The 144,179-nt window shown below is 37.6% G+C and overlaps 1 long non-coding RNA gene and 1 pseudogene across 1 annotated transcript; one reads left to right on the top strand and one right to left on the bottom strand.

Moving 5' to 3' along the window:
- Positions 1-9,394: 9,394 nt before the first annotated feature.
- Positions 9,395-9,651, bottom strand: LOC144321343 (small ribosomal subunit protein eS21 pseudogene; annotated as a pseudogene).
- A 51,137-nt stretch (positions 9,652-60,788) lies between these two features.
- Positions 60,789-118,438, top strand: LOC144320026 (uncharacterized). The gene is made up of 6 exons (XR_013385621.1): positions 60,789-60,931; positions 81,116-81,287; positions 104,255-104,497; positions 104,799-104,998; positions 108,157-108,255; positions 118,355-118,438. It is a non-coding gene; the product is annotated as an uncharacterized LOC144320026 (long non-coding RNA).
- The last annotated feature ends 25,741 nt before the right edge of the window (positions 118,439-144,179 follow it).

The raw sequence follows: 144,179 nt of genomic DNA, 5'->3' as shown, positions 1-144,179 counted from the left end.
CAGGGATCTATCAGGCAGATTATCTCACTAATGTTGAGCAAGAAATTACAGATTGATTGATTTAAAATTCCACTCCTGGGAAAGCCTGAAACTATAATTAGGTTAGGTATTATTAAGTACTGGTTTGCTTTCATGGGGCTTAGCACAAGTGACTTCATTTGGGGCCTGTTCTTTCTTTTTTTAATATGGTCAATGATTTCTGTAATACAGTTTAGTTCTGAATATCTGTTTTTCTCAATTGAGTATTCAGTCAAATTAAATTATAATAACTTATCAGTCAATGATAACAGTCTATGGCACTATCTCTTTCTAAATTTCTTCTCTTGTTGCTATCTGACACTAAAACCCTCAAGTGATCTTACTTGATCCTATTCCCCCACCTCCCTCTCAGAAGAAAGGGAAAGAGGGAGGAGATAGTCTACTTGCATGCCTAGCAGCTAATTGGTGGTAGGGAGGCATTTCAGTTTTGGTCTAGTTTCATTTCATGACTATTACCTCTCAAGGGTGAACATGGCTTATTCCCATCATTGTGTGTACATCTTTCCTTTATTTTTTAAAGATTTATTTATGTATTTGAGAGAAAGAGAGGGAGCAAGAGAAAGAGAGAGAGAGAGAGAGAGCACGAATGGGGGGAGGGGCAGAGGGAGAGAAGCAAACTCCCCCCTGCATGAAGGCTGACTCAGGGCTTAATCTCATGACCCTGAGATCCTGACCTGAGCCTATCAAGAATCATATGTCTAACCGACTGAGCAACCTAGGTGCCCCATTGTGTGTATATCTTAATTGAAAACTCCAGTAAGTTAGACATGTGACTTTTGTTCTTTACTGACCTCTTTTATAAATTCTGAGAGCCAAGAGGTAACTGGAGTAGGCATTTCTCTCCATTCTTTTTTGGAAGGCACAGAACTTCAGAGCTTCCTCATGTTCCACTCCTTGAAATATATGAGTGAGTCTTCAGACTCCAAGAATATACAGCTAGTACCTAGAAGGTCAGTGTGAAATGCAAATGCAGGGCATCTTATTTAAAAAAAAAATTATTAAGAACTTTAGGGCAGCTACCACAGAGTATTAAACCAAACCTTCTCTGAGTGTTGGGCTTTGTGTGACCGTACAGGGAGCACCCTGATTATACCCATCCTGCCAGGACCCCACTAAGAGCTTTACCAATAGTTGCTCTAAGAACAGCATCGCACCTACTGTCTTCTAGCACTTTTATTATATCTCCTCAGTAAAAACTAGTTCATCCTCTCCTGAACTTGAACTTGAAGTTCATCTGAGAATCTCAAATCATGGACTGATTTTCTTTGAACTTGGATGATGCCAATAAATGAAATTTGATTTTAAACCTGCACAGTCTTTATCCTAAATATATTTGAAATGCCTGGTGGTTTGTTGTTATTTGGTAAGCCAGATTCTCTCCACACTCCCTGGCTACCATTGTAGTCTCAGGGGTGAGGGAGAAGCAGATGCCATCTCAGTAAGTAGTAAGAGATCAGGGGAATATCCCAATCATATAGCAAAAGGAAAAAGAAAAGAGGCAGACCACCTTTTCTAGTCCAAATATAGAAGAAAGGACACAGTCATATGTATATGCTGATTTTTCCTTTTCCAGGTCTGGGAAGAAGAAAGAGAGCCTCTTGCTCTACTCCTTGTTTGGGACTTGGACACATGACTGCTGTGTATGGCAACCCCACATGTCCCAGTATAGTAAGAAGAGTGGGGTACTATTTTACATACTTGTAAACTTGTACATACATGTTTACATGTGTGACATGGCTTCCAGGTGGTATGGACTTTAAGACAAGAACCAAGAGACATATTTTGGGCCAACATGATGAGTGAGTGGCCTAAAGGGAAGTGATTCTGTGGCAGAATCTGTGAGGTAGACAGGCTAGGCCTTGTGCCAGATAGATGACACAAAGGAGACTCCAAGGGGTTTGTGGAGGCCACAAGACAACAGGAAAGGCTAAATCAGCATGGCAGGGTCATTAGACCTTGGCCGAGCCAAAAAGGACAAGAGTTTATTATCCTTAGATATCAATAGTGGATGGCAACTACAGGAGAGAAAAAATGTTTCCCCCTACCATTCTCAGTTCTCTCTCTCTCTCTTTTTTTTTCTTTTTTTAAGATTTTATCTACTTATTCATGAGAGACACACAGAGAGAGGCAGAAACACAGGCAGAGGGAGAAGTAGGCCTCCTGCAGGTAGCCTGATGTGGGGCTCGGTCCCAGGACCCCGGGATCATGCCCTGAGCCAAAGGCAGATGTTCAACCACTGACCCACCCAGGCATCCCTACCTTTCTCAGTTCTTGACTGAAACCCCCATAACAAAAGACAGACTAATGGAAGAAAAACAGAAGTTTAACGTTATTCAAAAAAAACCCAAGAGGCCCAAAATGTAGTGACCTGTGCTAAGCCTCATGACAGAAAACCAGGCCTGACTATATAACCTAATTCCAGGAGTAGAATTTTAAACCAGTGGGTCTGGAATTTCCTGATCATCACCAGTAAGGTAATCTGCATGATAGGCCTCCTCACCTTTCCCCTAAAAGAAGGTGACCTTTCCTGAAACAATCCTTTCTTTTGCTAATAATGCCCTTGTCCTGCCCTGTTTTTGCCTACTTTGTATAGCTCCTTGGAGCTCCTTTTTCACTTGCTGCATGGGATGCTGCCCAATTCACAAATCATTAAATAAAGGCAATTAGGTCTTCAAATTTATTCAGTTTTTATTCAGAACTTGTTTTGTAACAACCTAGATGAATATTTACTTGGGAATTGACCAAATGAATAAAATATCTCATGTTAGCAATTTGGATGTTAAGGGTCATAACTGTCATTGTATAGTTTTGAGAATAAGTTAGTTCATGTCATTTGTGTCTGTGTAGAGAATTCCCACCAATTACAAACATACATAAATTCTAGTTCAACTAGTTTAGAAAAACAGAAATACATGCATTTTTTTCCTGTTGATACTTTGAAACACATTGACAGATCCACATTCTCCATGACTACTTAAGAGTTTACATTTATGATGATACAACTGATCAATACCTGATTTCTCTGCTGGCAGATCCTGCTAGCTAGGGATTGGGGCTCCACAGAGAATAATTTTCAATCAAGTACTGTTCATTTAGTATCATTCTGGCCCCTGACTTCCTCAATATATGAAATCATCTCTAGGTTGATGGATGACAGCACTTTAGGTCCGCTGGAAAAGAGAAGACAATTCATCCTTCTTGTCACAATAAGGCAAATAGCCCACGGGACAAACCAAAGACCACGGTGGTTTTAAACAAGAAAGGCATTGATTAGAGGGAAAGCAAATGCTGAAAGAGAATCCTAGAGTTAGTGAGATGGAGTCAAAGAAGCTACCAGTCAAACACAGAAAACAAAGAAAGCCCGCAGCTGAGAACCTGTGGGACTAGAGATAATAAGAACAGCAGGAGGAGATAGAGGGAAAACATAGAGAGGAAGGGGGAAAAATAATAAAAAGAAGATACATAAAAGGGAATGAAAAACCTATAGAAGATGCCAGAATTTTTGACAGTGAGGGGTAGGATCTGAAAGAACTTCTGAAGGCGACCGAACTTCCCTATGGGGCACAATCCTTGACAATGAGATATTAACCTAGAGGGATATCTGTGCAGCCCCAAGTCCAACAGAAATAAAAGACACAGAATAACTACATTGTCCGTGTACACTCAAACACACTCTACCAAAGCTATTTCAACGAGAGGGTAGCCAGTAAAACTGTATGTTTTAGAAAATGTAATCAAAAGCAAATATTGGGGGTATGTTTTGTTGCTCTTGTTACTTTTCTTCCATTTATTTTTCTTTTGGCGTAGCAGTCAGGCCCCATTAGGTAAGGCTGCATTTAAGAACCATTTCAAAACGGAATCAGCCTCTCTGTTTATCCATTTATTTTCTCCTATCATCCTCTTTTCTCACAGTTATTTCAGAAGTTTTGGGCATTGAAAGAGTTTCTGCCTTTGATTATTGATTACTCAGTAGCACTCCTAGACCAAGCTGCATTTCTTGGATTGGGGGAAACAGAATAGCTTCTTTCAGAGAAGAGATAGTTTAACTCGGCTTCATGTTTTTCCCTGTCTTTCGATTTGCTATCCATTTCCCTTCATTAAAAATCACCATGCTTATGAAAAAACCTATGCTGTTGCCTAGCTAAGAATCAGAAGCTCACCATTTACTTCACGTTGTGGAAATTCTAATCAGATACTGGGGGTCTTGGTTCTGTGCTGCATTGTGTCCTCAGGCGTTGTGCTCTACAATTTTTAACACCACAGAACAACTATCTAAGACCTGATTCCCTTGGATTCTTTTTCAGCAGATACAGATAACGTTTTGAATAAGATATGGCTCCATTTATTTTTAGCAATTTTCTTTTTTACTTATTTTAGTGGTGGAACCAGATAAGAGTCTGATTGAGTTCACACCTCAGTGATAAGCATATTGGGTGACCCATTAATGCTGGTGATGAAACTATAGCTCAGGCCCACAGGCAGTTCTGTTCAGATTTATGGCAAGACATGGTGATGGAGAAGTATAGACTCTTAGTTATGAGAAAGCAAATGATTGCTTCCTATGTAAAAAAATAAATTGCAATTGGGCTAATTTAAGACTAATCAGAAACTGCCAATCACTCTAGGAGGGAATAATGTCCAAGAAGTTCCCTGTAATAAGTCTCTGATCTTTTTGGCAAAGGATAGCACAATAGAGGTGGAGATAAGCATGCTTCTCACCCATAAATAACCCCCTGATGTGATCTCTAATGCATTGTGAATTCATTGTGGGTTTTTAGGCAGCTGCAAGACACTAATCAATGCAAAAGAAACTTTGCAGTGTTTTCCACATAGAAGTAAGTATCAATCAAGTCATAACTGTGCTTTAACTCAGATGGTCTGAGTAAAACTTGGTAAGACAAAGTTTGCCAGAAGAGGGGAAGAAAACTGTACTTGTGAAGGACAGCTTTTCTTGGGATATTTCAGACTACGTTGAATCAGATCATCTTCTGATACAGTATTTTTCTTTAGTTCAGAGTAGCTTACAAAGTCACTAGTTCATACCTCTAGAAGAATTCATACATCTGGGAGATGTCTATGTAGGCCTACTTATTCAGATATTTTGCCCCCACGCCCCCAAAAGTGATTGTTAGAATTTATGGTGTGTTATCTGCTTCCATAGAGACAAGAAACTAATTTCAATTACAAATGGTAGGTGGATGGACCACTCTATATTCTGAAATCCTTTATTTGCGGTTTCCTGTCTCTTGGGCTTCTTGGTAATTTGTGAAATTTGTAGATATACAGAAGCATGATGTTTAAAGAATCTGTGATTCAAAAGGTATTAATTCATTTTTATTCTTTGAGTACTTACTATTTCAGTTTGCTAGTGCTGCTATTACAGAGTACCACAGAGTAGGTGGCTTAAAAGATAGATTTTTTTTTTTTTGACATTCCAGAGGGTAGAAGTCCAAGATCAAAGTGTCTGCAGTTTTGGTTTTTCCTGAGACACCTCCCTTTGGCTTGCAGGTGGGCACTTTCTCACTGTTTCCACACATGGCCTTTTCTCTGTGCTTGTGCCTTTTATGGCATCTTTCCCTCTTCTCATGGAGACAACTAGTCATATTGGATTAGTGTCCTTCATTTTGACTTAATCACCCCTTTAAAGGCCTTATCTTTAAATACGGTTACTTTCTGAAGTACTGGGTATGGGACTTCAATGTATAAATTTGGGAGGGACATCATTCAGTCCATAATGCTCAGTACTCTGGAACCCCCCAAATTCATGTCCTTCTCACAGGAAAATACATTTGAAAATAAAGAAATGAAGAGATTTTGAACTGGCCAACATTTGGAAGCCCAAGATGATACCCTGCATTCCCAAAGGGATCTGTGGTTTGAATTATTTGGCTACGCCATAAAATGAGGGTACTTTGGCTGGGGAAAAAAGATGAGCAAAAAGTAGGAAAGAAACAGAGTGTAATTTAGGTGCCATTCTCAGGAATGGTTGCTTCTGTCTTTAGGCTAATGTCAGAATTGGAAATCATTTTACTGATCATTTAGGACAATGTCTTCATTTTTTAGATGGGGAAATAAATAAAATATGAAATGGTCAAAGGCCATTAACTGGTTTTACTAGTTTACTAGCTTAACTAGTTTTATAAAGCTGTATCTGATTTAGTATGTGGATTTTCTGATCTCTAAAGTGAGAGATCCTCATAGAGTGTTCATCTCTAAACTAGTACTCCAGTACTCCCCTTCCACTTTGATGGACCCTAAAGGGGAAACTATTCTCTCTTAGAATATGATGTAGCTGGGGGAGACAGGATGATCTTTGGTGAGACATTGCTGAGAGAATATGGCTTCCATATTATATCTCCATCCATACATAGGATGTACATAATGCATATACAATATCTAATAGTTGTTCCTTTTTCTACTTGCCTTTTTATTTGCTGCTTGGTGGAAACAATGCTTGCAAGTAGAGAATACTGAGGTACCTTATAGTATATTTCCCAGCTTTCTTGGTTATAGTGTGATTTAAAGGCAGTATTCCAAATACTTATACTTTTCCCCTCTATGATAGCAATGCCTATGGTATGGCATGCCATATCTTCTACTATATTAAAAACTCTTTATGAACAAGGATCTCAGACTTATTTTTATTTCTTGAGCCCTATCAAAGAGCTACCAATTCACTTGCTTAATATATACAGATGTATAATTACTTAATATACGTATGTATATTATTTACTTAATACATATCTATGTATGCATACATACATGCATATACATTTATGCATATGTGTGTCTATACCTCAGTGGTTGGCTCCTTGTGGCTCTAATGACTGACTGCTCAGTGCTCAACAGAGAAATGGAGGCTGCTTTGAAAGAATAGTCCTGGAGAGGAGCTGTAACTCTTCAAGTGATGATGGCAAGCAACATCAGGACAAAGGGTTGGCGCAGCTGAGAAGATGTGTGTATAGATAACCTTATCCATAGGGGAGGCGGGCTATACTAGGAGAAGGATCATCCACAGGCTTGTAGGAACTGATCCTCATTCATTTGCCCTTGACTTCACTCTCAGTGGTTTCTGGATATGTATTGAAATTGCAGGGCAGCAATTCAGGTTCGCCCATGAATCTCTCCCTAAACCCTCAGGGGGAATTAATTACTTTTTCCTGTGTCTTCCTAAAGCAATTAGTATCTGACTCTATCACAGCCATTACAATGTGTTATAAGTGCCCATCTCCCATTGAACATTTGAGTTGCCTAAGTGCATGGATTAAGTTTTAGCAATCTCCATATCCTTAGAGCCTTTCATGTAGATGATAGATGAATGAAGGATAAATGCCAGACTTTGATTACATTCCCCAATTATCTACCTGTCTATCTCTATGTATATATATATATATGTACATATGTGAGAAGGAAACTGAAGTTCAGAGAGATTAAGTAATTTACACTTGAAAAGGCAGAGCAAAGAATTCTCACCGAAAGTGTGGCTGCCAAGTCCCTACTTTTAACGAATCTCACCCTCCTGGCCTGGACATTCAGCATTGGGGCCATCTTCCCTTAAGATGTTAAGTGATTAGGATTGGAAAGAGTGGTGAAGAGGACAAATCCTTTTAATTAGAAATAATAGGAATGTCTGTAGCAAGATGTTTCTGCTGGCAATTGGGGGTCATAGGACTCCTCCTTAGAAAGTCACAAGGAAGGGACAGATTGATGCAAAAATGGTGTTTTGGAAGTGTAGGTACAGAGGTGAAGGGTCGAAGAGTTTTCACGTTAGTCTCCTTACAGCAGTGTCTGGGGATGATAGGGGTTGTTTTCTCTGTCTTCATAGAGTGTTCATTCTTTGGCCTGTTCTCCCCTCCAAGGAAATGGCTAAGATTGGCTCATTAATTCTATGAGGTTATAAGTAAAAATTTTATCTGTGTTGTTGCTTATTCATAAGTTAAGCCTACATTCTGCAAATATCTTTTGCAAATTCTTTCAGAGGCTGCCACAGCTTTGCTCTAGGTCAGTCCTGTGGTTTACCACATAAAACAGAAAGGAAAAAACACGGAACCTCTGAGGTGACCCCGGTCCATTTTTTCTAGCAGATATCCCAAGCAGATCACACAGCAACCCCAATACAGTCTGCTGCTAGGTGCAAATTTAGAAAGGCAGAGAACGAATTTACAGTTCCTATTTTGAATCCATTGTTAAACCTGCAGGAATGTGGAGCTTAAAAGCCCATTTGGTGCCTTGGAGAAGCACGGTGAACAGTTACATTTGACATTACTCATGTCCTTCAGGGAAATGTTCTTGTTCTAGTTGAAGTCAAGTTCCTGGAGGGAACACTTCACATTATGTATCCTTTCCTACTCACTCTGATTACTTTTCTTGAAGTTCCCTTGGGTTCTTCCAAACTAGACACAGTCTTTGAATTCTCAGTGATGCTCTTCACTTCTAATACATGTGCTGTTCCAGTCTCATTGCCATAGTCATTCCCAGACTTAGAGGAAGGAGCAGGTGGGGGAGTGATGCAGGATGCTCACTGGCAGGCTGGAAAAAAAATCTAAATGAAAATGAGTAGATTCAGGTCAGAGCAACTAATTGGCTTCAAGAACGTGAACCTCTCATATGGGTGAGTCTCTATGCTCATGTTGCTTAGACTCAAGACAGCCTCTTCAAATCAAGTGCTGAGGAAAGTGTGCTCCTCTTAACATATTACTCACATGACATTCTGTGAGGAGCCTGTAGGAAAAGTCTCAATCTCAGATCTGCAGTTTTGCTCTCTTGTCATTATTTGTTTTCTTTCCTCTTTGTCTTTTTTTGTCCCTTGTTTCTTTTCTTTTTTCCCCTCTTTCTCTCTCTTTCTCCGTCTTGCTTTCTCTGCCACTTCAGACCTTTCCAGTGCTGTCCAAAAGAGCTTTCTGTGGTGTTAGAAATATTCCATACTTACATGGTCTAGCTCAGTAGCCACCTGCTGTCTGTGGCTACTGAGAAATTGGAATTTACCTATTGTAACTGAGGAATGAAACTTTAAACTAATTTAAGTTTGAATAGCCATTTGTGGTTAATGGTCATCAAATTGGGTAGTGCAACTTTAGACCAACTGTTTACCTCTGACATTATCTATATCATTCATATGTTGATAACAAGAGTTGAAAACCTCTTTGGCTATTCTCTTTTTGTAAAATCACTCATCAGTGGGAAAGTTGGTCTAGCTTGTAAGATTTGGTTCCAATCTCTTCTAAACTCTTCCCCTCAACTTCAGAGGGCTTTCAGGGCAAGAGAGCCCTTGGTATCTTTTGGGGTGGATAGCAGGAGCAGTGGTGAGTTTACTATTTATTTATGACAAGTATCCCATCTCCATGGTCCTCTCCAGTCAGGAGTTCTTTGAAACTATGCCATTGGCCTTGTCTAGGAAGAGGATGGAGTCATCGGGCTCACCATTCCGCAAACGGCCCCACAGATAGCATAAGGTTTTAAACTGGCTATTGAAACTGCCTGTCACCTTGTCAACCTTGGCCACATTCATCTGTATGGACACGTGATCCTCGGCACCAGTGATGTGGTTGCTGACAGAACATTTCTGGGGCACATACAGGTCCACAACCAGAACTTGCCAGTGTCATTCTGCATGTCAAGGTCATGCCTGCCGCCACTGCCTCAGGCATGAGCGCAGACAGGAAGCACTGTGTCCCCCCCACTTAGTATCTCCTTGGAAGACAGAATGCTCCTCCCTGATTGCCTGGAGACCAAATATTCTCCAGCGGGGGGGGGGGGGGGGGACCCGTATGTGATTGCAAGTTCAGATGGGGCTCATTTGCAAGGCTTGGGAGCAGGTGTGTTTGAAAATCTCACAAGTGAAGGCAGAGGTCGGCAACGTCTTTGGCCACTTGCAGGAATTAACAATGTTGGTACAAGGGTCGTGAGCCAGGAAGGCATAAGAGAAGGTGAAGGAGTTAGAAAAAAAAAAAAAAAAAAAAGAGGTAGCATGGAAGAGGAAGGAAGACAGCAAGGGAAAGGACATGTGTAAAGAGTAGTGGGACTGTTAACTCACAGTGATCTTAGTTCCAAATCTGCCTTTGGTCATCCCCTCCCAGGAAGCCAGGCCCTCATACCAGAAAACCTGTGCTTAATTGGCCACAGATGCTTGGGGACAGCTGGGAAGGCTAGGAGGGTAGTCAGTTAGTTCTCTGTACACTCTCAGAGTCTCCCTAAATTCAACTAAATTCAACTAAATTGAATTCAACTAAATTCTCCCTAAATTCAACTCCAAACGGGCTTAAAATAGTACCCGATATAGACTGGCTACTATCATCTGTCCCTCTTTTTCTTCTCTTTTCCCCTTTATTTCAGATCACTTCTTTTTTTCTTTTTTAGCTTAACAAATATGACCTCAGTGCCTAGTGACCCTTCTGGTCTGGGTTGGTATCTGTCCTGATTAGCAAAAGGGAAATAGGAAATGACATTTCAAGACCAAGACACTAATAAAAGCAAAGACATTTCTTGTAAGTCTAAAATTCTGCTAAATCACACATTTTTTTCTTTAGCAGTTTGCTTACAATCCTGGAACCATGTTCCTCATATCTGGGAAATCTATTTTACATTGACTTCTTGTATTTGCTACGTTTTATATTGACTGGCTTTGCTGTATTTTAAATGTATTTGTGTCTAGACTTGTGGGACTTTAGCTACAGCCAATTTCTACATTATTAAGAGGGTTATTTTGAGTGGCCCCTGTGAATAAACCTAATTTTCCCCTCTGATTAGTGCTTAATTTGAAATTGTTTGTGCAATGATGAAATCTTTCTTGAGTTTCACTTCCAGATTCCAGTTTCCATTCCCAGAGGTTGCTTTTGATTATATAAATGCTTTCAGGGTGATTATGTGGGCAAAATTGTATATTAGGTAGTTTTGGTGCTTTTTATAAGAAATTGTGTTGTTTAGAAAGAAGGGCTGTGAGTTAGGTTTTGAGGCTTTAGGTACTTTACAATTACATGATCACTACCTCTATTCAAGGCAAAAGTATACCCTGCTTCTGCAACCCTGCATAATTTTGTCACCCAGCCTTTGATTGGAAAGTCACTTCTCTTTAAGTTTCCATATTTCACAGCAGGAAGATTTTTCTAGATATATACATCAGGCTTTTCAGTGTGTATATAGTCCCCCTTAGCTCTCTGCTTTCCTCCTATCTTCAATTTTTCTAATAAATGTCTTAAAGGACCAAAAGTAAGATATTCATGTTCTTCCGCCAAACTCAAGCTAGAAATCAGACCACATGACTTCTTTATGTGCTAATGCTAGCACCTATGAACCTCTGTACATTACTCTCTGACCCCTGGCCATAGAACTTGGTTCACAGCTGGAGAGGAATTTTGCCTCTGAATGAATACCTCAGATCTCACCTGTACCTGATTTAGATGAGAGTGAGATTTGGGCCTTAGAGTTAATGCTGGAATGGATTAAGATTTTAAGGGATGTTGCGGTGGGGTGATTAATAGTTTGCATGTAAGAAGGACATGGAGAGCCAAGGGCAGAGTGTTAGGAGTTGAACTGTGTCCACCTCAAATCAATGTCTTAAAGCCCTAACTTCCTGGACTTCTGAATATGATCTTATTTGGAGATAGAGTCTTTACAGAAGTAATCAAACTAAAATAAAGTCGTTAGGGTTAGCCTTACTCCAATATGGCAACGTCCTTATATAAAGGGAAAATTTGGGCACAGAGACATGTCCAGGGGCAGACAATGTGAAGGCACAGAGAGAACAGGAAATGAACATGAGGAACAGCTATCTACAAGCAAAGGAGAGAGGCCTAGAACGGATCCTTCCATCATAGGGCTCAGAAGGAACCAACCCTACCAAACACCTTGATCTTGCACTTGAAGCCTTTGGAACTATGAGGCAAGAAATTTCTGTTGTTTAAGCCACACAATTTGTGGTACATTATTACAGTCACATACAAATTAATATAGGCAGCCAGGTCTCAACATGGCTGGACTGGATCATGGAACAGACAAAGGGCCAATAAGACCTAGTCACTGCTATAGACATTTTCTACATATACACATCCAGCTTGCTAGAATATAGTTTTCTGTGTCCCTCTTTTCTGTTATCTTCAGTTTTTATAATTTCTCTCTTCTCCATGAATATCAAAGAATTACCAAGTGCCAGTCCAATGATCATACCCACAAATTTTCAGTAATATAAGATGTTATTATCATATCCAGAGATGGTGAAAGTTATTGTTTCTACTAGTACTTTACTACTACCACTCTTGGCTAGCATTCATTGATTGCCTATCTTGTTTCAGGTAACATATTAAGATATTAGCTTCTTTAACCATTATAACATCACAAGCATGAAGTAGTAACTATCATCAATTGCTTCATTTTGGAAAGGAGAACACAGAGACCAGAGCGTTTGATGATTTGGCCAATCCCACTTGGCTCATTAGTGGCAAAACTGATATTGTACACCTGTATGGTCTTCACCATGTCTACTCAGAGACTCAAATTCTGAGATTGAGAAAAAAGAATCAAAGTAAGATTAAAGTGGGAGGCTACAGAGAAGCAATCACTTTTGCTTCTTAAAGGATGCTTGGAAGGTATCCTTCAAGAAAAAAGTCGCATTACTTGAAGCATTTCTAATTTTCCCACTAGAGACTTTTCTAATAGCAAAATCTAACATGGGTAGTCATTGCATCAATTCACATTTTAAGCCACAGACCAAAAAGAATTGCTGCATCAGCTCAAAGGAACATTCTTCTGTAATCAATTAAAATCATTGCACTTGATTATTCTATTCTTGCCAAGAAACGATTTAAAAAGCCTGTTCACAACAAATTTGTTTTACAATTCCAGGACCACTAAAATGACCTCCTGAGGACCTGGAATTTTAAAACATTTTTCCAGTATGGCCTGAGGACAATATGGCAGTAAAACAAACAAACGTCAGCCCACTTAGATCTTAATGCTCTCCATGTGAACTATACACTCTTCATTCATCAAGCATTAGTTTGTAGTTAAAGCTGTTATCATGGGGCATGGCTTTTACTGTAAATAAACAAAGGACTTTGGTGACCACAGAATCGGCTTACTACTGTGGTTTCACCATGCCCTTGCTGTGTATACCTTAACAAGTTATCCTTCCTCTCTGAATGCCCATGACCTAATCTTTAAATGGAAAGCAATGCCTATCTCAAGGCTGAGAGAGTTGAATAGTGAGCATAGAGCATCTGGCACATGATTGAGACCATTAATTTTTACTTCCATTCCACCTTTTCTTCCCTTTCGTTCTCTCAGGTGCCCAGCATGTTTCTTTGCCCTTATGTCAGCTTGCCAAGGGCTGAAATGCTGCACCATTGGTAGCTAAACAAGTTAACTAAAGCTTGAGTCAGACTCCCTATAAGGCCAATTTCTATTATGTGTTTTGCTGAGTGGAAGGAGGTGAAGAATACACAAGTCATGTGATGTCTGGCTTCCACCTGTACAACAGTGGTTAGAAAATCTCAGAGAAGACAAATTTTGGTTTGTTTTTTTCTCCCATTTTGCCTAGAGCCAAGGGAAAGTCTCCATTTGTGTGTGTGTATGCATGTGTATGTGTGTGTATTAAGTTTAGCTTCTGTAGATATTTCCTTTCTAGGGCCTTGGCTTTAGTTTTAGTCTCAGATCTGACCTTCCTTCTGGATGGACCTTGGTCTACACCTCACTTTTTTTTTAGTCAGTTAAAATTCTCTAGGCTATCAAGAATCGGCAGATGCCTGAGGGCAAAAGCCTGATTCAGTGTTTTCACTCCTCTGTGGACTCTCCCTCCTAGAGTTCTGGTATCTAAGCATTTCTCTTAACTTTCTGGCATCAAATCAATGCATTTCAAAACATTTTATATGTAAAGAAATTTTTTCTTCCACATTTTTTAGCTACTCTACCATCTTCCGTATTTTGGGGGATAGAATTCCAGTCTCAAAGATTATTTCCAATTCTTTCTAAATGTAATGCCAAGGAAATCTTCTGTTTCAGTCCATTCAGGCTGCCATAACAAAATACCATAGGCTGGATGGTTAAATAACAGAAAATGATTTTTTCACAGATCTGGAGGCTGGAAGTCTGAGATCAAATACCAACATGGTTGGCTTTTGAAGAGATCTCTTCCCTTGATTTGCATATGGTGCCTTCTCACTATGTGCTCACATGATGTCTTTGTGGAAATATGAGAGGCAAGCAGTGGAGAGGAGTGTGTGTGAGAGAAAGAGAGTGAAGAGCACACAAACTTCTGGTGTCTCTTCTATAAGGGCACTAATTCCATCATGAAGGCCCCAGCCTCATGGTTTCATCTAACCCTAATTGCCTCCCAAAGGCCCCATTGTTACAGGGTTCTGGTCTCGCAGAGTCAAAGAATGAATTTCAAGGACACGGAGTAGGGAGATGATGGTTTATTAAGTGAAGGTGAGAGCAGAAAGAAGAATAAAAGTACTCTGAAGTGAGAGGGGTCCCAAATGGGTTTCCACTGTGGGTTTTCATTGGCAGTCTTATTGAGAACTAAGAAGCTTGTGGCCTTGAGGTTCTTGTGCCATCTTGGTTCCAACAAGGACCATTGATAATATCCTTCATGGCATACTTCTTTGAGGTCTGGTAATTGTCTGCAGCTACAATGTAACTGCCATAAAAAAAAAGAAAAAAAAAAAAACCCAGACTAGGGCAGGGTGGTATGGCTTTTCCCTTTATCTCTTGTTCTGCTCTACCTCAGCATCTGAGGGAATAGTTCCAGAGCCTACTCAGAAGCCTCCTATCTCTCCCTGCCTATACCTTAACCCTTACCCTACTCATCATCTTTAAATACCATCACTCTGGGCGTTAAGTCTTCAACCAATAAGTTTGGGGAGTGGGAAACACAAATATCCAGTCCATAAAATCCTCTTTCTAAGCCTGAAATAATTGGTTCATGCTATAGGTATCACACAGACCTGTCTGATCTTTAATTCCATCACCTATGACCCAGTATTATACCAGATACAAAACAAGGATCCAAATGATGAGCACAGCAGTAACTTAACAGGCAGTACCTCCCCTTTCCCTTTGCCTCCATTCCCTCTGCCCCCAGAGTGGCTGTACATAGCTGACTATGTATGATGACCTTCTCTAGTGTCAGTCTAGAGATGCAGGAAGTGGTGCCGCGGTGATCCTGCTTACATCATACTGTCAAGACTTTTTAGCATTTTTGTCCCTAAAGAGAGATAGGGTGGAGGACAATTGCCTTCATGAAGTGAAGGCAATTACAAATTCTTAATGAGGAAACAGGCAAAACCAAAGCCAAAGAAAAACAAAGATGACACCTGGATACTTTCTTTTTTACACTCACAGTGGAGTGCAAAGTTGTAAGCCATCCAGGTGGTGAGCTTGCAAAAAACAAAAATTAATCACCTATTTGTACTACAGTTTGAGGACTTAAAGATCTTTAGGGAAGATGTTGAAAGCCTCATTCCAATTAACCTTATCCTATTAAGTGTGCCCATCCACAGATCAGAATAGATTTCAAAGGTGAGAGAGAAACACGTGGCCTCTGTGGCCATTTCCCCAGAAGGAAGGAGCCTCCAGAGAGAAAAGTAAGCAGCTTTAACAGGACAGATCAAAGTGTGTCTGGGATACAATGTAATTCTTCTCAGAAAGGGTTGAAATGGAGACAACCTTCCTATTTAATTTCAAGGGCTATTTTGAACTGTGTGACCCTTTTCTGAATTTGATCTGGATGGAAATGGATTATTACGTGTTATCATGTGTCACTGTGTGTGTAGTCTTGGCCTAGCAGAGACCTAGACCATTTAGAACCCATTTCTTCTCTCTGATTTTTTTTTTTTTTTTTTTTTTTTGGCCTTGCATGCATAGTGGAGGAAAAGAAGAAAATGGTATTTGGTGTTTCTTCTTGGGGATAGTAATCAAGTAAAAAGTGTGGTGATTCTGGTGGAACCTCTGAGAATTAACAGATTTTAACAGCCTTAAAATATTGCCAAGAAATATTATTTTAAAATATCTCTGTGACCTTTCTCGTTAAATTGGAAATGAAAAATAAGACACAAGCACACTTTTTCTTATTCAAGAGAAGTAGAAAACTCTCATTAGCAGACCAGGAAAATGGAGAAGAGGGAAAGAACAGAGACAAAAAAAAAAAAAAATGGGAGCAGGTATCCCAAAGACCACTTTATACTCAAATTTTTATTTTGTGCACTTTCTGGAACACCCCCAAAGATTTCACTCTGCCTTCTAGGACTCTTTCCCAGATGCTGATTCCTTTCTTTTCTTTAAATTTTTAATACCTAGTGTTATCTTTTGACAAAATTATTATTGGGAAAGAAAATTAAAGTATTTGGCCTCTGTCTCAGTCTCCCATTTTAGTGCTAGCTTCTCTGCCGACATTGTGAATATTGAAATCTATAGAATTTGCAGTTAACCACAAACAAAATCACTCCAAGTGGGTGATACGTGCCTCGTTCCAGGTTTCTGGCTTCTAGGAAGGATGTTATCACCCCTACTATCTTTGAAACTTCCCATGGGTTTGACCAGGTCATAATACATACACACATTTGTGGGGGGAGGGGAGTGCATGTGTGTGTGTATGGTAGGATTAAGTAGAACTAGGCAAACAATCATCCCGATTTATTTAGCTCCCCTGGTAATCATTTTGGGTGTTTATTAGGTGCAAAGCAGTTATTCCATTTACATTTACTACAAATATTTTAAAAAGCAATAGTGATATCATGGAGCTAAGTGGGTTTTACAATCATGACAGCAAAGAATAGTAGTATAACAGATCTGCCTAAGGGAGCAAAAGAAATTGCAAGATGACCAGCAGGTATAAGAAGTATAGAAATAGTAAGGGAGGAAATAGCTCAACCTGGCAGTGAGGGACATGGGTATATACCCATGTTCAAACTGCAACTGATTTTCCATATAAGCAGCTACTTTAGCTTACTTGGTGTGTGGATAGAAATGCTGATAATGCCAAATGACTTCCCACACTCGTAAAAGTTTTATAGAAAAACCAATATTAATAAAGGTCTCTGAAATTTGAAATTAGCTTGCTTATGTGCAAGTTGATCAGTACAGAGAGGTATGTATATGCCATATCACCTCTTATGAAATTACTTTAAAATGTATTCCTTCTTATTGTAATCCTGCAAAGTAGATCGAAAGAGAGAGAGTGGAAAGTGAGTGACACCATGGAAAGGAAACCCAATAATATTCCCCCACGAATGAAACAGAATTATTCTTAGGCTATTCTTAAAATTCATCAACATTTCTTTCATAAGAATATATTATGCCCTCAGTTCATTTTTATTTATAAATCCCTCTACAAGAGTTATTCAAGTCCACATTTCTGATATAGTTCTGTCCTTCATTGGTGGGAGAGTGTGAGGTGACCCGTGTACTTGACAATGGTACTTAAAAGCATTTGGAGAGAGGAAAGGGAACTCACAGTTGGTTTATATACTGTATGATTGGGTACAGTCTGCCTTCTCTAAAAAATCAAGAGCATTTATAAATATGTGTCAGAATGTGTTCTTAAAAGCTACAGCATCGAATCACCAAAAGTTGATGGAAGTAGGGAGGAGGAGCACAAAAATTATCACGTATTTGCTTGGAAACAAACTGTTTTTTTTTCTGATCTTTAAAACGGTCTGTTTTTTTTTAAGGAGTATGTCACACATGAAAATATTCTGCTTTATGTTCAGAAGTAATTCATAAAAGGTGGCTTCAAGGTTTGGGTATTCTCTGCCAGAGGGATGTATAGACTTTTCACTAAAACTGTTTAACTTTCATGAAGAATATTGATATGGGAAAGGGTACAACCATAAGCCTCTTCAGCAGTTTCATATGCATTTCTACTTGAGCTTAATATTTTTTGCAGAAAGTGAGGCAAAGCTGGAAGCCATTTTGGAAGATGTTCCTTAAGTTGTAAAAAGGGAAAATACCCAGCTTAGCAGATTTTTCTTCTCAGCCCTAAACAAAGAAATGCAGCCAAATTCTTCTTTCATTTCTACCCTGAAGACATAATTATGGCCCCATGGCCAATGCATGTGCCTCTGGATAACTTACTATACAGCACAGAGTGTAAACCATCTGGGGCAGCAGAAGCACAGTGGCTTGGGAGGTAGAAAATGTATTTCCTACTCACTATTCTTCCAGAAGCAGCTATGGGATTTGAGGGAACTCACTTCATTGTCTGTCTCATTTTACTTTGAAAATGGGGAAGTTATTATAGAAGAACTCCAGAATCATTTCCAGGTCTGTCACAGTTGATTCTAGAAAGAAAAAACAGAAGGACATCTGCATTTGTTTCTCAGTCTATTGTGAACTATATAATCCTAAATGGGTTATATAGAAGACATAGAACAGGAAATTCAGATTTTTTTTCTAAATTTTTTTTTTTTTTTTTTTTTTTTATTTATGATAGTCACAGAGAGAGAGAGAGGCGCAGAGACACAGGCAGAGGTAGAAGCAGGCTCCATGCACCGGGAGCCCGACGTGGGATTCGATCTCAGGTCTCCAGGATCGCGCCCTGGGCCAAAGGCAGGCGCCAAACCGCTGCGCCACCCAGGGATCCCTCAGATTTTTTTTCTAATTTTGTTTCCCTAAATATTTTCATATTCACATTAACATCTTTAAAAAAAACTTTTAAATGTATACAATCATACAGAATTAAGGCTAAGAAAGCTGGTGCTACTTCTTCATTCATTCATTTACTCTCAGGAAGAAGTAAGCTAACAAACGGTGTAGATGTCTGGGGAGGGAGCATCACTGGCAGAGGTCTGCAAGCGCAAAGACAGAAATGGAAGCATGCTTGGTGTATCTGCAGAAATGTAAGGGGAAAGCCTGAGAAGGCACATTTATAGAGACCAGTTGGGGCGGGGTGGGGGGGCAGTGAGGGCAAATGCTGGGTCCTATATATATTTATAGGCCATCATAGATGTTTTGGCCAAGGTACAAAGCTATCTTGGTTTCAACTCAGAGTCATTATCATGACTTACACCTTAAAGGAATAACTCTGGCTACTGCGTCAAGAATAGATGATAGGGAGCAAGGATGGAAATCCGTAAACCTATGACAAGACCATCGCTATAGTGCTTAGAGAAATGGTGGTAGCTTGACTTAGAACTACAGTGATGAAGGTAGCAAGAAATGATCAGATTCAGGATATATTTTGAAGGTAAACCCTTTAAAGAAGAGAAAAACAAGTCTTAAGATGTTTTAGACTGGGAAATGTCTGAAACTAGTTAAAACCTGACGAATGAGCTGTGGGACAGAAGCATGGAGATAGGGTCATTGTGTACTCTTGTCCAAGAGCTCCTCCCTGGTATACATCTGGACTACCCCTCTGAGTGGTCCTCAGTCCATTTCTGTCTCCTCTGACTCATGATATTCTTACCATATCTGTTGGAAGCCCCAAACTCAAACAGAAAACTGGAAAATGGAAATGTCCCTTGAAATAGTGAAGGCGTACTTAGATCAGTATATTCCAGAATGATCAGTCCTTTGATGCAAGGATAAGAGTTCCCTGATAATTGGCTGCAGAAGAGGGAATATTGTGTCCTTTTTGAGATTTAGTGTAAGTCCTATTTTATTCTTCTTTATTCTTATTCTACTATTCTTTAATGGCTCTAAGAAGTACTGTTAGTAAAGAGACACGTAATTTGTTGAATCTAGCTTTATCTTAAGTTATATAGTCAAATAGCACTGTTTTGCGTGAGTCCCTTTATTATCCTAGAAAAGTAGAGTTACATAGAACAGATGCAGAGAAGGTTGGATTTAGACAGCGTTATTGTGTATATAATCTGCATCAAAAATATTGCTGATATTGTGGGGTGCCCTGGACATCAACAAATGGTTCTTAGTGAGAAAATTTGCATATTGGTAACAGGATAGAGTGAATAAACCTTACAATATTGAAATTGACTCATTTTATAACAACCATGAAATGCAAAGTATGCCTTAATAGAGTAACAAAACTAAATGTGGCTTGTATCTTTTGCAAAAAATACTACATTAGTTTTGAAGCAATGCATATTTTGAAGTACATTAAAATCAAATTTTTTATTATGCAAATTTAGATGCTCCCTAAAATTAATGTAGCTCAATTACATCATTAGATGTCAGAAAGGCATTTGAAAGGGTAGGTTGGAAATAATTCTTTTGAATGTCACATAAATTTTCTTTGCAGCTAATCTCTGAAAAGAGGGAAAAAATTCTCTCTACTCAGGCATAGAATAGAAGCATTAACAATGGAAAGGTCAGTGCATAATGATGCAAGAGAGAAAAGGCCTAAAGTGCCATATTGATGAAATGAAATGGGAAAAGTTATATAGAATATTAATCAATCAATCCTTAATTTAAGACCTTTGGGTAACTTGCTAAAATCTTCTTCACTATTTAATATCAAAGAAATGCTAACCAATAAATTTTTTTCTATGGAGGGAAAAAAGCTCAACAACTATCTGTTTAGACTCGGCATTTCTCTTTCCCTTTAACTTCTCTGTACTGCAGGAAGAATTTGACAAACTCTGGTTATCCTAGTAGGTATTAGATAGCCATCTCATTTCCAGTATAATTTGCCTCCATTAGCTTAGAAAAATCAAAAGTTGATTATATCAACTCCACAAAGGAAAATTATGTATTCATTAAAATTCATGTTTGGAAAGATGGGAGGAAATGGTCACAATAAAATGGTAAATAAAATTGCAGGATATAGAACTTTATTCATAGTATGATCCACAGTTTGTAAAAATAAATCAATGTGCATACATGTATAGACCAGAAGAAACTGTATGAAGGGGAAAATTGTGGTTATCCTTGGATGATGAAATGCATTTGGAAAATGCATTTTTGTCTGCTTTACTGATTTTACAAGTGTGGTGGTATTTAAGATTTGCAGTGTTGTAGCTGGCATTAGTAAGAAGAGTTTTTCTCTTCCTGACCTCATTCTTACTAATTTGCCTGTTAACTATTTCTTTGGTCTATTAACTTATATCTGTATTGTAAAGGCCAGTAAGAGCTGGAAGGAAAAACAAATGAAGAAGTAGAAAAGGTTAAGTTATCATTGGATAGGAGCAAACCTGTAGAAAGATATTTGGAAGGACACTGTATTTGACTCCTTATGAAACTTCTTCTATCTACATAAAGATTTCACGGTACATAGAGTACATTTAGGTAAAGGCAGAGGAAGAAAGTCACATTGGCTCACTGGTTCACTCACTGATTCATTCATTTATTCAACAAACATTCATGAGTACCAAATAAATGCCATGTGCTAGGGGGAACCACTGATTAATAAGCTGTCAGAGCTGCCTTCACAGAACTCATGGTTGAATATAGGAAGTAGACAAATGAATATGAAGAATATAAGTCACTAATAAACATGTATACCAGATAAATCTGTAACACAATGCACAGAGTCATCTAAACTGCTTGAGGGTTTCATACATTTGAGCTGGGTCTTGAAGAGTCATTAAGACCTCACAAAATTGATGATTGGAGGGAGGACTTCTTCTGGTAAAGGGTTCAGCATGCAGAAAATATCTCAAGAATTGTAAGGAACAGAGAACTCAGTGATTTAAAATGTGTATGGAATTTAGGGGCAGTTGGGAGACTCAATGGAAATGACATTATGGATGGAGATGGGAACCAGATTATTTCCATGGCATGTTACATCACTGGAGTTTACCTTACGTGCAATATTTATAGAAAATACAGGCTAATCTGTAGCGATAAAAAAAACTGATTAGCAGTTTACTAGTGAAAGGGATGGGAGGAGGGGAAGGTGAGAGAGAGGAAGAGAGAGAGGGATTACCAAAGAGCACATGAGATTTCTGTAGGTGGTCAAATATGTCTGTCATCTCATTTGTGTTGATGTTTTATCAGTGTACACATGTCAAATACATTGAAGCATATACTTTAAACAAGGTCTGTTTATCCTATGTCACTTATACCTCAATAAAGAAATTAAACAATACAAACCCAACCCCTCTAAATTTTATAAGCTTTAGGTCTAGACCATTCCTTTCTGATCCAAGTCACCATGCTCTGATTATAGCAGATGTTACACAGATTAAAACATACACACACACACACACACACACACACACACACACACAAAGCCAGTGATTTCTGGGCATTTATTTTGTATCCTGCTACACTGTCGAATTGCTGTATGAGTTCTAGCAATTTTGGGGTGGAGTCTTTTGGGTTTTCTATGTGCAGCATCATGCCATCTGCAAAGAGGGAGAGTTTGGCTTCTTCTTTGCCAATTTGAATGCCTTTTATTTCTTTTTGTTGCTTGATTGCTGAGGCTAGGACTTCTAGTACTATGTTGAATAGCTGTGGTGAGAGTGGACATCCTTGTCGTGTTCCTGATCTTAGGAGAAAGGCTCCTAATTCCCCATTGAGAATGATATTTGCTGTGGGCTTTTCATAGATGGCATTTAAAATGCTGAGGAATATTCCCTCTATCCCTACAGTCTGAAGAGTTTTAATCAGGAATGGATGTTGTATTTTGTCAAATGCTTTCTCTGCATCTTTTGAGAGGATCATATGGTTCTTGTTTTTTCTCTTGTTGATGTGATCTATCACATTGATTGCTTTGTGGGTGTTGAACCAGCCTTGCATCCTGGGGATAAATCCCACTTGTCATGGTGAATAATCTTCTTAATGTACTGTTGGATCCTATTGGCTAGTATCTTGTTGAGAATTTTTGCATCTGTGTTCATCAGGGATTTTGGTCTATAATTCTCCTTTTTGGTGGGGTCTTTGGTTTTGGAATTAAGGTGATGCTGGCCTCATAAAACGAGTTTGGAAGTACTCCATCCCTTTCTATCCTTCGGAACAGCTTTAGTAGAATAGATATTGTTTCTTCTTTAAACGTTTGATAGAATTCCCCTGGGAAGCCATGTGGCCCTGGGCTTTTGTGTCTTGGGAAGTTTTTGATGACTGCTTCGATTTCCTCCCTGGTTATTGGCCTGTTCAGGTTTTCTATTTCTTCCTGTTCCAGTTTTGGTAATTTGTGGTTCTCCAGAAATGCATCCATTTCTTCTATATTGCCTAATTTATTGGCATATAACCTCTCATAATACGTTTTTAAAATAGTTTGTATTTCCTTGGTATTGGTTGTGATCTCTCCTCTTTATTTCATGATTTTATTAATTTGAGGTTTTTTTCTTTTTAATAAGGCTGGCTAATGGTTTATCTATCTTATTAATTTTTTCAAAGAACCAACTCCTGATTTTGTTGATATGTTCTACAGTTCTTCTGGTCTCTATTTCATTGAGTTCTGCTCGAATCTTTATTATCTCTCTTCTTCTGCTTGGTGTAGGTTTTACTTGCTGTTCTTTCTCCAGTTCCTTTAGGTGTGAGGTTAGCTTGTGTATTTGAGTTTTTTCTCAGTTTTTTGAGGGGGGCTTGCATTGCGATGTGTTTCTCTCTTAGGACTACTTTTGCTGTATCCCAAAGATTTTGAATGGTTCCATCTTCATTTTCATTAGTTTCCATGAGTCTTTCTAATTTTTCTCTAATTTCCTGGTTGACCCATCCATCTTTTATTAGGATGCTCTTTAACCTCCATGTGTTTGAGTTTCTTCCAAATTTCTTCTTGTGATTGAGTTCTAGTTTCAAAACATTGTGGTCTGAAAATATGCAGGAGACAATCCCAATCTTTTGGTACTGGTTGAGACCTGATTTGTGACCCAGTAGGTGGTCTATCCTAGAGAAAGTTTCATGTGCACTTGAGAAGAATGTGTATTTGGTTGCGTTTGGATGGAAAGTTCTGTATATATCTGTGAAATCTATTTGGTCCATTGTATCATTTAAGGCCCTTGTTTCTTCCTAGAGGAGAACACACACAACACCTGTTTTGAACTTGGCCACAGCAACTTCTTCAAGATACAACTACAAAGGCAAGGGAAACAAAAGCAAAAATGAACTATTGGGACTTAATCAAAAAAAAAAAAAGCAACCTACAGAATGGGAGAAGATATTTGCAAGTGACATATCAGATAAAAGGCTAATATCCAAGATCTATAAAGAACTTATCAAACTCAACACCCAAGAAACAAAGAATCTAATCATGAAATGGGCAAAAGACATGAACAAAAATTTCACCAAAAAAAGACATACTCATGGCCAACAAGCACATGAGAAAATGCTCCGCATCACTTGCCATCAGGGAAATACAAATCAAAACCACAATGAGATACCACCTCACACCAGTGAGAAAGGGGAAAATTAACAAGATAGGAAACAACAAGTGTTGGAGAGGATGTGGAGAAAGGGGAACCCTCTTATACTGTTGGTGGGAATGTGAACTGGTACAGCCACTCTGGAAAACTGTGCGGAGGGTCCTCAAAAAGTTAAAAATAGAACTACCCTATGACCCAGCAATTGCACTACTAGAGATTTACCCCAAAGATACAGTTGCAGTGAAACACCGGGACATCTGCATCCCAATGTTTATAGCAGCAATGTTCACAATAGCCAAACTGTGGAAGGATCCTTGATGTCCATCGACAAATGAATGGATAAAGAAGATGTGAGATTATATATATATATATATATATATATATATATATATATATATATAGGGCCTCTGGGCCTCTGGCAGTCTCTCTTCTGTACTGGGATCTCCTGGAAAGCAAGAACCACCTTAGACTTATCCTGGTTTTCCTTCAGGATTCCTTTCAACTGCTGTTTCCTCATCTCCACTAACATGTTTCCTGGTCTTTCTGAGAGCACAGGTGAAAAAGCCAACTAGTGTTCTTTTTTGATGTTTTTCCTACTAGAAGCAGGGAGGAAATACATTAATAAGACCAGTATTCCTTTATACAGCTCCTCATTCATGGTGAGGGCTGGCTACCTGGGATTTCTCTTTTTGGGAAACGGGCATCATGAAGCTAATTTCCATTCTCTCAGAAAGGTAGAAAAGTTAGATTAGCCTCTACAAGCAAGTAGTGCTGGCATGTCTTTGGGGCCTTCTTGTTTCGTTTTAACCTGTCTAATCTCATCAATCACATCCTCTTAGTTGCTTCCCCTATCCAAGTCATAAAACTTCATATTTCTCAAACTAACCAAATATTTCTACTTCTCAGAGTCCTTAAACTTTTTGTTTTGTTAGTTTGATGGAAATACACACACACACACACACACACACACACACACACACTTCCTCTGGAATTTTGACTTATTCCAGAATTCTAGTAATTCTTATTACAGAATTAGTAATTCCAGAATTTAATTTAAGGATATGAAGTTGGCAGTGAAAGGGACCTGGAGCAGATATAGGTGCTATATATCTCATCATACCTTATTTTGCTTTCTAGAGCTTTTACCGAGGACACCCCGTTGCTAGTAAAACCAGTGTACTCTCTTTCAGGCCTGATATTCAGAGTTCAGTTATCTCTGACCACTATACTTTGTATATAGTTCTATATCATCATTGTAGGAGAACTTGAATTAACAATGCCTGGATCTATATTTAAAAGAATATTTATAAGTGATGGGCTTTCCTTGTGGAACCAAATTCAATATCAACAAAGCCTTGGGGCTCCCGAACAATACCTAGCCAGGTGTATGGCACTCTGGAACCACTTTCTTCATACCATCAAGGACTCCTTCTTTAGACAAGATATATTTTTGAAAAAAGAGAAGATAAATGGTGGTAGCCAATAGGCTTCCGCGGTTGAGATGACCCTCCTAATGCTCTCTGAAGCCTCTCATCACCCGTTCCTTTTAGGAGCTTTAATCCTATAAGGTTCTCAGGTTCATTTTTCTTGATTCTATGTGTGTTTGTGGGTATGTATGTGTGTAATATGTGCAATAGTTTAACTACATATATGGGGATAATCATAGACTCTGGTTATAAAGATGGAGAAGGAGGCAAAGTGATCTGAAACTGGACCCCAAGTTTATAATATGTTTGCCAAAATATATCCCAATTGTAAACATTCAATTCATATGCCTAATGAATTGGTCTTAAGTTTTACCTATTATATGACCAAAGTCTGTTATACATCATTGTTTATAACAGTATTGTTTTGGATTCAGCCTGGGTTTAGTATATAATAATGCTGTTTACTGAAAAATACCTTGAAAGGAGGGTATCATACAAAGCAATGATCTACCCTGCTAACTAGGATCTCACTTGTGTGTAGTAAGATACAATGTATAAAGCAGATAGCCTAGTGGCAGAACATGGAGATAGTGTATAATATATATTGCTAAAATATTCAATTTCCAAGACTATCCATTGTTCAAACTTACAGTGCTTTCTATTCTGAAATACATGCATTATACATTCACATGCACGTATACATATGCACAACACATATGTATGCATAGTTAAAATATATTTATCATACTGTTGGAGACAAACTGGATTAAACTCTGGCTCTGCTGCTTACACTGTTTAACCTCTCTGTCCTTCAGGGGTTTTTTTCTTATCTGTAAAATAAAGCCAGTTTTGGTACTTCCAATAAAGCTTATTTGAGGATTAAATAACATCTGATACTTGGTAAAATTATGAGTGTTGGTTGTCATTATGATTACTGTCACTATATCAAGTGGTGATGCAGAGAATACAGAAAATCAAATGAAAATCAAATTAAAACAATAGTAAAGATTAAAGAGATCAGCAAATACATGTACCTCCTTTACTTTAACCTAATTTCTACAACAGACGTTCCTCTCTTAATCTCAACAGGGAACAGATTTCACAGCCCAGGAGCATAATTACAGAAAACACTGGCTCCTGTGGTCACAAAGTTATACGTGGGGCACACTAAGAAACTGCCAATTCAGACCTCAATGGGTGACTGGGGCATATGGTGATAAAGGATCAGTCAAGAGTGCACAGTAATGCTCAATAAATGCCAGCAGCTTTGTGAAATTAAAAATAGAGGTCACCATGCTGCTCCATCAATAAGAAGCAACAAAGTCTAATATAAAACCAGATAAATATGTCTCATTTCTTTTTCTCTCTTCCTCCCCTTTCTTCTGTAAAACTATGTTGAGTGTATTTTGAGTACCTGTCATATGTCAGACAATGTGGTAAGAAGCCAGGGTAAAATAAAAACAGGCACATCCCTGCCCTCTGCATGCATGGTCCCAAGGGATTTTCCCTATGGTGTTTTCTGCTAAGTGTGATCTTTTATAGGCTGAATCCTCCAAGGACTTCAAACTTTACAGCACACAAAGTTCATTCTGTTCTGAATAAATATGGCAGTCATTTATTGTTTCTGTGGATCCAGATCTCTTAGTTTTGGGTTTGCCTACCTCTTGGATGTTCCACTCTCCTAAGATTTTCCACCATATGGTTGGACAAGAGAAGACATTACATTCCCCCAGTTGCTTTGGCTTTCTTCTGTTAAAGGTTTTGGTAGGAATTTTTGACTAAGGTCAGATTTGGGAATTGTCTCTATGCCAATACTACATTTTCATCTTGTCTCCAGGTACATGGAATTGGCTGTCTGTAAAAATAAAGCCATAAAGGTCAACAAATTAATTCTTAGGTTAAAACAACCAGTATTTTTGGTTAATTTTAGCCAGGGCTCTTCTATTTGAAAAAAATGGTGTACTGATTGAAAGTTCTCTTGCTTTTCTGTCTCTTTTTTTGAGAAGTCAGTTAGAGATCATCAGTGGTGGGGAACTGGGAAGAAAAAGAGTTGCAATGCTGCCTGGAGTAAAAGACAATAACTATATATTACTGCACACTCCTGGGTGGGTTAGAGTGGACATCTCTGAGAGTATTCTGAAATGCATGTTTGGTATAGATCAGAGCACCTCTGTGGTGAGTGAAATCCTCTTAGACTGCTTCCCTGGAAAGTAAGGCCTGTAAAGGTAAACTGGCCTATTCTTGTTGCAGTTGCTTTAAGATATCGTTGAGTTACACATGAACTGGAGAAGCACAATATTGGGAAACATTGGTGTAAAGTATGCTGCTTAGAGTACTCCTGGATGACTGAGCTCCGACTATGACCCACTGAGAATCTAAGACCCCAGTTTCAGCTTTTCTGACAGCTGCTTACTTGGTTAGTTATACTGTACCCCAGGTTCTTTCTGTAGCATGTGGCACTAAATGGATTGGGCTTTTCTAGGGAGTCTTATGGGGATTTAGTGTGTGTGTGTGTGTGTGTGTGTGTGTGTGTGTGTGTGAGTGTGTGTGATCTAAGGCACTTTAGCATATGTAAAAAATCAGCTAGAATTAAAATGAATGAGGGAAGGGGATGAGGGCCAAGCATCTTAATCTCCTTAAAGCCCTCTGTATATGCATGTGTGTGTTTCTTTCTATATAAAGAGTACACACACACACACACACACACACACACATACTTTAAAAAATATCCCATCACTATAAGATGAGTTCAGTGATGAAATGACAAAAGGGTAAGAGAAACGAGAAACTATTCAAATACTATCTTGGGGATAAACACCAACATGATTCTTGGGTACTCACATTCAGCTGTGTGTACCAAGCCTGTTTCTTTCTTTTTATCTTCTGGTAGGGATAGGCAGTAATATACACGGGGGTATAGAAGAGGGCAAAAAGTTCCATTCAAATCCCTTTTGAGGTCTCTTTTCACCCCAGGTTAGAGAGTAATGAAGCCAGTAGAATCAGAAACTGTGTCCTTAAGCAACATCACAGCTGGGAAAGCAATTTATTATGTTCCCCTCTAGGCAATGATGCTCACCTTGAGGAATTTAAGACAGACAATCCTTGAGGACAGTAGACTCACTCCCCACAGTCTCTCCTTTCCAGACTGTGCCTCATTTTTAAAGTGCTCAGCATAGGTAATGGACAGGCAACAGTCTTCTGCTGGTAAGCAATCCTCGTTTCATAAAACTGTAGAATAAAGCCAGGGGCAGTGAGTCTATATCTGGGTAATGTACATTACTGTACTGGGATAATGTACATTATCTCATTTTTGGTAATTGACAATCATGTATTGAGTGCCTCTATGTAGGCAATATTGGGGATATAGAAATTGTAGATATTATCTCTAAAATTAAATAATTTATTCAAACCTCCAAATTTTGAGAAACTGAGGCACACAGCAGATAAGTAAAGTAGCTAATGTTGCTAAGTTAGAAGTGAGAATTTTAAAATATAAAATAATGAGAAAACAACATCAAAAACTTGAAGACTCAAACTATGTTATTAAAGAGATAAATAATATTGTGGTGGTCTGATCAGGTTGTCCACAGTAAATGTACCCACAAGTAGTTTGCCGTAAATAATGACTTGGAAGAGGCAGGCAGTTGGTGGGAAGATACCTCTTTAGAGAGAGTATATCAGAATCTCCTTGGGCCTTGCTCCCCGAAGTAGAGCCTTCAGCAGCGTGGGCATCACATGATTTACCTACTGAATCAGAGTTTGCATTTTAATGAGACTCCATAGATGAAGTATGAGCCAATTAAAGATTGAGAAGTACTATCCTAGGAGTCTTTGCAAATATATGTTCCCTATATTAACACAATTCAATGCAAAATCTGTAACTATTATGGATAGGAGTGTGTTTCAGCCTCATGAACACTGAGGTAGGGAAGGGTTTCAAAGAGCCTTTAGGATTCTGCTAAAATGGCATGCCAAGATAACCTGGCAACTAGAATTGTTGGATAAAATGTAAAAACAACATTTCTTGAATGCATAGCTGAACTTTCAAAAAGAAAGAGAAATCTCCAGGTGCTTAAGAACATAGGTGAAACTGAAAAGCAGAATTGTATGCACATGTTGAATCTTTGGCTGTGCTGGAGCAAGAGGTCAAGTGGGAGTTGTCAGCTGCAGGCTAGTCAGTTAAGCTTTCATTTCACTAGAGGGACAGAGCTAAAGCCTTAGCCCCTTTCAAGCTAGGTGTTTGGAAGTGAAATCCCTGCATGGAATTGGGGCCTTTGAATGGATTGTCATCAAAGAAAAAGTAGCTTCAGCTTGACCTCACTTGAGGGATCGAGGTAAAGCATTAGTTTTTTTTTTTTGTTTTTTTTTTAAACTAGATATTGGATAGTGAAAGATACCTTCATAAAGTTGAGTGCCATGAATGGCTTCATCCTTAGATTAGATAACATCTAGCCAGTGGGACAGGGAAAAGACAGACACGGGTCACAGGGGTTTTGCAAATTCCACTAAGAGTTCAGAAATCAAACATGAGTTTGAGGCCTGAATTTATTTTACCCACATAGACCACGAATAAGAAACAAAAATATTAATATAAAACCTGGTCCCTGGCTGGTAATACTACTGAGATACTTGGTAGAAGCAAATATAACTATTCTCAATGGACACCCCCACCAACCCAGGCTACATGGATTTCCAATAAAAAATTGAAATTGTGAAAAGATAATATAATAATACAAACTACAAAATATTTTTTCAGTGACAAATTTTATGCTAGTGAATAGGTAGTACAATGATTATAGCCCAGAGGAATTGACATAAATCATAATAAGAATAAAATTTGGGGGGCACCTGGGTGGTACAGTTGGTTAAGCATATGACACTCAGCTTAGGCTCAGGTCGTGATCTCAGGGTTGTGAGATTCAGCCCCAAGTTAGGCTCTGCTCAGCGTGGAGTCTGCTTGGGTTTCTTTCTCACTCTCCTTCTGCCCCTCCTGCTCATGCACTCTCTCTCTCAAAAAGAAATATTTTTTAAAAATAAAATTGTTATATTAATGATGATTAAGAAATTAGGTTAAGAATTAAAATCCAATGAGAATAATGAAACAAAGAGCAGATTTAGAAAATGAAAATTTTAATAATGAGATTAAAAACCAAATTAATATATTAGACAGTCACAAGTAAAAACTGAATATGTAAACTTGATGATTGATTAAATTACCCAGCAAAAGAGGAAGAAAGTCAGAAGAGAAACTAAGCAAACATGGAGGATAAAATGAATCTAAACATAAATTTAGAGGAATTTCATCATAAGAGAATATACAGAAGCATTTAAAGGTGATATTCCATGAGAACAATGCTATACATTTCCCAGAATTGGTATTTAAAAAAATAGGCAGAATTAATAAAGATAAATCGATACCCAGGCCACGGTGGTGAAATTGCAGAACACTAAAGCCAGAGAGGAAAACATTTAAAGCAACTAGAGAGAAAAGGCAGATCTCTTACAAAGGGACCAGAATGAAACTGACAAGAGTCTCTTGTACAATAGAGGGTAAAAAAAATGATGGAAATTTTGTCTTCAAAGTGCTAACAAAAAATAATGGGGTTACACACATAGGAATAAAGTACATAATAAAAGGTGAAATAAAAGTATTGAAGACTGTGAGATTTCACAGAAAGAATTATCGAAGACTGATCTTAAGAAACAAGAAAATTGATTTCAGTGGAAGAAGCAGAGTACAATGAGCTCTGGTGAGAAAAATATCAGTAAGCCATTTATATCAGCAAACCAGCAAAGCACTTAATGTTTAAGACAGCCACCACCATAGTAATAATAAGGAATTGGGAGTCATAAAAAACTAGGTAGAAAATAAAATAATAAAATTAAGATAAGGGGGTTATAATTAGAGGCAAAGTGTCTGGGGGATAGTTATTCCACACAGCAAGCCACAATTGTTAATTAACTTTACATTTGAAATCAAATAACAGCAGTTTAAGAATAATCACCACACATATGGAAATAAATATAATTTTCCAGTCAGTAATAAGAACTGAATGAAGAAAAGACAGTCCTGCAGAAGGAAAAAAACAAAGCAATCCCATGATGACTAGAAAAGCACAAAAGAATATTGCAAAAATAAATTCAAAGATATCATTAATCATACCAACTCTAATTTTAAGATCTTACATTTAAAATACAAATTTTCAGATTGAAATCATTTACCTACATATTGCTTATTAGAAATCTAAATCATATCTAAATAAATGCTATTCAAAAAAGCTAAAAGCTACAACATTGTCAAACAAAAGGACTTTCATGCAAAAAAGTTATAAAATTAGTTGATTTATTATTATAAAAGGAACAAATCACCAGAAAGATTCAAAGTATTCTATATTTTGATACATTTAATAATCCAAATGATTATATTGAACTATATAAAATTATAGAATTTTAGGTTAAAAAAGACCAATTACTGGCAATTTCATATAACTCAGACTATACATGAAGAAAATATTAACAAAACTACTAAAATTGGATAAATCTATAGTTATAGTAGAATATTTTAATAAACCTCTTTGTATAGAGCAAAATTTACTAAATATGCATTGTAGAGCTGAACAATATAGTTTAATAGTCTTGCTCTTTCATAGACTGAAAGCATGGATGAAATAGCATGGAATAGTTATGGTAACAACCCATGCACTAGATTGGTCACATTCAAGGTCAAGAAGGAAGACTCAAAAAAGGGCAAAAATTAGTATAATATAAACCACCATTAAATAAAATTAAAAATCACTGAGAAAACAAGAACACTCTTTCCCCATCCCTTTCCAAATAAGTGTAGAAATTTTAAAATGCTCATCCAAATAATTTATGAATCAAAAAAGAAATTACAATGGAAATTACAAACATTACAAATGACAACTATGAGATGAATGCATATCAACCTTGTTTTCTGTTTATTGATTCTTATGATAAAGTATTTATGGCCACCATATGTCTCCCCAAAAAATGGATGGATTCTCTCCAGATATCCTCAATATCCACCTTGTTGCTATTGGTTCTAACCTGCAAATGGTAACCAAATGTGACTACTGAACACTTGAAATTGTGTGAAATTGTGACTAGTTTGAATTGAACTATCATACTATTATATACCATACATTAGATTTAAAGACTTAGCATGAAAAAAAGAAAAATACCTCATTAGTAACTGTTCTATTATATATTGAGATGATGGATATTCTCAAAATTAACTTCATCTATTATTTTTTACTTTTTTTTAATGTGGCAACTAGAATATATAAAATTACATGTGATTTGTAGTCTCTCTCTCCTGGATAATGTTGTTCTAGACTATACTCTGGCATTTTAAGTTAAAGAGTTTGTCAGTGATTGATCAGTTTACTGAGGAGATAAGACATCGGGGCCAAGAAAAACTCTGTCAGGGAAACCATGTCCTTGTGTTATTGCTTCTTAAGGCTGGAGTGACAGGGAGCAGTTTTGATATCTGGCCTTTTGCCATGTAAGGGGGGATATACAGTGTTAGGGAGAGTCTTTGCCATAACTTTTTGTTTAACGAGGTCCCTCAGACCTCTGTGTCTTTTTCACTCTTTAGTAACTAAAGAGATCCTGAGGGGAGTGTTTCTTATCTGCTCCACTATTCACCTTCCCCTCCAATATTCATCTTTCCAAATATGGAAAGGTCCAGAGTTTGAGTTAGGTCAAGATATGGTCTGTTATTTTTTGATTGCTATGTAGTTTTCTCAGAGAGGATTTTAGAGGTAGTTTTTAGAATCTTCTTTTGTTCCAATCTCATCTGCTCAACATGTAACATGAATAATTCTGTTTGTGGGTGTGAATGACTCTGTTTCTTAGTTTCCAGGCTGATCCCATGTGACAGTGACTAAAATTCTTGACATTTAACTAATGGTCAGGAAAATAATGTAGGCGGCATAATCGATCAGTACACTTGGTAAAATTTGACCTAGTGTTTAAGTTATTTTAAGGCAATGGTTCTCTACTGGAGACAACTTTACCTCCCAGAGTATATCTGGCAATGTCTGGAAACATTTTTGGTTACTATGACTTTGGGGGAAGGAGTGTGCTACTGGCATCTAGTAGGTAGTGGCCAGGGTTGCTACTAAACATACCACAGTGTATAGCCCATAGCATACAGGACAACCTCCCACAACAAAGCATTATCATGCCCCAGAATTTGACAGTGCCCAAATTAAGGTGATTTTATTAAGAATATATAGAATTCTAGAAGTTTAATACACATATATAAAATTATTTTATAGCCAGCTCAGGAAATAGAGCATCACTGATATCCCAGAAGCCCTCTCATGATGTGGCCTGGTCACCCCTTCTCATTGTAGATAACCGCTGTTATACCAGTCTAATACCACAGATTAGATGTCCCTGTTTTTAGATTTTGCAGAAAGTGAATCATAAAGCATGTGCTTTTAGTGTCTGCTTTCTTTTTCTTTCTTTTTTTTTCATTTCTTTCTTTTAGAGAGAGGGAGAGAGAGGCAGGGGGAGGGGCAGAGGGAGAGGGAGAATCTCTCGAGCAGACTGCCTGCTCATCAAGAGTCAGATGCTTAACTGACTCAGCCACTGCCATCCAGTTACCCTTATGTCTGCCTTCTTTTATCCAACTGTTCATTTTTACGGTTCATCTGTGTTACTGTGTAGCAACAATGTGTTCATCCTTACTGTTGTATAGTATTCCCTTTATTTATTCATTTTACCATTGAAGGTTACCTGGATGATTTTTAGTTTTTGTCTATTAAAAATAGTGCTGTGAAGGGGGATGCCTGGGTGGCTCCGCGGTTTAGCACCTGCCTTTGGCCTAGGGTGTGATCCTGGAGTCCCAGGATCGAGTCCCACATCGGGCTCCCTGCATGGAGCCTGCTTCTCCCTCTGCCTGTGTCTGCCTCTTTCTCTCTGTGTGTCTCATGAATGAATAAATAAAATATTTTAAAAAAAAGAAAATAGTGCTGTGAAGTTATTATATGTATAATGTTTGGAAATATGTACACATTTTGGAGGACATTTTCCAAGGAGTGGAACAGCTGGGCATAGGGTATACAAACGTCTAGCCTTTGCTGACATCGCTAAACAGATTCCCAAGTGTTGTATCAATTTACATTTCCAGGCCCAACACACACACACACACACACACACACACACACAATTTACATTCCCATTAGTCACATATGAGCCTAACATGATGTATATTTAAAGATCCAGGGATCCCTGGGTGGCGCAGCGGTTTGGCGCCTGCCTTTGGCCCAGGGCGCGATCCTGGAGACCTGGGATCGAATCCCACGTCGGGCTCCCGGTGCATGGAGCCTGCTTCTCCCTCTGCCTGTGTCTCTGCCTCTCTCTCTCTCTCTCTCTGTGTGACTATCATAAAAAAAAATTTAAAGATCCAGTCCAGCAGTTTTATGCATACATGCATATATGTACATATATACGTCTATGTTTGTATTTTCTCAAGCTTAAAACTCCTATGTTGGACACCACGGTAGTTAGGAAGGGGGAAGAACATAGGCCTAGTTTCACAGTCACCCAGTAGGTGACTAAAATACATCCTAATGAGTAATTGTGCTGACCTTATGGATCCAGGGAGGCAGCATCAGATGTGGAAAATGTGTGTCAATAAACCATTTGGAAGAAGTGGTTTTTTGAAACTGTTGGTTTGTTCTCACTGCCTTCTTGCAGCCAATTTAGGCAAGCAAAACCAAGCACTGCAATCCTGTTGTGACAAAAATAACTAAGATTTTGATACGCTTGCTTTCTGTAAATGTCACCCAAATGTCTTGCCTCTGAAGCTGATGCTCTTCTCACTCTACTGGGCTATTTCACTGTACACAGCATTTTCTCCTACACGACTCTATTACCTTATGTTACCGTCCCTCAGACTGGAATGTACTTGAATATAAAAAAGGCTTTGAATTCTTTAGATAGGAAAACCTGGAGAAAATAAAGGCATATAAACATAAAAGCAGTATTGATATTATTTTGACTCCTCTAGCCATTCTTGATATCATACTTCCTTTGTTAATTTTTTAACACTGGTGGTTTCCCAGTTTCATGTAAATTAGCATCACAATCTTACAAACATGTTTCTATTTATTGAATCCCAGGTCAAAGTAATTATACAACAAAGAACAACAGTTTTCATACCAGACTGCCTGCATGCATGTAAATTGGGGCTCGCGCCAAGGAGGTAATGAATACAATCTCAGGTTTCATGAGATGAATCGAAAAATGGAAAAACTAATAACAGAGTTCTTATACTTCAGATAGCATAAGTCAAAGTATCCTTCTTCTTCTTCTCTAAAACTAGTTTCTTAATATTAGACATGATGTTTCAATGGCATAAAAATAAATCATAAAGGAAAAAATCTGAGGCCATGTCTCACGAGTGAGAGAAAGTGCATTTTCATTTTTAAAAATAATTTGAGTGACCTCACCACATCATGATGATTCACAACAAATCCCATTTCTCTGGAATAACAGTGATACCCAGCAGATAGTACATATAGCACGCGGGTCAGAAAGCATTGAGTCTGCAATCTAACTGCCTGGTTCAAATTTTGGTTCTTAAACTTAATAGCCACGTGACCCTTGGCAAATTACTTAACCTCTCAGAGACTCATTTCTTATTCTGCAAAATGGAGAACAATAATAACACCCGTGAGCTTGTGAAAATTAAATGTTACTGGTCATCATATGCAGCTAGCCGGGTGCTTCGAACACAGTAAAAACTCCACAAATAGTAGTTGCTATGCGGGCTACTGGAGATAATGATGCCTGCAAAGAGGACACAGGCAGTATCCGTGTTCTACAAGGCTGTGCTGCAAATGTATGTTAGAATGTCTCTACAGCTGTCTGCAGTGAACAGATGCAGTGATAGTGGCTGAAATACTCCAAGTCAGTTTGGTGACTTTTTAAATTAGGAATTTATGAAAAGTAGTAGGACATTCAGTCTCATGAGGCAGTGGAGTGGAGTGGAGTGGTTAAGAAAATGAATCTGGAGCCAAACTGTCAAATGTCTGTCCTGCTATTTTTACTCTGTATGATCTGAGCAAATCATTTAATCTCTCTCTGCCCATAAGATGAGCAGAGCTGGTGTGTGTGTATGTGCATGTGAGTGTGTATGTGTGTGACACATGCAATAGAGTTGTTTTGAGGACCCAGTCAAACTATCTAGGGCACTTGGAACAGTGTATGGCACATAGTAACTGTTTTCAGGTGTTTGCTATTATTATTATTCAACTGACATGAGGTTGGGTACTTTCTAGAAAGGTTACTTGCTGACTAGGTAGAGAAAAAGAAGCAATTCCTTAAAAAAGATATGAAAGTGACTCCACTGCCATCACCTCAGGGCTGAGTTCTCTTTCTTGGGCTAGCTTCTCGCAGAGGCTGCTCAAGGGAGTGTTGAAATGCACATGGTGCTTTGAGTTTGAGCCCTGTGCATAGCTGGTCCTATGCTATTGGAAACATTGGTAGGAGTGACAGGACTTGGGGTGGAGAAAAGGTCATTTTAAATTTGCAAGCACTTTTTCCTTTTTGCTGAAAGTTGGGACTTGACTACAATGTTGATGCAGCCTATTTCTGTATTTTGAAGGAAATCATTGCCTGGGCCTTTCAACTATGCAAATCTAAATCACGGGTCGTCATTAGAAAAGGAGGTGTTTGAGAAGCTGTAGCTAGGAGGAGCTAAACTGTTCTGGGTGATGGTGAAAAAGGTCATCTATGTGGTAGGCAGAATAGCATTTCTGTAGGCGGCTTATTCTGGGAAAAAAATGTTTCTTTTCTAAGTATGGATTTAGATGCCTACAAACTGCTGCTTGCTCTTGTGGAAATACAGCTTGAGTCTTGCATTGATTGAGTAGATTCTTGGAGTTGGTTAGGCTCTGAGACCTAGAAACTTTGGAAAGGATATGTAGGAATTACTGTCACTTCACCCTAGAGAAAGAACCATAGAACACTCCTATATGTAGTAAATTCATGACTGAAAGTCCAGAGTTTGTGAAATTTTAAGAATTAAGGAGCGATCGAATCTTAGTAATTTGGAAGCAGGGGTCATAAGGAAGCAGTGTCTCTGGCTTCCCCAGTCTTCTGTCCTCTGTACCTTTTATGTGTGCATCACTTATAAAGCAGGGTGGCTGCATTATGATGTGGTTGCTTCATTGAGACTCTAAGGTGAGGACCTGTTCTTATGGGAGTGGGTTTTCCAGTGTCAGCCACCCTAGGACCACGTCAATGTTAATAATGAATTCTTAGTCTAGACAAGAGATGGGAATAGTTCCGTCTCCTTAGGATTTTTGTTTGGGTCTTATCTCTGAGACTTTGTCTCTTTCTCCTCTATTGTCTTGAAGAGACACAAGGGGAGAAAACTTCCCTCCCTTACAAGGAGAGGCAAGGAGGCAGCCTTTAAAGAAGTGTCACAACTAAAGGCCTATAGGAACAGACATCTCTAGGAGCTGCTGTGAATTGACCTCTGTGTGCTCTGCCCTTTCCCTATATCTGGGCCTTCACTTGGGTGTTGTGAAAAGTCACAGTGTCCCTCATGCATATGAAAGGAAGGAGGAGAAGGCTTGGCCAGAGATGGTAGTGTTTTAATAAAGAAGTGGCTCCTGAGGAAGGCATGACATTACAGCTTGGGCCCAAGTGTGTTCTTAAGGTCCTGATCCATAGGATGCTCTTGCCAAGGGGTGGGAGGTCTGGCCTGTTGCCAGAGATGGGATCAGAAGTAAGGGTCTTCCTAACACCCCTAGGATAGAGCAGAGTGGGCCAGGCAGGGACACATAGGGAGTTCTGAGGTTGGGAAGTAATGTTACAGAGAATCTATCTGGGGTCTGGCTTTCCCACAGGTGGTAGGTGTTAACAGAACTTCAGTTTTTCTAGTAGTGGAATTTCACCTATACCTATAAACAGTAGAAGCCTAGAGATACCCGGGTGGCTCAGAGGTTGAGCGCCTGCCTTTGGCCCAGGGCATGATCCTGGAGTCCTGGGATCGAGTCCCACATCAGGCTCCCTGCATGGAGCCTGCTTCTCCCTCTGCCTATGTCTCTGCCTCTCTCTCTGTGTCTCTCATGAATAAATAAATAAAATAAAATCTTTAAAAAAAATAAATAAATAGTAGAAGCCTAGAAGACATTTCGTTTAGGTTATTTTTTTCATATTGCATAGTAAGAGGTGAGAACCTCATAACCAAAAAAGCCCAACCAACCAGCCAAACAACCAAAGAGACTGACTGCCCAGACTATGAGGATAACTATTTGATTATGCTTTTACCTGTCAGACTGTCGCTACCTTAGCAACAGGGACTAGTCATTTTTAGCAGTTTCTCTCAGTATAGTGTGTGCAGTAAATGAGTTTTCAAACTTACAGTTGACTAGCTGAAAAATGGACTCCTTTATAACTTAGCACATAATAGCTGAGGAGATCCAGATTTCTGTGGTTCTCCAGTAAGTCTCATTAAACATTTTATGCTGAAAGGTTTTGGGAGTGAAGAAGTTTTAACCATGTCTCTGGATTTCTAAAAGGGCTGACACATAAATTAGAATTCTTTTAGAGTTTTGATTTACATTTTTTTCTGTTTATTTTTTTTTAGCCTGTTTTCATTTTCCAATTGGGTATTCTCTTTTATAATACTCTTACCTTCTTTAATTTAAGGATGTTATATTCTAGAGAAAAATGATCTTAAGGGGAAAATCTTGTTAGTGAAATCCTTTTGTCAGTATTTTTATAGTAGGCACTATTACTCAAAGGCAATATTTCTGGGTGGTGTGTTTTCCGGTAGATTTCTTTCTCTTGCCTTCCAATGTCTCTTCCTTCCCGTTACCTCATCTATACTCCCTGCACCCATACCAGAAATACACACATGCACACATCACATCTTTGGCTATTTTCCTTTTCATCATTTGGGCTTTTGTATTCAGGGTGCAATCACAGAAGAGACTTTTCTTTCTTTCTTTCTTTTTTTTTTTTTTTTTTTAAAGATCTTATTTATTTGTTCATGAGAGACACAGAGAGGCAGAGTCATAGGAAGAGGGAGAAGCAGGCTCTCTGCAGGGAGCCCGATGTGGGACTCGATCCTAAGATCCCAGGATCCTGACCTGAGCCAAAGGCAGACGCCGACCACTGAGCCACCCAGGTGCCCCAGGTTTTTCTTATTATTATTAAAAAAATTTTTTTTTAATGATTTTATTTATTTATCCATGAGAGACACAGAGAGATGCAGAGAGAGAGGCAGAGACACTAGCAGAGGGAGAAGCAGGCTCCACACAAGGAGCCCAACATGGGACTCGGTCTCGGGTCTCTAGGATCACAACCTGGGCTGAAGGCAGAGCTAAACCGCTGAGCCACCTGAGATGCTCAGTATTTATTATTATTAATAAGCTGATGTAAAGGCTTCAGCTGGGAGGGGAAATATCAAAATTGTTGCTTAAAATGACATTTGATGCCTCTGTAAAATTTCATGATATACACGTGCTCCTGTGCCTCCTATTTCCTCATTATTGCTAGAACATCCCTAAATGTTTTTAAGTCGAGAAATATAGTGGCACAAAGAATGTTTGAAAATATTACTATGTACATTAAGAGAAATGTCTTCACCCTGTGGCTCTGTAGTGATGTGGAAACAGATACCTAACAGCTGATAGAATTAGAATATAAAACATTAGGTTTTCTAGAGATGTTTGAGTTTTATTTGTAGCTAATTAACATGGAGTTTTCAGTGGGCATGACTCTTTTCTCAACTACAGCTCGTTTTATCACTTAATATTCACAATAAATATGCTACAGTATAGAAATAGACTCTCTGGAGAGCAGCAGGAAAATTAAACCACCAATCTAAGCGAGCCAGGTTTGCCGCAGAGCCCATACCCTTCAGCATCCAGGGTCCAGTAAGCATGGAGGCTGACATACTAAACCACAAGTAATAACACGGTCACTCCTGTGGAGCAAATAGGTCAGGACTGCTGGCTGGATCTTTGGAGACCAGCATACACCCTCATTCCAGGCACATAATCTCCCACGGTCTCCAATCTTGCCTCGGGTCCTAACACCTGTCTGCAGTCTCTGGGATTTTTCAATAACATTAACCTTTCTTCCTGCTTCTTTTCTTGCACATGAAGAGCTGCAGAGGCTCCATGTTGCCTTCTGCTTTCCAATCCCTTTCTGAGCAGGCTCTGTGTCATTGTAGGGCATTGGAGGACCACTGTGACAGGAAAGCAGATAGTTTTAATTAGGTGTAATGATTTTTAAAGTAAATTTTAGAGGGTTGGGGAAAGCCATAGCTGCAGAAGCACAGGCATTGTTTAGAGCAGAATCTATGGAATGGGTGTGGCTATTCACAGAGAAAAGAGGCCTTTTCTTCTCCCTCCTTCCCTCTTGAGGAGTAGGAGACTGACTACCTTCCTCATGGAAGAAATCCACACCTCCCCCAGCACACACAGGCAGGTACTTCTTTTCTCTTTTAAGTCAAACTGGAATAGAAACCCAGTTTGAGGGAAATTGCAGATGAAACAGATAGGCTCTGGAGTTTGCAATCAATTAGAATTTAAATATCTAACTTATTTATGCTTGCTTACTTGGTTTGTTTTCAGCACAACCTGAAAATTCTTAGATTTGGTCTGCCTATGAGGTCATGTGAAATCATTTACAGCTTAATGAAGAGAAGCAATGCAAGGATATAAAAGAAGTTCTCAGTCGATGGATATGCTACTTTACGCAATAAATGTGGGAAGAATTTCTTTTTTTCTCCAAAGATTACCTTTAAGGAAGGTCACTTAACCCTCATATTTGCAAACTTGGATCTGTGTTTACCATATATGAAAAAAATCGAATAAATGGAATCAATCTGAACAGCAAGATTCTCCATCTAAGTAGTTTTATCAATGAAATCACTGCTTGTCTTTAGCCATAAAACAACCTGGACTATTTGGAACAGACATCTCATTCATCCTTATGGCTTTATTACTATTTCTTGCATTCCAGCCATGATAATAACCTTGATGAAGTAGGCCCAAAAGTCAAGTTGCATTCTAGGGACAAAAATTTAAGTTGGAAATACATACTTCATCAAAATCCTCTTTTGTTTGTTTATGCAGGAGGAGGTAGGAGGTGAACTGCCCAGGAATGTTAACTGAGTGGATCATGGCTTTCTGTACTTGAATATATATCTTCTTGTCACCTCAACTCTGCTCGCACTAATATTCTGTGTTTGAAAGAAATTAGGTCTACAGGGAAATCAAGCTTCTAGACCTCACAGATATGAAATATTCAATACTCTGCTTTTCCCCATATTCCCTATACATTTCTCTGAGAACCTGTGAGATGAGTTTTAAAATTACTGACAATGTTTGGATTATTATTATTATTATTGTTGCTATTGTTATTAGGATCCAGGAGCCATACAATTAGCTAGAAATAATTGGAAGAAGAAAGAGTAATATTGGTAATTGTTGTAGTTGGCTGCCAATAAATGACAGTGTGTTTAAGAACTATTTGAAAAAAATACACAAGAGTTAGGCAAATATCAAAATAGAAGCTTTATTGATGATAGAGTTGAATTAGAAAAGGTAGATTGAAAATATATCCATAATAGGATTTCTTCATGTATTTCTCTCAGAATTAAATAATCCTCCAAGGCACAGTCAGAACCACAATCCTTACTATCCCTATCCCCATTGTGTTCCCCAGTGCTGGAAATTCTAATAATGGATTACCCTATACGAGAGTCTAAAGCCAAGGCCACATGTTTGCAGACTCTTTTTCTAATCTCACCAGTCAGATAAGCAATGTCTTTTCCTTTGGGAGGAGTAAGTAAACTCGATGGACGGATGCATGGGAATTACTTTCTTAATAGTTCCAGGAACAGGAAATGTTTCATTGGCCTGCTTGGGCCAATGCCAAAAAAGAATGAAAATGATTCCTTTAACAATAAGCCTCAATGAACCTATATGAATTTTATGGAGGGACTAGAAGTATTCCAGAGCTAGCGATATTTTAAGACTTGATTTAAAGCTAAATTATGAGCCTTCCACCAAAGGTAAAGAATCTTCTATACTAACCACTACAATGAAGGCACCTAAAAGAAACAAACAAGCAAAAAATTGAGTTCTAGGCCAGTACACAATCTTACTCTTTTTACTTTTCATTAAGCTTTGTAACCTAGAAGGAAACCTCAATTTTCTACTTTGCTGTATTTCTTGGGCCTGAAGCCAGTCCTAAGAAGTATTTTTTTTTTAATTTCTTTCCTGTTTCTATTCATACTCCATCCCAGAACCCCACTTTATTTTTATTTATTTACTGATTTTATTGAAATTCAATTAGCCAACATATAGTATATACTTAGTTTCAGTTGTAGTGTTCAATAATTTATCAGTTGCATATAACACCCAGTGCTCATCCCAACCCTGCCCTCCTTAATGCCCATCACCCAATGACCCCATCCCCCCATCTACTTCCCCTCCGACAACCCTCAGTTTGTTTCCCATAGTTAAGAGTCCTCATGGTTTTCCTCCCTCTCTGATGACTTCCTATTCAGTTTTCCCTCCCTTACCTGCACTGTTTCTTATATTCCACATATGAGTAAAACCATATGGTAATTGTCTTTCTCTGATTGACTTATTTAACTTAGCACAATACCCTCCAGTTCCATCCATGTTGATGTAAATGGTAAGTATTCACCTTCTCTGATGGCTTAGTAATATTCCGTTGCGTGTGTGTGTCTGTGTGTGTGTGTGTGTCACATATTAATTATCAATTCATCTGTAGACAGACATCTTGGCTCTTAACACAGTCTGGCTATGTAGACATTGCTACTATGAACATCGGGGTGCAGGTCCCCCTTCGGATCACTATATTTGTATCTTTGGGTTAAATATCGAGTGGTTCAATTGCTGGGTCTAAGGGTTGCATATTCTTAACTTCTTGAGGAACCTCCATACTGTTTTCCAGAATGGCTGTCTCAGCTTGCAACCCCACCAACAATGTATGAGGGTTCCCCTTTCTCTGTCCCCTTGCCAACATTCGTTGTTTCCTGTCTTGTTAATTTTAGCCATTCTGACTGGCGGTATATTGTCCTGATGGCAAATGGTGTGGAACATTTTTTCATGTGTCCGTTGGCCATTTGTATGTCCTTTTTGGAGAAATGTCTGTTCATGTCTTCTGCCCATTTCTTGACTGGATTATTTGTTTTTTGGGTGTTGAGTTTGATAAGCTCTTTATAGATCTTCGATGTTAACTCTATCTGACAGGTCATTTGTGAATATCTTCTTCCATTCTTTAGGTTGCCTTTTAGTTTTGTTGACTATTTCTTTGCTGTGCAGAAGCTTTTTATCTTAATGAAGTCCTAATAGTTTATTTTTGCTTTTGTTTCCCTTGTCTTTGGAGACCTGTCTAGCAAGAAGTTGCTGTGGCTGAGGTCAAAGAGGTTGCTGCCTGTGTTCTCTAGGATTTTAATGGATTTCTGTCTCACATTTAGGTTTTGCATCCATTTTGAGTTTATCTTTGTGTATGGCATAAGAAAATGGTCCAGTTTCATTTTTCTGCATGTGGCTGTCTAATTTTCCCAGCACCATTTATTGAAGAGACTGTCTTTTTCTGAACTCCACTTTAAAGAGCTAGATACTCTCCAAGCAAAAGATAGTCTTCTGCCACTGATTTTCTCAAATTTTATCTACTTCAGTCAAAAACCTCAGAGGTCAGATGCCTTCAGGTTCTCCAGATTTTCTAGTTTATAATCCTCACACTATAAGCACAAAAGACCCAATTTTGAATTCTGTGATATCTCCATAAAAGGACTACATGTTCTTTTATGTGATTCAGCATCAGCAAATACATTCCTTATGTTGTCACAGCCGATTTCTTTGCTTCATGCAGACATCATTGGTTAGCCATGTTGTGGCAGGTGTGGCTAGCTGATCACAAAATTATTTCTCTTTCTTTCTTGGACTCAGCTAGATCACATTCCCTAGATTTCTTTGCACTTGGTTATGCCATATGGCTAAAGTCTAGAACTAATGGAATGTACAGGGAGATGATGTACTTTGCTTCCATTCCTACCACAATAAAACTATCTATGTATGATCCTCTATATTTTTTCTCCTTCTAGAATGAGGGTTATACATAGGGAAGTGGAGATGAACGAACCTCCAACCATCTAGGTCTTTCAGTGACTTTATGGAGCAGAGAGAGTCCTGTCCTCCTCATCTCATTAAGCAGAAACACCCATTTTTAAGACTTGACAATTGACAATAAACAAACTTCAATTGTGTCAGGTCACTGAAAATTTGAAGTGTATCTGTAATAGCAGATAACATTGTCTTAATTAGAACTCATGAGGATGAGTATTAGTTTTATTTCTTAATGAGTCCCAATTCTATTTTTGCCCTAAATTCCAGGCAACTCCCTCCATTATAGTTGGCAACTGCTTCCCATAAACCTACTTGCCATTCCCACTACAAGGATGTTGCTGGCATCATCCTTCCCTCAGACTGGCTATTGTTCTGATTTTCTCTCCCCATTACTTGCTTCCCAATTTTAGTAAGCTTCTTCATTTCAAAATTGTTCAGTTTGCTGTAATAAATATTTAAGAACATGACCTATGAGCAAGTTACTCATTATGTTGACTAAGAATATGATCAGTTACTTACCTATCTGTCGTCTTCTATGTAACTATTGTTGGCATGCTTTCTAGGTCTCCTCTTTGTGACAAAAGAAATGAGTTTGATCAGGTTGCAAGGCAAGTAATATTTATCAGATAATGGTCTTTTGCTTGGTGATGTGGCATATTCTAAAGTATTAAAAAGGAGCTTTGAGTCAAGAAATTTAGAATTTTTTATGATAAAAATTATTCACATATTACTATCAAGAACTATATAAAATAAATCAAAATAATTTTTTCTTGCTTAGCTGCCAGATACTGAGTTAATCCTCTCTGTATATTACCATCTTAATCCTCACAAAAAAGCTTAGCAAAAGATGAACCAAACCTCAGAAAAGTTAGTCATTTATGTTCTCACATAGCTAGTGAGTAGTGGAGCAGGACATGAGCTCAAGGATCTGATTGTAGAGAATGTATTCTTATCCACTACACTATATTGCATTGCTCACAGTGACAATTATAACTATTAATTTAAATAAAATTACTTTGAAATTATTGATCTAAGCCTTTAATAGCCATTATCCTATTTAACTGTCACAACTGCATGAGGTGGGCATCATTATTTATTGTCATTTTACAAGGGAAATTGAGTCAGAGACAGATCTTGTACAAAGACACATGGTGATAAATTTTGGCAGTAGCTTTTGAAAATAGGCTATCTGATTTAAGAAATTTCTTTCCCAACCTTTTGAAAAAATTTTAAGTCTACAAAAAGGTACCAGGAAAAATCCAATAATCACCCATATACCCATTACGTAAATTCACTAACTATAGTATTTTCCACATTTGTTGAGCCCATACTGCTAAACAGTATGATTATGCAGCTAAATTATTGGTCAGATTAAATGCCATTGATTTTATTCAATTTTATAGAAAATCAAATGAATAGGTAAGGGAGGCTTTATAGACGTGTGTCTTGAACTAGTTCCTGAAAATTGTAGATAAATAGAAAAAGGAAGGTATACTGAAATAGAGACATTCAGCACAGTGGGTTGATCATGCAGACATATGTGGAGGGAAGATTTGAATTTAAGAGCATTTGGAAAACTAATTTGGGACCAAATTAAGAATATCCAAAAGCCAAAAGTGGGGGGTTCAGACTGATTATTATAGAAAAAAGGGAAACTTGGCAGTTTTTTTTATTAGGGGGAATAACAGCTAAGTATTGGCATTTATGAATAATTAACTTCTCATTGCTTTTTAAGAGCTTCCATTGAAGGGCACCTGGGTGGTTCATGCAGTTAAGCATCTGACTCTTGATTTTTTTGGCTCAGGTTATGATCTCAGGCTCATGAGATCAAGCCCTGAGTCATGCTCCATGCCCAGAAGGATTCTCTCTCTCCCTTTCCCTCTACCCCTCCCTTCATCTCTCCTCTAAAACAAAACAAAAAAACAAAACAAAGCAAAACAAAACAAGCAAAAAACAAAAACAAAACAAAACAAAAAAATACCTTCTATGGAATACCATGACTCTGAGGGAGCACAACACTCTTCTCATTCAATTTCAAGAACTTGGGACTGAGATAATGCTTTTGAAAATCAATACAAATCAAAACTGCAACGAGATACCACCTTACACCAGTCAGAATGGCTAAAATTAGCAAGTCAGGAAACAATAGATTTTGTCAAGCATGCAGAGAAAGGGAAACCCTCTTATCTGCTGGTAGGGTTGCAAACTGTGATAGCCACTCTGTAAAAGAGTATGGTAGTTCTTCAAAAACTTAAAAGTAGAGCTATCTTATGACCCAGCAATTGAACTACCAGGTATCTAGCCAAAGTGATACAGTGATCACTTTGGATACAAACAGTGATCCAAAGGAGTGTCTGCACTCCAATGTTTATAGCAGCAATATCCACAATAGCCATAATATAGAAAGAGTCAAGATACCCATTGACAGATGAATGGATAAAGAAAATGTGGTATTCATATACAATGGAATATTACTTAGCCATCAAAAAATGAAATCTTACCATTTGCAACGATGTGGATAGAACTAGAGGGTATTATGCCAAATGAAGTCAATCAAAGAAAGACAATTATTATATGATTTCACTCATGTGAAATTTAAGAAAGAAGACAAAAGATCATAGAGGAAGAGAAGGTAAAATAAAAAAGATGAAATCAGAGAGGGAGGCAAACCATAAGAGACTAAACTATAGGAAACAAACTAAGGGTTGCTGGAGGGTAAGTGGGTGGTAGGATGGGGTAACTATGTGATAGGCATTAAGGAGGGCATGTGATGTAATGAGCACTGGGTGATATATGCAACTGACGAATCTTTAAACTCTATCTCTGAAACTAATAATATATGTTAATTGAATTAAATTTAAAACATTAAAAAAAAGGAAAATCAATAACCTGAATAATCCTTGCAATGACATTGCATTGAGTAGCCCTTGGAAGAAATAGCAAAATTGTAAAAGAAAGAGAATTTTTTTCATGATTCCATTGTAAATACTCCTCCTTCCTTCCTTCCTTCCTTCCTTCCTTCCTTCCTTCCTTCCTTCCTTCCTTCCTTCCTTCCTTCCTTCCTTCCTTCCTTCCTTTTCTTCTTCTTCTTCTTCTTCTTCTTCTTCTTCTTCTTCTTCTTCTTCTTCTTCTTCTTTCTTCCTTCCTTCCTTTCTTTCTTTCTTTCTTTCTTTCTTTCTTTCTTTCTTTCTTTCTTTCTTTTTCTTCTTCTTCTTCCTTCCTTCTTTCCTTCCTTTCTTTCTTCTTTCTTTCTTCCTTTTTCTTTCTTTCTTTCTTTCTTTCTTTCTTTCTTTCTTTCTTTCTTTCTTTCCTTCCTTCCTTCCTTCCTTCCTTCCTTCCTTCCTTTCTTTCTTTCTTTCTTTCTTTCTTTCTTTCTTTCTTTCTCTTTCTTTCTTTCTTTCCTTTCTTTCTTCTTTCTTCTCTTTCTTTTTTGAATGCCAGATGGTAGTTTTATGGTTTTGTTAATACAAATGCGATGGGCACATAAGCTGTTTACTCATTTTATTTGCTGCACGGCCTAGCATTGACTGATGATTCTGATGGCCAGCTATGCTGCTCTTTTCACAATGGCTTTGTGGTTCTTAGAGGAAACATTGTGAGCAATCTCTGCACAGTATGATTTGTTGCTGATCAGCCGAACTTCAAGCTCCTTGATGTTGTGGACCAGGAACTTCCAGAAGCCACTGGGCAGCATGGGCTTTGTTTTCTTGTTGCTACCATAACCAGTGTTGGGCATCAAGATCTGGCCCTTAAATCTTCTGAGTACCTTATTGTCAATGCCTTTCGGTTTCCACCAGTTGTGCTTAATTTTGATCTATCAGTCTGATGGGTGCTGGATGAACTTCTTGGTCCTCCTTCTAACAATCTTGGGCTTTACCAGAGGTCTGAGGGTGGCCATGATTCTGTGCAGGAGATGACTGCCACCTCTAGATGTTGCACTGAATAAGAATAACACCATTTCTTTGTTTTCCTTAATCTAGGACAAGGAAAAGATATCACCTTTTTTTTTTTATTGCTGTCACTGAGACTGCAGATATACTGCAGAACTGTATTTTATGTTCCAGAATATTCCCTTTCCCCCAAGTCAAAAATTTACCTGACCTATACCTTGTTTTCTTGGATCCCTCTTAAGTCTTATTACCCAACTAGCTAACCTAAAGAATTTAGGTGCTAGCATATAAAAATATAATATATTCCTCTTAACTGATGTATAGGGGTAAAGAGATTTAAGAAATGGTAAACAAGCTTAAGATATGAACCCTTCAAATGTTACCACATAGGAGACCAAAGATTAGATCTATGCTTGTGTTTATTCTTGAACATGGCCACTGGTTTCAATAAATGGAGAAGCAAAAAGTGAGATATAACACTGAATCATTGAAAGTTTTAGAAGCATGGATTCAGGAGGCATGGCTTTATGGTCACTGAGCAGAGGAGTTGTAAAGGAAGGCTCTTTACCACCTGTATCTGAGAGTCATATTGCTTGTACTTCCCATGCTTGACGGGAAGAACTGAGATGAATACTGCACAACGAATATGCTGGCCATGTGTGTGATATGCTACTAACATTTCAAACATGATGCAAATACATGACATGCCTGTCATCCTAACCTTGTAAATCCTTCTGAATCCCAGTGTGGTGAGTTGTAAGCAGTGATGTTTCCAAGTCAGTAGTACTCTCTGCTATTTCAAGGTCAGAAAACCTTGAAGTAAACAAAAACCACAATAAGTACCAATGTTTATTTGTTAGTGTTAGGTTACACCAATTTCATGCAAAGATCTAAATGGTAATGCTTTCCCTACACTATCCTTCACCAAAACAGAGCCCACCGTAATTGAATTTCTGTAGTTACATTGTGAGATTAAAAAAAAAAAAAAAAAAGTTCTTCTTCTTCTTCTTTTTTTTTTTTTCAAAAATTAACCCAAGGCAAGGTGAATGATTTTGGCTTTTATGACTGCAATTTTTTCCTATTACTAGAAAGTGATGGCATTTAGGAAGCCTTAATATTGAATCAAAAAGACCAAGAAATGAATAATCTAGAATGATTTCAATGATGATGGATTTCAATCAATTGCCAATCAATTGAGGTTGAAGAAATCACATGAAAGTATAATGGTACTAGATAATTATGTTGTCCTCTTTCCACATTCTCTTAACTTTGTACGTTTTTACTGAATTACCGCAAATCATTCTTTTTTTAAAGATTTAATTTTTTTTATTTGAGAGAGAGAGAGAGAAAGATCATGAGCAAGGGGAGAAGCGAAGGGAGAGGGGAAAAGGAGAAGTCTCCCCCTTGAGTGCAGAGCCTGACATGGGACTCCATTCTAGGACCCTGGGATCATGGCCTGAGCCAAAATCAGACCCTGAGCCACCCAGGTGCCCCCATAAATGGTCTTTTTAGGCCAGTGATTCAATGGTTATTGAGAAATTTGCTTTTGTACTAGATTTAGAATAAAATAGTCCTAAATATCAATGGGCAAGAATTATTGTTCTAATTTTATCTGTGAAATAGAATCTATAGCTAGATAGGTAATAATGGAGAAAACCTTGCTTGTTAGTAACTTTATTTTTTAGATCAGATTTAGGTTCACAGCCAAATGGAATAAAAAGTACAGATAATTTCCATATACCCCTATCCCCCACCCCTCACATACACAACCTTCCCACCACCAACATCCTCCACCAGAATGGTACATTTATAACAGTTGATGCACTTACACTGACATATAATTATCACACAAAGTCTATAGTTTACAGTAGGGCTCCTTCTCGGTGTACAGTCTATAGGTTTTAACAAATGTATAATGATATATATCTACTTTTCTGATATCATGCAGAATAGTTTCCCTTCTATGTAAATAATAGTGAAAGGGAATATAAGGGAAGGGAGAAGAAATGTGTGGGAAATATCAGAAAGGGAGACAGAACATAAAGACTCCCAACTCTGGGAAACGAACTGGGGTGGTGGAAGGGGAGGAGGGTGCAGGGTGGGGGTGAGTGGGTGACGGGCACTGAGGGGGACACTTGACGGGATGAGCACTGGGTGTTATTCTGTATGTTGGTAAATTGAACACCAATAAAAATTATTTTATTAAAAAAAAAAAAAGAATAGTTTCCCTTCCCTAAAAATCCCCTGTGTTTGCCTATTCATGCCTTACTTCCTCCTAACACATGGCAACCACTAATATTATTACTTTCTCTGTAGTATTGCCTTTTCCAGAAAGAAGATCGTACAGTTGGAATCTTGTAGTATGTTACGTTTTGAGATTGGCTTCTTTTACTTGGTAATATGTGTCTACATTTCTTCCATGTCTTCAAGGCTGGATACCTCATTTCTTTTTAGTGCTAAATAATATTCTATTTCGGGATGTACCACAGTTTATTTAGCCGCTTATCTATTAATGGACATCTTGGTTGCTTCCAAGTTTGAACACTTATAAATAAAGTTGCTATAAATAACCATGCATAGGTTTTTTGTGGGAACATCAGTTTTCAATTTATTTGGGTAAATATGAAGGAGTTATGATGGCTGGATTATATAATAAGTATATATTTTATTTTTGTAAGAAACTGTCAAACTGTCTTCCAGAGTAGATATACCATGTTGCATTTCCATCAGCAATTAATGGGAGTTCATTTGGGAGAAGGCTTACAGCAGGTAGGAAGAGTGACTTCTCTTATAAACATGTAGGATAAAGAACTAATCATATTTGGCTCAGTCCCAACTGGGATCTTTCTTTGTTTCAAATATCCTATTCTTAGAATATAGGTCTTCTCTATTCTCAGGCTGCTGGAAAGTAGACCTATGATTGTCCAGTATAGTCTTTGATTGAATAGTTTAGTTTGTCTATTGTAGTAGAGTGACTTCAAGACAGTTTGTTTATAATCCTAAAGCTAAATTTTCTATTTGTCTGTCTTATTATTATTGTTATTTTGTTTCAAATTCAGGCAGGCAAATAAAATCAGTGTTACATATTTCCTTTCCCAATACCAGCAGTAGTATTTTTAACTGGAAAAAATAATGCATGATATGATTTAAAAAATGAAATATAAAAGGTTGTACATTGAAGAGTTAGTATACTTCCCCTTTTGGGTTCTAATTAGACTTCCTCAAGTCAAAAACTATTTAACTTTTTTTTTTTTTTAAGAAATATTCTATGTAGATAATTGTGTGTGTGCATATTCTCAATAAATTGTTTCTTAATCCTGTTTCTCTCACACATGTATCTTAGTGATTATCAACAGAATACATTTGAGGTCTATTTCATTCTTTTTAATGGCAGAAATATATTCCATATTACAGCTGTGCTGAGGTATTTAACCAGTATCCTATTAATTGATATATAGGTTGTGTCCATTCTTTTGTTGCTGAAAAATTGCTTCATTAATACCCTTTGGACCAGTGAGTACATTTATAAACTAGATTCCTCGAAGAGGATATGTTATATCAAAGGGTATATGTAATTAAAATTTGATACATATAATTATTGTCAAATTTCTTTCTAAAGAGATTGCACCTACTAGTAGCATTTGACAGTGCCTGTTTCTTTATACTCTTATCAGTACTGCTATAACATCAAGTATTTTGATCTTAAAATTTTTGCTTTTTAAAAATGGTAGTAGATGTGCCATCAGAGAACAAAGTGATGGTTCCCAGAGGGGAGAGGGTAGGGAATGGACAAAATGGGTGAGAGGAGAGGGAGGTACAGGTTTCCAGTTATGGAATGAAGAAGTCATGGAAATAAAAATACAGCATAGGAAATATAGTCAATGGTATTGCGATAGCATTGTATGGTAACAGATAGGAGGTACACTTGTGGTGAGCATAGCATAATGTATAGACTTGCTGAATAGCTATGTTGTACACCCAAAGTTGTAACATTGTGTGTCTATACTTCAATAACATTAATAGTAATAATAATAATAAAATGTTTACAGAAATGGCTACAGTAAAAAGACCACCAGGAAAAAATAAATAAAAAATCAAAGAGTAGCAGATTATTAAAGATATTTTCTCAATGTTGCTACAAGTACTATCAGGATATACTTTATTTACTTTATTGTTTGGTATAAAAATCAAAGGGACAAGTCAATGTATCAGTTTTCTTTAACTCTTCATGAAAGAAGTTTAGAGAAAAAGGTGCATGTGTGTGTGTGTCTGTGTGTGTGTGTAAATTCTTTTTCTATTGTCATAGCCCAAACTCCAAATTCAAATGTACTCTTAAGTTCCTTTAAAAAGTATGCATTTAGATACAAAACATTCTAATTTCCAGTGTGAACAGTTCCATTTGCAAAGAGCAAAACTAACAGGTATGTAATTTCATGGTGTCTTATATAAGTGGTCATATTTTGTGAGGAGAAAATGCCAATGAGGCATAGTTAAAGGTCACCTATTTTAATGAACTGGTTTATGACTCATGGTTTTATCTTTACTTTTCTTTTGCTTTTTTTCATAGGTTATACTTTGATTAGCATAGAGATCGTCTAATAATTGTAGTATTTCAAGTTCAAATGATTCCTTATCCAATGTGTTTCTTCATGCAGAATTAAAAGCAGGTGAATTCTTACAAGCTGAGGGAGGGGTAGGGAAGAGGAGGGGAAGGAAGGAAGAGACAGAGAGGAAGACATGATAATGATGAACTGGGTTTCTGGAGAAGGAAGCTTAGGTCCTATTTTGTTAGAGTCTCTGGTCCTAACAGCCTATTGAGGTATAATGGTTTCTCAGAGAAAAGGAAATTAATCCTGTGTTCCAGAATTAGAGGTGCTGTGACTTTTAAATGACATCATTTCATCTGTTATATTTAATTAGATTCAGTACATCTCTATTCCTGACTCTGTTGGTAAGAGGACATAGATGTCACGTAAACAAATAGTCAACTAAATTCTTCCTAAATATTAGTAGCAGTCTTTCTACTCATTCCCCAGTCCCGACAGCAACTCCCCCTCTAGATTTTTGGGTAGGTAACATGGGACCCCAGCTCTGGTGATTTTCAAAAATAATGAATTTGCTTCATTGAATCGTATTTGAACAACTTGAAATTCAAATTCACAATTCACACTGCAGAGTTTCACAATGTGAAACAGTGTACAGAGTTTCACACTACAGTCCCTGTGGATTTCTGTAGGGTAGGTATTAAGTGAACTCATATTTGTGAGAGTCTTCTATATGCTAGCTTTATGTGCTGTTATATTTAATCATCACAATATCCCAATGAAGTAAGCATTTATTCTGCTTTTATAGATTAAGAAACTAAATCACTGAGGCCAAGGTCATTGACTAAGATCACATGGCTTGGCTCACTAGAGCCAAGTTTTGAGCCTGCATCTAACTTAAAGCTGCATTTTTTTCTACCACACTATCTTGCTTAAATGTGGGTTCTTTGAGATCATGTACACAAAAAATATCCATAAATTATTATCTTAGCAAACCATTAATGTTTAATGGTAGTTTTCCTATGTGTGTTGTGTGACTTTATGTTTCCTCTAACAGAAGAAGAAATGGAAGTGTACAATTAAATTAATGTACAACTTGTCAGACCTAGAAAGAGCTATAACAATGTATATCCATATACCCATGACTCAGCTGAGTAAGCAAAAATCAGTGATGATTGGAGCCCTACCCCATCCTGTATACTGCTGTTCACAGCATTCCCTCTCACCCTTCCTTTCATCCTCCTGAAGAAGCAACCACTGACCAAAGTTTGGGATTTACCATTCTCTATTAGTTTTCTCTAAGCCTTTACTAATGTGTAGGAGTATTCTTGTGTTTTTAGATCTCCATACACATTCTATCATGCTTTACAGTTATTGACAACTTGCTTTTTCTGTTGTTGTTCAACTTCCAGTTAGCTAGACTTATATGTATTTGTCGAGACTTTTAAAGGGAAACATCTAAAATGCTCTTCTGAAATGTGATAATAAAATATAATAACTCAATTCTATGAGCTAGGCACTGAAACAGGACACTTTACATATTAATTAATTTTATAATACTAGGAGATATATATTATTCTTATTGTGAAGCTCAGGGAGTTTCAGTTATTCACATCAGGTAATGGCTAGTCAGTAGCAGAGCTGGAATTCCAGCATAGTATTTATAACTCTAATTCTGTACTTTTTTTCTATTACACTGCGCTGCCTACCTTTACTGAATTTCAACTTTTGTCATTTAATTTTCTTCAAGACCAAGGCTCCAAACTCCTGGCCAAGGGCAAAGCATAGAGCAAGAAATGGTGACCCCCATGTGCACAGAAGCTGCTTTAGTAATGCAGCGCCCAGGGTTACTGTCTCCTCATCGCCTCTCATTTACAGAGGCAATTACCCTTTACTGTTACTGTGCTGTGCAGTGACATTTGGCATCACCTAGGGTACCTGTTTCCTGAGACATTCTACCTATTGAAAGAAATAGCTATTCCATGACTCCATCCCCCAACTAAAACCTGGGCCAATTCACCACCATATCCATGATTAAAAAGATTCTATAGAAAAATGTAACAGGCCTTCCCAAACCAATCAATGGCTTAATTGTTAAGCAAAATTGCTGTGTCTTACAATAACTACTATTACAAACTATCCATTAAAGAGCAGCCTCTGCTTCCCTCTTGACTCTTTCATTAGCATAATACTCCCACATTAGTACCCAATTATAAACAAGCCCTATCCAAATTTACATTACTCTCCAAATTACATACACAGACTGATTACTGTTTCTTAAAAGAGCAAAATCTACGTGAGCACTAAATACTCCTTTCCTTTTCAGTGTATTGTGGTTTCACGGTCAGTCCCTTTTGAATACATGTGGCAGCAGCCTTTTAACTTGGTCTGAAGAAACAGGCATTATGCTTGGAAGGGATTTCTTCAAAAGCAGGATTCAAGAGCAACACCACAGGAAGACGTGTGTCATCGAAATATTGTACATCTTTCTTTTTCTATGCTCTTCCTTTCTTCCCCCCATTTTGTTCTTGTCTATCATCATTAATGTCTACAGTTCTCTCACTTTTAATAGCGTGGCCCTCTCCTCTTTCTGATTCCCTTTTTTATCTACCTCAGGTATATTTTTGTCAATATGCACTGTTCTCAGCCAGTTTGATCTCAGTATGTTAGTACTTCTTCTTTCTAACAGTATTCTGTTCTTCGTGACTCTGGCATGCCCTGCCATACTATCTTGGAAAGGTGGCCTTGCAACTGGTGGGTCTGGTCTTAAATCTACTCTCAATGGAAGTCAAAGTTCTTTCATGACTTTGGTGCTCCAAGACATCTTTTACTTCTCAGAACATGGTGTCTTCTGACATAATAGGTGAAAATTACTCTGTCTGAGAGTTATTTGGAATGGCCATACATTTATTTTTTTGTTAGGCTTCTTTACAGGTGAAGAATTCTAGTGGCTGGAAATGGCAAAAACAAAATTTAATCAGTTCTTTCCAGAGGAGGATTAATATTATATTGAGTACTGTGAACTCTGCTCTTTTCTCTTGAAACCCATCTAGTTCTTCATCTCCTAGTGATTGCTCATTTACCACTCCAACAAAGCGCCTGAACTTTTTGCTGAGCAGGTAGTTTTAGTCCTCAACTCAGGACCCCTTTCAATGGCTTCTATTGTCCTCTTGGACACCATCATGTGCTCAAAACAGGGTTTCTTTAAAATGTAGTAATTTCTAATTTTGCATTTGGTATGTTTTCCAATTCCTTTTTTTTTTAATATTTAATTTATTTATTTGAGAGAAAGAGAGAGTGCATGAGCATGGTGGGGGGCAAAAGAGGAGGGAGAGAGAATCCTCAAGCATACTCCCTGCTGAATGCAGAGCCTGAGGTGGGTCTCCATCTCAGGACCCTGAGATCAAGACCTGAGCTGAAATCAAGAGTCAGCCATTCAGTCAACTGAGCCACCCATACACCCGTTTTTCAATTCTAATCTAAGACATCTTACTCATCTTTCACCCTCAAATTAGAAGGAAGGTATCTTTCTTTATTAAAATGAGGTTAATTTTCCCAAATTGTAAATAACATAATCGTGATTTACTTTAAAATACTCCAGTTTCTATCATTGCCCTTGGCACGTCATCTACATTTTCAGTCATAGTTTATATGTTTCTGCTTGATAGGCCCTTGCTCCCTGATAGGAGCATGCTGTCTCACTTAATATGGACCCATCACATTGTCCTTAAAAACTCTCAGACTTACCAAGTTCACTCTTGCCTTAAGTCCTTTGCTGTTGCTACTTGTTTTCTGTCCCTGGAAGATTCTTTTCCTAGTGCTCAGGAAGGCTGACTTCTTACCAACCACATCTCAGCTCAAATCTCATCCACCCATTTCCAGGTCTTCCCTAGCATGTAATATGGTGGCAGTCAATACATACTTATAGTTAATACACACTTACTGAATTGATAGATTAAAATTTGCCAATGAATTTAATTTCCATACAGCATACATTCTGTTTTTGCTGACATGATGATGCCATCTGATATATGTTTTCAGAAAAAACTCGTCTGAAGTTTTGAATGGGAGGAAGAGAAAGGCCAGTGAGATGGTAAGCAGCATTCTATGTGTTTGTCCCCTGGCCCCATCAGATCCCACACTTCCTTTGCTGTTCTTTTCCTGGGAACCTCCAGCCTCCTGTATGGCATTATAGGGGAGGAAGACATTTTACTTGACCCTTCTAGGTTCTTTGGCTTATCTATTAATTTAAATTGACATAAGACTAGCAAGAGAAAAACAAATTTAACTTCCTACCTACAGGAGCCTCACATAGACATGAGAGGTTCAAAGATAGCCAATTGTGGCTTATTTGCCATGCTGAGCTAAGGAAACGATGGTAGGGGTCTGGGGCTTCAAAGGGAAGGAAGACAACTCACAGGAAGATAGGAAGAACAAATGTTTGGTAAATGAATGTTTGTCATTCCATGCAGGGACAATGAGACAGAGAGATTTGAACAAACAGGCCCTGCTGAGCTTTTCCTAGCTCACCATGCCTACCTAGCTCATACTCTGTATCTTTGGTGATAGTTCTCTTCCTCCATCAGGGCCTCTATCTAAATTCTTTTAGGCAGTTAAGGGGAGGAAAAGCTCTTCCTAAGGCTTTTGGGGCTTGATTATCTTCAGCTCAAAATAATCCACATACCAAAATGGCACATTTTAGGGAGACTTGTTCTGAACCCCTTCAGTATTGAAGTTTGGTAGAGAGACATAAAGTGGCAGAATATTTTCTTTTTAAAGATTTTATTTATTTATTCATGAGATACACACACAGAGAGAGGCAGAGACACAGGCAGAGGGAGAAGCAGGCTCCATGCAGGTAGCCCGATGTGGAACCCGATCCCGGGTTGCCAGGATCACACCCTGGGCCGAAGGCAGACGCTCAGCTGCTGAGCCACCCGGGTGTCCCATCAGAATCTTTTTTATAAACATTACTAGAACTTGTTCAATCATGGCTACATGAAGAAGAGGCAATAAAGCTTTACAATTTTTTTTTTAATTGAAATGTAGTTGACACACAATGTTACATTAGTTTTGGGTATATAACATAGTGATTAGACAGCTCCATACCTTATGAGGATGTGAAACTTTGAAAGTAAAGGGATATTAAGTATTTCTATATTTTTCACAGTCATGTAATTTCTACATTATCTACCCATCAACAAGTAGAAAGCAGGTATTCATGGGGCAGACAAGGTAATCTATTATATCATCCCATCTTCATTTCTGTTGTGCTGTTTGAGGTTGTAGATCAACATTTCGTCAATTTATGCCTTTTTAAATCAAGAATAAATTGTGAGCTTTTTATATATGTAAAACACATTTTAATCTACTCACCATGTCCACAAAAACAACTTATCACTTATCGTCCTAGTAGCCAGAGTATATCTAGTTTCTTCTGCATGTGCACAAACCTGACAGGTGGTACCCCCTTAAGTTCTAGCCTCTTCACTCCCGGTCTTGATTATGAGAATGAAGCTGAACAAGATGGCCACACACTTAGAACAGGTTTTGAGGTACATTCTCACTGACATAATAAGAATCCTCTTCCCTCATTGCCATGAGATAATTCTTTTCATCCAGCCCAAAATAGAACTGGCCTTTTCTTTCCTGTTTCTTTGTCAACAGCTATTTTTGCAAGATTTTCATTACTTCTTAATTGTTCAAACTTCCTAACTTCATTTTTCTTGTTAAGGACCGATTTTACAAATGAGTTCATTATCTCTACCATTTTAGACTCATCATTAATTTCATGCTCCTCATTTATTAGTGGACCTATTTTCTCTCTGGTACTTCTTTCTCACTGCAGTATTTGTAAAATGCCCTTGTTTTCTTTGAGTCCCCTTTACTGGCTTTATTACATTCTCCTATGCTACTGGTATCTTTCCTATGTTTAATTGATACATCTCTCTTTTTATGCCAAATAGCAATTTTTCCTTCATTGACTTTAATATAAGGTGTTAAAAGACATTCATGTTTACACTTCATATTTGCACATCTCATTCTTCAAATACATTTTAAATCTGCTCTAGTCTACCTAAAATATCAATAGAAGGAGCACTGCCAGAAAGAAAATTGAGACAATTCTACATCTTATAAATGCCTTACTGTATGCAATAAATTTCTTAATCCTTAATTAGAGAAGAGATTCATAATAGTTTTATCGGTTAGGCTGAAACAGAGCAGTATTTAATAACGTCCTTAGCTAGGGCATCCAGCAAAGCCGAGGTATAGAATTTCAATCGTTTAACTTGTGGCCATTTGAGGTAGGAGTGTGTAGGGTAAAAGTAGATAGCATGCACCAAGATATGGAAGACTGAGTTCTAGACCATGAACAATCCTAAATAATTTTTAACCAAATCTCTGTTCTTTCTCTCTGCCAGAGTCTCTTCATCTCCATTTTGATTCTCACTTTTCTGTATTCCTTAGAAATATGGGCATAGGGTGGGAAAGGGAGAGGCCTGCATTTGCATGTAGAGCACCTTTGCAGAATCGAGGCAGCAAAAAATACTGTAATCCACGATTCCTACTGAGATACAACAGAGCATTGGATGAGGAAACAGGAGGCCTGGGGTTTTATTGCCCGTTTCCTATTATTTGACTCCTTGGCAAATGAGCTTCCTCATTTGTAAAAAGAGGGAGTTGAATTGGATGATAGTTAAGGTTCTTTCTATTTCTAAGTGGTCTCTATTATTCTTCAACTTCAAAGTCTATTAAGTCATTCGCTGGGAGGTTTATTTATGTATTCCAGTCATTAGGCTCCTGTTAAGTACTTTTAGTCTCCTCCTTGGAACTCTAAATGAGCATGACCATTCCATATACCATATGCGTGCCAGCCCACAAAAGTAAGTCCTGGATTACAGCCTTTATTTGAAGTTAATGCCCGCGGTTCCTGTTTTTCCTAATCTCCCACTGATTTGGGTTTTTATTTCAATGGTACTTAGCTTTGAACTCTTCATATTGAGGTCCCTGCCTTGAGCTGACCTTTAACCTGTCCAGAGTTGGTACCCATGATGGCAATCTGTGGTGTATGGCCTCAGTGTGCAACTCAGATGAACGGGGGCACAACTTTGACTGCAGGCATAGCCTGCTACATGAGAGGGTGCACCGGATTATTATTTATTATATATTTTGTTCTTGGGAAAATGTTTCTCTGAATTACAGCTCTGCCATTTGTAAAAACTGCTAACATACTTTGTCAAAACTGCTGTGAAAATCTGGTGAAATAATTTCTGCAGGGTTTTTTTGTCAAATATCTTATGCATCTCTACGTACAAGTCTCCAAAATGATACCACTGTACTTTGTTCTTTTTAAACTTCCTTCCTTGCTTTTTTTTTCTCTTTAGATGTACATTCACATCTCTCCCACTCCTTGAAATGATCCTCGAAATCATGTCTTTAATTTTTTTTCCAATCTGGTAGGCTCCTTCTCATCCTTCAAGACCCAGCTCAAAGGGTATCTCCTATGTGACATCTTTCTGTCTTTTTCAGGCAGAGAGAGCTGTTCACGTCCATGCTCACTTGTTCCTTTGTTGACACCTGAGAGTTACAGCACAGCAGCAGTCCCATAGGTCCCATAGGCTTCGAGCATTTCTTATGTGATTGCATTGTACTTGCCTTATTTCATCAAAAGAACAGGTAAGTTTATTTTGGTGGAAAACTGGGGGCAAATAATTTGCTGAAAGATCTTCTCATTAGAAAGGGTCTGGACCTAGAGCTGAACCCAAGCCTTCGTCCTCCTACTCTAACATGACCTTCCAAAGCATCCTCAGGAGGGAATTAGTGGAATCCACTCAGATGGTTGTGACTAAGGGCAATAACTCCGTTCTCACCCAAAGCTTTACTCTATTCTCACTATCATGGTTTTATAATGCTAGATTTTCCTGCTCTGTATCTTCTAATGTTCTACTTCTTTGCTATTTCATGTTTTAGGTATCTTGCTTTCTTGTAATGGGTAGGACTTTTTTTGTTTTAAAGATTTTATTTATTTATTCATGGGAGACACACAGAAAGTGGCGGAGACACAGGCAGAGAGAGAAGCAGGCTCCATGCAGGGAGCTGGATACAGAACTCCATCTCAGGACCCCAGTATCATGACCTGAGCAGATGCTCAACCACTGAGCCACCCAAGTCCCCCTGGGTAGAACTTTTAAATAATACTCATGTTAAAATTCTAAGTCTCTCTGTTTGGAATTCCTCTATGTTTATACCATGTTCAGAATTTTTATTTTTTCCTTTTTATTTCCAAGGAAGTTTACCTTCCTTGTAAAATCCCTTCATTTGTGTCTGTACATCTTTATTTGACCGTTGTCTAATTTAGTGTAATGCTGGATGTGGGTATCTCTCTAATCTCCATTGTGGTGGGAGGCGTAATAGAGTCTTCTGGGTTTCTGTCAGGGAAAAAGGAGTTTCCAGATTAATACTAATCTTCAAAAAGAAGCCCTGTGTACAAAAAGAAGCCCTGTGTACAAAGTTCTAGTTGTTCTGATACTTCCCATGATATATTGTGGTACTGGCATTCTCAACTAGAACCATGAAAAATTTGACAGTTTAATGTCCACTGTGTGAAGGCTCTACCTGCATTTTATTAATTTCATTCCTGTACTTTTTTAAACAATTAGATTGTGTCTCCATCTAATGCCAAACAGCCACAAGGTTCAAGTCATCATATGTGCTTCCCTAAGTGTTGCCCTGCTTCCAAGGACTGGTTTATTAGTCTGTTACTAAAGTCTAAGAATAGTACACAGTAAATCTTAATTAAGTAGGTAATGCAACTCAATTATTTATATGAAACATACTCAAGGAGGAAAGAGTAAAAAGTCAGATTAATAAATTCATGGAGACTTTATATAATCCATAATTTGCAACAGATAGATAGGTAAATGATGATAGATAGATAGATAGATAGATAGATAGATAGATAGATAGATAGATATTCATGATGGTTAATTCCAAAATTTTCAGTCATCAAAGAAAAATGCATTTTTGATCCCTATGGTATTAAGGAAAGAGGAACCATGTATTTGAGAACCATTTTCAATAACAAGAATTAAATAGAGGTGTTTGTTTCATTACAGAATTAAATTAGTCAAAATATCCTATTCTTCAAGCATTTCCATTTATCAAGGTTTTACTATGTTTTTTGATAGGAAGTCTACTCAAGACTATCTGAGAAGTCAGTGTATTGGAATGTCACTTACCAAAGATTTCAAATATACTTTTAAGAGATTTTAGACCTTGACTTTTAGGGAAAGTTCTCTGGTCAAAAGACCATTCGCCTGCAGAATGTCACATAGTATCTTAAATAATTGTCACTAAAATCTCATTTCCCTGTCAGGCAGAAATGACATTGTTTCTACGATTGGGTGTATCTAGATACATATGACTAATATGATACAATAAAACCCTGAAATGTGTTGATATATTCAAGGCATGGCTTGAAAAATGAAGAGACCTTCCTAGAATCAAGATAGCCTTGTTTACTGGATCCAACCGCTCTTTAGACACTTGAGCGATTTAGGCAGAGATGCAGTTTTTGGATCCTTTTGTTTTAAATTGTGTCATCCATTACCTAAATGCATTTTTACCCAGCAAGAAATGGCAGAGCCCAGGATTTATAACATCAACACAAAATCAAAATCAAAATCAACACATATAACATCAACACAAAATCACAAAACTATACAACAACACAACATACACAACTATACACAACACTATAACATCAACACAAAATCACAAAAAGATGGTGATTTTGATCATGGTTTTTGAAAAGGTATTAACATGCCTACACATGCCTGTCCTTTCTACACACACCCCCAAATCCCCAAATATAATATGAATATTTTATAGTGATGTTTAGTAATGAGCACCCAATCCAACCTTAAAATGACTCCTCTTTTAATTAGCACATTAGTCACTCAGTAAAAATTGAGTTGGATGAATTATTCAAACAGAATTCAGCAGAGATTCAAGAGCAAATCTTCGAGACTGCAGAAAGAAGGAACAAGGCTGCATGATTGTTTTTCCACTCACAGAAGGTTAAAGAGGGATCCTGCAAAGCTAAGGAGAGGAAGTCAAAAGGGCCATTTGTTAACAGAGGAAGCCCTAGAATGAGTCTAAAGCTGCCAGTGTCGAGGATGACCTTGAAGCACTGATAAACACTAAGCAAAGGGGGGGGGGGGGAGATGTGTTGCTGAAGTAACGCTACTTTATTTTTTGCTCTCATAGCTTAAATTAAACCCCAAAGAATTACTACTGTGTACATTTTGGGATGAACTCTCACTAGGCATTCACCTAGTGCCTAAAATACTTTTGAACTGCAAAGAAACATTCATGTTGAAGTTTTGTTGCCTCAGGATAATTTTGTAATTTAGTGTGGAAGAAATGGTCCGATTAACAGTTGGGACCAGCAGGGGGAAACTAACTGGAGTGAAGAGGTGAGAGAGAGAGAGAGAGGGAGAGAGAGAGAGACAGAACTTTATTCCTCAACCACAAAAAAACTGCTTAAGGGAAGGAGAGGAAGTGGGAAAAAGCAGGGGGAAGTAGAATTCAGTAAGTCAGTGGCAGTGATAATTGGAAATAAAAATGACTTTTAAAATACTGCAAGGCCAAAGTCCATAAAAACAAGCAGGGGAAAATCCCCTCAAGGATTTCGACTTTCTCATGAAATTGTTCAGAAGCATGGACAATAAACAAAGCATGAATCCTGCAGGATAGATCCCTATCGCACAGATTTGGGCGAAGACAAGAAATAACCCAGTCGAGAAGAGAGTAGCCATGAAAGTCAGCCTGGCTCTCCAGGTAATTTATCTGCAAAAGACATTTGGTTGAACTATTTGTTTTTGGTTGCTATTCTCTTTCCATTTCATGTTGCTTTAGTCAGAGAAAAACACTTGAAGGCAGGAAGCCTGCTGGGTTGTACTTTTTTCATGCTGAGTGAGCCATTTCCCTGGGCTCAGTAGGAACTAGTTTGACTTTAGCCTGATGTACAACCTTCAGGAGAGAGGTTGGCTTCAAGAGACTAAGAGTCCTTCTGTGGCCATTTTAAGGAGGTGGGTTATTTTATGACATCTATAGTTGGCCGCAGAATATTTGAAGTAAATTAGGGTTTCGGGAGCATCATCTAGTGGTCAAAATCCATGACAGACTCTTACGACTGACCCAGATTCACTTCCACCCTCAGAATGAATGGTCATCCATTTACCTACATGCCCACCTGAGCTGTCAGACCCACGCTTAATCTGTAGGCCTAACCCAGAAATAATCATCATTTGACCCAAGCATACTGTGCTTCCCATTGATCATTTTTCTGTAATTGTTTGCCTTTAGAATAGGCTTGAATCAAATAAATCTGTTCCTACCTGCAGGATATCACTGAGGGCTGCAGAAAGCTATATAGATCAGGGGTTTCCTTTTCCCACTGGGCCATCACAGGAGGTGAAATTGTGTTCCCAGCTCCAGCCTACAAGGGATGTACAGAGACTGGTTCATTTTAGCTGGAATTATGTTGCCTTTTGACTTATTTATTTGACCCATGCTAATGTGAGTAGATGTATTTGTTGCTACCCTTGTTATCCATCAAGACTTTAAGCAGCCCTGGGAGAATGGGGGATGAGATTGGGTATTTGTCGTTCTGGGAGTACCCTGCATACAGTGAAACAAAAAAAGTGTCTAAAGTTAAAATTAGAGAATAAGTTTTTTGTTTTTTGTTTTTGTTTTTTTTTCACATTCTGCAGAGTTAACCACAGTTAATATTTCTGGTAGCTAGTGTTATGTTTTATTCCTTGACCAATTTCAGATAGTCATAACCTCCTGGAAATATGAAGATTTGGGCACTATAACCCTACATCTTATCTCTGATTTTTGTTAACTGTATGATTATTATTTCATTATTAACTTATATCAAATGTATATTCTAACCTACAAATATAAATAATGCTCCTGTTTTCTTTGTCTACAGGTTAGGTCTAATAGCTTAAACAGAATGAAAGCCATATTTTCAGTTTGTTGTTATATAAATGTTATTCACTCTAGATCTCTGTAGTATGACTGAATGGATAGAGAAGAAAATATAATCCTGTCATTAAGTCTCTGCTCCAAGGGGAATGATTCATGTGTGAAGGTCCAGTGGATTTCCTTTGAATTTCCCTTCTATTCTCTTTATTTTATCCAAACCTTATTCTGCCCTTGTTTCTTTTGTACCACATCATCTTTTGTTTTGTTTTGTTTTTTTGTATGACTCTTTTGCTGCTTGGGAGTGCTACCTTGAGAGGCTGGGTAATTTAAGAGTCCATGCATGTCCAAAGACGTCTTTATTTTGACTTCACATTGATTGTGGAGTTCATTTGAACTGGAATTCTATTACCTTTTCAGTTATTTATTTGATTCCTGCTAATATGTTCATTGCTAGTCATGTTACCTATTAAGATTTAGGCAGCCCTGAGGAAATGGGACATGGGGTTATATAAATTTTTTGTGGGTGGGGAGGAAAGATCCACCTGAATGGGGCTGAAAAGCAAAGACTCTAAAATAGGTACTGGCACTGTAAAGGACCAGAAAAATCCATGTTTTCGGGTTGAGAGACCATACTGTCTGTCACAACTCTGCTATTGCAGTACAAAAGTCGCCACAGATGATATGTAAATACAGAGGTGAGACCATGTTCCAATTAAACTTTATGCGTGTACACAGAAATTTGAATTTCATATTGTCTTCATGTATTGTGAAAGTGAATTTTAAAAAATTATTTTAGAATGTTAAAACCATTCTTAACCCTCAGATCACACAAAGGCAGGCAGCACCTGAACCCTGGTCTAGCATGAAAACAGCAAGTAAAAGTTTTCCTTTCATTCCCTGTTCTGATTTAAAACAAAACAAAACAAAACAAAAACAAAAAACAAAACCTAAACCTAAATACCTAAATAAGTTTCAATTAATTTTTTCCTTAATACTCTGAAGACTTTGTTCTGTTGTTTTCTAGCATCCCAGATTGCTAATGAGAAGTCTAACAGCAGTTTAATTCTCTTTCCTTCACAGGGAACCTACCCCCTCGCTCTCCAAAGATTTAGCATTTCCTCTGGATCTCTGAATTCTCAAAATTCACCAGGATCTTTAAAATGTCTTCTGCTTGAAACTTGGTGGTTTTGTTCTATCAGAAGGCTGTTACTTTTCTTTAACTCAGGGAAATTATGTTGTATATATGTGCCTTTATTGCTTTTTCCTCTCCCTTGCTTTTTCTTTTCTTTTTCTCTAAAATTCCTAATAGGATGAGATTACATTTCTTGTATCTATCATTCATGAACCTTTATTCTTTCTGACTCATTCTCTTGTACATTTCATTCTGGGAAATTTCCTCAATTTGATCTTCTCAGCAATTTCTTATTGTTCTTCCCATTTAATCATTTTATCTCTTCATTGGATTTAAAAAAATGTCCTCGTTTTTAATTTAGAAGAATTACTGTTCACTGACAGTGAATTGCTGTGGTTTATTTTGCTGCTTTGAGTTTTTGGAGCTTTTTCAGAACACAAGGATGACCCACTCATATGCCCATTGTCTTCCCCAAAGGTTTCCTTCTTCTTTGTCTCCTTCAACCTGATTCTCTACACTTTCTTTCAGTAAGTCCTCAAAACTTGCTTCACTTCTGCTTTCTTTTTATTCCTTCTTTTTGCTCCTTCCCTCGCCTTTACCTTCCGATAACTGTTATGGTTTCTCTCTATTTACAAATATTGTTCCTGTCATTTTCTTCTTAAAGAAGAAAGAAATCGAGGTTAATCCTCCGTCTGTTATCTTGAGCAGGTAGGTAAGAAAGACAACAGTGGAAGAGTTGATGAGAGTTTTGGGGAAAAATAAAAAGAAAAGAAAACTGCTTGTCCCTGTGGTACTTCACCTGGGACAAAATGGGAGGAAGTGAGGAGACTGTAGGAAGGGGGTAACTAAATCAAACTTTAGCCCCTTGGCAGTTTTGGGAAGAGGGTAGAAATGGCAAGACCATTCCTAAATAAAGCCAATAAACTTCCAACCAATGTTGTATAGCTAATAGATCCTATTGTTAATGTGGAGCTTCACAAGTTAAGGGGGCAGCACTGATTTGTTATTAAGATGTTGCAAACACATTTGCACCAACCAGTGAATTCAGTTCTATAGAAGAGACCAGGCTAGTTTTATTTGATTTCCCAGAGTCCTAAGTAATTAACCATGAATAGGAACAAGATAGCAAGTATGATAAATCCCACTGACGTCTCCTCTTCTGTATGATGAAGTAACGTCTAGTAATGTCTATTTAATGTTATCAAATCACCCCAGTATCAATGCCAGTAATTTCTCAATTAGTAGACTGTTCCACCATTTTAATGCTTTCTTATTTTTAAAAGCATTTTCATCTTTATGTTCTCTTTGAATGTCATAGGTACTTCACAGTGAAACCACATTTTGGTGTCAAAATATTTGTGATAGTGGCTCAAAGTAGACATGGTTTAATCTCGTTCCCCAGACTCCTTCATGGTGTTAATAATCACCTTCAGAGTGCAGTTTCCTGGCCATTCTGTATCACCTTTATGCTCTTCCTTTTGAATGGTCCACAATTTGCATAAATGGGGCCCAGAAGAGTACTGTGTCTGAGCTTTAGTGATGAACTGGGTGGAACTGGGGAGGAAGAGGAAAAGAGCATTAAAAAAGCTACCCAACCTAAAACACGGAGCTATTCCCAAGCAGAGTGTACAGACTGTGGATGTTCATTTTGTGCTCAAATAAAATCTAATCTTTCTCTCTCTCTCTCTCTCTCTCTCTCTCTCTCTCTCTTTCTCTCTCTTGCTTTATAATGCAGAGCAGATGTAGCAGTTTGGTCTTTTCCTCTGAGCTCTGTGTTGCTGAATTGAATAGTAACTTGCAAACTGATCTGTAGCCCAGGGAAGAAAAACTGAGAAATTAATTCCTCACCCCCTACTCTTTATATCATATGTGTGACCCTTAATTACATTCACAGGGTCCTATTCAGAATGTGTAATGCAGGTTAGGAGACAAGGGAGCTACCAGACAAACCAGACAAAAAAGATAACCTTGCAAAGCTTTTGTTTGTGAAACAATACCATAACCAGTTAGAAGTTTTACAAGGAAAAACTACATGAGAATAATAGGGCTTTGTAAATCAATTTGGGCTTCAGAGTTTCCATTTGGGGTTCACCTATATAAATGAAAGCAGTGACATTAAACTTACTTCAGATTTTAATCAGTGCTGAATTTAAATAGTATCATATATATAATAGAAAACAATGCATTATCTTCTCAAGACAATCTTCTCTCTCTCGGGATGAGGTCATACCCAGACCCCAAACCATCGTTATTGATGTTCAGGGCTAATGTGTTAATTTATATGTTCCTAACAGTTTTTTTTTTTTTTAATTCAGGTGTATATCCAACTATTTTAAAAGGATAATAACAGGGAGTATACACCAATCTATTACACCACTTTTCACTCTGTGCACATTTCATATGTGCATATGTTAATGACTTTATAGGAAGGAAAACTCATGAGGACAGCTATTCACTGATCATTAATATCTTTGATATAATCTCACATTTTTCTTGTTAATGTAACTATATAAGCTTGTCTGCTACTTGCCCATAGTACTTCAGCTGGTATCTGATTGGCATGTAACAGAAACTGATTAAAATGTGTTACCATGTCACTCTACCTTTCTGTATCTCAGTTTTCTTATCTACAAAACGAAGGGATAGATTGTCTCCAAATTTCCAGTTGGCACTTAGATTTTTTAGTGGGGAAACTTGGACTCCTCACTTTCAACATACCAGTTGGCAAAATTCACAGAGACTTACTTTGTCTCATTTGAAATCTTAAGATTTGGGAAAATCAAAATTGATCTGCAAATTAGAAAGGAGGAGGGCCCACCCTAGTCTCTTAGCTCCCCAAGTGACTGGTTCTACGCACAGTCAAAAATGTAAATGCTTAAATGGTATGCATATTTGTCTGACAACATAGTCCTTCCTCAATTCAGAAATCATTATGATTGCCTACTATATGCTTGCCTCTCCAGATATACTCCCCATCTGCTTGCTAAATCTTGCTGACAAATTCAAGGAATTAAAGCCCACTGTTCTAAAATTAGATGCAAGATTTAAAAAGCAATTGCCCCAGAGGGACAATCATTAGTTTAAATTTGGGGTAGCATGTAAAATTTATAAAATTGTTTCTGAGGACAGGTTTAATCTCTTGCAATGTTATTTAGGTATGGTTGATATAAGGTACAACTTGACATACACAACGTAATGAGTTTGACACGTGTATATACTTCTAAAACCATCATCGCAATCAACATAGTGAACATTTCTATTACTCCTAGAAGTTTTCCTGTGGCCCTTTGGAATCCAGGCCTCTCTCACATGCCCATCTCTCTCCAGGAAACCACTGTTTTGCTTTCTATCACTGTAGATGAGCTTGCATGACATAGAATTTAATATCAATGGAACCATACTGCATATACTCTTTATAAATGGTTTCTTTCACTCAGCCTAATTATTTTAAGATGCACTCTCTGTTGTTGTGTGTACTGATAGGTTATTCCTTGTTATGGCTGAGATTCCATTGCACGGATATGCCACAATTTGTTTATACATTCACTAATTGATGGAGATTTAAGTTGTTTCCAGTTTGGGGCTACTACAAATAACACTGCTATGAATATTCAAGCACAAGTCTTTGTGAGGTTATATGCTTCCTTTTCTGTTGCATAAATACCTAGGAATGAAATGGCTGGATTGTATAGTAGGTATATGTTTAACTTTTTAAGAAAGACAATTATTGTACAAACTCACTCGTATGTGGAGTTTAAGAAACAAAACAGAGGATCATAGGGGAAAAGAGGGAAAAAAATTAAACAAGACGAAATCAGAGAGGGAGACAAACCATAAGAGACTCTTAATCATAGCAAACAAACTGAGGGTCACTGGAGGGGAAGGGGATAGGGGTTGGGAGCACTGGGTGATGGACTCTAAAGAGGGCATGTGATGCAATGAGCACTGGATGATGAATCACTGACTCTAGCTCTGAAACCAATAATACATTATATGTTAATTTATTGAATTTAAATAGAATTTTAAAAAAGAAACTGCCAAACTGCTTTTAAAGTTTTGTACTGGAGCACCTGGTTGGCTTAGTTGGTTAAGCACCTGATTCTTAATTTTGGCTCAGGTCATGATCTCAGGGTTGTGAAATTGAGCCCTGCATTGGGTTCTGTGCTGAGTGTGGAGCCCGCTTAAGACTTTCTCTCTCCCTCTCTTTCTGCCCCTCCCCTGCTCATGCTTGCTCTCTATCAGAAATAACTAACAGTGGTCATACTATTTTAAATTCCCACAAGCAGAATGTGACTGTTCCAGTTGCTCTACACCAGAGATAATGTCCCATTAGCCAGATCTGGTCTACCATCTGTTTTTGCTTGGCCCATGAGCTAGGAAAGGCTTTTATATTTTCAAGGGGTTGGGAAAAAATTCAAAAGAACAATAACATTTGTAATATGTAAGAATTATGGAAAATTTGAATTTAGTGTCCATAAATAAAGTTTTATTAAAACATAGCCCTGATCATTTGCAGCTGCCTTTGTGCTCCATGGTTGAATAGCTGTGACTGAGACCACATGGCCCAATGTGGTCAAAATGTCTTCTCATTTTGATATATTTTTAGATTCAGTAGCTAAAATTTTATTTATAATTTGTGCATCTTTTTAAATAAAGAATACTGGTGTGTAGATATGTTTTATCAATGGCTTTGTCTTGTTTGGTATCAGGGTAATACAAGTTTCACAGAATGAATTGGAAAGCTCTCTCCTATTTTTGAAAAGAGTTTGTATAAAAGTAGTATCCCTACTTCTTTAAATGATTGGTAGGATTCACCCTCGAAGCCATCTGGGTTTGAACTTTTCTTGTTCAAAGATAACTAGAGTTTCAATTTCTCCAATAGCTACACAAATATTAAGGTTATCTGTTTCTTCTGGAGTGAGCTTTGGTAGTTTGTCTTAAATTTTTCTGTTCATCTAAATTGTCACATTTATTAGTATAATGTTCAAAATATTCTTTCATTATCTATTTGATCTCTGTAATATCTGTAGTGATAGTTTCTTTTCATCAGACATTAGCAACTTATGCATTTTTCCTTTTTTTCTGTTCAGTCTAGCTGGAGGTTTGTTGTTTTTGTCAATTTTATAAAGAGCCTGCTTTTGTTCTATTTATATTCTCTCACTCCTCTCTTTCCTTTTAGTTTTTTTATTTGATTGATTTTTGCTCTTATCTACATTATTTCCTTCTTCATCTTACTTTGGGTTTCATTTCTTCATCTTTGTCTATTTTCATTAGGAAAAAAAACTCAGAACATAGTTTGGAGAACTTTATATTTTGCTACTACAAGTGTTGAATACTAGAAATTTTCCCTTATGCATTGAATAAAATACCACAAATTTTAATATATTATATTACCTTTTTCATTCAACTCAAAATATATTCTAATTTCTCTTGTGGTTTCTTCTTTGAACCACAAGTTGTTTATAAGTTTGTTTTTCAGTTACAATGTATTTGGGGGTTTTCAGAGATATTTTTATTATTTATTTCCAAAATAATTGGAATGTGGTCAGAGAACATATTTTGTAAAATTTGATCATTTTAAAGTTCAATAAATAAATAAAGCTCTCAATAGAGCTGTTTATTGGACTTTCAGAATATGGCTTATCTTAGAAAATGCCTTCTTTATTTGTGCTTAAGGAAAATGTGAGGTGGAATGTCTTACAAATATCAACTACGTCAACTTTCTTCACAATATTATTTGTATTTTCTGTATGTTTATGGACTTTTGGTCTAATTTTCCTATATATTATCTAGAATAGAATGTTGAAATGCCCAGGCATCACAGTGGCTGTCTCTGTTTTTCCTCGCAGTTGTTTCAGTTTCTGCTTATAATTTGAAGCTTATTATTAGATGCGTAAATGTTTAGGATTTTTACATCTTGACCCCTTTATTATTGTAAAATAACCCCCTTAATCCCTGGTAATAGTCGTTGCTCTGAATTCTACTTTGTTTGATATTAAAATAGCTAATCCAGCTTTCTTTTGGTTAGCATTTAGCATATTCTATTTTTTACTGTCCTTGCACTTTTAACCTATCTGCATCTTTGTATTTAAAGTGAATTTCTTTCTACCTCACCGTCATTTTCCTCAATCTCCCATAAATTTTGCAGGGCTTTGGAGCCCAGTCCTATGCTCTACCTATACTCATTTAGATGACAAATACTCCACGTTTTATATCTCTATGCTGAAATTGTGCCTTAACTCCAGATTTTATATAGCTAGCTGCTTACTAAAGATCTCCATTTGGATGTCTAGTAAGCATCTTAGACTTTGTTGGTCCAAAACTAAACTCCTGGTCTTCATCTCCAACCTATAGTCTTTTTTTTTTTTTAAGATTTTATTTATTTATTCATGAGAGACACACAGAGTGAGAGAGAGAAGCAGAGACACAGGCAGAGGGAGAAGCAGGCTCCATGCAGGGAGCCCGACGTGGGACTCCATTCCGGGGCTCCAGGTTCAGGCCCTGGGCTGAAGGCAGGAGCTAAACCGCTAAGCCACCCAGGGATCCCCCAACCTATAGTCTTTTCTATCTTAGGAAATGGTAAATCTATCCTTTGGCTTGAGTCAAAAATTTTGGAGTCATTTTTTACTTCATTCTTTGATACATACCTTATCTCCATCTCTCATCAAATCCTATTGACCTTACCTTCAGAATATGTTCATATTCCAACAGATCATCACAGCAACATTGCTACCCACAGTGCAAAGCAGCATCATTGCTCTTTCAAATGACAAACGTTCTCATTATCATTTCATCATTTCTACTCTTACCTACCTACTCTACTTTCTGTATAGCTGCTAAAATGATCCTTTCAAAACTTAAATCAAATCATATTTTCTCCTCTATTCAAAACCTACTAATGACCTGCCCTTTCACTCAGAGTAAAAGCCAAAGTCCTTACAATCACCTCAGATTGCCCTATGGCTTTTTTATTATATCCTTCAGCTCTTTTTCAAATGTCAACTCCATAATAAGGCCTTTGCTGACCACTCAATTGAAACTTGTAAAACATCTCCCAAGACCTGGCACTGTCCATTTTCCTCCAGGCTTTATTCATTTTTAAAAGAACTTACCACATCATTGCATACCATGTATTTTATCTATTTATTTTTTATGGTCTGTCTTTCCTAATAAAAGATGAACTCACTGAGAACAGGGTTTTTTCTTTTTTCTGTTTTCTTTCATATTGTAATCCTACCACATGGAAGAGTACCTGGTACTTAATCAATATTAGTTGAAGAAAGAAACAAAACTTTTAGAAACTAAACAATATACTGAGTTTTCAAAAATACATTTGCTAGATATAGAATATTAAAAGTTGTATATGATTCTCACAATTTTGTTCATACTCCTAAGGTATCCACTTATTGCTAACCAAATTAAAGCATGAGTGTCTATTCAATAGTGATGTTGACTAAGGCATGAGAGTTTATTGTGCATGTGTGTGCGTGCATGCACCCTTTGTTCATCACCTCTGCCCACAATATATCATTATTTTGCTCAAGATTCATAATGGCTCCAAACTTACATACACACACACTACCTTGACTTAGGCACACCTTCCTTTCTAATGTAGTTTACCTCACTTCTTACCAAGGACCCATCATTTCTTTAACTCCTTTTCCTGTCTCTAAGAGCACTAAGCCATCACCTGTGAGTTTTCCTCATCCAGAATGTCCTGACATTTCCCATCTATCTTAGAAAACTCTCACTGTTTGCTTTGACAGATGCATGCAATATTGACTTGCCTCTTCTCCGTAGGCTTATAGACATCATTGTTTGTATCATTCATGTAACATTTATCCTAACTTGCCTTATATTGAAGCATGTGTGTCATATGGCTCCATCGTCCTTCTAAAATATCTTCCTGGAAGAGATAATTCTGACCGAATTTAGCTACCTTATCTTCCTTGAGTTTATATCCCTAATGATGAGCACTGAGGGGAATAAACTTACAACCTAGCATATTGATGCTATTCTAAATTCATGACATCCAACTTCCACTGGGCTGCCATTGAGTTCCTAATTAGTTCTTGATCTCATTTCTTTGTAACAGCTATTTCCAACCTTCTCCTTTTTCCTTAAACCTCTGTTCCTGCCAGTTTGCTTCTTACCCCTCAGCATATGTCTTAGCCTCCTACTTTAAGGAGAAAATAGAAGCCTACTACCAGTGTTCTCAACTTCATGCAACCAAAGCAGTTTCTTTGCACCTGCACTTATCCTCTCCTCCTTTCTCTCCATTTCATTTCAGTACATGAATTAACTGTCTAGTGCTAATGTCTCTACCTGGGCTCTTGATCTCTTTCCTTTTCACCTTTCAGCATTCTCCCTCAATGAATGGGGGAGGATTCCTTCTCCTGTACCTTTAGCTCTACCATTTTTTTTGAGCTTACTCCCTATCAGGACTAACCATGCTCAAGTGTTGCCTAACTTTATAACAACCTCTTTGAAAACACATTATTCTCCTAGACACCAAGTCCTTATCATCTTTCTTTCATAGAAACAGAATTTGAAAGTGTTAAACATCTTTATGGCTATTCTCTTCCCTCTCATACTTCAATCCACTATGCAAATTTTCCTCAACTTCTGATTGGGTTATGTTCCAATAAATCCATTTTAAATTGAAAACATCCTAAGTAAAAAATGTATTTACTATGCCTAATCTACTAAACATCATGGTTTAGCCTAGTTTAGCATAGCCTGCCTTAAATATGCTCAGATCACTCACCTTAACTTGTAGTTGGGCAAAACCATCCAGGACAAAATCTATTTTATACGATAGTGTTGGATGTCTCATGCAATTTATTGAATACTGTACTGAAAGTGAAAAATGGAATGGTTGTGTGGACACCGAATCATTGAAAGTGTATAGCATGAATTGTTTACCCTTGCAATTGCAGGGCTGATTGAGAGCTGTGGCTTGCTATCCATCCAACATCATGAGAGTACTGTACTACATGTGACTAGTCCAGAAAAAGATCCAAAAAATTCAAGTATGGTTTCTACTGAATTCATATCACCCTAGCATCATTGTGAAGTCAAGAAATCATAAGTCAATTTATCATAAGTTGAAACTTTCTATAGCCTAGCTTTCACCCCTACCACTATACTGAAACAGTTATTTTAAATCTTCAAATAAAGTCTTACTTTGCAACATGATGAATAATACTTAGAATCCTGCATTTTGATCCCCTGTATGTCTTCCTCAGTGTTTCTGTTCTTACTCTTCCCCTTCCTCCAAACACTATGCACCATAGTTTCTTATAAATCTTAGAACATATAATGATGTCTCTCCTTCTCTGACCTTCAGGATTTCATATCTTATAATCTTTGCTGATTGGTTAGCATTCATATATTTTCCAAGTCTCATTTGGGAAATTGATTTATTCAGAAAATTTCTCTTCTTGATTTTTTCCCAAGTCTGAGGTTAAAGTTGTCCAGTATGTTGTCCCATAGCAGGCCATACTCCTCACATCGTAATTGTTCATTTAATTGTCTATATCCTCCACTAGATCACAAATTTCATTATGGCATAAAGCTTTGTTTGTCATTGTCATCCATGGTTCCCAAATATGATGCTTTAGGCCAGTAAACACATACACACACACACACACACATACACGCACACACTGTGACTTTAGTCACTGTGATATTTGCAATATACATATATTGTGTGTGTGTTTATATACATAGTAATTTCTAACAATAGACTTTTCATGTTCTCATTTACAAACAAATAGAATTTGTGAAGCAAAAGATGAAAACATTTTGATGTTTTCATAGGTTACACTGTCACTGTAAGTTGTCACACTGGCTTAACATTTTTGAAATATAAGAGAATCCCTTCCGTAGCTATTTTTAACTACAAAATATTTTTCCAATAATATAGTCAAAATTTAATATAATATGCATGTAATATTAATATATACTAATGTAGTATAGATATTAACTAAATATTAGAGTACCCAGGACTTAGTCCTTGATCCTCATCCTTTTCCTGTCCATCATTCTTTAGATTTTCATAATCAATCTCTTTGTTTAAATATTCTAACAGTTACCTATTGTTCTGCAGCCAATCACCCCAAAATTTGGTGGTCTAAAACATAATTTATTGTGTTTCATGGTTCTGTGGAAGGTTATTCCTAACTTACTCACATGACTGCAGTCAGCTGAAAGGTATATTGGAAGGTCCAGGATGGCCTCACACATCGGGGTGGCAGTTGATTCTGATTGTCAGCTGGTATGTTTTGGTTCTCCTGCTTGTTGCCTCTCATCTTCCTGTTGGTCAGACTGGCATCCTTATGTGGCAGTCTCAGGGCAGTGTTCTTAAAAGGGTAGAAGGGAAAGCTGAAAGGCCTGTACAGATCTAGCTCGAAAGTCATATTATCCCTTCTGGCACAGTCTGTTGGTTGTAGTAAGTTGCAAGACCACATTCAAGAGACAGGAAAATAGATTTCACATTTTTGGTGAAAGGAAAAAAAAGTCCTATCACAAAAGTACAGGCAAAATGCTCCAAAAACCACCTTCCCCATCCCAATTAATAGCAAATCCATCCCTCTCTCTACCTGTTCTGGCAAAAATCCTTGATGTTGTCCTTGTCTAGAATGACTATATAATTTATCATCCAAACTGGGTTACACTTGGAAGAGAAAACAGAAGTGAAAAATAATTGAAATTATATAATTTTTGAAATGGGTATTTTGCAATGGAAAATTAGACTTTATTGCAGATCTAGAAAATAATTCATTCATAACTACTTTTGAAAACACATTTCTAAAGTAAAATTTACATATATCCTTATATATAGAAAATATGAAACAGTAATTTGAATTACTGATACAGTCAGTAGATTCTTCTCTGTATAATATAGTATTTTTAAATGAGAAAAACACTATATCCACAAGTGTCAAGAAACCGGGAAGCTCAGAGTAAATTCTATTAAATGGAAGAGATCTCAATTCTGCTTTCTTTCATTAAAGTATACATATAGTTCATTTAAAATAGGCCACAAATTCGTTTTGCCTCCATCAAGTGCCTCCATCAAGAGGACCTTTCTTTGATAAATATTTTTATGATAAAAATTTGTCAAACCATTTTCTCTACATATACTTCTTTTGAGTGTTGCTCCAAATTTAGATACCGCAAAACCATAGGACTTTGCAATTTTATCCCACTGGCACAGAATATATAAATATACAATTAAAAGTTCTATGAAATGAATCCTTCTACACTTGGAATATTTCAAAGTAAAGTTGTAAAATTTCAAAATGAAATTGTGTACTTCATTTGATCCATCATCATTTATTTTGTCTGTTATTCTTTCGTTTTTATAGAGATAAATATAAAAGTCTTTCTGTTTTCAGGCTTTAGTTTTATTAGCTACAATACATTAAAAACTTCAGTAGCTGGAGTTTTGTTTTGTTTAGGTTTTCTCATTACTGAATACTTCAGTTAAACACTTCCAATGCTTTTGAAGACAAGAATTAGAAGACACAGTCAGAAAAGTTTCATTGCCATTTGGAATACTTAGTAGTATTTGAAGGAATCAACTACAAACTACAGATTTCACTAATTTGCCGACAGCAGCTGTCTTTTTAAAAAATTAAACATCAGCTTTATAGCTCAGTTTTTCTCTGTGTCTATAAATTATGTGTAAATTTTGACAACTTTCATTTTTATTTTTAGAATATCACCCCAAATTTGGACTCAATTTTGAGTTGTATATATTCTACAATCAATTCCAATATACTTCTACTTCATGAGTATCTTAGTAAGCATGTTGTTATTTTCATTTTGATTATGAAACTGTATTCCCCAAAATCTCATTCAAATTTTCACTGTAAAACAAATAATTCTATCTTTATTGCTGCATTTAACCAAGTGGAATTTGAAATAATGTCAGAAATTTCACCTTCAAAGAAATGAAATTTTAAAAGCTTTACTTTGAACTGAAGCTGAATAAAGTAATCAAACCATTACTGAATTAATGGATTTTCTATTTGAAAAATTTGATGACACTCATAGGGCACCAACATCACTTAAAAGCTCTTCAGCTGTTGAACCATAAGAAAACTTGAAATGGAAGATGAGCAAAAGTAGTTTAAAATAATGAACATTGATCTAAATGAAAAGTCATTCTTCATTTAGTGATCTGTGAACTTGTATTTGGCAGGTGCACATATAAAATCGTTTTGAAGGACAATCTTCTTTAAAAAAATAAACCTTAAGGTTGATGGTGATACTTCATCACAATTTTGCCCTGTTTTTATTTTCTTTTTTTAAAAAAAAATCTCAGCACCAGTATCACCCCATTTGATGTTGGTAGAATCTAGGGTCTCAATCCTGGAAGATGGAGATGGGCTTTCGATGATGACATGTCTCCAGTTTTCAGCCTTGACTGTGTGCTGTTGAATTTTCTGTGAGTGGAATCTCATGGGAACATGTTCACCATTGTGTCCTGGGGGCATAGCTGGCACTGTACCAGGAGATACAGCTCTGTGTAGAATGAGGAGGAGCAGAAAACTATCCTCTGTTTTTCATGGGACTTGTAGTATCATTAATATCCCCATGAAAGATGGTAAATATCATCAAGAGTTTATGCAGGTTGCATATTTATCATCAAATTTCTTGAGGAATGGAGACTCTGTACCCCTTTTTTGAAAATTGCTAAACATGAATTTAGTGTTTTCTAGTTTAGTGAGACCAAAAAAAGCTTATTGGAAAGAATTACAAAATAGTAAAAAATAGTTTTAGATCTATGCCATATAATAAATGATAATAATATATCATAGATTATAATAATATATAATAATATATCATATCATAATAATATATCATAATAATATCATAGATTATCAAACTATGTAGCAAGCATACTCAGATTCCTTTCTACACAGGAATAGCTAATTTCTAATCTCCTCTCATATTTCAGAAGTCACTGTGACCGTGGACACTACTGACTGGTGGTCTGGGGGCATAGCATGTCTCCCGGCCTCGTGGGATAACTGGTTACTATCAGGTAGTCAGTAGGAAGGATGGTACTGAATACTTCTGTCCACTGGAGAGCATGGAGTTACTGTTTCTAAGGGAGCACACTTTGATCAAAGAAGCATAAAGTCTTTTCTTCTTTCCACCCCACACCCAATCCATCAGCACATCCTGTTTTCTCTATCTGCATCACTTGTCTAGAATCTTACCATATCTTGTGATCTCCTTGACTACCTCTATGGTTCAAGTAACCATTTTACATAGCCTGGACTCCTGTGCTAGCCTCTTATCTGGCCTCCATGCTCTACTTTTGTCCCTCAAAAGTCTATTTTCAATACAGTAGCTTAGTGAAATTCTAAAAATTTAAGTTAACACCTTTCATTCCTCTATTAGAAACCCAGTAATGGCTCTCTAGTTAGCTCAAAGTAACCACCAAAATGCTGCTCTTGAACTCCACACCCTTCTCTATTTGGCACCATTCCCCTTTTATGAGCCACGTCCAGCCACAGACAATTCTTTGAGGGCCTTTTGTCTAACTGGTGCTTTTATTTGGAATTCACCTTCCCTGTATATTCTCTTGGCAAAATCTCCTCACCTTATTTCAGAACACAAATGTAAATCGCATCTCCTCAATGGGTTTACTTTATTATTCTACTTAATACAGCTATCTGAACACACCCCTACCTTACTATGAGGGTCTGTACTCTACTACTTTTCAGCGTCTATACACTATATGAGCTCCAGTACTGGTCAGCTTAGCCTATCATATTACTGTCATACCGTAGTAACACAACACCTCCATTACTTACAGCAACATTTTACATCATAGATTGACTGAGGCTGTGCTTCAATATCACTTTCATTCTGAATATTCAATGCTGAATTGTCTTTTTCACCTGGTAGAAAACAGAGGCTCCTGCTTGGAATAGCATCCATTATTCCCACTGACATTTTATTAGCTAAAACAGGTAATATGGCCAAACTTGAAGTAAAAAAATGTAGGAAGAAAATCCTCCATAGAAAGGGGCTTAATACTAGTTGATGTTTTTTATTTATTGTGATCCCCCCTAGCACCTCAAGGGCAGGGCTCTTTTTCTCTTTTGTTCATGTTTTTTTCTCCCCCTGGTAAGTATTGAGAACATAGAACAGACTTGACACATGGGACCTATTAAGTAAAATTTTATTGAATAAGAAAATGAACAAAAATGCACCACTATATGGTTTTACATTTCCAAAACTATCTAAAGCTCTTTAGAGTTGCCATGGCTAACTATAACTTAAAAAAAAAAAGATCATAGGCTTGTATATCAATTTATTGTTGATAGCTAACTTCAGTGAGCATATAAGAATATAGTGGAGGGTCATAAATAACATTCCAATGATAAGGGAATAAGGGGAGTGTTGCTATTTCTGTAGCTTTGTAAGTGGTTACTTGGCTTCAGACATCTTTCCTTTGCTAATAGTATTCATATAGCACTGTGACTAACCCAAAGGGGCATGTCATGATTAGTTTAGGCCAATAATGGCACTTATTTTCTTCTCTTACCCCTTGCAGAGATTGTTCTGGGATGATTTCTTAAAGAAGTAGTTTGGTGAGATCATCTGGAAGTCAGTTTGCTCCCTAATGAAAGAGACAGTTGTGTAAGGAGAATATTTTTCTTAGCCCTCTTCTCCCTCTTTTTTTACTTGGGTGCTGTTGGATAAAGATGATATGACTAGGACTATGGCAGCCATTTTGTGACCATGAAGTGACAAAAATGGGAATGAAAACAAACACATGGAGAATGAAGGATTAGACCAATGGAAAGAACCAGTGTCTTTTATCATATCATTAAGCTGCTAAAACAATTCTGCAATTACCTGCATATAGCATTCGTGGTAAGTAAACAATATACATACTTGCATAGTGGTTCAAGACACTTTGTGTCTGGCAGCTGAAGGTGTCCCAAGACAGATCTCTTGGGTCAAAAAAAAAAAAATCATTAATAGATATTGCAACATCTCATAGTATGGTATGTTTCAAATATGTTTAAAAAAGATCTGAAAAAAGTAAGGAGCAGATTGAAACTGTAACTTTGGCATTTTGCCAATATATTGGATGTGGTCAAAATGCTAGAAGGTAAATTGGTTTGATCATCTATAAATGGGAAAAAATTTTTAGAATTGACCAAGAGAAGCAATCTGAGTGGTTTTTGTTTGTTTGGTTTTTTGGTCAACCAGCTATTCCAAAATCATTTAGATCTCATCATAAATTGAAATGTTCTAGACCATGCTATAGTACTACATTAATGTAGAAATACAAGATACATGGTAATTATTTTACTATTTAGCATATATGCTTGACTTTAAAAGGGTCTAGTACTAATTTGGGGCTAAATATGGTTTTATAATTTCATAAACAATGGTACATACCTTTGGAAGCATTTGGTAATCAATATGGGATTTTGAATATTAATATATCATGTGTAGAAAATGGATGTTTTCCTCCAAATCCAGGAAGACATTATGGATTTTAGAAAAAGTCATAAAGGGCAGCCCAGGTGGCTCAGTGGTTTAGCACTGCCTTCAGCCCAGGGCGTGATCCTGGAGACTCGGGATCGAGTCCCACGTCAGGCTCCCTGCATGGAGCCTGCCTCTCCCTCTGCCTGTGTCTCTACCTCTCTCTCTCTCTCTCTCTCTCTCTCTCTGTGTGTGTCTCTTATGAATAAACAAATCTTTAAAAAAAGTCATAAAAACTTAAAGAGCTCTGTTTGCCCCTATGAGAAGATGTCAGTGACATAAGGAAGGGAATAAATGGCATTTATATTGAATTGAAACATGTATTAGATATAAATTCATTTAGGAGTAAATAACAGACAATTCCATTACCATAACTTAAATAGGGTTTTGTCTCATGAAACAGGAAGTTAAAGGGTGGAAAATTCAGGATTGCCATGACAGTTCAATGATGCCATTAGGAACTAAAACTCTTCTATCCTCAGCTACTCCATCCTTATTACGCATTTACTAACCTTTATTATTTCCTGTCTCGGGGTTGAAGAATGGAATTTTTATCTTATGTCACCATTCATGGACAGAGGAAGGGTAAGGTCTAAATCTCATTAGGTAATGCCCCCCCACGTTTTTTTAAAGATTTTATTTTTTTATTCATGAGACACACACACACACACACACACACACACACACACAGACGCAAAGACACAAGCAGAGGGAGAAGCAGGCTCCACGCAGGGAACCCGACGTGGGACTCGATCCCAGGTATCCAATCATGCCCTGGGCCAAAGGCAGGCTCTAAACCACTGGGCCACCTAGGGATCCCCAGGTAATGCCTTTTGATTTGGGGAAGCAAACTCCAGACTTTTGGTGATATTTCATTGACCAGAACAGTGTCACAAGCCTACAACTGGCAGCAAGGTAGAGTAGGAAATTGATAATTTTAACTTCCTGGCCTTTATAGTAAAATAATGCAAGGGTAAAAGAATTACAAAGGGGTTCTAGACACTTAAGAAGGTATGATTATATGGAAAATCATAATTATTTTTATGGTCTTTCATCTGAAGCTAAGAAAGTACTTACGAATCTTCATAAATACAGTTGGAAGAAGCATCTTTTTCTACCAAGGTAATGTCATTTTCCCTTCCTGTGATTCATTGCCTTCCTTCATTTCTCCTATATGAACATTACCCAACTTTTGAATTAACTACATAATTTACAGTGCCTAGCACAGAATGAAAATGTAAGGCCCTGACTAAGGGTTAGGAAGTCTGTCTCCCAGTTTGATGCAGCTGCTACCCCAACCCATGGGGTTAGGTGATCCTTCTCCCCCAAGAGATTGTATCCTCTGTGTTGGGACATGCTTTACCTAAATTGAGAGATGGTGAGATGCCGCTACTGAACTGCCACTGAATATGCCTTTCCTGACTCTTCTAGTTTTTCTTAATCCTCAATTGTGCCCTATGGGTAATCATGATTCCCTAGACTGATTATAAACTTCCTGGGTAGTTTCAGCTGTGTCTTACACTGTTTTTAGCATTATCCTGGAACTCAGCCCTTGGTAGATCCCTGAGACATCATTAATTGTTCTTCCATTTGTCCTTAACTACAGCAGGTGATCTCTTAGTGGTAGTGGTGAATCCTGTTATTTAGTGGCCAGCGGTAAGGTCCTGACATATATTGTAGAGCTAAATGTTTGACACAGAGACTTTTCCAATGGTCCCTACCATGCTCTAGGTCAATGCTCTCCTTGGTGATTCCATGACCACAGCTTCATGGTCCTTAAGGCCACATGCTGCATCTCCAATTCAAGAAGGGCTGTAGAGACAAAATTCACTCCTTCCTGGCTTTAGACTTAGGTTCTTCTTTAATTCCTATTATAAGCTGGGTCCTAACAGTGTCTATTCTCCATGTACTGTATATTCAGAGAAAGACCTCCACAAGCAGAAAGTAATTAGATTCTCTATTCTGTTCCACTGATCTATGTTTCTGTTTTTTTGTGCCAGTACCATACTGTCTTGATGACCACAGCTTTGTAATATACCTTCAAATCAGACATTATGATGCTACCAGTTTTGATTTTATTTTTCAACATTCCTTTGGTTATTTGGGGTCTTTTCTGATTCCATATGAGTTTTAGGATTATTTGTTCCAGCTCTATGAAAAATGTCAGTGGTATTTTGATAGAGATTGCATTGAATGTATAGATTGCTCTGGGTAGCACAGACATTTTAAAAATATTTACTTTTCCAATCCATAAGTATGAAATGTTTTCCATTTCTTTGTGTCTTCTTCAATTTCTTTCATATGTGTTCTGTAGCTTTTAGAGGACAAATCCTTTACCTCTTTGGTTAAGTTTATTCCTAGGTATCTTATGCATTTGATGCAGTTGTAAATGGGATTGATTCCTTAAATTTCCCTTTCTTTAGTCTTAGTGTATAGAAATGCAACTGATTTCTGTGCACTGATTTTATATCCTGCCATGTTACTGAATTCCTGTAAGAGTTCTAGGAATTTTGGGGTGGAGTCTTTTCAGTTTTCCACATAAAGTATCATATTATCTGCAAAGAGTGATAGTTTTTCTTCTTCTTTGCCAATTTGAATTCCTTTTTTTTTTTTTTTTTTTTTTTTTTTGTCTGATTGATGAAGCTAGGACTTCTAGTACTATGTTCAACAGTGGTGAAAGTAGTCATCCGTATCATGTTCTTATCTTAGGGGAAAAGCTCTTAGTTTTTCCCCATTGAGAATGGATATTTTCTGTGGGCTTTTTGTAGATGGTTTTTATGATATTTAAGTAGGTTCCCTCTATCAATACACTGAGACAGGAATCTGTCAAAACCAAGAGGACAACACAGGCAGCAACCTCTTCGACCTCAACCACAGCAACTTCTTGCTAGACACATCTCCAAAGACAAGGGAAACAAAAGCAAAAATGAGCTCTTTGGACTTCATCAAGATAAAAAGCTTCTGCACAGCAAGGAAAAGTCAACAAAACTAAAAGACAACCTACAGAATGGGAGAAGATATTGTAAATGACATATCAGATAAAGGGCTAGTGTCAAAGATCTATAAAGAACTTCTTAAACTCAACACCCAAAACACAAATAATCCAGTCAGAAAATGGGCAGAAGACACGAACAGACATTTCTCAAAAGAAGACATACAAATAGTCAACAGATACATGAAAAAATGCTCCACATCACTTACCTTCAGGGAAACACAAATCAAGATCACAATGAGATACCACCTTACACCAGTCAGAAAGGCTAAAATTAACAAGAGAGGAAACAACAAGTGTTGACAAGAATGTGGAGAAAGAGGAACCCCATACACTGTTGGTGGGATTACAAGCTGGTACAGCCACTCAGGAAAATGGTCTAGAGGTTCCTCAAGAAGTTAAAAACAGAGCTACCCTAAGACCCAGCAATTGCACTACTAGGCATTTACCCCAAAGATATAAATGTAAGGATCCAAAGGGGAATCTGTACCCCAATGTTCATAGTAGCAATGTCCACAATAGCCAAACTGTGGAAAGAGTCAAGATGTCCATCAACAGATGAATGGATATATATATATATATATATTCAGAAAGGATGAATACTTACTACCATTTATGTTGACATGGATGGACTGGAGGTATTGTGCTGAGTGAATTAAGTCAATCAGAGAAAGAATTATCATATGGTTTCACTCATATGTGAAATATAGGAAACAGCACAGAGTATCATAGGAGAAAGGAGGGAAACTTGAATGGGAAGTCATCAGAGAAGGAGAAAAACCATGAGAAACTCTAAAGTATAGGAAACAAACTGAGGGTGCTGGAGGCAAGGTGGGGTAACTGGGTAATGGGCATTAAGGAGGGCATGTGATATGATGAGCAATGGATGATATACACAACTGATAAATTGTTGAACACTAAATCTGAAACTAATGATGTACTTACTATATGTTGGCTAATTGAATTTAAATTAAAAAATAAAATAACAAGTAATTAGAAGCAATCCTACCTTTTTCCTGATGTTTCTTAAAGGTCCAAGGAATTCAATGCATAATTCATAGCAATATCCTCACACTCTGTCATTGCCCCCCAAACCTCTGCATCCACACCTTATATCCTCATCCTACAAAAACTCCTAGAGGAACACATTTTATTTGGCTCTTGGAATCTTCACTGTATCCCTCACTTTATTAGATCTTCTCTTTCACTTTCCTTTGAGTGTGGACATAATTTCTCCTGAGCTTCCCACTCTAATGGTATTCCCTCTTCCCCACAAGACGCATAGAAAGGCCCAGAGATTTCTCTTACAGGCTCAAAATCTCCCTTTGAAGTTTGGAGAGACAGAGAGACCCAAAAGGCAAGGGGGGTTGAGGGAGAAGGTTGAAACATTCATAATTGAGTATCTTTTAAAATCCCGTCTCTCTGAAAATCACTGCCCATGCTGCTGCTCGGACTTTCTTTCCCCAGACAAGAAAGAGATCTGTCTCAGTGAGTACACACAGAACTGTGCTGTGCCTGGGGGCAGAGAGCCAAGATTAGTTTCTGTTTATCATGGGAAAGAGCTCAAGGTAGTTAGTTTTAAGCTGAACTGAATCTAGTATCATTCATCTGTTTATGTTCTTTTAAAAAAGCCTTTAAAAATTCAGTGCACAACAACAACAACAAAAAAGCAAATTGTCCTTTGATTCCATAATGGCTTTTATTCCCCAGAATTGCAGTGTGCAAATAAAGGAAAGCAAATTATGTTCTGAATTAAACTTTTCTTGCTTCAGCTAGGCTGAGTCACCTTTGACGTTCCATTTTTTGAACAGAGCCAACTGCACATCTAGAGCTATTTTCAAAGATGTCACGTACAAACCTGCAAACTTTAGGATGTTCCACTTCGGGCGTGTCATCTAAAAGAACGTAACTGGGCTGCACTTACCATATATTTCCCTAGGCTTTGGTTCCTTCTGAAATCTATTGGTATCTACAATAGCATCCAGAATATTAAAGTACAGTCATTATGGATGCAGGCCTCCCTGGTCCTCTTGGATGCACCACAGATGGCAAGATGCGATCAGAGGGGGAACATAAGTACATTAAGCTTCTCCTTGCATATATCCCATGGTAGGGAGATAAGCAAATACTAAGCAATTTTTCCATAAACAATTTCAGAACGTTTCTTAGGCTTTCAAATAGCCAAGAACATAAGCATTAGCTGATGGTCCTAATAAGTAAATCATTATAGCACATTCAGAAAGAATGTTCTCTGTAGAGGTTGGAAAGAGAGTGATATAGAATGTATATGATTAACATTAAGCAGAGGACCTAAACAGTAATAATCTACATTTCTGTGTTCTATAGAATCTGTTTTTTCACTAAATGCTGGACATGAAGGCATCCTGTACAGTCAGCAGAAGGTCCCAAATCTCTCTACAGGAGGGACTGGAGGTATCAATCTAGAGAGAGAGTAAATGCAGCTAGTCTGGAAACTCTGTTCATTTATAAATGCCTAATTTTATTTAGATAACATAAATATTCAGAGTACCTTCGAGAATGCCAATGGAGATTATTCAAGGAGGGGAAGCTGGCTAGCACCCTTCCAAGCCACCCGTACCTTGGTGCAGAATCTGTGCAGAATCCAATCTTCCAAAGAGTGAAGGTATCATTTCAAAATATTTCTGAGAAATATTAACTTGCAATGATTGGAAACCAACCTCCAGGGAAAGACCCAGAATCAACTGAATACCTCTGATTTTTTTGAGTTTTAAAGGAGGCAGGTGGATGTATTGTTTGGAGCATGAGTTTTAGAGTCAGAGAGAATTGTTTTTAAATCCCAGTTCCACCATTTATCTGTTGTTTGACCTTGGGCAAGTCGCTTTATCTCCCTGACTCTCAGATGCTTTATTTGTAAGTAACCTACTGCCTAGGGTTATTTGGCTCAAGATGGTATGCGCATAGCTCCTAAGACATTGCTTTGGCACCTCTTTGGTGCTTAGAAATGATGGCTTTTATAGTCACTGTCATCATTGATGTTATTATATTGAACCAGTATCTGCCCTTCACTGTATTATCCTCTTTCATTCACCTAACAAAAAACAGAGTCTTTATCTGGACTCAGGCCTTGTCATAGGTCAGGAAGACACCACGTTGAGAAGTTGAAAGTTTGGCAAAATGGAAAGACGTGCACATTAATTTCTAACAATAACTTGGCAATTATGTACGAAGTGCAAGGGGTGTGCTGAGGAGCAGGCCCTGAATCCTGACTGTGGCAAGTCGAGTATGCTTTGTAGAGGAGTTGACATATTTTAATTGGTTCTCAAAGATAGATATAAGTTCATTGGCTGGGGGATGGGGTAGAGAATTTCAGACTGAAAGAAAGAACAGTGTGAGTAAAGGAAAACAACTTTAGAAGTATTGAGTTTCTTAGAGTGACTAGTTCTTAGAAACCAGAGCATAATTTTAATGAAAGGGAGATAGTTTGGAGGTTGGGATAGAAGAGGAGTGGCAGGAGAAGAATGTGAGCTGTAGTCAGAAATCCTGTAAGGCCACTGGGTTCCCACTTATGCTGTGTGTGTGCAGAGATACTAGGAGGTTTTTAAGCCAGTAAGATTTATGTTTTGGAAAGATAATTCTGATATGTTGTGAAGGATATGTGTGGGAGAAATACAAGATGAGATGCAGGGACACTAATTACAAAATTATTGCAACAAGGAGGCATTTTAGGTCAGAGCAATAGCAATAGAGAGAGGAAGGTGTATTTCAGGAATAGAAAGGCAGGTATCTGCAGTGAAAATATTTACCCCTCACCACCAAGGCTTTTTCAGATATTCTAAGACAACTGTTATGAGCTTTCTAATCTTTCATTTGTCCAACCAATCATCTCCCGCCCTTTTGTTGTGATTTAGAGATGCCTTGTCTTCCCTAGCATATTTTTTATGAGTAATCTAAGTTTGTCATTTTTCTCTCTTAAAATGAGGTGCCTGAACTGAAATCCGTATTCAAAAAGTAGGCCCATCACCCTACCATGACAACCCCGACACTGTACATTTATTAATTTAGTATAAAATGGAATTATCTTTTCAAAAGTCTTATCATAATCTTAGCATCTTTTGAAACTGTAGTCAACTAATACCCCTGGACCGTTTTTCCCCCCTTTTAGCTGCTGTGCTATTTTTTAGCATTTGATTTGCAAGATTTCCACTTGTCCACATAATCTGATATTTTGACAGGCTGAATTAGTTGGACAGTGTCTGGGAAAAATCCCTAGAAGAATATTTGATGAAGTGGTTTATGTTTCTGAATAAGAAAGAGTGATTTATGGATAATCACATCAATTAAGCTATTTGGTAAGCTGTTTGTATAGGCTCACATAGAATAAGTTGTGATTCAAAACATTTATCTTAAATCTGGAGTCTAAAACACGTAGTTCTGGAATGCACCCCCACCCACGAATTATTTCATAGCAGAGGAATTTTTAGGCAATGGGGAACCGATCTTAAAAAAATACTTTTAAACTTCATTTGATATCTAGAGCAACAAATTTACCTGTACTTTCTCATAAACCCAAATCATCTAGATAAATAGAAGGTAGAATAATGATAATTCATGTTAAAAAGAAACCAACTAAATATTCTTGTTGGTAAATTCATAATGTTGCCTTGAGCAGATCATCCTCACAGTGTCTCTGTTTCCCCCTATGTAAAATAGGGAAAACAACAATAAAAATAGTAACAGTAACACAAGGAGGCATTATGAGGAGTAAGCATATTTGTAGGATAATTCAAATTCCACCAGGCTTATAAAAAGCACTATGTAGTAAGCATAATGTAAATGTTTGTTAATTAGATAAGTATAATTTTTTTTTTTTTTTACATCACTACCAAACTGAAGTAGCCACTACTCACATGGAGAAGAGCAAAGACCTCACTCATATTCTCTTTCTCTAGTTTACCTTCAGCGGAATAAGAATATTTGATCATTCACCCAGAAGGGTTTACTAGGCACCTACTATATTCCAGATGCTGTATTTAACTTGTGCTTATAAAATATTAATAAGACATGATCTTTGCTTTAAAAATGTAGAGTCTATTAATTTTAAACCACAAATACTTAAACCACAGTTACAGCACAGGCCATAGCATCAATGGACAAATCATTGCTTTCAGCCATATACACTTGGGTATCTCTATGCTTTTACATATTCTCTCACAAAAATGGGTATAGAAGTTTGACTATTGCATGTGGTAGGGAGTTGGTGGCTGTGTATATTATCCAAAAAATAATCCACAAAAATGTAGCCACTGTTGACCTCTTAGAAATGGATGAGAAATTCTGGGTGCAGCAGTGACTAGAATATAATGGGGATAAAGCTAGTGCCAAATTAAAGGTCGAAAGTTATTATGGGCATATTTATGCATTGTGGAAGTTGTCTTTGCTAGACTGTTTCAGACACTGTTATCACAATCCTTTTTTTTTTTTTTGCAATGAGATAATAAACATAAATATGAACTGTGCATATTTGGCACACAGATCAATAAAACACCTCCCATCTGAGCCTTCTAGTACCCGACACGTGAACCAGAGGTCAAGTGCCATTGCACAGACATTGATCTTTCACTACCCTACTGTGGTCCTCCCAAACATTTCCAATCATTCTTCATTGACAATACTATTATGTGTCAATTCACCTTGCAGTACTCTATACTTATTAGGATGACAACTGAAGTGGTGAGAGTAGTGTGTAGCACTTCCCTGCCTATAGCCTGAGTATACACGAAGCTGGTATAAAAGCCTGCATCCAAACTCTGTCCCAGCCTAGAGCAACTTAAACTGGTTCTATTAAGTGCCACTCCCTTTGGAGAGTGGCACTTAATAGAGTGGAGATGGAGACATCTCCCTTCCTTCTCTTGGGATCATAGCAGGATAAATGGAGATGATAAACTGGACAGGGCCAAGCCAGGTCTGTAGGCACACAAGGGTGCCACTGCCACTGGGGGACTTCAATAGGTGCAGTTGGGATGCCCATGAAGGCCAGTGTCCCCCTGCAGCAAATGGGAAGGTAGCCCAGTTGAAGCCTTGGCTTCAGGCTTTGGATGGACTTCACTGGAATGAAGACTGGATGTTCTGCAAATTATGATATGGTGTCCGCAGACCTTTTGGACACAGCAAAAATATCCATGCTGGGAGTAAGTTGGCTGAGACATCTCTCATTCCGGTATGAACCCTGCAGATTTACCAATGTTTCCAGAAATCTTTATTTTCTATCCTTCTCCCTCTCAAATACATTGCCTCCATTTTTGTGCTTTTGACACAGAGGCATCTAAAATAATGCATCTAACAGAATTTAAGCATTTGAGAACACTAGAGACAGATTGCAGGCTATTTCTGCTTTCTACTCTGGCAAACTTGAGGACATGGACCTGGAACCTACTAACTGCCTGAATGGAGGTATTTAGGAGAAAGGATGGAAAGGTTGGGAGCAGGTAAGGAATATAAGCATGAGAGAGAAATACTGGCCAGCGTTTCAAAGAACTCTACAACAGCTCAATCAGGTGTAGAGGCCTCCCCTGTTCTGTGGACCTTAGAATGAAGTTGAAACTGTTCTGGAACTTGCTAGTTGAGTAACTTTCAGCAACTGATTTCCTCTCTCTAGGCCTCATCTGTGTATGAGAATAACAACAGCACTCTTTCTCACAGGTGGTTACAAAGATTGAGTAAATGTGTAATGTACTTAGAAACATTCAATAATAAGCATGCAAAAAGTTGAAATGTTTTAGTGACTTTTATTTTTTATTTAACAAACTGATGGAGCCATTATTATAAGTGAACTCATTTTTCAGAATCTCCTTTTCATAAACCTCAAAAAATACGTATGACTAATCCTAATACTGACCGCGATTTAGGAAGGGTTAGACTAGTAGTGTTGTGATTATGGTCTCTATTAAAAGGTAACTTTTAAAGCTCGGGAAAAAATGAAGACAAAAGGAGCTTTGAGATTGAGCTCGAGCTCCCATGTATGTAAAGACAAAGGAAAACTTCTCAAGTCTGGGGAAGAAGAGAAGAATCTGTAACAGGTGGAAAAGAAATTTCAATGCTGCGCCAATGGTGTAGAATGTCTTAATTTGCCTTAAATTTAACCACCCCCGAAACTATTTCTTTGCTGGCAGGTATTTTTTGCCTTTATTTTGTTTCGTTTGTTTTCGACTCTTAACAGAGGATATTTTCCATGGGAACATATTTCTGGTTATAAATAGGAAATCAATGGAAAAGCAGGTTTCACTTTGCTGAACTTATCGATTCTATAAAACGAAAGCAGCTCGTATATACATCTGGCCCGGGCAAAGGGCACTCGGCAAGGAGCCAGGCTTGTTTCTTTCTAAACTGCCTTTCTTGGCCCTTTCAAATCCAACAGGGCTGAAAAGGAAAAGGGGTGTTCTTTAGTTTCACACAAACTCACAGCCATTTTGATGACAAGAAAGCAGTGTTGCTTCCCAATGCGTCTTTGTTCGAGTGATAGCAGGCCCATTGAAGCCTCCTGATGGAGCTCATTGAAAATAATAGGCCCCATTATCTTCACTGGCAATGCTGCCATGAGAGCTTCAAAAACTGAAATAATGACAGCACATATTGGATGTACAGTAGAAAGGCATAGCGTGATTATGGGCAATTTCTGGCTCTTTCCGACCCACCTCAGTGGATGAGGAGGGGGCAGTGGAGTGCGGCTGGGACACACAAGGAAGGGGCATCTCGTCGCTATGCCCTTTGGGGATGCTTGCATCTTTCAAACTTCACTGCTTTGTCTTAAATAGTCAATGAAAGTAAAATATCAATTTCAGAATCGCTTCAGAAACCGGGCTCTGGAAGTTACGGGTTCTTCGGTTTGGTATTGAAATGCTGCCATCTTTGGTCATTCGGTGAGGCCTGCTGCGGCGCACTTGGTGTGTACCTTCTTGCTGAGAGACGGCGGTAACAACAGGGTGACCCTGACTCAGTCGGTGGAGGACGGTCTCTGTGACCCTGCCCCGCGCTTCCCTTCCCGGGGCAGCTCCCTCTGGGACCGCAGATGTCCCCAGCAAATCGGATTTTCTGGAGTCCAGAAAAACCAGTAGGAAAGGGACAAACCTGGAAAGGAAGAAGACATCAGCTCCCAGAAAAACCCACCGAGCCAAGAAGAGGCCTGTTAGGCTGTGAGAAGTCACCAGGAGGAAAGGTCCCCTGAGGACTGGTGACAGATGAGCAGGAAAGAGCTCCATCAGTGGGGGGTGGGGTTGGGGGGTGGTGGCAATGAGCCCTAGCTCCTGACAGAGGGGGAAAAAGGGAAACACTTGCTTTTTGGGAGCCTTTTTGTCGCTTGTTATTATCCTTATGTTTTCAGAAATGAAATGTCTTAAAACCACCAACCAACACACACAGACATTATTTTTTCATTTGAAACAACTCGAAAGAACACGGAGTGCTGTGTACATCACCCTTGGGGCTTATATTTAATATAAGAACAAGATGGTCTCCTGGCTTCCCTTGTGCCTGACTAGAACTGGGGAGAGGCCGGTGGCAGTCACAGCATCGTCTGACTGTTGTGGCAAAATGAGAAGTGACAAGAAGGGAAAGGATATGTGATAGAAGCTGCCCACAAATCTGCCCAATGGTTGAGGCTGGCAGTTACATTCCCCTAGTTCCAGGCAGGGAATATTGAGAAGCGGCTTACAGCAGCTTATTGGGACTTACATCAAGGAAGTGAACTTCCTCTCCCCACTCATCCTTCTTCTGGCATATGCTCTTCTATATTCAATCTGGCGTGTGAATGCTTCCTTCAAGGGATGCGGCCCAGGTGGCAATGTTATTTTATTTGAGAGACATCACCCCTTGGGAAGCACGTGCCAGGATACCTTACCAGCATGTACGATCAAGTGCATGTACGCACAAATGCCACATGCGGCCCCACCTTGTCACTCTAAACCACAGAGGGGCCTCAGCCAGCAAACGGCAAATGGTAATCCTCTGGGCTGCTCAGTATCTGCAGAGAATGGTTCTGAGCAGGCCTCAATACCCTTATGCCCTATGTCTGTAACTAGACTAAAAGCCCCTTCAGAGCAATGCCAGTTCTGTCTCCATGCTTGGCACCCAATGGGTGTCCAATAGAGATTTCTGAATTAAACTGAATATAAAAAATTTATTGAATATTAAAATTAAAACTTATTACTACTAAAAGTCAAATGTGAGAAGGTTTTAAGGAAAAAAGAATACACTTGTTTATATTTATAGCTTCTTAATTTATGTAATTTTTGCCTTTCTAAAAACTCTCAGAAGTGGAATCCAACGCCAGAACTTCATTATATTTATTCAACTGTCATATTTCCTTCAGCCTACTATACCAAAATATCAGATACTAGGTGCCTTCTAAACAAAAGAAATTTATTTCTCATAGTTGTGGAGACTGGGAAGTCCAAATCAAAGCACAGGCAGATCGGTGTCTGGTGAGCTCCTGCCTCCTGGTGCATAGAAGACACTTCCTTACTGTGCCTGCACATAGCTCTGTGGGGTCTCTCTAATAGGGAACTAATCCCATTCATAAGGGGCTCCACCCTCATGACCTAATCACCCTCAATGACCTCACCTTTTAATACCGTGACTTTGTGGGGTGGGATTTCTACATATGGGTTTTGGAGGGCCACAGACATTGAGGCGATATAAAATAACAAAATCCCTTTTCTTCGCTTTGAATCTGACAGGGTATTTTATTCTCAGACCTTTTCACTATCATAGATGCTTTCCCCTGAATTGTCTCTATCAATAGCAACTCTTCTTGTCTACTGCTTGTTTGTCCTCTTATTATTGAGGGGAGTGCGTGTGAGTAGTATTTGTTTATTTTATTCCTTTCCTCATTTATGTGTCTGTTTGTTTATTCTTTGTGCAAAATGCCGGTTTGCTGAATTAAAATTGTTAGTAGTCAATAGGAAAACGTTACCAAAAGGGTTCCACTTTTCGGCGAGCTTCAACATTTATTAAAATTTAGTCCAGGAATAACCTGAGTGGAATCAGTGGTGTGCTCATTTAAATCATAGATTCCAGGCTCTATCCCAAATCTTTTAAATTGGAATCTTTGGGGATGGGCTTCAGGAGTCCTGCATTTCCAGGACTCCGTCCAGCTGGGAGTATTCCAGATGGTTCTTATCCACAAAAGTGTGCGAAGACAGCTAGAGTCAGGCCTCAGAGAGCATAGCTAGAACCATGCTTCTGGGGAAATCCTCACAATTTATACCTCCCAAACAAAATGAATAAGTTCTGTATTATCTCTCAAAAGCAATCTCAAAACTGCACTCTTTTCTGCTTATCGTGTAAATCGCAGTAATGAAGAGTTCTCCAATACCATAGACTTTGTTTTAAGGGGCTGTAGGGAAGATATGGCACGATGTATCAGAGAATGTGTTTTCACTCTTAGGGAATGTTCTACTGTAGAACTGACCATGAATTAAAATCTGCTGAGTGTTCAATAGCACTGTGTATAGATAACAGACACAAAGCACAAAACTTCCTTGAAAAAAAAGTACTTAGGGGTCTTTTGAGTCTCTCCCTCTGACATACCTAGAATGTTTAGCCCTCAGAGTGGACCAGTTGTAAGATCTTTCCCTTTTATATGACAAAAATATTTTGTGATGATCATATAATAATCAGTGGTAATCACTGATTTCTTGATTCCTCCTTAATTTTTTTTTTAAATAATTAACAACTTAGAATAAATTTCAACTTGGGAGAAATTATTCAACTTTGGAAACTTATTTCATGTATGACCTAAAATTGGCACTTCCCAGCAATGTGGAGTTCATGCTCTATTTCAAGCTTGTAAATTTTAAACACATATGCCAATGTAAAGTGGTCACCAGAATGATAGAACTAAATAACTTATGTTCTCTTTCTTCATGTTATAGTCATGCGTGATCATGTTTTCTTTACTGTTTAAACTCAGGCATATGTAAAACCACAGCATTTGGATCTGCACTTGAAGGATGCCAAACTATTAGGAACTTCTTTCGAACCAACCTTGAGTAGCTGAGTCCACATGTGTCAGGGACTCCTGTATAACGGGGAGTTCTCTAAAGTACCTTTCATGTAGAATATAGTGTTTGTTAACTAATAAGTAAGAAAATATGCTAAGTTCATTTATGCATAGGAATAGGACTCAGTTGTAACCTCAGTGATTGTCTAGAAAGGAGGCCAATGAGACATTTCTTTGCAGTGGAGTATTTCATCACTGACATTGTTTAGAGTTGCTGGTGTACAGTGATAATGAAAAGCAGACAGTCTTTTGGTTGCTGGTAGAGCAATAAATTTCTCATTCTCTGTCAACAATGCATTTCCTTTTTGCCTGCACCTGGGGCGGTAGATCATATTGCACAGCTGCGACTGGGTGTGGGGAAAGTTCACTGTTTGTGTTTGTGTCCCTTTAATAGATTCTATGCAGAGTTTGCATAATTTAAGACTTGAACTGTCTGCCTCACCTTGGTGGTTAGGGGGCTCTCTTTATACTCTTCTTCATGATCGAGCTCCACTGGATGGCAGCCCAATAGCACCAATGGTGGGTGACTCAGACTCCTGTACTGATATCACTTAATGACACAGAGAATTGGAATTCCTTTGCCTCCAAGAAGTCACCTGTTTTTTGTTTTTTTTTTTTGTTTTTTAACATCCTATGCCTCATTTAGCCTCCAGCTCACCCTCCTTCTCCAGCCAGTCTGGGATCCTTACAGCCAAGAGAACATCCTTTGGAGGAACAATCTGATATCTGTGATTTTATTTCATCCTTGTGTCCCTTGGGAGCCACTGAAGGGGCTATTTTTTTTTCCAACTTTGTGAATGAGGAAACGAAGGTTCAGTGAATGACTAATTGGCAGAGTTACAAGTAGAGCTCGAGAGTTCTGCCCGTGTCCTCCGTCTTTGCTCCTATTATCTCCCTCTTAGGAAATATCACTCATTTCCTGGACTGTGTAAATCCTTTCTGGTTTTTTATTCTCATTCTTTTTCTCCTATGGAACATTCTCACACTCATGAAAATGATAGTGTAAATGTGTATCTAATATTTAAGAGTTCCAAAGACCTTCCATATTTTCCTATCTGCCTTTTTAAATTAGCTCTTTCCTGAGAAGCAGAGGTTTGTGGGACCTTTTGTTTATACAGATTATAGTTCTGCAACTGGAGTGAGGTCTCTGATTTCAGTCCTAGACTCTTTCTATCATGCATCCTACCATTCCAGTCCTGAAACACCTTTATGCCTCTTATCTCTTGGCATTGCATTCCATGCCCATTCAAATATTGTTCATTTTTTTCTGTGTTAGTCTCTTCTCTTTTCCCCAACTGGACTCTAACTTAACTGACTAAAAAGGTGATGTTTTATGATTCTTTTGTGTCTTGCTCTTCCCTGTGTAGCACTTGGCACATTTCTAAGCACATAACAGTTTTCAAGAAACTATCCAATTGCTTAGATAGCTGATTGAGAATACCTCTTTGTCATTATCAGTCTTTGGCTCTTGGCATGACTTATTTTCTGAGTCCTTGATCATATCACAGGTACTTTCATTAGCATATCCTTATCATTCTCCAGGGCTTCTGAATTGAGTGGAATATTTTGACTTCTATTTAAGTTAGCATTTGAGCACAACATCTTTCCATATTTTGCAGCATCTTCTTGGCCTAAATCCCTCCACCTACATGTTCAATCCTTCTTTTGAATTGTACCCCATGATGTGTCACTATGCATTTGGTTTTCCAGCTTTAGACATGTGACCACCTCACACTATCTCAATGCAGCCGTCGTTCAGATGAAGCATTAAAGAGAAACACTCGCAGAATTGCCTTTGTAGAAGGAAGGGTGAAATGTTCAGAAAATTCTGGTTTTGAAATTATGCTGGAAATTTCCATTCACATCCTAGTAACAGATGAAAGATACATCTTTTGATTAGGCAAATGCCCTTGAAATCACCTGCATTTGGAGAAAAAAAAAAAAAAACATAGCTCACATGACAATGGCTATCAGCAAGAAGGTAGACTGATACAATTAAAATGCCACTGAACTGAGAGTTCAAGGATTATGAACTCACTAGACTGTGAGGTCCTTGAGAGCACAAACTGTCTAATCATTAATATTTATATTCCTGGCGCACAAGCATTTCTGCCTAAAATAGATTGTCAAAAGTCTGTTAGATGAATGAATGAATAAATGAACAAAGAAAGAATGACATCAAGTGCAGCTTCAACTCAGGCTCTGCCACATACTCACTGTACAACCCAAGCTAAGTCAACAACTTGCACTGTGTCAACTTCCCCATTTGTTAACTTGGGATTTGAGGTGATCGACTGCATTCACCTCGAGGTTATTGTGAAAGTAAAACACTGCATGCTTGTTGGTGGTAACTAGGCTTGTTAAATTGTAGTGCTATATATTTTATATTAGTTAAACATGGATTTGGCTGCAAGTAACAAAATTTTACTGTTATTTAAACATACAGTTTATCTCCCCTATGTAATCTAAAGATAAGTGGTTAGCTAATGCTGGTCTTGGTCAGTAGCTTGGTGGTATTGAGGTCCATGGCGCCTCAATTTTACTCACCTTTGTGTCCTGAGTACAAGTGAAGACAGCAGCCTAGCTGCCAGAGTATGTTCTGCAAAGGATATGCAGGGCATAGGAAGTATGACACTGCTGGTTTTTTTGTTTTTTTTTTTTTTTTTATCTGGAAGGCGAATTATTTCCTCAGAAATATACCAGCATACTTTCTTTAAGGTCTCATCAGACAGAACTTGTCATATGACTATTCCTAGGAGTTTTTAAAGTATCAGAAAGGACTGTCATGATTGGCTTTAGCCAATTATGTTTCACTGCCTAGTGATAGGCATACTCTGCCCCAAACTAAATTAAGACGCTATTAGCATGGAAAAATGCTAAGAGGGGCTCTTGGGTAGATATCTAACCATGTCTTCCACATAAATTTCTGGAGATGTTATGAGGAACAAGATTTTAGAAAGAGAGAAGAAAGAACATGTCAGTGCTTCCACTCAGCATAAACATGCACGTATAGTGATAGTGCTAATGATGTTGAGTTTAACCTTTTTCTTCCTTGATTACTAACTTCCTCATTTGGAAAAGGACTGGCAGAAATTCATCTGGCATGTGTTGCTCCTAAAGTGATGGATTTTTTTCAGAATCGGCCAATTATGGATGCTGCCCTTGGGAAATCTCTGTTGCTAGCCTTGCCGTGATAGAGTGATGGCCACAGTCTATGCAAGAGTGGGAGAGTTAGTTGATCTCAGATCTGTCGTACACCTCACTCTAATTGTGATACTGACAAGAGAAGGTCTCACATCATCACTTCACATCATCGGTGTAAAATACCTACTGGAGTAAGAACGTAAGAGTGATAATAACTGCAGTGTATGGCAGAGGGGCATGTTTCATCTGAGATGCTCCTGACTTCTGCCTTTTCTCTTAATTATGGGAGCAACCCAATATGTCATTCCTGTAGTTGCTGGTGACCCACAGCTTCTTTTACATGAATATGTCTGGCACACTTAAATAGGGTCTTCATTCCATTATCTGTTTGACTAGAATCCTAGTCTCCCTCCTTCCCCTCTCTCATCCCCTGTTAAATTGCTCTGGTTACTTCCTATTATGGAAGTGACTAGAACCTAAAGTGCTCTGACTCCCTGCTCATTTATGAAGTCAGTGTTTACTCTGTTGAACCCATCAGTGTTTAAAAAGGAAAGGAGAGGGACATCTTTGACCCAGCCAATGACAAGAGGGCACAAATTTACAACTGCCATATTACCAAGTAATTTTATTAATACCAGTCTCTGAAGCACAAGGAAAAGGTCCTTTGAAAGCCCTTTAGTCACATGACAAGAATATAATCCTCTATGAGTTATCAGCTAAGTTGCTTTTTCTTCCCTCTTGCACACACAGAAGAGCCTGGATTATTTACAGTTCATGAGGATGCTTCAGGGTTATACTGCTGTCATTCAACAGATTTCTTTGTTTTGAGATTGCAATAGATACTACATGTTTTCCTATAGTAAATTTATTTCCAACTATAGCTACATAAAAGTCAAAAGTCCTTTAAATTAGCCAGAGGTCCCTTGGTAATAATTTATATCTACCACAATAATTATAGCCTCATCTTTCTATTAATTATAAACACTCCCTCAAGATATTTCATTTGCAATATTGATGGAAGTTTTCACTTTGTTAGGCTTCTGTAGATTGCCTTCTGAATTCATATAGAAGCTGTTTTTGTGTTTGTTTTGCTTTTTTTCCTCCTTAACAAAGTAAAATCATTCTGTTCTTGGCTATTCTTTTGAATTTGATTCTTTACCTTGTGTTCCATTTGGAATTAACATGATCTGAACTACTTGTTCCACATGAATTAGTAGGTATTTTTTGCTTATTTGTTTTGTCTATTACTTGCTTTGATATTGTGGTTTATCTGAATCCAGGAAGGGTCAACAGAGAATTCATACTTGGGAGCCCTAGTTGTTGATTTAAAGCTAAAAGCAGCAAGACTTTTTCTCCTTAAAACTTGTCAATATTAATTGAACAAATAAGAGATCATAGACTCAATATTTCAGAAAGATGACTGATTATCTTAGTCTGCTCAGGCCACCATAACAAAGTACCATAGGCTGGGCAGTGTAAATAAAGGAAATTAATTTTCTCACAGTTTTAGAGGCTGGAAGTCCAGATTAGGTGGTCAGCATGTTCTGATTTTGGTGAGAACTTTTTTTGTAGCTTGTAGAAAACTGACCACCTTTTCACTGTGTTTTCACATGGCAAGGAGAGGGAGAACGAGCTTTCTAGTATATCTTCTTCTAAAAGTATTTTTCCCATGATGGTGGGGGGGGGGTCCCACCTTTATGATCTAATTAACTCTCAAATGCCTCATCAAATACCTTCATATTGAGAGCTAAGGCTCCAACATGTGAATTTTGAGGGGGACACAGTTCGGCCCATAACACTGACTAAAATAAATACTGTCCAGTAATAAACATTTAATATTGTTAATTTTGATACATAAAAAAATATCTGAATGTCATCTGAATATACTAAAAGAAAAGGAAATCTTCAGATGCCGAAAACAAAGAACAGAAAAGGTACACTGGCAGGTTGTGAGTTATTGTCCAAGTAACATAGCAGATTGGGTTTTAGTTCTTCACCAGAGAAGGAATATGAGGCTTTGGATCCATATAAATCAGCGATGGCACTAAGATGTCTGCATAAGTCTAAGAATTTTAATTCTTCATCCTTTTAAGGATGAACTAGGAAAAAAAAAATCTAGCGGCCATCTCCAGATGAGAACAAAGCTTGCAGTGTTCACCAGTTTCTGAATGAGAAAAAAGTCTTTCCGGAGGCTTGAAACACTGAGCATGGGCCTCTTATAAGTTTAAGATCAAGTTTACAGTATCTGCATGGTCTGGGAAATCCTAGATTCAAGAACCCCAAACAATGACCCTTGTGGTGGGAACCCTGGGACTGGCAGAAATATATTAAAAACTTTTCTATAGGGATTTTAATGGGAGAGAGGAGGGATGAATATATAAAGACAAATTATAATCCACCATGAGTGAAGTTCATAGGTACAAAACCAAGAATATCAAGGGCCTGGAATTTGAGATTACAGATTAACAAATACAAAGAGAAAAAGAATGAAAGAGGCCTAAAGTATTAAAGACATGAAAGAAGAAATCTAAGAATGTAAGTTACCATTAAATAGGGAAATTTCAAGTTAATAAAAATAGAATATGTAGACGAAGAATTTCATCACTGAAGTTAAAAACTATCAAGATAGGGTTAAATAGTAGATTGAACATATGTAAAGAGATAGTTGTAATTTGTAAAATAAATTTGAGGAAATTACCAGAAAGAAGCAAGAGAAATACAAATACAGAAAATATGCACAGGAACTTAACAGATAAAATAAGGTTGTCCAACATTCTACTAATAGAATTCTGAAAAGGAAATATAAACTGGCCAGGGAATCCCTGGGTGGCTCAGCGGTTTAGCACCTGCCTTCCCCGGGGTGTCCAGATCGAGTCCCGCATCAGGCTCCCTGCATGGAGCCTGCTTCTCCCCCTGCCTGTGTTTCTGCCTCTGTGTGTGTGTGTGTCTTTCATGAATAAATAAATAAAATCTTTTAAAAAATAAATAAAAAATAAACTGGCCAAAAAAAAGAAAATTCGAAAACAAAATGTCTAAAAATTAACAGAACTGATTCATGACCAGAATCTTCAGATAAAAGAAGTTCAACTCAACACAATATATATATGTTACATATATATGTATATTTATATATTCATGTGTGTGTATATATACATTTACATTCACATGTATATTATATATTATATATAGGGCTATATGTTTATAATATATTCATTCTACACCTAGGCATATTGTAAGCCAAGTACAGAATACCAAAGTCAGAAAGCAAACCTGAGAAGCTAATAAGTAGATCTCAAAGGACAATTTGACTGCCAACAAACTTTTCAACTGCAATAACACAAATAAGATGATAATAGAATCATATATTCAAAGTGCTGAGTAACATTATCTTTGAGACTAGAAATTTATTTTCAACCTAACATTCAACTGTGAGCCCAAACTGAAATTAATGAATGTACTTCTGGAACAAAGAATGTTAACTTAGAAGTACGGTGGGTGATGCAATAAATAATAGGATGTAGTTCATTATGTTTTACAGTTTATGTATGTTTGAAATGTTTCATAATTAAAAATAAAAATTATAAAGACTCTTATTTATTTTTTAAACATTTTGTTTATTTCTTCATGGGAGACAGAAAGAGAGAGGCAGAGACACAGGCAGAGGGAGAAGCAGGCTCCATGCAGGGAGCCCAATGTAGGACTCGATCCCAGAACCCTGGGATCATGACCTGAGCTGAAGCAGACACTCAACCATTGAGCCACCAGGTGTCCCTTATAAAGACTTTTAAACTAAGGATGAAAACATGGTTTTCTGATTCTCTTTCTCTTTCTCTCCCTACCCCCTCCTGACCTTTTTTCTGTCTGTGTCTTTCTGTAGAACTTAAAACTTATGCATGACGGTTTTAAACATTATGTAGTATGGTAATAATATCTGGGATCTGTAAACTTTTCAAAAACTTTTAAGAGTATTTGCAGCCCATGAATAAACTTTACTGACTCCAAAATAAACAAAAAATGCAAATTTTAAAATGTTTATTAGAATGTCTACAACACAAAATATTGACAGTTTCATTCAACATCAAATTTAAATTCCATAAAATTTACAGTTCACTAGAAAAATTTTAAATTTTCTTACTTTGAAGAAATTCCTAAAATTCCAAGTCAGTAAGTAGCAAATTAGTTTAGAGCCAAATAGTTTCAAAAGCAAAATTGGAAAGTAAAAGATAAACTTTCAGAACTGTTTAGCATCTGAATTTCTCTTTAATGTGGGCGCTGAGTGTATTTTAATGAAATGATGAGGGATATGACCTCCAAAAATAGAGAGCATAGGGTTTAGGATGGTTCTTCAATAATTCTAATATTAACTTAGTGGTCTCCTTACCAAGAATACTCATTGTGCAGCATGTGGAAGAATATTCATGGATGGATTTGGTACAACAGCTATTCCTTTTGCTCTGACTCCTTTTCTTCTTCCCGTGACTATCACAAGAATAATGTTTATTGAGTTATCATATGTCAGACACTGTGACCCGAGTTCCAAATGCTTTAACTCCTTTAATCCTCAGGTTAGTGCTAGGAAATAGGCTCAATTATCTTTAGTTTATAGCTATGGAAATTGTGGTTTAGAAAGTTATGTAACTTGCCAAAAATCATACTGATAGAAAGTATTAAAAAGAGTTAAGCAATGAGCCTTTCTGACTTCAATGCTTTGCTCTTGCCCATTATGCTACGTTGCCCTCTCATTCTCTATAGAAAGTAAGAATATTGTTGGCAGGCCTAATATTTGCCAAATGAATTCAATTCACTTTCATTATAACTTCTAAAAGATTGGACAGGAAAAAATTCATGTAATGATGGTTTGAAATATCTAGTGATGGCCAGAAGGCAGGCCCTTGGAGGTCCCAAGCACTAAAATGTTGTGGTGATTATGGAAATTTTTTTCGGTCCCTCTCCACCCTGCATCTAATCAAAATACAAAAAATGCTAAACTATAAAATAAGGATAAGATAGCCAGAATCATAGTTTTATCCATGATGTTTTGTTTTGGGTTTTTTTTGGAAATATCACATATTAAGTTCTTTTAAAAATTTTCTTTTGATGTACCTTATTTTGCCAGTGTCCTAAATATAAACTTGGTCTGTGTAATGGTTAATTTTGTGTGTCAACCTACAGGGCAGTTTTGAATGAAATTAGCATTTAATCGGTGAGCTGTGAATAAAACAGATTGCCCTCCACAGTGTGGGTGCGCCTCATCCAATCATTGAAGATCTGAATAGAATGAAGAGACTGGCCTTCCTGTTCCAAAGGGAATTCTTGAGCAGACTGTCTTTGGGCTTCATCTGTACCTGCACCTCTTACATCTCCAGCCTGCCAGCCTACACCACCAGCTTCCCACACACCAGCCTCCATAACCATGTGAGCCCATTCCTTTCTAAGGGGTGTCTTTCCATAAATTCACACATCCCATTGGTTCTGTTTCTCTGGAGAGCCTTGAATATAGTCTATCTGCTGGGTAATCCACATTTTCAAAAGGTCTGCCTTCAGTCAAATGTTCTAAATCTGTCTTTTCTTTTTTAATGTTAATACTTGAACTCTCCATTCGGTATGGTCCCACTTACTTTGCAGAACAAGCAGCAAAGTATTTATTTAGAAAACTAGAATTTGTCCCTCTTCCCTCTGAGGTGCTAAGGACACACTCCACAATTTCTTTCTTCAGGTCTCCTCTGGAAACTTAACCTTGGTTTAGGGGACAAGATAACATAATCGTGACCGTGCATTTGAGAACCAGTCACTTTTTCCAGTCCCCATGTCCAGTGACCTTGGGCAGGTCACTTAGAGTCTCACTGCTCTCACTGGTAAAATATGAAGATCAAAAGAGATACTGTCTGTAAGGATGTTTCCCAGAGCTGCGCTAATGTAAGTCATCAATAAACATTGATTATTTGGATTATTATGGGTATCAGTAAGCATGTTAAGTATGTATATCATTCCTCATCTTTAAGCTATAGTTTTTGGTCATTGAAGTGAAGGTGGATTCATGAACAACTGACCAACAGGTCCTTTTGAAACTGTCCCCTGGGCCTCTAATGGAAGGGATTTCAGAACCTGCATGCTAACTGGGAGGCCTTAAGTATGAACCAGGCGTATATCTTACATTTCATCTATATGCTGTCTGAAGTATGGTGGCAGTCTCCAAACAATTTAAAACTCTACAGTAACATATTACTTCTTATCCTACAGTCACATTTTACTTGGCTCCAGTGCTAAAAAAACAATCAGGGCTACTTTTTTTCCCCGCCTGCTATCCAGCTGCTGAAGACTCTGTGGGAGATGGCACTTGATGCCGCTGTTCTGTTTTCTCATCTTTTCCCTACGCTGGTCTAAGCAAATGCAAGTTTGGTCACTACCTATACCAAAGGTACCCCTGAGCACTGAGTAAGAGACCAACTCACCTGCTGGTGGGCTTTCATGTCAGTGTCAAGCTTATGAAAAACAAGCTTTCCACTTTTTAATATGCCAGATACTTAACTGGTTCTGATTCCAGGAGACCCTACCTTTTACTGGAAAACATCAGAACATGCAGTCCAGTGCTCCTATTAGGATTTATTTTTTGTGTCTAGATTTTTTTTTTTAATCTAAAAAGCAACTTTAGGCTTTTTATTTTAAATTTTATTATTTTATTTTATCTTGTTATTTTTACATTTAAGCCCCAATCCAGCAAGTTTCAGGGTTGGTCAGAATTTGTCTCCATCCTCAGGAATGTGTCTCCATCCTCAAGAATAAAGGGAGCTTCCATTTTAAACCGTTGGAGGTTCCAGTGCTGTTTGAGTGGGGGTCCTGAGTGCCATGACTTATCATGCATTTGCTGCAGTGTTTGGTTCTCAGAGACAAGGGTCAAAATGACTTTCCCAAAGGCTTTCCCAAAGGCTTTCCTGAAGACTATATATTTTCTTTTTTATGTGGAAGCCCTCACTCATAAACAATTGAATTAGTTTGCATTAACCACGATCAATGGCAAAAGTACACAAAACATAGAGAAATCACCTAAAATAATGTTTTTGAACCAGCTGCTAAATTAAGTAATGTATTTGTTTTATTGCACATTTGCATAATAGGGCAAACTAGAAACTCTCTGTAACAGATGTGCTGGTGGCAGGGAGATTTGATTACTGGCTTCTGTTATTAATCACTGCACAAATCTTAAATGATTTGTTTCTACAGTTTGATCAATTTACATCTCAGAACGTACATTTATGCACACAATGTAGAGATAAAGCATCTGTTCACACCTTTCTGGAGGCATCAATAGATTTATGGAAATTGAAGTTTTGTTAACCAATGCACAGGAAACTTTGGCCAAAGACTGACAACTTTTGGAAAGATCTCATTATTTATTCCTTATAGTTAATAAATAAAAACCATTTTGCTATTATTTTGTCTCTTCTATGAAAACAAACAAAACATGACATTTAAAACTCATAGGATTTGAATCGTGGACATTTCTATTTCTTACAAATCATCCCAGAATTTTGAAGAATTATAGGGTACTATGGTATCTTTGAGAACTCCTGCATAGAGTCTTAAAAATTACCCTTTTCCTTATAATTTTGCATTTGACATTTTATAATCCTATATCTATGATTTCCATCAGCATTTTAAATGGGGGTAATACATTTTAAGATGGCATGCCTAAATTAAAAAAAAAAAAGCAAAAACACAGGCAATATAAATATTGTTTCATTAATTTCCAATTAAGCATGATAAATGCATTGGTTCTACACATAAATGTTTCCCCTATAAGTCAAAACACTAGATAATGTGATTTTTTTCTCCACTTGTGAGTATTGCAGTTCTTCTGTAAGAAAAAAAAAAATTCAGTCAAAACAGCCATAGAATGAAGTTAACATTAAGTCCATTGATTTCAGTGGCTGATTTACATTACAAGAATTTCTTATTATCATTACTTGTTATAATGATTTACCACTTGGAGTCTAACATTTCTCTGAATATTTTATACATTTTCATTTATATCCTATTTGATTAATTTGGTTCCTTCCAAAATCCCAATAATCAACTGGTACAGAAGAGAAAGCTTTGGGGATTTTCTTTCTCATACTATTCTGTTTTCCTAGTTTGGCATCCTATTTCTACACACTGGAGAGAAAAAAACACATGGGGGAGGGAGAGCTCAGTACTGAAATTAAATGCATCATTTCTGAAAACTGGATGAAATTTCAGATAAAGGCTTTGTTTTTAATGCCTAGGAAAAAATTAAAATGTATATATTTTTCTCAGTCAGAGGCAAGACTGTTATGGTTGCAACCCCTGCCTTTTTATAGTTCATCCTGGGAGCTAATGAAGCGTTGCATATTGGTTTCAAATTCAAAGCATATGTAGTCACTGAGGCATTTTTTCTTTATATAGCATGATTTCAAAAGGAGCCCCAAATGTGGTCATCTTAGAAAATGTAATTTGGTCGAGTACTAAAGAACTTTTTCCCAGATGATAAAAACCTTTCCCTTTGAGTTGCCTATGAGAACACAAACTAGCTGTGAAGTACATCCACAGCTCTCTGAAAAATGCACAGGAGCTGATGAAAATGTATGAAAGGACTGGCGTGTCAAGGCCATGAAGGGCGTTGGGCAAATTTGGATAAATGTGTCCAGGTCTCACAGATACAGGATCAGAAGTGAGTTAGAGGACAATGTAAAAAGATGTTGAAGAGGATAATGTAATCCAGACAACAAACTTAACAGCATTACACATCCAGAGCCATCTCCGAAGTCATTAACGCTGTTGCCGGGGGTGTCTGCCAAAGAGCCAGATGTCATTCTGCCACAACTTGGCATCTGATGGTTGTCATTTATAAGAGGGAATCGAGTGAGGACTGTAATTAGGTGTGTGTTGAATGGAACCCTTCCTTCTGACTCTGTCAGGGGCTTTTCTTGTCCTGAACACACAGAGGGTGCAGAGCAGGGGAACTGATCTGCCCTTCAGACTCCTAAAAGCTCATGTGTGTTTTTCCCCTGGGGGAACTGTATGGCTTACACTTTTTTTTTCCTCTGAACATTTAGCATTTGTTGTGCTCTTTGGAGATGACAAAGACATGTTACTGGACCCCCCCTAGAAACATACACAGCAGTGGAAGAATCGTGCAAACTGAACAAACCCTGGTAAGTGCCGTGTTGAGGATATTGGTTTAAAAATGGTGTTGTGGGGGCGCAAAAGAGTGGAACAACACCTCTTTGGAGATTTGGGCAAGGCCTCCCCAGAGGAGGAGATATTAAAGGAAGAGCAAGCATTTGGCGGGTGGGTGAAGAAGTGAGGGGGTGGGCATCTAGCAGAAGAAATCACGTGTGGACAGGGATTATGAAATCACGCATGGAGAGGTCTGTTGTACTCTGGGAGTGATGAGGGCTTACACATGGTGAGAGTCTGAGGCATGAAGACATTCTAGAAGGCAGCCACTTGAGTGGGGTCGAGACGAAAAAAATGCCTCCTGAATCCTTAATTCCTGCTTTTTTAAAGGATAGTTAGATTAATGAAGATGAGTACAAACTCATGGTAAAACCCCTAAAATTTCAATAATAATAATAATAAATGTAGCTAACATTTCAGAATTATGCCCTAACATTCCCACCACAACCTTATGTAATCGCTTCTATTTTTATTTTTGTTTTACAAATGAGGAAGAGGAGAATGAGGGAGGCTAAATGGCCTGCTTAAGTTCATCTCACAGGCAACTAAGGGGAAAGCCAGAAAGCCTAGGGCCCTACTCTCAGACACTGGACTGGGCAGAGCTCCGCAGAGTCATATGGTTAATACTTACACACTGGCACCTGTTTTAGAATATTTTCTTTTTGTAAGTAGAGAGAGCATGGCCTAGCAACTCAGCCATCAGCATCGTTCATCCCTTCGTCAAGATTAAATCTAGAAATGGTACTGAGAAATAAGAGTTTTTTAAAAAATTAAAGATGGAAATTACTGCTCACTGGAATACCTTGGAGGCATTGCTCAGAATAAAGGGCATTTTTTTTTTTTAGCTTTCAAAATACATTTAGTAATATATAGAGATGCTCATAATAGAGTCATGAGTTCAAATAATGGAATATAAAACTACAGATACAGTATGATGATCAAATTTTTGAAAGGGTAAAATGAATCAGATACACAGACACATATATAGTTTATATGCCATGATAATACTAAACATTGTCTGAATGCCAGGATTACAAGTGATTCTCTAATATTTTTGCATCTTTTTCCCATTAACAAGTGGAGTTTGTGTAAGCAGAAAACATAAAACAGGAAATGGAGAGAGTCTAGAGGATAACATATTCTCAGGTCAGAGGGGACTTAGTGAACCTTCAGAGCAGTGGCCCCTGATCTTCCCTGAGAAGGTCAAGGCCTCCTACAAATCAGCTGAGAAATGAGGAGTCATGTGCTATCACAACACATGAGTGTCCCTGGAGTCTCTCTCAGGTGCCTTGGTCCCTCTACATTCTGACATGTTGAGGTTACTCTTTGCGTAGAATTTCAGGAGCCCAAAGCCCTTCTTAAACACGAAGGGAATCTTTTCTTACCCACTTAACCAGGTTGACAACCTAAAACTGAGATAATAACTGGCTTCAACCATAAGGAACTTACCTCCCATAAAAGGAGTCTGAGAGAAAAGGAGTCTAGTAGCTCCTAGATAGGCTTGAGGATGCTCAGAACCCTGTGTGACCATCTTTCTAATCAGCTCTGACCTACTTCCTTCTCAGTCCTTAGGCTGGTCTAGTCATTCCAAGCATCACGTTCAGGCAGGGTGTCCAGAGGTAGACGTGGGTCCACCCCTTTCTCATGACTTTAAGAAAGAAGACACCTTTCCTAAAAGACCTGAGTGGCCTCTTTCTCGTATGTTGTCATGTCCACTAAAAAACAGGTTTTGAATTGAATTTTTGACATTCCAGTTTCCACTCACCTTCTTTTGGATGTGAGCTATGCTTTATACCTCCTGGAGACCCAGTTTCTGACTAAGCAGAAAATGTACCCATCATATTAGAGAAAAACAGAAGAGGGCAAGGATCCTATTCTGTCAATCCATGTGGCTGTAGTAATTGTGGTAAAAGCGTAGTAGGTAGATTTTTTCTTTTGCTGTATGGGACACCAAGAAGTGATAGTAGTGCAGGTGAACAAACCACAAGATTTTTAAAATATCTACACATGGGGCACCTGGCTGGCTCAGTCAGCAGAGTATGTAACTCTGGATCTCAGGGTCATGAGTTCAAGCCCCACATTGGTTGTGGAGCCTACTTAATAAATGGATGGATGAATGAATGAATGAATGAATTCACATCTGCATGCAATTTGTTAGGTTTAATACAAGTTTGAAAGGGTAAAATTTCTGGCTTGGCAGCATTTATCATGGGAGGTATGCGGCAGTTTCTCTGCCTCCTGGCATCTGAATACTTTGGTAAGCTAAAACCCAGGCACAAGTGACATAGACTCTGCACCACTTATTTACTTTGCAAACAGCATAGGTGGCCATGGATGAGGATAAACATGGGCCCAGCCCTGCTGATTATGATTCCACGGCAGCCAGGAGGATTGGGGTTGGACCTGAAACAAATGGGAAGAGCAGCCTGGATATGAATGAACCCTTTGTCAGCAGGCCAAGCTATTTCCCAGTTGTAGGAGTAGGTTGATCCCAAAGGATGTGGCCTTCCTGCCATTTTAGAATTGCTTCTGGTTGAATCCCAAATGTTATGTTGGAGGAGGGGGCAATGTTCTAGAAGCTACAGAATTTGTTTTTTTTATCTATGTGGTATGTAGGGATCCAGCCTAATGTCCATCTATAAATGATGAGTCACTCTCCTGGCCAGATTGGTTACCTTTAATAACAAAGTTATTAAATTATGCCAGACTAGATCCTAAGGTAGTTGGAGCTTCTTGACATTGTAGAAGAGCAGGAGCCATTGCTGACAGAGCAGCAGACAGCTGTGTTGTGGAAGGTCACTTGAGGTGTCATCATGTATGGCTTATGGAGACCTAGAACATTCATAAACTTCAGCAGCAGTCCTCTTCCAAGCCACCATAAATAAAACAGCATTCAAATAGAGAAAAATGAGTTTCCTAGGGGAAAAAAAAGAAAGAAAGAAGAAAAAAAAGAAAAGAAAGAAAAGAAAAGAAAAGAAAAGAAAAGAAAAGAAAAGAAAAGAAAAGAAAAGAAAAGAAAAGAAGAGAAATCCTTCCAGCTTTGATTTGAGGCATAGAAGAGCAGAATTCCAATATTCTTAAAGCTCAAAGGGCTGCTAAAGGGGCCATATCAGGTTTCAGAATGGAAGGCTGTTGAGTTCTCTCCAATTCTGCTACTTTAACCATATTCAAGCAAGTATCATTTCTTCTCTGGGTTACTTGCCTTCTAACTCCATACTCTTGTCAATCCATTTTCCACAGAGCAACCAACGTTATGAAAAAATATAAACTAGTATATCATGTCATGCTCTTGCTTAAAAACCTTTAATGTCTTCTCTTATACGTATTTATTTTTTTAAGATTTTATTCATTTATTCATAAGAGACACAGAGAGAAAGAGGCAGAGACACAGGCAGAGGGAGCAGGCTCCATGCAGGGAGCCCTATGTGGGACTTGATCCTGGGTCTCCAGGATTAGGCCCTGGGCTGAAGGCAGTGCTAAACCACTGAGCCACCCAGGCTGCCCTTTCTCTTATACTTGAAATCTGAATCCCCTCCCCAGAGCCCTTTAAGCCTTGCATGATCTGGAGCTGATCTACCTTGCTAAGCTCATCTAATCATCCCCTCCCCTTTGCTCCAGCCACATGACCTTCTGTTCATTCCTGGAACAAAATAAGATCATTCTCCCATAACAAATTTTGCAGAAGCTCTTTTCTTCTTCCTACAATGTACCCCCATTTCCTTGCTCCCAACACTTTGTATCAGTTCCTCAGAAAGGCCGTTTCTAATCATGCGACGTAAAATTAGTCTCTAGTTCATTCCCTTTGTAATTTGTAATTCATTTATTTATCAGTGTGCATTTGTCTTTTTTTCTTATTTCTATAATAAGAGTGTAAGTTCCAGAGTAGCAGAGTTATGCCTATTTTATTCTTTTTTGTGTCCCAGTCTCTGGCAAGGTGTGGCTTACAAGAAATCAATGCATATTTATAAAATGAATAAATATATAGTCAGGAGAGAAGTAGGCGGTAAAATCTTACCTCTTCTAAAAAACATTTTCTGACTATGCATCCTGAAGTTATCATCCTAGCTTCCTTCCCTATTCTTTTTTTTTTTTTGCATTATTATCATTGTTAATATTAGCTCCCATTTATTGAGTGCATGTTGTGAATGCTATTCTGGGGATTAGACATACTTAGTGATGTAAGACTTATTTTCTCTCCTGATGATCTAACGGAAGTGTAAACAATGTGAAAAGACAATGACCACAGAGGACTAGAATTTTGAGGAGATCTTCATGAAGGATGCTTTTGGAATTTAAGATCAATATTGAAGGAGGAATTACAAAGTAGAAACTATATAAAGAAGAGGAAAAGATACTCAAGAGAAGGCAAATAGGAAGTTTGGAAAGAAATTGGAATGTGTGAAAAAATAACGTGATTATAATTGCAATTTATAAACTTGATTTGACAACAAATTTCTGGACAATTCTTGTTGACTATATAATTTGTACCATTTATATTGCCATTAATTGTACCCTACTTTGTACGCATCTCCATTTGGTGTCTTGAACTACAGTCTGAATTGAGTTTGTCTATATTATAAACCTGCTTTTCTTTCCAATGAGATTGTAAACATAATACAAACAAAAGCCATGTCCCATTCATCTTTATATCTATAGAATTTCAGATTATACAAATTGGAAATCACTCTGGTAATCTTTAACTGTGTCTTCTACCTGAGAATGATGCTTCCCTACAGCATACCTAATAAAAAGTTATCCAGCCTCTTGATAAACTCTTCACAGAAAGATTCTCAAGAGGCAGCTTGTTTCAATATCAATTTTTTTTATGGCAGTAATTCTTAAATTTCTTTCCTTCTCAACTTTTCATCATTAATCCTAGTTAAGTCCTCTGGAATTATACAGAAAAAATATCTTTTCTGCAAAATAGCCCCTTGCATATTTGAAGACATAATTATTTTCCCTTTTGCCTGTTATTTTTTTAGGCTACATATTCCTATTTCAATCAGCTATTTCTTGCCGATAATAACACTTATGTTCAAATACATCTATTTTCTTAAGCAATTGCACAATTGTTATAAGCTCCATGACAATACATACTCTTCCTGTTTTATTCACATTACATTCATCTCACTTCAAATCATAGCTGATGTATAATAGGCAATTTGAACATTCTTTGTTAGATGAATAAATGAAGGGCCAGGAGTACAAGCTTTAGCCAGTGCAATAAAGCAAGAAAAAGAAATAGCAGGTATCCAACTGAAAAGGAGAAGTGAGGGGTGTCTGAGTGGCTCAGTTGGTTAAGCATCAGGTTATGATCTGCTCAGGTTATGATCTCCAGGTCCTGTGATTAAGCTCTGTATTGGGCTTCCTGCTCAATAGAGAATCTGATTATCTCTCCAGCCCCTCCCCACTGCTCATTCTCTCTCTCTCAAGTAAATAAATAAAACCATTTTAAAAAAAGAAAAGGAGATGTAAAACTCTATTCACATAAAACATTATCACTTATGTAGAAAATGTATGCAATATCTAAAAAGATATTAAACTAATATATGAGCTTAACAAGGTTGCAGGATATGAGATCAAGTATAAACAATTATATGTCTATATGCTAGCAACAAATAATAGGAAATTAAAATTTAAAATATCATAATATTCAAAAATGAGAGAAATAAGAATACATTTTATGTAAGGTATGTAAAAGTCTTTAAGCTAAAAGCTATCAAACATTATGTAGTGAAATTAAAGTGAACCTGAATGAAAGATAACCACTTTTAAAGATTTGAATTCTCAATACTGCTAAGATGTCAGTTCTCCTTGAATTTGCCTACCTAGATTCAACACTAGTGCACTCAAAATCCCACCGGAGTTTTTGAAGGAATTGATAAACTGATTCTAAAAGTCCTAGGGAAATGTAGAAGGATAAATCTTGAGTAGTCCAATCTTTGAAGGATAAAAAAAAAAAAAAATCAGAAGACTAACAATACTCTGAATTCAAGACTCAGTAAAAGCTAGTCATCAAGATATAGAACTGGCTTAAATATAGACAAATAGAGCAAAGGAACAGATAGAAAGTCCGGTATAGACGCATACATATATGGAAAATACCAAAGCCAAATTCAGTGGAGTAGGGATAATCTTTTTAACAGATTGTGCTGGAACAAAAGGATACTCATAAGCAAAACAAATGAACACCAACCCATACCTTAAATTATAAATAAAAATGATTCCAGATTATTCCAAATACATCTAAATGTAAAACCTGAAACTATAAAATCTCTAGAACACATGGGAGAAACTATTTGTGACCTTAAGTTAAACTGATTTCATTGGTTGGACACTGAAAGCATCATCCATGAGATAAACAAAACATTGATAAATCAGATCTATTGAAAGTAACCATTTCTACTCTTTGAAAGACATTAGAAAAATGAAAGTCTTTAAAAGATATTAGTAAGTAAATGAAAAAGTAAGACACAGACTGGTAGAAGATATTTGCACATCATAGATCTGATAAAGAGAACTTGTATTCAGAATATACAAAGAATGCTTATTAATATTCAATGATTAACAATCCAATTTAAAGAATGTACAAAAGACTGACACTTCTTCAAAGAAGATTCACTGATAGCAAATAAACACACAAAAAAGATACTCAACATCATTAGTCACCAGGGAAACACAATTTAAGGCCATAATGAAATATCTCAATAAGATTAGGTAGGTTGTTAAAATACTGGTCATACTAAATATTGGTGAAGATGTGGAGGATTTGGAATTCTCATATGCCCAGAGTAAACGGAAAATGGTAGAACCACTCTGAAAAAGTTTTGAAGCTTCTTAAAATAGTAAACATATGCACACAGTATTGCCTAAGAGAAATGAAAGCATAAGTCCTACAAAGATTGCACATTGCATGTGAATGTCCAGAGCAGCTTTATTTGTAATAATCCCAAACTGGAAGCAACCCAAATACCCATCACTTGGTGAACAAATAAATAAAATTTGGCATATCTGTAAAATAGAACACTCTTAAGCAGTAAATAGGAATGAACTTTTAGTACACAAAATAGTATAAACAAACCAGAAATAATTATGCTAAGTAACAAAATTTAGAGGAAAAGAGTATATATTACAAATATTCACTTATATAAAATTCTAGAAGATGCAACTTAATCCATAGTGACAGAAAATAGATGAGTGGTTGCCTGGGGTTAGAGTGTTGGAGACAGGAAAGGGGGAAATATTAGAAAAAAGCATAAAGAAATGTTTGTTGGTGGTGTTTATTTTCATTTTCTTGACTATGATGATACTTTCATGGGTATATAATATGTTCAAGCTTATCAAAATTCACACATTAAATGGGTAATATATTGCATGACAAGTATACTTCATTAAGAGATTACAAAAAAAGAAAAAGAAAGAAAAGAAAAAGAAAGGAAAAATGAAAAGGAAGGAAAAGAAAAGAAAAGGGCCTTGAAGTCAGTTAGGTCTAGATTCAAGTCACTGCTTATCCACTCATGTGCTACGTGCTTTAAGACAAATTATTTAACATCTCTGAGGATCAATTTTATCTTAAGTTGATTCTATTAGAATCTTTTCAAACTTCATAGAAGTGATGTGAATGTACATAACAAGGTGTCTTAGGTTAGGGATCCAGCTTTTATGCTGGTGAAGTTGCATAGGCTCCACCCCCCTCCCCCACCCCCATTTGTATCCATTGATTTGCAAAGGGTGAATGGTTTCCTGGGGAACATGACCCCTGTCCTCCATTGAGCTTCGGCCATATTCACCTACCTCTGATGCATTGACAGGGCAGTGAAAGAAGCCAGGTAGCTGAAGCCAGGTAGCTGGAAGGACAATGAGAACCCCTGAGGTGGGGGATGCCTGGGAGGCTCAGCGGTTGAACGCCTGCCTTTGGCCCAGGACATGATCCCAGGATCCAGAATCAAGTCCCACCTCAGGCTTCCTGCATGGAGCCTGCTTCTCCCTCTGCCTGTGTCTATGCCTCTCTGTGTGTGTGTCTCTCATGAATAAATAAATAAAATCTTTAAAAAAGAGAGAGAGAGAACCCCTCAGGTGGAGCTTCCCAAAATGGAAGGAGAAATCCAGGTAGTGATGCATGAAGGAAAAATATTTGCCAGCTGCAGCAATGCTTCGAAGTTACCAGAGCTCATGCTAAATCCAGCCATCCTGAAGACAGGTGTGCTTTCTGAGGATAGGAGTAACTGTGTGGGGACTGACAGGACTGCCTCACTACAGGATAAACACATTAGTGTTCAAGTGACTTTATTATGATGTATTCCCAACTGAATACAACAGAGGGGTCTATCTGACTCTAGTCACAAACATGTCACTACAGCAATCAGGTCTTCAGTGTTACACACCACCGTCATGTTTCATTGCCAATGGGTGTGATGGATTTCCATTCCCACTGCTGGCAAGGAATGGCCAGTACTGATTCATAGATAATGATAATGTTAGCATCCTTGGAGATGCCCCAAATAATTAAGGCGTGAATTTCCCTCAGGCAAACAGGGGATATTCTGCAACAAAAACAGCCATGTATTAATTTTGACAAAACTACATCTGTAATCATTACAGGTAACAGTTAAGAAACTGAAGTTACAAATAAGGAAAAGAAAAAATTACATTGAAGGTATTTTTCCATAGCATCTCACTAGATTATACCACATCTTCAAACCTAATGGAAGCCTCATTCCTCATCTTACTCAACTCTTTAACAACACTCAACACATTTGCTAGAACAAAACCTTCTTGACACATTTTTTTCTTGACTCCTATGACACCACATGATCCAATTTTCTTTTCCTATTTCCTCCTCTCCTACTTCCCCATCCACCTTTTTCCAAATGCATTTCTCCAACCCAAACTTGTCTGTTGATCTCCACATTTTTATATCTGGTTGTCTACCCAATCTCTTGGCATGGATAGATAGCTCACAATATCTCAAGTTTAATTTATTCTTTTCCCTCTGAATTTCTTCCCCTTTAGTGTTCATCATCCTTCAATTATCCACCAAGTAGTGAGCTCAGAGACCTGGTAATAATCCACTGGTCTAGCAACTCCAGACAATAAAGTAATAAATTCATCGTACTTGAATAATTGACAGTAAACCTGTATTACCCTTGTATCTTACACCTCTTTCCTATGAACTTACGAAGTATCAATTCTAGGAAATTTTCAAAGAATCATTGTAAAGTGTTCTGATACATAGTATATAGCCTAACTTCTATTTCCTCATTCCTCTATTCACCCTCACTGAAACATTTAGAGTTTTTATTTATTTAGCTCATTTCTCATAAATACTGAATGTATAACGTCACTTCTATTGGATTTTGAACCATTTGTGGCCTCCTGAGGCATTTTCTTTTATCTCCCCTCCTTCACTAGTGGCCTTGATAAACCTGCTATCCAGGACTGCAATTTCATTCCCAGAGGTAGCATTACCTTTAGTCAGTGTGGCCACTAGGGAGTGAACCAGGATAAATGGGATTAAACTGAAACAATAGGAGGTTCAGGTTAAATACTAGGAGAAACATGTTGAGAAAAGGTCGCTTAGACATAGGCCCAGTTTCCCTTGAGATTATAGGAATATCTTAATTGTGAGTGTTTTAGCATAGTTTGAAGCTCAGCAAGAGTCCCCATCTCACAGTGGACAGTTCAGTTGTTTTCCCTCCCTAATGAAGAGATGAGAGGTATCTCATCTCAACTACTTGAGTGTGAGATTTACTACCATATGGAAAGGAAGCATTTCATGGCCCATCCTATGTAAAATCTCCCCTTCTCTTCTTCTTAAGCATCTACTTGTGACTCTGGAGAACAATCTGGAAGCACCAAATTTATTACTAAAGTGAAACTCCATATTTGTTTTGAATCTTGGGTTACTCATTTGTTTTGAAGGATTTGTTTGAAGCTATTAGTCTGTGACTGTTTTACAAGGCCTGATGGAGTTGTCTATACACACTTAGCACTTAGTTTCTGTTGATAATGCTGTTAAATGAAGTTAGTTCTCTAATAAGTGTAACAGTGAAATCAAATCTCTCTTCCCCACAGGCTAAGGCATGATGCATTCCTCCAGCAGAATGGTGGTGTCTATCAGTCAGGGGATTTGTAATCAGATCTGCAATCAGACAGGTAAGAAGTGCTGGTATGGAATCTTGCTTTATCATTAATGCCCCTTGCTTTCCATCTTCATTGGTCAGAGGCCTGTACAAATCAGATCAATTGACTGCATTCTTAATTGTTTTTCTTTTAACCCATCAATTCTTAATTTGGCAGTCCCTCTATTGACACGTCACCCTTATTGAGGACTAATCATGTTAGTTTTAGAATAAATATATCACTCTGACATAAACAAATTAACATATTTAATAAACTCACAGTAGTGCGATTCCCCAGCTTCCCCTTGCTTCACCTGTGGATTTGCAATGAAGTTCATTAGAGGTGATGGGAAGGAAACAGCATCCTTCTTCATAGCTTTTATAGATGTTGAATGGATCTAAAATAAGGCTACATGCTGGTTGCCTGTGGGCAGGATTGAGTCTGTACATACATTTTGTTTTACCCATGTAATGTTGTCAAGAGATGTGATGAAGAGCTCTGGTTCTATTGGTAATGGCTCAGGAGGTTGAATTCTCCATTGAAACGTTCTTATAATCTATAACAGTAGTGCCTAGACTGGCAAAGTAGATTTGTACAAAAGACATAATTGTGTAAAAAAAAGAGCACAGATTTTGAGTGAGTTACAACATAAACTATAACTCAGGTTGTGAGTTTCAACAAAAGATGTTTTATCCTTGTCCATTGTTTGTTTATCCTATGGCTTATACCTCTTTGATTTCATGAGATACCTCTATTAGTGTTTTTTTCCAACTGATTGGCCTCCTGTACATCAAATCTCAGTTATATTCTCCCATTAAGCTGAAGACTTACCTCCTTACTTTACTGAAAAGATTGAAGGGATCTTTTGGGAGCTTACTCAACTTTCCTTTTCTCCACTGCATCTTTTCTGTTTCTTGAGGATTTGTCTTATCCTCTTATAGTTTCCTTCCATTCTATAGCCATGCTTAGAATTCATCTACCAGCTTTCTTTTTTGCTATTATTTATCTCATCACCCCTTATTAAAGAAGATTCAATAATTTAAAAGAAAACACTTATTGAACTCCTTTTTGTAGTTGTGTTTCATCAATTGCCTGGTTTTATATCTTTATAACTAACAAAATGAAGATCTATAGGTAAATGGCTTTTAAATCATTAACAGTACTATAATGTGAAAGTACTTAGAGAAGATTCTTCAAGGAACTATAACAACATAGAAGGGAGATGGATTAATTCTGCCGGTAGTGTGTGAAATGTAAGGAGCTAGATCTGGGGGATAAGAGATGCAAGGAGAGCACGTAAGATGTGGCAACTTGAATAAATACAGAAGTGGATTTACTGATGAAACTTCTCTTTCGTGGCCCTGCACCTGCATGAGTCTCTTTTGAGGTATGCTTATGGTCACCTGTTTTTGTATAATATATTTTAATCCCTATTATTTGAGATCATTTTCTCTTTCAACTCCAACATCCCCTCCAACATATTTCCCTTCCCCTTGGCTCAGGTGGTCTTGGAGAAGACACAAGAATTTTAAAGATATAATTAGGGGACAGTTGACTTGGACAAAGGTAGGGTTAGTGAGATATACTTCTGTGGTCTGCAGTTATATATATATGAACCTACAGCTAACCATTCCAGGGTGGGCATAGATTCCATGATATTCCTCCCACATACTATGCCAACTCATCCAGGATTGGGAGACAAAGGTGCAGGGCCAGAGGTCATATCTCGATATGAATGTTTTCTAGATGTCTGGTACTATAATACTGTAGATGGAGGAGGAGAAACAAGATTTAAAATGTGCAGAACCAGAAGTTAATTTGTGCAAAGTTCTTCCAGGCTTTTGATGTGTAAAATTATAAATAAAAGAAGATTTGTTTCATTGATGAGTGGTCAAAATGAAAGTCTTCTTTTGCCAGGAATGTACTCAATAATGCCTCTTAGAACTTATATGATACTAGAAAGAATTTCTCCCAAATTTAACAACATTCTTAATAATTGACATGATCTTACCAGTAATAAGTTGTAAGGCTTAAATGAACTTCTCTAAACTATCAATTAAAACATTTTTCACCCATGCTAGAGGAAAGATCAACTTATTTTTATATTCTCTCTATTGATGACAAGATTATTAAATTGTTTTCATATAAATAAACAGAATATATGGGCAACTAATATTTTAAAAATTGTATTATAGAGCTCTGTCATAAGGTTAATTTATTAAAACACCTTTTTTATTCAGGAAACTATAATTAATATAAATTATTTTAAAATTTATAGTGTGTTTTAGTTGATTTTTCTCATTGTAAATACATGTTATTTCTCATACCTAAATTTGTATTTATAAATTTGTATTATTTTTCTTAAATAGGGCTCTTAAAATTGTAGCAGCACAAACCAGACCATTGTCCCACTCAAATTAGGCAAACTCAAGTTGAAATAAAGCAAATTCAATAAAGAGACATTTTTTAAAAATGTAGACAAGATATAGGGAAGCCATAAGGGATAATGCATCATACCTGTTATCTATCTGTGATCAGCTCTGGGCCCAAAGAAGTGAGGCAAAACAAGAGTACTGGAACCCAGGAGGAGAGAACCTTGTAGGGAAGAACCCAATGTGAATAGGAGTTGAGTACTTTGTTTGCAGAATCCAAAGAGACCAAGATAATCAAACTAGGATGGAGTCAGGGAAACATATATGCAGATGCTCATTCCCTTTGCTCTGTCCACTCTCCTGCCTTATTCTCCCATTGTCCCAACTAGCCTACACAGGAGATCCTATAGAAGTAACCAAAATATATCAGAGAGCAGGAGGCAGAGAGCAAGGTATACTAAGTGTATAGTGGGTTTGAAAAAATAAGGATATCTGGATGTACCTATCATTGTATACTTCTCTACACATATGTATGCATGTGTATACGAGTGTGTATTGTGCATATAAGCATTTACAAACAGAATTATGTTTGTGCTATGTATAATTACACTTAAAATAAAATAAAACCTTGCTTGCTATTTATTACCTGTTTAATTCACTTAATAACAGATAAAAAATTATAAACTTTCTATGCCACAAGGTTCTTCTTTTTTAAAGCAACATATTTTCATAGGGATATATAATTCTATGTTTTATAGTGGATGTATCAGAATTCATTTAGTTTACTTCAGTTTTTCAGCATTATATAAAGACTTGTAATAAACATCCTATAGATAAATTTTTAAAGGATCGGTAATATATGTTTCCTTAAAATAAATTCAAAGAAAACCTAATTGAGATCAAAAGGCTCTCCAGAAAGGCTTTGCCTATTCACATTGCCATCATGCACATATCAGTGGCTATTCCCACAACACCCCCACTAAGTTACATTACACAATATGTTAAAGACAGAACTATGAGTCTGCTTCCCTACCATCTCTCACTCCTTAATGTTTGTAATCTGAAACTCTTCTCTTGGGGGTGAACAACTACTTCCTGGTTTTGAATCCCAGTGGCTATTTATCACTATTATCATTGACCTTACAGCATTTGCGATTATTGACCTTGAGCTCCTATTTGAAAAAATCCTTCTTACTGGTCCTTTCATATGCTCAATGCTGATTTAAAGCCTCACTTTCTGTTCTTTCTCTGTCTTGCTTTTTTTTTTTTTTTTTTTTTTTTTGGGTCATCCTCCTCTTGCTTTCTATTGGGTGTGGCCAACCATACCTCCTGCTTTCTCTTGGGTATGGTTCAGAGTTCCATTGGCTCTTTGTAAAATTGGCAGAGTCCAGCAAACCTACCATATTTTTCACATTTGTGTGTCTTCCTTTTGCAATGCTCCCACTCTCATTTGAGCTCCTATTATTTTCACCTGGAATATCAAGTGCCTTTGAATCGATTCTCCCTGCTTCTAGTACCAGATGTATGTTTCTAAGATATGACTTGCTCATAGTACCCTCCTGAGCAATAGTCAGTATCCTCTATGCCTGCCATCTATCAAATGAAATATGAGTTGGTTTTGGGTATCCCTCTTCTACCCCTTCTGAATACATAGCCTACATTCCAGCCAGCTCCAGTTTTCTTTTCTTTTCCACCCATCCATAATTCTCTGTCTCTGCTCTTCAAAATTCTATCCTTTCCTTAGGACATAACTCAAAGGCATGTTCTATAGGACTCCTTCTCTGCTGTCACTTCCACTGAAATGACCTCAGTCTTCCAAGGTTTGTAATACAGATCTTTGTGATAGTATAGCCAGTTTGGGAGGCTGATAACCTCTACCAGATTATAAAATTATTGAAAGAAGAATAATTGAAAGAAGAAGTTCATTTTCCCCCTAAGCACCCTGCATAAAGTTCTACTGCTGGTAGGTGATGAATAAAAATTAATTGAGTGAAAAAGCAGCCCTAGAACAATTCTCCTGACACTTTGGGTTTAAGAATAGTTAGGAAAAGATCAGAAATAAGGTAACCATAGGTCATCTCCAGAGTCAGTCCTATAAAGTATCTGACACTACAAAAGTTTAAATTTTAGGTCTTGAGTTAAGCAATGAATATGTCCAATATGGCTGTATTGGCTGCCCCAGAGTTCTGAAAACTGCAATGGATTTGTGTTGACTTTCAAAGATCTAACAATTTACTCATATTTACACTGCTGAGCAATTCAAAGCTGAACAGATTCTTAGAAGGTATGTGGCAACATTTGCCACATGTAAACACGGAACAGGCAGTTAACTTCTCTGTCCCCGTTGCTACATTTGGTCTTGCCCAGCGGGGACAGACTTTATTGTCCCTTTCCCCCAATAGTGTTTCATGAGGAGAAGTTAAAAATATGTCCTGGAAGCATTTATTTACCATGGGATGGCAAACAGGGAAGGAAAACCTCCTGCCCATCATGAACAACGCAAGAGCATTTCATTTTGCCACTTTAACAAAGCCAGACGACATACAGGGGTGCAATGTGGAAGACGCACAAATGAATTCTGGTCCCCTTCACTCCATACATGCCTTTTCTTTAGCTCTGTGCATGCCTGTTCCTTCCTGTGTGATTTCAGACTAGTCATTTCACTATTTGTGCACGGCATGAGGAGTGTACCACCTTCCCACCTCCTACTCTTACCTCCCAGGCTGGAGGCGCGCCAGTTGCTAATGCTGTGAGATCTTCCTGGCCTGGCTCAGACTCCCACACAATGAGACATCCTCTGTGCAATTTGTACGGCACCTTTCCCAAGCGTGGAGATGTTGCACAACCCAGCAGTGAACAATGAGGCAGCAGGAGGCAGCACCAACCGGCGACATCTAACATGTTCAGGAAAAACAAAATTAAGCAGCGAAGCTCTTTAGAGCAAGAGAGGCTTTTAAAGAGAGTTCTCCCAGGTAATGTGAGCAGCTGCTTTCTCACTGCCCTCACAAGGGCGTGCCACGGGGCCAAACAGGCAGCCCCTCCAGCCCCAGGAGGAAGAGCTGAGCTGTGATGGGGACCAAATCCATTTATTTTCATGTTGCAATGAAAATACTGGATGGTTTGTAAATCATACATGCTCTGATCGCATTCCTTTAAAGAATACACAGCAGATTTTCTTACTCTGGGCGCAGCCAATTTATTCATATAGGGGAGGCTTTTGATCAGCCTCCCTGCACAGGGATTCTCAGATGAATGGGGTTGCTCTGTTTCTGACTACATTAGGAGTTGCAGAGCAAGTGTGACCAGAGACTGGGTGCTGGAAAGGTGTAGGGATTTTCATGTGGAAAATTTGGCCTGTGAACTACAAGGACTATGCAGGTGGGAAATGGTATTCACGTCTGGTCAGTTTTAATTTCTGAACCCAGCTTACAATCTCTAGTTCAACCACATGTTGACCCCCAATTAAACCATGCCACTGAAGGCTCCGATGGCACGGATACAGAGCAATCCCATTCTCCACAGTGCTGTCAGGAGCAGAACAGAATGGTAATTTTGCATTTGGTCTTATTTGTCAGCCTGCATTTTAATGCATTTTCTAATATGACCACCTGATCCAGAACCAAACCCACATTGTTCTCCCTGATAAGCCGGGGGGGGGGGGGGATGGGGGGGGGGAATCCTCTAAGGCATCTTTCAAAGGGACTTATCTCTTCAAGTTTGCTGAGTTTCTGAGTGGGTGGAATAGGTTATGCTTTGCATTTCAAGAAATAGAATGAAATGCCACCAACAACACAGAATTTAAATAGTGGCATAGCTGGAGCTCAGAGTATGCTCTTCAAAGACAATGTGAGATTTGACCCACACCTGAGATGTGTGTTGTTATGACTATTAATCGGATCCAAAGTCATTGTTCTAAAATGGCTATCAACACAGCTCATATTTGCTTAGTAGCTGTGATGGATTTTAGTTGGCAAGTGGCTGGGGTTAGGTAGTGTTAGCTTTGTACAAGAGAACAAAAAAAAAACTTTTTTTTTTTTAATTTAGGTTTCTTATCTACTCTGAAGCCATTATAACTGGTATAGTGATTAAGAGAATAGGCTCTGTAGAACAACAGACTGGGTTAAATCCTGACTCCATTACTTGGTAGATTACTTATCCTCTCTCTGTCTCAGTTTCCACCTATTTGAAATGGGGTGGTAATAACCTAGTCAGACTGGTGTGAGAATTAAACGAGATAAGTCATCTTAAGTGCTAAGCACTGTAGCTTCCATAAAAAGTGCACATAAATGTTTATTTCTATGATGATTAAAGTTCAGATTAATATGATTGAGAGCCCGGTAAGTAGCAGCAACACCGCCAGTCTCTGTCTTTGAAAACCTTACATCTAGGAGGAGGGCGGCACATTCTTTCATGGTCTTACCGCCAAAAATTTTAGTATTGAAGTTCCCCCAGCCCTTTCACTAGTTTTCTTAAGGGCTTCTTTCCCTTATTTCCCCTCCTTCTGCATGCAACCTTCTTCAACCAGGGGTATTACCTTTCCTGTAGATCTATGCCCCTGTCACTTATTCAGCTCCTAATACTTAGATATTTTTCATTGTGTGTGTGTCTGTAAATATATATACACATATATAAAATATATGTATATATTTATTATTAATATATGTATATATTCATTATTAATATATATGTATATATTTAATATATATAAATATATATATTTACTTCCATCTCTGTGTGTGTGTGTATATATATATATATATTTACTTCCATATCTCTTTTTTAAGATTGTATGTATGCATGTATGTATGTATGTATTTAGAGAGTGTGAGAGTTGAGGGAGGGGCAGAGGGAGAGAATGTCAAACACCTCACTAAGCTAAACATGAAGCCCGCCACAGGGCTCCATCTCACAACCCTGAGATCACGACTTGAGCTGAAATCAAGAGTCAGACACTTAACCGACGAGCCACCCAAGTATCCCTCGTGTCTCTCCTTTCCAACGAGAGTATAAGCTCTTTGAGCACAGGCAGCATATCTGTATGCACTACTTTAAAGTTTGTTGGGTGAATTTTCTCTTAGGATGTAAGAGGATAGGAACTAGCTCTTAGAAAGGTAAGTCTGTTGCAGCAAGTGCCTTCCTAAGCTTAGAGAGAAATTCAAGAACTTTGTATACCTTCCACACACTCAGCCTGCTTCAGCACCGGGAAGGTCTTAGCCATCCTGGAGAGATTTTCAAGATGGAAAGACTACAGAAGTGAGGGGAGGAGAGGATTAGAAAGACATATTTCAGCTCTTCACACTTGTGCTTTAAGCCTCTCCACAAAAGATCTCATTCTCCACACATGGAAAGAGAATTAGGTACATTATATTAAATTAGGAATTCAAGGCAAAGAAGCTCTGAGCTTCTTTGAATAGAATAAAAGTCTATTACCTATCTCTGCCATCTATCTATCTATCTATCTATCTATCTATCTATCTATCTATTATCATCATCATCATCATCATCTATCTACCAGTAGTCAGTGCCTCCCGTTGGAGTCTACGCAAGAGTACAGCAAAGCACAGGGCAGTCCTCTTTTGCACTCTTCTGATTGTCCTAATGAGAAAGCCAGTTGGCCATCAACATAACTAGGTCTCCGATTCCTACAACGTGGGTTGTTGCTCTCAGCAGTCGGCACTAGCCTTCTGTACCTACAGAGACTCTGCGTTCTTGCTTTCACTGTGGTGCTGCTCACACAATCCCTGGGAAACAACTGCAAGCTTGTGGGTGATGGACCAGACGCCAGGGGTGAGGAGTGCATTTCCAGTGTGTCTGCCAGTGTTTTCTTTAATGATTTTTCAAATGAATATGGTCTCCGTCCTTCCGTCCTTTAGACTGTGTATGTTGGGCTTCAACGATTTCAAAGCTAATAGTAAAATATGCACTATGCGGCACTGCTCTGCCGAGGAGATTTGAATCATTATTTGTCCTCCTCCTCTGGACAGACTATAGGGTTAAACGGCTGGGGTTTTGAAACAAAAGATTTATACTCCATTTTCTTTGTGCTATCCATCCACGCCTTCTGTAATAGGAGCCGGTTGGAAAGCTCTGCGTCTGGGTTGTCATTTCTCTTGCACGGTATATATTAGAGTCCAAACGACCTCTATACCATCAAGGTTCCACAAACCTTAAATTTAAGCTACCTGTTCTACCAAAGTACCTAAAACAATAACTTTTTTATGTTGCAACAAACATTACGTTTAATGAGTACAGTGCACATGTAATGATACAGTGAATCAGTGTGAAGCCTCAAATAATGATTTCTGTTGGCACTATAAAAGGAATGTAATTTTTCTTGTTGAAATACCATTTTTCAGTTACTGCATGAGTGATGTGGTAATTATCCCCTACACCTGGGATTTAAATCCAATCCTACAAGCCCATTTTCTGTTTGCAAGCTGTCAGGCTGATGCATAGGCTTTGTTCTTATCTGGCAGTAGGCAAGGAATCGGTAATTCAGAAACAACAAAGCCACTGATGGGTCATCATGTAATCTGCACTGAAAATTGCAATCTGTAATGAGATTGGAAACGCAGATGAGGTGACTAAAATTGATTACCTACCGTATCTGAAAATTTCAATTTTATTGCACAAATATGATCAAACTAGTCCATAAGTTTGGGGATTAGTTGAGAAAGAATAAAGATTACTTTTAAATTAGGTGAATGCAGATAAGTTATTTAAATGTAAATTATTTGCTTTATAGCAATATGGTTGGTCTGCAGGGTGATTCGCACGGTCACATATTTTAAGTTCCCTGATGGCATCGTTTCTGTCTGGGCGTTCCAATTAGAGATGACATATACACTTTCAACTCTTAAAGAGAGTACGGCAAAGCAGACCATGAATGAAAACTCACACCAATCCCCAGACCATAAAAATTTACCTTCATATGCCTATTATGGAAAAAAATAATCAGCTAGAATTCTTGGGAGCTTCAAGAAACACACAGCAGACTGTGCTTGGAATATTTGCAAATATTTTCTCCCCACTTACACTATCTTCTGAGGGGTTGGGCTTTGTGGGTTTAGCTCAGGAGCCAGATTGACAGACTCACGGCTCTCTGCTTCCCACAGGAAGTATGGACTTCATATAATCTCAGAACTGTAAGGACTATTGGTGGCATTCCAGTCCAGCTACTATGAACATCTCTATTTCTTGTCAGTGACATGGCAATAATTCTTATCACTGGAAATTTGGCAGAACTTAGTGATCGTGAAACAGACAAAAATCATCGCAATGACAAAATTCAGAAATGGGTGACAATATATTCTTATTATGCCACCAAAATATTTTACTTGTGAATTAGGCTTCCCAGAAAGTATGCACTAGGGCAGCAAGAAAGAGCACTGAGGGATCAATTTCTGCTTGAGGAAACATCCTCTAGGGAAAAACATATACCACCTAGGCTCAACTTGCCTTGCCTTTTGGGGTACTGAGGTAAAAAAAAATGTTTCCACCCGCTGAGCAATGATAGTTGCTTTTGTAGCTGCAAAGCACTTTGGAAGTTTTTGTTTTTGTTTTTGTTTTGTTTTATTTTAATTAGGAAAGAAGTCTCCTCTGACCCTCATATTCATGATCTTTACTCATTGTTGAGGAACTAGAAGGAAATATTAGTGAAAGCTGGTCATGTGCTCCAAATTACTTTCCAGCATGAAAGTAATTGCCTTCATAGAAGTGCCTTCAGAGGTTCACTGGTGTCCTGCCTGTGAGTATCATCTTCTTAGGCCTTTTTTCTTAACCATCCCCATTCAGAAAGGTCTTTCTTAGGAGGAATATTTGGCAGTAGTACTTTTGTTTTACTACTTTATTTTTGCTTTAAACCTCTTACACTGTGACTTTCCTGTTCAGTTCTTCTGAGACCCAGAGAAAGTCTAGTGGCAGCTGATGCAGTAAGTACCCATTGATGTTGATCTGCAGTTTCCAGAATGAATGAGGCTCTAGTGGTACAAATTAACGTTTGCTAAGCTTTATGTTCCATTGTTATTTAACAATTGTGTATGCTCTTCTTCCAGAGGAAAAAAGAAGAAATTGCTTGTTCATTGATGAAACTGTAAAGGTTTACAATATTCCAAGCACCATCTGCATTCATGGAACTTCATTCTCTATTCTTGCTCTTTTCTATTTCAAATGTTAAACCCTTTCCTTCTGCAGGGAACTCACTTTCTCCTTTACATCCATTCCTCTCTTCTGAATATCTCAGTCTTCCTCTACATTAAGTTTTTTAATGCTTCTCATTGCTGGCCTCCAAATCTCAAATTCAAAGCATGTAAGCAAAGATGATGTCTGCTGCCCTGGCTCCCACATCACCCATCTTCTTCCTCTCAGCACAAATCTGACTCCCATCCTCTCTTTTTTATTGAAACTGTTTTCTTCATGAACCCTAGTCCAAGCCATAGCAGTCTCTATCTAGACTTGCAGGGTCCCAAAAGGTCTCTCTGTTTCCCATCATGCATCTCTAGAATTCATTCTCCATAAAGCTGTCAGAATTATCCTTTTAAAACATAAACTGACAATGTCACTCTTGTGCTTAAACCTCTCCAATGGCTTCATGTCACACTGAAAATAAAATGCAGACACCTTATACTGGCTTGGTTTTATGGTCTCCACTGATCTCATCTCATACAATTCTCACTCACTGTGCTATAGCCAGGCTCTGCATCTTTGAACTCAACTAGAATGTTCCTGCAATAGGATCTTTGCCACAGTTTATCAGCTTTGTATGGCTGGCTTCTTCTACCCAATTTGCAGCCTAATTATCCCTTCCTCAGAGAGGCCAATTGGATCAAAAATATCTATCCAGTCCTTTCTATTGAAACATTCTCTTCAAATTCCTTGATAGCATCTATAATTCTTTCTATTTATTTATATTGTTACTTTATTTTTTGTCTTCTCCAAGTCAATGTAAGTTGCATGAGATCAGGCACCTTGTAGGTCTTACTCAACTTTGAAATTCAAGCTTTGAAAATGGCATGGCACCCAGTATCCATGCAGTAAGATGTTAGAATAAATATCAGCACTTATTTCCCACTTGTTTTGGCCAATTGCTTTTTTTTTTTTTTTTTTTTTTTCAGGAATCACTGTCCTATATCTTAATGCAGAACTGATGCTGTTGACATCTCCCTTCTTGAAATTCTCTTGGACTTTAAATCCCATGTTATATATTCTGGTTTTCTTTCCACTTGTACAATTCTTTCTCCAGTCCTCTAATTAAAAAGTTGAGTTCCTCTGATCTACGTAATTGTCCTTTATCTCTTTCTCACTGCCTTTCTTGGGTATTTCAAATACTCTATGAGTCCAATGGATTTATCAAAGGAAATTGTACTAGATAAGTTAAACAGATAAGAAAGACTTTATTCATAACCATTGTGATAGATAAATATTGAACTCAACTCTGCAGAAACAAAAATCAAAAGCATTTTAAGCACTGAGGTGAGCTAGTGGAAAAGTACTTGAGAGAGAAAGTATTAGTGGGGAGGTTGATCAATGTGATTAGCTCATCTGAGTGTGCTAATTGGTGTTTATAGAAGTTAGGCTTTTACCCTCCCATAGAGACTGAGAGATAAAAGCACTCTTTCTTGATGATTACATTTCAAAGGGATGGTTCCCAGGTCCTTGAGAAAGACATTCCTGGGTTACAAAACTGGCAAGAGGCTGGAAAAAGATTTACATCTCAAAGGGGCAGAGAAAGAATTTACAATTGCAAGTTTCTTAAGTAAATGCCCTAAAAAAAGGGAGGTCAGGATCTTTAGAGTACAAGAAATCCATCTAAAGTTTAGTTGAACTGAAGAGAACATTAAGGGCATCTTGGTCAGAGGCATTTATCAGGTCACCTTCCACATGTGGATGTTCAGACCTGATGGACTTGACAAGCTCTTGCTTGTTGCCTACTGAATACCTCTGCTCAGGTACCCCTTGTTCATCCAACTCTTTATGTTTAAAACCAAATCTTTTCCTTTTAAAAAAAAATTGAGATGTAATTGACATAAAACACTTTTCATTTTAGGTGTACAACGTAATGATTGATATATGTATGTACTGCAAAACGATGACCACAAGTTTAGTTAACATCCATTGCCACACAGTTACACATTTTTTTCTTGTGATGAGAATTTTTTATTTACTCTCTCAGCAATTTCCAAATATACAATACAATATTGACTACAGTATAGTCATCATGCTATACATTATATCTCTAGCACATATTGATCTTATACCTGGAAGTTTTTACCTTTTTCCCACTCTTACCCATTTTGTGATTTCCCCACCCTCCACTTCTAGCAATCACCAATCTGTTCTTTGTATTTATGAGTCTGGGGTTTTTGTTTGTTTGTTAAAGATTCTCCATATCAGTGAGATCACATGGTATTTGTCTTTCTCTGTCTGACTTATTTCACTTAGCATAATGATCCATCTATATTGTCCCAGATGGCAGGATTTCCTTTTATTAATGGCTGAATAATATTTTATATGCAGACACACACACACACACACACACACACACACACCAGATATCTTTATCTATTCTTCCATCAATGGACACATAGATTATTTCTATATCTTAGCCATTGTAAAAAATGCTGCAGTGAACACAGGGATACAGACATCTTTTCAAGATAATTTCATTTTCTTTAAGCAAATACCCAGAAGTGGAATTGCTGGATCATATGATATTTCTATTTTTAATTTTTTGAGGTAGTGCCATACTGTTTTCCATAGTGGCTGTATCAACTTACATTTCCACCAACAGCACACAAGAGTTCTCTTTTTCCCACATGGTCATCAACACTTGTTATTTTTTTGTCTTACTCTTAATAGACATTCTAATAAGTTGTAAGGTAGTATCTCATTGTGGCTTTGATTTGCAACTACCCTTCTTTTCTTTTGAAATGATTCTTACATTCATTATTTTATTTTCATTTTTTTTTTGGTGCCACTTTTATTAACTGAATGTCATTTTAGCCACTTTTTCTAGCTCTATTCTTTCCTACTCAAATTGGTCCTCTGGTAATTTTCCCAAAATACCCTTTAAGCACAACCCTGTTCTACAAAACATTCAATGACTGCTCATTGTATGCATGGTCATAATAGTATCCATTCTAGAGCTAAAAGTATTCCTTAATGCTGAGGATAGCAAGACTTCCTAATTATATAAAAGACCCTACTGGTTTTAACTACTTAGGGTGCTTGCAGAATTTTTAAGTAGTATTTAAGTAAGAAAAATAGTAACAAGAGGAGAAGGCAGTCCTATGTATTGGAATGGTGGCTTTACAATAGCATAAATGATATTAAGTAAAAGAGATTAAGAGAAGAAGAGAGTATCTCCATTCATGGTCTTTAAAAAGTATCCATTAGGTCAGATCTTAGAATTTAATCTTTTTGTTGTCCCCAGTCCATCTGGGCTTACTTATCTTCTAATGCTTCACACTACCTAAGTCAGATGCAACTTCTGCCTGTTTCTTTATTTCAGATGACTGAAATGCAAAATGACTCCTAGAAATTTATCCACCATAATATACCACCAATCATATGACTATGAGATGTAATTACTTATAAGCTTGCTTACAAGCAAGGAGAAGCTGGTAAAATTAGCTACTTATTATGCTTAGTCAAGAGAAAATTCTAGGGTTACTAATGTGCTTCACATCACCAATTGGCATCATGGATAGTCATGGGAGAAAACATGTTTCTGTTCTTTTGCTGACCTGTCTCCTCAGACATTTCTGTATTGTGACCAAGACATTTTATTTTTTGAAATACTGACTTTTATGGTGAAAATCAGGATGGACATGGCATCTAGGTACTTAGAATACAGATGCCACATTTCTCTATTTGTGTTTATGTATAGGGGTTAAATATTCAAACTAAGCCTAAGGAAAGGCATTTACAGAAACTAAATTGGCCAGTGTGTAACCAGCTAGCTCCATTTAAGGATGAGAAGCTTACTAGATTTGAAGACACTTGTAGTTCTGTCATATAGAAGAATTATCTATTCCAAAGTAACTATTTTATGAAGTTATTCTATATATGTAGTCAACTATAATATCTGAATCATTTTGCATTCATTAAGCATTGACACATTTCATTGTATTATAGAACAACATTCATTGAAAGTGCTTGTAGCATTCATTTTCAGAATTTTAATATTTCAAATATAATGTTCTATTTTTTAATTATAAAATATTAGGAATGTATCTCCAAATATATTAGGTTTTTCTGTGGTTGTTTAATATTTTATTAGTTTAGGTAATACTAACAAATAAAGCCCGAGTCTTGGTGACTGAATCCAACAGAAATTTATTTCTTATTCAGATAAAACCCATTTGACAGTAATACTGCCTTCTAATGTCAATCTAAGCTTTGATATCAAACCTGCTGATTAGAAGAGAGATGATGGAAAAAGCACACCTACTTCTTGAACGTTCTTACCTGGAATTCACACAAGCAATGAGAACTGGTTTTACAGCCCCAATAGGCTTCAGTGACTTGGGAAATGTGCTTTCTGTCCAGCCACATGCTTCCCAGTGATTCTACGGCTTGAAACAGGATCATAGATCTTCCATATCCAGCTAGCTAGTCCTGCCACAAATCCCTGTATTTAGGTATTTAAGCAAAAATCTGACAACTTAGTTATTTACATCTTTAAAAAAAGATCCATGACTCATTCAAATTATGCAAAAGAACATACATTTGTAGAGATTACAAGTTTAGATAGACCCATCACTGTACAGTTTCATTACTAAAAGCTTATGTTGGTAGAATAATTCTTTCTTGAATGTGAAGGCTTCCAAAACTGGTATTCAAATTGATACAGGTAATTCTGCAATAGATTTCCATCTACATAATAGAAAACTAAAGAAAATGAAGAAATTTGGATGTTTAAAATAAAACATATAATCCATTATGAGCTTTAAAATGTTTTATTCAATAAATATCTCATTCAAGTTATAAAGCAAGAGAGGGGATTATTTAAAGATGGAGTCAAAAGAAAATATTTGGAGCTAGAGCACTGGTTGGAAAACTATGGCCAACACGACAAATCTTGCCAATAGGCTATGTTATAAATAAAGTTTTATTGGAACAGAGCCACACCTATTCACTTACATATTGCTTATGATTACCTTTACATATTGTCTTTTAAATATAATAATCAGAATTAAGTGCAAAGCCAAAAATATATATTACGAGGCCCTTAGCAGAAAAACTGTAATAAAGGAGAAACTCACCACACCATTCCACCAACTAGTGTAAAGTAAGAGATTTATCAGCATCTAGAAAAATATGCACAAAAATACTCTTAATTGAATGATGACATGTTTGACTCACTTCATTTTTAATATCACACTTTAGAAAAAAATCAAAGAATATTATTTTATTTTTTCATTTTAATGACTAATTAAATCCCTTAATTTTAGATAGCACTTATCTTGTTATTTTGGGAATATGTTAATTATTTTATCTGCTAAAAATTATATCAGAAAGATAACATACTTTAACATATTATACATTTGTGTTTTCATCTTAAAATTTGCAGTGTATTTATTCATTTTGTATTTAAATTGTATTAGATATTTAGTTCAGTAAAATATAAATTCTAGTCAGAATATCTATTATTCTCATTAAGCTTCAGTATTTTAATCACTAGAAAACCCACTATCCACTGAGATGGATGTTTGAATTAAAATTAAAGGAAGTATTAATCCAGTTACTTTGAAATCACCTAGCTATTCATACGAGTCTCTGACAAACATCCACATCTCCTTCAGAAAGCTTCTAGAAATGACTTAGTAAACAAAAGTAGTGGGCAATGAATGAATGAAGGCTCCTGAGATCTGGGGACAAAACCAGAGTACAGTTGTCACTGTCTTCCCTTGTCAGAGTTGGATATGAGAATAGCTCATCATATTAGGTGTTACTACTCATAGTGACTACAGGAAGAAAGTGGAAGTTCAGATTCAGCTTTTAATTAACTAAATAACCTTGGAAAGGTGTTTTGACTCCTCTCTCTGAGCTTTGGTTTCTTCAACCATGGAGAAAAAAGAACAGACTGGTGGTTTCTCACATATAGTAAATCTAAAACAAATTATAGATACATGTATTTCAAGGCACGCTCACTCTTATAGATAGATGATAGATGTATAGACAGATGATGGAAAGACCTTTCCTTGTAACAGGTGGTTCTGCGAAAGAGTGATTAGCAGTGTCACTTAAAATGACTAAAGGAAGAGGTGGAAAGAGAATTGGCATGAAAGGCAGAGTTTTAGAGTTCTAAAGTTCAGATTCTGATTTTATGTATAAATACATACATAGAAAGGGAAAGTGAGACAGTGAAAGTAAGAGCAAAAAGCCATGGAACCCCTTTCCTCATCCCCTCACAATCTTATAAAATGTAAAATACAGTACAAACAGAAAAATTCAATGACTGAAGTGGAGAATGAGAGGTCTAGGTGCCCTTCTTCTGGTCCATCCAACTTTTCTATAGCTATTAAGGCTTTTTTTTTTAGGAACCAATAATGGAAAGCAGTATTTGAAAACTACTTTTAAAAATAATATCTAGCCTTCTGCCTTTTTGTTTAAAGTCTCTCTTTGTTAGTGAAGCATTTCCTGACCTTTTCCATTCTATTTCTTCTAATCCTCTCAGTTTCTGCAGTACTTTTTTTTTTTAACTCTTCCATGCCCTGCATTTCGAAAGACCATCTATGATTATACTGACTTCTTGAATTTTTAATTACTTTTCAATTCATTTGGTCTGGTCTTACCATAGACAGTAAGGTTCTCATTTCCCCCCCCTGCTGCTACCCCAGCACTTAGCATGAGGCCTTATTGACCATTGTAGTATGTTAGTACTTACAGAAATTAGAAAGAGGTATGGCTTGATCCATCACTCTATGCTATATCCATGCTTATGTTGGATCTATTCTTGAGTATAGGGAGTAGTTTAATTCCATACTCTAAGTGCTGTGAAAAATAAACACATAGGAATCCTATAAGATTTCCTTTCCATACTACATTTTATTTTAGTAAGGGAAATGGAGTTACTAATCAAATTATTTAAAGTCATGGTACCCTGTACTACTTGTCCCTTACTTACTACCACTTTGGTGGGGAGGGTGGGGGGATGGTTAGTTGTCAGGCCTATGAGATCTCTCAACAGTATGTATTGTAGTTAGACTAATCGAATTCCTGGGTCCTGCTACTAAAAAGAGTTCTGATCATTACTACTCATCCCTGAGAAGTGAATGACCCAAAAGAGAATATTCTAAATATTGAAATAGTAATTTTGTACTTTAATGGATTGTACTAGAAATATACTTCTAGCTGATCATTCAACTAGGATCCCCTGCAGCTTAAACAAATTAAAAAAGATCACTAAATATAATGGCTATTTGAAATTTAGGAACAGAATTGAAAAAAGAATATATGTGCATGTATATAAGGGATTTAAAATGAAAAATCACCTATATGCCAGGGAAGATAAGTGAACTTCAATCTCAAGATGAACCCAGCTAAGTTACATAGATACTAGGACCCTATGAAAGGTCTACTAAACTGTCCCGAGTCTTATTTGTACATTACTGTCAGGTAAAGCAAAGCAGAGCATATTTCAGCATTTGAAATCCCTCTAGTGACTAAATTGCTTATCTATAGTCATTTTTCAAAAGCCATAAAATCACTTGATGTATTAAAAACAAAATGTTCCATTTTGGTAGTCTGGAAATACTCATAGGGACTCAAAAGCTAAAATAAACTGTTGTCTTTATATCAAGCTGTTACCAGTGCCTATTCAATAGTGCAGGTATTCGGCATTTTTATTTCAGTAGTGAAGACAGAAGATCCATCCACATCATCTTACTAGTTGTTCTTTAGTATAATGGCCTTTATTTATAAGATGAGTGATTGTGATGAGACTTACAGTCTTCGACCAGAGAATAGGATAAAGCTACCAATCTCCTCTTATGATAAAATGAACATTGGCTATATTAAAACTCTGAATAGTAAGGGACATATTTCTGGCTCTGGTGGATTAATTTGTGAAGACTAGCTTTTCCTCCCATAAGAATTAGAAAGGCTGGATAAAACAAAAGAAAAAGAAAAGAAAATCTATTTGAATGCATTGGAAAAAATACAAAGTCAGCAAGGACTAGAGAAGCCAAGATCTTGGAGAAATATTGAAAAGAAGGGAATAACAGAGAAGTGAGCCTAATACTCAGTTCTACTTTTTCTTTCCAGGTGTTTACATATTAATGTGGCTGAGTCATGAAAAGCTAAGCAGAGCTTTATTCAGTTTCCTAAAGCATGGGAAATAAAAATTAGAGTTAGGGGCTGTCAAAATAGGATGCCCTGGGCTTATCATTGGGACTTCTAGAGGCACCTCTTCTGAGAGCAAGAGTGAGGGAGCCACAGAGTATCTTGTGAGAAAAGGGCAAATCAGAAGATGTATTAGTTTTCATAAAACTAAAACCTGTCTTGGATCAGCTTAATCGCAGTTTGGGTTACTCTACTTTCTCCCTAGCCTAAAATCATTTCAAAAAACAAAAACAGGGACAGCCAGGTGGCTCAGCGGGTTCGCACTGCCTTTGGCCCAGGGCCTGATCCTGGAGACCTGGGATCAAGTCCCATGTCGGGCTCCCTGCATGGAGCTTGCTTCTCCCTCTGCCTGTGTCTCTGCCTCTCTCTCTCTCTCTCTCTGTGTGTGTGTGTGTGTGTCTCTCATGAATAAATAAAATCTTTAAAAAACAAAAACAAACAAAGAGAACAAAAAGTCCTTGGTAGAAGAGGACAAAATCCTTCATGCTTTCAAAATACTTCTACAGTTTTTCTCACACACTTATTATCATTTGGTGAAAAGTTACTGTACATACCAAGAGACATTGCCAAATGCCAAAATTATAAGAATATAAGTGGCAATAGGAAGATACCCACAGGAGACACAGATTTTGCAGTTATTAAACACAGACTTTTAGATAACCATGACAAGTATGTTCAAGAATATGGATAACAAGATGGGGGATCTATGAAAAGACATTAAATGAAAGTTATAGAATTGAAAACTGGGATAACCATAATTAAGAATGCAATATATGTATGTAAGGTAATAGAAAAGCCAACAAATCTTTATTTTTCTATCTTCCACCACTAGCATATGTTTCGTAAGAACAAGGACTTTGTTTATTGTTCTTCTGCAATATTTAAAATAATACCTGATAAATAGAAGACACTCAACAAATGTATGTGAAATGAATGAATGAATGATAGCTTATCAAGAAGCAAGTACAGTGGCATAGCCGTTTAAGGCCAGAATTGTAGGCAAGGAGACGAAAAAGAAAGGACATGAGGGGAAATATTTCTTGGCAGAAGGGCAGCAAAAGATGAAGATAGGAAAGAGCTGCAGATTCATAGACCACGCTTTACTTGATTTGTTCTCTTATTTGCTGCCCTCACAATAATGAGACTTCTAGTTGAATACAGGAAATGGTTGAAGGCCACCTGTGGTTATGCACCTGCTACCCAATTATGGGCTGCCCAGAAGAAAGAATGAGTTACTAAGTTGGTTTGAACCTCAATAGGAGACTGATAGAACTAGTAAGTGCCATGATAAAGCTTTCCTCATTCAAATAGTGCTCATCTCTGAACCTCTTGTGGAGGGGTTAGAGGAAAATCCTGTCTTATAATCCTCTACAGCTTTGCATTGGTCCAAGAGAGGGAGTTTCACATGAACCACTTTCCTTCCCAAGGAGATAAGATTCCTCAACTTAGGCAGCAGGACAAGGTAGTTTTATAGTACCTGTGTTTTCGAAATTAGATGTTAGTGAAGAGGAGCCATAATAACTGGAAAAGCAGGCAGAAAAAAAGGGGATGGGTAGGTGAGAAACACAGGGGGGAACCAAGTAGCCCAGATGGTTTATAGGCAATGGTTCTAACTTCAGAGCCTTCTATTGCAGCTTCTTTAAATATCTTCAAATTAATAGTAAGGGGGAACGAAAAGGATTAGCTTTAGTTACAAAGTAGTTAGACCATACAGAAATGCTGAAAGCAAAAGATAAATAAATAAACAGCTAACGTTAAATGTCTCCAAAGAGCTTTTCCTAGTCTTGGTAGCACACAGATTTTTTTCTTTCAGAACTTTCTCCATTGAAGTGCAGTGCTCATGTCAGATGGGCCTTCCAATTTAGCCTGCTGTTTGGTTTCTTTGCTTTGATTATCAGTGCAGTGTTAGTGTTGTCACCTTGAGGCCAGTGTCAGACATCCACGTTGAACCTTTGCTTGGTCAAGATAGAAGAGTCTGAAAGGACATAGTTGAATTCCAAGTCCAGCTCTTAGGAAGAGAAACGCTGGGGTCCATGACCAGGAAGCCATTCTTAAAAGGTTAAGAAGAGATACCAGAATCCTAGAGGTCAAGTGCATGAGGCACACTACCCTTGGCCATCTAAGTGAAGGCTTCTTAGAACAAAAACTGGCCAGGAGCCAGAGCTCAGGCCATGCATTCAAGCCAGTCTAGGGCATTCTCCCTAATTTAAAGACACTAGCACTCTCTTAAGGTGTTGGAGTGACACTTTCAAACTCAGCTCAAAGGTCCAACCTACTCTGTCACTGTACATTTTATAATACAAAAATCATTATGAGGATGATGACTGATTCTCTCAATCAGTCCAATTCCCAAAAGCTATGTATAGCAATTAAAAGAACACTTGGAGGCCTGTGAAAATATTATGCTTTCCAGAGTTTGAGTAATTATTTTTGCTTAGCTTATCTGTGATTTTACATAGTTCTAGTTATAAGTGGTGTTGTTTTAATTACAGAAAAGAGGGCCCTCTTCAACGAGACATGGCATGAGAGGAGGTAGAAGTCAGTGACAGTGGCTTGAAGAATGTAGACAACTCCTTGTTAAAATTGTGCTACAACACACACAAGTACACAACCTATACATAAACATACATACACACACAGTGAAATGCAAGTGATTCCACTAGAGCCCGTCAGCTATTTATTTTATTCCTTTAAAACAGTTCCTTGCAATCCAGTAACACCCCAAACAACTAGGTAAGGGGGCTGTTTCTCATCAGTCAGTGTGTCATGGTATAATTTTACCCATCATTATTTCAGTTGAAGGTGGCATTTAGGAGTTTATTAGTGATTAATAGAGCCGTTCATTGCCCAGTGATGATCTTAGATATTTAAGGAAAGCATTTAGTTCAGATTGACGGTTTTTCTATCCTCACAATGTTTGTAAAACACACAAACTAAAAAGTTATGGTGAATTCCATTTAAAAATGTATATTTCATGTAAATTTCCCATAAACTGTAAGCAGCAATGACAATAAGACATAGCTCTCTCTCTCCCAGCAAGCTTCATTTCCCTATCAAAAGAGAGCAGTGCCTGCAAGGTCTGAGTAGAAGACTCTTACCATTTTTCAGCACCGTCACTCTTCCTTTTTGTTTTGTTCATAATGGCAACTGTCTGGCTTGATACATTGGTTCTGATGCTTTCACCTGCTTGTTGTCATTCAGGTGCTAAACGAGGAGGATGAATATGTATAATTCTTTCAAGAGTGCATTAAAATGACCCATCTTGGCATATTTTATGACACATCCCACCAGACCCTGATTATTTTGTGAAGTTGGCATTCAAGTTATACTGGTTGGCTTTTGATAGCTTTTGCCAACTTCCTCCGAGCATATGATTAATCAGTACAATAAAATGGGACACTCTAAAATGCAGGATTGATGCGGTAAGGATTTTAAAACTTTCATTCCTTTATCAGTCATTTGAGACAGTTTTAGTGGCTCGTTACCGGAAAGTATTTTAGGAAATTTTCCCTGTTTGAGCGCTGTGCCAGCATTGTATAGCCTCTCTGGGAAGAAACAGATCTTTTGATTTTGATCAAGTTTCTTCCTTACAGGATGAGGATGTAGTGTTTTCTTCTTTGGAATATTGTCAGGTGCCTTTTGATAGAGAGAAACCAGTAGTAGCTGGTGAATCTTAGGCCAAATTACTTCAAAAGGCCTCTTGAGAAAGAAGCTTGGGATAAAAATGAGAGAAGGCTCTTTTCTATATGCCTGCAGCAGGCTACCAGGAAAAACACATTGGAAGTTGGAAATCTGCAATTGTTTTTATTCATTCATTCACTTAACAAATTCTTAGTGAGGCCTGTATGTCAGGGACTATGAAGGAAATGATGGTACAAAGTCAATGAAGAGTCCCTGTCCTTAAGGTATTCATAGTTTAGTTGCGGAGAAAGGATGAATTTATGGAAACTGTGCATTCAATCTTAGAGTATCACATTAAACACAATCTTTCTGAGTTTAAGAGATGGAATAAAAGTGTTCAGAGAAATCAACCAATAATTATTCAGACCTTAGAACTCTGCCTTTAGTAAATGCCTTAGCAAAGATCATGACTTTACATTGATGATCCTAAACCACAAAGTAGCAAATGCAGCCCAGACCAGCTCATCATGTAGGAAGACAAAAATGTGTATATTATAGAAAATAAGATTCAGTTTGAATTTTCTTAGTCATGTTGTTTAAAAGTTATTTCCTTGGGATCCCTGGGTGGCGCAGTGGTTTGGCACCTGCCTTTGGCCCAGGGCGCGATCCTGGAGACCCGGGATCGAATCCCACGTCGGGCTCCCGGTGCATGGAGCCTGCCTCTCCCTCTGCCTATGTCTCTGCCTCTCTCTCTCTCTCTCTCTCTCTGTGTGACTATCATAAATAAATAAAAAATTTAAAAAAAAAGTTATTTCCTTCCTCTGAAGAATTTAGAGTTTCATTTAAGAATACACTATGTATCTTTCAAATTTGGTTTTCTTTAGGTATGTCTGTTGAAGTCTCTAACACTTTTTTAAAGATTGATTATTAAGTGATTTGGGGGAGATTATTTTTGTCATCTTGTGTGTGTGTGTGTGTGTGAGTGTGTGTGTGTGTGTATAGCCCAACACAGAGCTTGAACTCACAACCTTGAGATCAAGATCAGAGCTGAGATACAAAGGCCTCGAGATCAAGACTTGAACTGAGATACAGAGTTGGAGGCTTTACCGACTGAGCCACCCAGATACCCCTGTTTCTGTCATCTTTGTGCAGTGCCAAGTCAAAGAATCTTTTAGCTATTGCATGTACATTCTGGGACTGGGTGAACAACCCTAATTAGTAAGATACAAATTTTAGTTGCCAGCAGCACCTTTCGCAGAATCCCATCTTACCTGGGAAAGTTAAGTATTGGATTTCCATTCCTTAAAAGGCCTCTCAAGGGAGAGGAGAAGTGAAAAGGGATCTGTAGGATTCCAAGAAAAAATAGAAGAGGACACATATATTTCTTGGTTTTTAGGATAGTTTGTCATATTTTATTACTTCTCAGCAGAAGTAGCAATACTGATTCACCAGAGCACTGTTGTATGTCTCTTTCCACATCTCTTTGTATTCATCTTCATTCCTACTACTGGCAACACCAGAGGGTGAATGAGTTGGAGGAATTTTTAGTTCCCTGTAGTTTCAATCCATGTCCTCTCAGTGACCCCAAATAAAATACTCAGTAAAAACGTATTTGTATATAAAGTGTCAATATAATTCCTCTACCTCTTCCTCCTCTAACTGAATTTGGTCCCTAAGTGCCTCTTAGATAGAAATCTTGAAGACATTACTGTTTCTTACCCTTTTTTTGTTGTTTGTTTGTTTTGTTCCCAGGCAGAGCAATGAATGAGAATTATGTGGGATAAACCATGACAGGTGGAAGGTATATCCACTCTGCTCCCCTACCCTACCCTCAATGGATTTCATGGAATGAAATGAGCACAGAGAGGTGCTCATGAAGGAAAAACAAGTCATCAAAAGGCCACTCTTGTGAACAATAATAATAGTCAATGCTTATTTAACACTTACTCGTTGCAGTTACTGTTCTGTATTCTTTGGTGCATCTTAGAACATTAACCCTTACCCCATTTAATTTACATTTATACTCTCAGTAAGTGGAGGAGCTAAGGTTTGGGCCTAGGTGGTCTGACCCAGGAGCCATGTTCTTATACCTGGAAAGCGAGTTAATTTCCATCCCACCACTACTCTTTCTAGCAACACAGTGTCCAGAATAATCACTTTGATTGGTAAAATGTTAGTGGCAGTCTCAGCTTTAGATGAGGAAGTGCTGGGATGCCTGGGTGGCTCAGTGGTTGAGCGTCTGCCTTTGGCTCAGGGCGTGATCCTGGAGTCCTGGGATCGAGTCCCACACAGGGCTCCCTGCATGGAGCCTGCTTCTCCCTCTGCCTGTGTCTCTGCCTCTCTCTCTCTCTCTCTCTCTCTCTCTCTCTCTCAATCTCTCTCCCTGTGTGTCTCTCATGAGTAAATAAATAAAAAATCTTAAAAAAAAAAAGATGAGGAAGTGCTTTTGGATCCTTCCTTTCTCTCAAAACTTTGAATTTGGGGCACCTGAGTGGCTTGGTCGTTAAGCATCTGCCTTCAGCTCAGGCTCACGTCATGACCCCAGCGTCCTGGAATGGAGCCCCACCTGCACTTGGCATCAGGCTTCCTGCTCAGCAGGGAGTCTGTTTCTCCCTCTCCCTCTATCTCTGCTCATTCTCTCTCTCACTCTCTTTCTCAAGTAAATAATTTTTTTTTCAAAAAAGACTGAATTTGATTCCTCATTTGATATTTAACAGGGAGTCAATGCCCATGAAAACTGGTTGCGTTACTGCTAGCTCTAGAGCCTACGAGATAGAAAAGGCTCTATTTTCTTAATGCTCTGTGGAACAGATTGCAAAGTTAAAACTGTTGAGTTACTGATTTCATAGACCAAGAATTCAGAAAGGAGGCCATTTTGAAAATTAAAAACTCCATGAGGATTATGGGGTAGTTAAAATATATGTGATAGAACTATATGTATCTTTGCCTTGCCCTCCAGGTACCAGTGCATTCAGATGGGGAGGGAGCTCTTCAGCAACAGAGACTCCCTCCTTATTTGTTGAGGATGAGTTTATCAACATGAGATTAAGCACATCTGCACCTTCTCATATCAGGGGGAGTCTGAGAAAAAGCAGGTAATCTGTGCAGGCTTTAAGGGGTAAGATACCACTGAATGTTTGATTTCTTATTTTTCTTTTTCACGAAAAATAATAAAGGGAGGTGCCTAAAATTAATACACAGTGTTCAGAACAGAAGCTTGCTAAGTAGAGGCTGACTTTCCAAAGTGCAAATGCACAGGGCTCCAGACAAAGCTGAGAAAAGGAAAGCCCAGCCTGCTTTGCCCAGTTAAACAGTTATATTTTGAAAGAAGCGACCACAACTGGTAAAACATTTTTTTTAATCTATAGAGAAAAGACATCTGATACCAACTATCCTCAGCTTTCTGGTCTTTTGAGTTCATTTTCCAAATCTATACG

The sequence above is a fragment of the Canis aureus genome, chromosome 9 (genome assembly GCF_053574225.1).
Source record: "Canis aureus isolate CA01 chromosome 9, VMU_Caureus_v.1.0, whole genome shotgun sequence".
NCBI lineage: Eukaryota > Metazoa > Chordata > Mammalia > Carnivora > Canidae > Canis > Canis aureus.
Note: the sequence above shows the minus strand (reverse complement) of the source record. Positions and strands in the feature narration are given on the sequence as shown.